Below are 138,729 nucleotides of genomic sequence, written 5' to 3' on the forward strand. Positions count from 1 at the left end.
AAGTGACTTCTTTCAGGTCTTTAACACTTTTTACCCCTATTTTCTGTGAGCCTCATCTTTCCAGACCAAGCTCAATCCAGGGTAACACTTGAGTCACTCAGGGTGACCATTCCTTGACTCCCACATTTCAGATGTCAAGCCTGGCCATTGCATGTCTTTGCTCAGGGCAGCCCCTTTCCCATCCAGATAGTTTCATAGAATCACAGAATATCCTGAGCTGGAAGGGGCCCACAAGAATCATGGAGCCCAGCTCCTGGTCCTGCACAGACACCCCAACAATCCCACCCTGGGCATCCCTGAGAGTGTTGTCCAAACACTCCTGGAGCTCTGGCAGCCTCGGGGCTGTGCCCATTCCCTGGGGAGCCTGGGCTTTGCCCAGCACCTCCTGGGGGAAGAACCTTTCCTGCTGTCCAACCTGACCCTCCCCTGGCACAGCTCCAGCCGTTCCCTGGGTCCTGTCCCTGTCACAGGGAGCAGAGATCAGCTGATCAAGTTACTTCTGAAGTAGCCAACAACTTGTCAGGAAGAAAAGGGGAGATTCTGCTCTGAAACATCCATTCAATCCTCACAATTTTTTTTCAGACAAGAGAGCCACCATAAGAACCCAAACTTTTCTTTTGCACACTCTCCCTCAGTTTTAAAACTAGGCAGTGATGGGAGCCCAGTTTTGCTATGTTCTCCCCAGGACTGGCTGGAGGATGGCTTACAACACACAGCCTGGAACTGGCAAGTAAAATCTTAAGAGAAATATGACCTCATTAAAGCTTCTGGAGAGGTATAGCTTTATTTTGCTTTAAATGTGATTATAATTAAAATTATAATGGGCACACTTGACTGTTTTGAGTTGTTTGCAAGCCATCACTCCACTTTTATTGCCCCATGTCCCATGATTGCCTGGATCATGTGCCTTATGCTGCTCACAAAAGTGACATTTCCCCAGACCACAGCTGAAGAAAGCTAAGGCATATGGTGCCAAATGGTCCTTCTCATGTGCAAATACTGCAACTATCTAAAAGCCATCCCTGCATAATTACAGAGTACCAAATGCAAATATGCAATGGTGGGGATGAGAGAATGCAGATGGAAATCAAATTTCTGATATTTTCGGGCCTGGGAATAGTTTTTTCTTCCCCATGGTGGTTATGCCTTGTGTCTCCAGCAGCAAAGATCTGCTTGGTGGAAACAAGCCCTCCATGTCCTAGGACTGCTTGTCAGGGTCCTCCTTCAGAGATGGACAGAGTTCTCAATCCAAGAAGCTGGATTTTACGGATGGGGAAACTGAGTCACTGCCAGGGAGTCGATGTGCTGGCTGCGACACACCCCTCATCAGGAGCATCCACCTCACTTCCTGGGCACTGGACACCCAAAGCTGCCATCATGGTGTGTCCTGAGCCTAGCTTGAACTGCTTGGGGTCTAAACCCAAGAAGAGGGCTCTGACACTGTCCCTCACACAGCTCAGGCCAACCACCTGTGGATACAAGCTCAACAGCACAGATCCTGTACCTCAGTCCTGCTGTCCTGGGGCTGCCTGTCCTTCCCTGGCAGTGCTGGCCTCCCGCCGGCTCTGTCCTGCTCCTCGCTGGGCACAGGGCAGTGGGACCAAGGGATGTTGTGTTGTTAGTAACGGGCAATTGCCCTGAAGTCTGGGTAAACACAAGAACTCCTTGTGCTGACAACCAGAAGCAGCAAGACAAGGGCTGTTCCACGTGGTTTTTACTCCATGGTAGTCTCCTGCCCAGAGACAAGGTGCCTTTCTCCCACGATCAGTCTGTGTCCCACCTGCCTGCTCCTGCCAGAGGGAGGCACTCAGCTGCCTGGCAGATTTGGGGCTTTTATGTAGAGGCCAAAGGGCTGATTTGCTGCTCCTCACCCTTGGCAGCTGCTGGGGTGGGACAGGGACACTCACAGGGTGATTCAGGGCTCCTCATGGCTTCACCACTGCCTCCCTGTATGCCCCAGCCTGAGCACAGTGCAGCTGTGTGTCTCAGTCTCCCCACTTACAGAAAGGAGACTGGTGAATTTTGCCATGTCAGGCTTTGAGGTATAGTGAATGAGAAGCATTTCTAGAAGAGGCAGATCAGTCAGGACTGCTGGAACAGCCCCCTTTCCATCTCCACGCTGCTCAACCCAGGCTCCCCACAACTGCACAAAACCATGCTTGGAGTTGATGGTGACATTTATTAGTTCTGCCCCAACAAAGAGGGTCAGGAGTAAAAGCAGAGTTAGCAAGGAGCAGCCTGCAAGAGAACAGGTTGCAGGCTGCTCAGAACCTGCTCTCCCTCCCTGGCAGTGATTCCTGACAGTGCTTTCTTAGACTGCCCTCCCCACCTTTGCCCACAGTGAGCTCAAACCTGGAGCTCAAAAACCACCTTAAACCTGGCAAAGTCATGAAGAAGTTTGTGTCTGTTCATTATTCAGATGGGCCAAATGTGAGTGAAGTTTTGGTCAGACTCAGCATGTTTTGGGATGCTTGGAGGGGCTGCATGTGCCTTGCTTAGGACTAAGGAAGCAGGTTAGGTCCATCTGGCTGCAGGAGCTGTGGGATGGGGATCTGCCTCCCAAGTCCCAGGGCTGGGTGCTCTTCTCAGCAGGTGTTTAGGGCCCTTCTGGCCCTGGATCACTGTATCCCTGAACCTCACACTGCCTGCCTCAGACCTTTTACCAGCCAAAATTACAAAAATAACTTGACGTGACAAGCGCTGGGGCTGCTCGATCCAAGCCCCAGCAGGACAGGAGGCAGCTTCAAAAACCATCTCCCAGGGCAACAGGGTCTGACCTTTTGTTTTGCTGTTGTGTGCTCCATCACCAGAATAAACAAACACAGCCTGGCCCTGGGGCTCCCCTTCACCTTTCCAGGACCGTGGCTCTGTCACAACCTGTTCAGAAGCCACCCCAGACCCAGAAGAGGCCTGTGTCTTGGCAGAGCCCTGGCACAGCCCATGCCCACACCAGCACCAGGACTGCAGGGGTCAAGGACAGGGGCACGGTCAGCCTGCTGCTGCCAGAGATGGACCAAAGGAAAGAGGTCGTGTTCAGTTCAGGCTTTCCTGGAGCATATTCCTTGCAGGTATAAGTGGCAAAATTCACCCCTTGTGGCTTTTCCTCCCCTGGTGCAGAGGCAGCAGCTCCTGGTTGTGTGTCCACAAGGAACACACAAGTCCTGGGTCTCTGCCAGTCCCTGTGCCCAGGGAGACAGACATGGTGCCTGCTGGCACACTACAAGTGTTCAGGGAGCCAACTGGAAATCCCACAGGAGGAGTCAAGGTCATTGCTACCAAGTCACAGACTTGTGGGAAAACAACCCAAACCCATCCACTGAGAAAATTTCCCCACCTAGAGCACAGCTCTGTGACTGGGGAGAGTGTGGGGGGACCCAGAAATCCTCAGTGTCAGTCTAGTGTCACTGGACTGTGGGGCTGCAAAACCTTCCTGTGTCTCTGTCCCTGCTGGACACCAGAGCACTCCAGCCCTGAGGATCCCAGCAGTCCCCAGCCTGCTCTGGTTCCATCTGGACACCAGAGCGCTCCAGCCCCGAGGATCCCAGCAATCCCCAGCCTGCTCCACACCTCTGCCAGCGGCCAGGGTCTGTGGTGGTTTCCTGGGACTGAAGGGACGATGAGGGGATGGAGCGGGGTGGCGAGGGGCGGGTGTCGGGCTGGACACGGGCTGGTCATTGCTGGTCATTGCTTTGTGCAGACAGCAGGCGGCCCCGTCTGTCCGAACAACCGGGAGTGATTGGCACTGATCATCCAACAGCTGGAGCGTGCCCTGTCTGTGTCCGTGTGTGTGCAAGGGAAAAACGTATCCCAGGACTGTGCAAGAGGTTTTCGTGGGAAGCTGGAGCATCCGCTGCACATCTGCACACAGCAAACACGATCCCCAGCCTGAGCAGAGCCTCTGTCCTGGCTGCACCCCCCTACTGTTCATGGAATGCTTGCAGTGTCCAGCTGGGGACATGCAGGACTTAGGGACACTGGGGGACACAGCTCTTGGAATCTGATCCCCCACGCAGACTGAGACTGGGCGGGGGCTTCCTAAACTTGGTTCCGTGGAGGTGAGAGCAAGAATTCAGCTCCTCTTCAAGCATCATAGAAATCCCTCCAGAAGGGAAAGCTGTAACTACTCTGGTCCCTAAAACTGGCCCTGTCCTCTGACCAGCAAGGACACCCCGGAATCCCTGCTGCTGGTTAGCTATCCAACGGAAAAGATTCTCCAGAGTCTGAGAAGGGCTCAGCTGACACCTCAGCTTCTCCTTTTCTTCCTCCTCCTCTGCAGCCTCCCTTGCTCACAAGGCTCTCAAGAGGATTGGGGAGTTAATCCTCTTTGGGACATCAAGCTCCCTGTTAAGACTGCTGGGAAGGGCCAGAATCTGTGAAGCACAGCGGGACATTGCCACAAAGCCCCTGTCATGCCAGGAGCAGCCCTGTGGATGAATCCCTGTCCTGGTGGCAGCCTCTCCGTTGCCACCACCCGCTTCTCCACCCAGCCAGAGCACAAGGCTGTCCCAGGGCCATGGGTGCTGGGTAATGATCCCATCAGGCTGGAAGGGTGGTGGGAGGAAAGAGAAACATCCTTCTATCCTGGCAGGGACCAGCAGCCCAAGGCTGTGCAGGAGGTGGGAAACGAACAAAAGCTTTCTGCAAACACAGCTCCATGCTCAGCCCACTGAGGAGGGCTCTGGATGTCCAGGAGCTCTGTAGAATCCCAGGGGCATGCCTATTACTGGAGCAAAGTGATGTGCTGGAATCATTCCTTTATGGATGATACTGAGCCAATTGATCTTCCACGAGGGATTGCTCCAGCTCCTCCTCTAGAGAGGAAGGGTGCAGGCTGGCACTGCTGGTGTGCCACAGGCTTGTCATTGGCTACAGGTGAGCAAGGAAGCACCTGCACCTCCACTTTCTGTTCCCACTTCCCACCCAAACCACAAACTGTAAACATCCTTGGGTACTCTGCACCTAAAATCAGGGAGGAAATAACAGTGGCTGAGTGCTTTTACTTCCTGAGCCCTGGATCTGGGAAAATAATGTGGGTGTTTTGGTTTTACAGGAGCTGCTGCCTGGGGTGGGGGAGCCAGGGCTGCCCAGACACAGTACCCAGCTGTGCAGGTGCTCCTGGGTCTTCAGGAAGCTTCTGCCTCACTGGAGTGTTTGCTCCTTCTCTCTCGACCATTCAACCCTCAGCATCTTCTCCTGTACCCCAAGGTAGCAGTGAGGAACACTCAGCCATGGTGCCCTGGCACCACTTGGCATCTCCTATGCTGCCCTGGTCCCAGTGGGCATGGGCTCCTTCCAGGCAAGGAAGAGGGCAGGAAGGCAGGAGCTGATCAAACAGCAGCAGCAGCAGGATCTCACCCTGCCTTAGCCTGCAAAGCCTGAGGGAAACCTTCTCTCTGCTCAGCTTGGCTGCCTTTGGAAGCATCGGCACTGGTGAGAGCCAGAGCACTGCTCTCACCCACCCCAGCTCTTTTAAGTACTTAAACCCTCACTGCTTCCTTCCATGGGCCTTTGATCCAGCTCCAAAGCTAGAAAGGTTCTGCCCTAGGCAAATACCCAGGGAAACAATCCATTTGGAGGCATCTAGAGCAGGGAAAGGAAACCTCCAATTGCAATAACAGATGGGAAAACCAAGAAGGGAAATTTTGTAGCCTTTTGTACTTTTTTTTCCTCATGTAAAGCTTGGGAGGTGGGATAGCTACTCCTCCAAACTGGTTACACACTATGGGGGGATGGAGAACACGGCTGCTGCTGGAGCAGATCTGGAGCTGCAGTCTCAGGGACTGCTCTGCACTTCAGTGTTTGTGGCTAATGGGGGTTGAAGAGTTCATGTGGGTCCCAAAATACACCAGCAGTGCAGCAGTGTTCCCGTCAGAGCCAGGGGACAGTCACTGGGGCACAGTGAGGTGGCTTGAGGCACAGATGCCACTGCAGTCGTTATGGTGGGGAGAGTGGTGAGGAACAGTAGTGCTGCTTCCACAATCAGCTGGGAGCAGAGGATCCGAGATAAGCCACAGGCAATGTGTGGAGTGATGCTTCTGGATGCCTCTGCTCCTCTTCCTCCCACAGAGAAGCTCCCATGAGGATCAGGAGGACTTGCAGTTCTTCCCCAGGAGCTGCAGTCTGGGTGAGAGCAAGCAGAGGCCTGGGCTGGGCTGGGCTGTCCCTCTGATCTGCATTGCCCTGGCAGATCAGCCCCTGCCAAGTCTCAGCACATCTGTGTTGCTTCCCTGGTGTGCTCCCAGCCCTAGGGGCAACATTTGTGCCTGGAGGGGAGTCACAGCCTCCCCTGCTTGCTCTCACTGTGTTAAAGCTTCCAAGGAGGAACAATGCTGAGAAGAGGTATGACAAAGAGACAAAGGGAATGGTGTGCTCCTGGCACTGTTAGTTCCTTCCAGAACACTTTACTTGGAGCTCCTAAAAACACCAGTCCTTAAGGTGATGGGGAAACTACCCTCCAACGTGCAGTCATTTGGCAGAAAGAAAACCTTCCCAGCCTTTCTGCCGGGGGGAAGTGCAAGGTGGCTTGGGATAGGCCCTCTGGAGTGATGAGACCCCTTTGGGGTCAATTCCTGATCGGTCTTCCCAGCCCCAGAGTCCTCTCAGCCTGGTATCTTTCCCTGCCCTTGTCTCACAGTTAAAGTTGCCCTGTCACCGCTGCAAGGCCGGGTCATTGCCTCCCTCCTGCCTGAGATGGAGCAATTCTGCTCCAGGTTGTCTTTGCAGCTTCACAAGTCTGCTCAGAAATCTCCCTGCCGACCTTGGCCCTTCTTGAGCCCACTTTTGGTAACTTTCCACTGCTCCAAGCTCCGGCCTGCCCATGCTGGGGTAAGAGAAAACTGGTTGTGCTGGGCAGGAACCACTTCTTGTCCCCAGCTGGTTCCACCTGGTAGCCCTCAGTTCCGAGTGAGTGCCCAGCTCCCCAGGCTGCCGCAGGTGGGGCCCTGGCACAGCAGGGTGGGGCACATCAGCACTCTCCTTCCTGGTCATCTCAGCCATGGCCTCTGGATTTGTATGGTGCCAGATCACTTGGATCTCCCCGACCCAGCTGCACATTGCTGTGTGGGTGGGGTGAACGCCCCCTGGCAACAAACGTGTCCCTATTTCTTGGTGTCACACCCAGCACCTTGCTGATGCTTGGCAGCATCCAACTCTGGAGATGGCATTGGGTCTACCAGACCTTTTACTTGTGGACAAACCCAAGGGAGTTGGCAGCTCCATCCCTTGGACCATGGTTTCCATGCCAGGCTGGAGTGCAGTGGGAAGAGGTGATGCCCACCACAGCCCCAGCCATCCTCCATGCAGGTGGGTGACTCCTGGGACTCCTGCTGACTCCTGCTGATTGTACCCCTGCAGCAAATGTCCTCTTCCAGCATGGGATACGCCCCCAGATTTTGTCCCTGGCCCTTTGCCACCAAGCTGGGGCAATCTGGGGACACAGCATTTTCAGGGGTCTCTGGGATGTTCCCACCTCATGCTCGGGGCTGTCCTGCTCACAATGAGCAGCCTGACATGATGTCCTGCCACCCTTCCCCAGGACTCTGGTCCCATCCCTGTGTCCCAGGGTGTCTGGTTTGCCCCTGCACTCTCTCCCCTTGATGCTGACCCTGGCAGAGCATCCAGCCAGAGCTCACAATCACACCAGTGTGGCTGGAAAACTGGTTGGGGATGCAGCAAAGCCACCCTTCGTGTCCTCCACTCCCAGCTTCCCTGGGGCCACGTCCTTGTGCCAATCGGATGGGGAGCATAACAACCTCCTCTTTTACAGGGAACTTGGAATCTGGTTCCTTCCACTGCCTTGCCTGAGATAAGCCTTCCCTCAGGGTTTGTTTATTAGGAAACTTCCCTCCCTCCCAATCCCTGAGTTCCATTGCTCTTGAAGCTGGAGGAGAAGGAATTCTTGAGCAGGAGCGGCTGTACCCACCTGGGGTTAGAAACCCATAAAAGTTGTGCAGCTCCACTGACCAGGAGCTGCTGGACTCTGAGCTTGCCAGGGACTTGCTGTGACCCTATATCCCCCCAGCCCAAGGAGCAGGAGGGCTGCTGCCTCATTAGGGCAAGGGAGGGATTTGGCTGGGTCCTCCATCTGTTGATTAGGAGAGGGCTTGGATGGCAGGAAAATGGGGGGGACAGTCAAGTAAGGGGAGTGTGGCCAACCATGGCCAGGAAAGATGGCTATCGAGGCCCTGCATGTAAAGGGTGGGTAATGGCTGCTATCAGATGCCTCTAGGGTGACCAAATAGCCGTGTAATGGCTCCTGTGCTGGAGTGGGCTGAGGGCCCTGGGGGTGCAGATTGCAGCCTGGATAAGCCACCCCTGTAGTTCAACTCCCATCCATTATTCAAATGTAAGGGTAAATGCTTTCATCTTTTCAACTGGAATGGTGCCACCAGCTCAGCCACCTCCTTGGTGGCCTGCAGGCAAGAGTCCCCTGGGGAGGCGACTGCCTTGGACAGCCATGGCAGGGCAGAGAGGGAAGCCATCCCCTCTGTGGGGGTGCTACCAGTACCCCTGGGGACAAGGTGCAGAGGCAGATGGACAGGGTGGAACTGGGGACACGGGATATGACTGTGCACTCTCTCTCTACCCTTCCCTGCACCAGAAGTCAGAGTCTGGTATTGTGGTCCCAAAGTCCAGCCATGGTGGATTGTGAAGGAGATGGAAAGAAAAGGCCATGAGTGTGTGCAGAGACTTCTGCAGGAGCAAGTAGTGTCATGGTAGGATATGGGGAATGACTTCAAACTGAAAGAGAGCAGGTTTAGATTACTGATTACAAAGAAATCCTTCCCTACAAGGGTGGTGAAGCCCTGGCACAGGTTGCCCAGAGAAGCTGGGCATGGGTTGTGCCATCCCTGGAAGTGTCCAAGGCCAGGTTGAACAGGGCTTGGAGCAACCTGGGATAGTGGAAGGTGTCCCTGTTTATGGCAGGGGGTGGAAAGAGATGAGGTTTGAGATTTCTTCCCACTCAAATCATTCTGGAATTCTGGGATTCCATGAGTTGGGACACTCATGGCTTCTGTGAGGATATATCTAAGCCTGACTTCTACTGTCAGACACAGTGGCAGTTCCTCTCCGCAGCACAGGACAAGCCAGTGGGATCCTGGTGTTGATCCAGCAGAATGAAAGAGTCAAAGCCCACCCACATAAACACAGACCACACTCAGCCAGTGTCAACATCTGGCCACATCCTGCTGGTGGCTCACTTGGCACCTCAAAAACAGAGGCTCTGTGATAGGAACTGTGGCATGAGACTGCTGTAGCATCCAGCCAGAGCAGACAGAACTCCCAGGAAAGAAGAAAGCAGCCAGCAGCAACTCCCACTCAGAGGTTTTCCCTTTAATGGTTTGGTTTTTGTTTTGTACATTCGTAAAACTGTGAACAATAAATACTGTGTGATTGGCCCCCAGCTTCCACTTGCCCCCCCAGCTTTCTGCAGAGGTGAGGGACACAGGGAGTGACACAGGGAGGGCTGCTCTACTCATGGGAGGTGCCCAGCTCACATCATGGGCACCACAGAGCAAGGCAGCATCCCAGATCTGGCAGCAGGATGAAGTCAGGGTCTGGGGACAGAGAGGTGACAGTGTGCAGTCAACATCTCAGCTAAAAAGGGGTGAAAGACAGCATGGCTTGGTGATCTTGGTGATCTGGACGTGGATCTCCTGCTGAAGCTCTGGACTGATGGTCCCAGAGCTCAGCTACCCCTTTGATGTCCTGGATCTCCAAGGTGCCCATGTTCAGATGGGGATCTGCTAAAAAATATGGGATGATGCTTGGAACTGGGAGGAGATGTGGTTTCCAGGTAGGCAGAGAGACCTACATGACTTGTTGTTCCTCAGAGGAGGTAAAGGCAGGGAAGGATGTCATGGGAAAATGGGATTCCAAGTTCCTGGCTGTGCCTGTGGGTTTCCTGCTGTGACTGGGGTGAAGGTCCAGGCATGGAAGAAGAGATGGTGACGGGGGAAAGTAGGGAGCCCTGAGATATGGGAACAGGGAGGTGCTGGCAGGGGGGGTATTGGCTGCCAGGGTAGTGAGGGGGCTGGGGAGAGGAAGTGACAGCAGGGCTTGAGGTGACAGAGGGGCACAGGATGGCAGAAGAGGCTGGAGAGAGACTGGGAGGCTGTTGGGGAAGGGTAATGTGAGCAAGGTGCTTGATGTGGAGGGTCTGCTGTGCTGATGGTGTTCTGGCATCCAGAGATGACAGTACAGTCCACACCCAAAAAGGCTGGCAATGCCACCTCCCTGGGCTCTGGGATTGAAGAACTTCCACCCAGGTTCTGGGCTCTGTTCTGGTGGGGTCTTCTCACCTTCTCTTGTGGGACCAAGGCCATGCTGGGAAGCAGCTGGACATGGCCCATCAGGAAGATCTGGAGCTGGCTCAAAAGGGCTACACTGCAGAGCAGAGCATCTCTCTGAATGTCCCCTTTTCCCCCATCCCACACATTCCTCCAGAGAGAAGAGACCAATAACCCCACCAGGTGCCCTAAGCAAATTCTTGCAGTGAGAAATAAACCCCTTTGATGATGTGGAAGCTTTGTCCAGAGAGCAATCAGGTGAGAAGGGCCAACTCTTCATGATGTCTGGGTCCATCAAAGCACCCAGGAGTCCCAGGACCCAGTGGCCCACACTCTTTGGGCCCAGATGTGCTGTGTACGTCCCTCCTTTGTCCTCTTTGTCCTGCCTTTCTGGCCCCCATCCCAGCACTTCCCATTTCAAGGAACAAGTCCACTCTATGGACTCCTGGGATGTGCTGTGTATGTCCCTCCTTTGTCCTCTTTGTCCTGCCTTTCTGGCCCCCATCCCAGCACTTCCCATTTCAAGGAACAAGCCACCAAGCTGATGAAGGGCCTGGGTGCTAACAGGACACCCCACCATGTCCTGAATACAATGTGTGGATGGGAGAGGAATAGCTTTTCCAGGAGAGCGCTACAGGGAAGGACTCCAAGAGTTCCTGGCCCAGGCATGAGGGCATCCTGAGCCAGACCAGATATTTCTTACAAGGGTGGTGGGGACAGGGACGTGTGACTGCCCTGCAGTGGTTCCCAGTCTACCAAACAGAGTCAGGAGCCCCCAGGGAACACAGGGAGAATGTTTTGGGAAGGCCAGTACTGATCCCACAAGCAGCAGGCACCTGCCTGGATGGTTTGATCTCCAGTGCTCTGGCTCAGGGGTGGTTGCTCAGCATTGTTCCAGCTTGGAACAGGCCAAGTTTGTCCCTTCACAGTTGTTTTGGGGGTTTGTGTCCCTTGAGCTCTGTGGCTCACAGCAGCATCCCTCTCACCCATTTCGCTGTCCCACATGCCAGTGTTTGAGGGATTAGGACTAGTGGGCAGGAGCTCCTGGGAGCTGAACTCTGCAGGATTGGGGCCTTGGGGAAGAACATGCATCACATTTGCATGGGGAGAGAGGGAGGGAAGGTCCTTTCTGTGTGAAGGCAAAAGGAGGACCAGGACACTGGATGGTCAGTGGACAGGAACAAGTCCCCACAGCCCAGCACTGGGCAAATGACCTGGGTAAGAGAGCTGAGGAGCCAGTGTGGAGCTGGTGGCTCCTGTGTCGCACTTGTCCTTGTGACTGGCAGGATGTTCTTGTCTCCACAGTGCAGAAAACTTTTGGCCTCTGGGGCAATCCAGCTGGCCATCTGGTTCCTGGCTGTGATCCTCCAGCCTCTGTGAGACAAAGCCACTGTGTCTTTGCTCTGTACAAGGTGACAGCCATGGTCTGTTTGAGCACAACCTGGACCAAGGCTTGGCCCTCTGTAGTCCCTCCCCTGTCTACAGATTGTGGGAACTGGATTGCAAATGTCCCTGAGTGTCCCTGATGAGAGGGCTAGGTGAGCCTTTTGATGAAAGCTTGGTGCTTTTGACAGTTTTCTCTTGTTGTTTTTAGCAGTTTTCTCTTGGTGCCTGCCCCTTTCTAGGGGAGTTCCAGGTCTGGGGTGCTGAGGCTGGGAGCATGCAGAGCCCAGCAGCACTGTCTGTGACACATTGGGGAGCACAGGGACTGGATTTTTACACCTGGTGGATTCAGCTGGGGGAGCTGCTGGAGCCCCAACGTGGTCCCAGCCAGGCAATGGTGGAGTTTTCATCCATGGTGAAGAGGAGGAGTGGAGAGGTGGTACACTGGGAAGGTGAAGCATGAGGTGGTCAATGAGATCCAGGAGCTTTTGAGCAAGGTGAACTTAGGGGTCAGCATGCAGAGGGCTGTGGACACACAGGGTGTCGGTGTCGCCTGGGAGGCCGCAGGACAGGGAGCGCTGCATGGCCCGGCAGCCCAGGGGCCCGTCCTCGGCGCCGGCCAGGAGCTGCGGGCCCTGCGTGCTGCCAGACCTGCCATCGGAGCAGAGCAGGACGCTGGAGTCTGCCTCGCACTTGGTGGGCCGGCTGTAGTAGGGCTCCATGACGTGGCGCAGCTCCAGGGGCACGGTGAGGGGCAGCACCTCAGCCTTGATCATGGCACCCAGGGGCGCCTCGGAGGAGGCCGCCTGCAGGCTCTCGGAGCGGCTCATCTTGATCAGCAGGTCAATGGTTTTGTTCTCGGCCTCGAGGAGGCAGTTGGGCAGCCCCTCCCCATCTCCAGCCTCCCTGGGGACCGGACATTCACTGAGGGGCCCTTGGTCTTTGCCATGCAGCTTCTCGCTTCCCAGGCTCACGTTGCAGGGCTCCTTCTTGGCCTGCTGGACCTTCTCCAGCCCTTCAGAGGATCTCTTCACCGACAGGTCCAGCGGTCCCTCGTGCGGTTTAGTGGCTTTCTCCAGTGCCTGGTGGATGTGGTAGAGCTCTCTTCGGATTTTGACCAGCTGGTCCCTCAGCTCTTTTTGCCCGGGGGTGTCCTCCTTTGCCAGATCAGACAGTTTCTTCTCCACCTCTTGGTACTCCTCCAAGGTTTTAGACAGGTCCCCAATAAGCACAGTTGTGGCCTCAGGGCCTGTCATGGCAGAAGTCTCTTGAGGTTGGCTCTGCTTGCAGAGGCCGTGGTCCAGGGCAGCACCCACAGAGGGAAGGACTTCAGTGTCATTGCCCCTCTCTGGTTCCTCAGGCTGGCCTGTGAGGACATCCAAGTGCCAGTGGTCCAGGGCCTTGGGGATGTGGCCAGGGTTGGCCCTTGGACCGCTGCAGAGAAGAAGTGGTTACAATCAGTAGGGGAAAAGACAGGAAAATCCTTGCGCTTATATCCAGGGCCAGCATTACCAGATTATCCAGGTTTCATCCACTGGCTGCTGCCAGCGTGAGACCCTTCCAGGAAGGGCTTTGGTCAGAGCAGGCAGAGCTCTGGCTGGACCTGCTCCTGGTGCTGGTCTCCCAGAAGGAAGGTGGATCCTGACACACACTATTTCATGGCACCAACAAAGGGAGAGGCCAGCCTGGGGAGATGGTGCTGATCCCACCACAGTTAGCCCAGCCTGGATTCCCCTCTTTTTGGAGCACTGGAGAATGTTGATGGAAATGACTGTCCCACAGTCCTGAAGGCCCAACTGCAGGGAATCTCTCCAGCCAGCCTGAGGGCATGGAAAGGGCTTGTGGAGATAGAAAACCACAGAGATCTTCTCCACAGAAAGCTCCTCTGGGTGTCAAAGCTGTGGGTTTACTGTGACATTTTTCTTGAAGCCACAGCTGGACTTGCACAACCAGGGGAGGAACTGAAATTCTATTTAAAGGAGCTGTGCGCATTTCTAGCCCCAGGTAAAAGGAAATGTTTGGAAATGTGACCCTCATTCTGGGCTTTGAAACCAGGAGGTGAATCAAAGGAATGCAAATGTGTATGTTTAAAAATAGACAACGATTGCTCTAGCGAACCTGGGATATCTGGGGACACAAGAGGTGCTTTCCTGGTGCCTGGGGAGCACAGGTCCACCCCACACAGACACCATATCACCTCTGGCTCCATATAGATCAGGGGAAGGCAAGGGATCGCAAGTGTGACATAGCTCGGGTGCTTGGCTGTACTTGGGGGCTTTTGAGGCCCTGGAGGGCAGGGAGCTCTGCTTGGGTGGGCACTGGTGTGGACCACCAGCCTGAAGAGTGCTCAGCTCCCTGGGACTAATCCCATGGGTTAGTGGGGGGAACGGAGAAACAATGGGATATGGAGATAAGCAATAACAACCTGAGGTGAGAAGTAGGCAGAGAGATCTCAGGCACCTTACCTCTGGTAGCTGAGCTTCCCAGGCATCATCCTTTCGGGTCCTATCAAATCCAGCCCATTGGCAGGGAACTTCCTCTTCAGCGGGTTTCTTGGAGGGCTGCTGGTCTCCAGACAGGTCACGACGGGCAACTCTGTCTTCCTGACACTGCTGGGAGTGAAAGTGCCACCCTTCATCCCCACCATAGTTTGGTAGATGTCAGTGGCTGACTTCTTGCGTAGGTTGCTGAGGCCCAAAGCTGGGTTGCTCTCCTTCTCCTGGGACAGCCATTTCTCTTCTTCTTCCTGCCCCACCATGGCAGAGTGGCTGAGTTCAGAGCCTGGCTCCTCCCGGACACCTTTGGCCCAAGGAAAACTTGTCTTCATCACGGGAACTTTCAGCAGCCCGGGTTTGTTTGGCTCACTGGAAGGTTTGTTTTGGGGTGGTGTGGGCATGACTGAGCCCACCAGCTGCTGGGAATCTGGCTTGCTGGAGGACATCTTGCTGTCCGTGGAGCCGAAGGTGTGCTCGAAGAGCAGAGGGTAGTAGAAGCGGGGGAGGAAGGCTGAGCGCTCGGGGCTCTGCAGAGGCTGGAAGTGAGAGGCATGGGGGTGCATCAGCTGGGCTGTGGAGGCCAGGAAGGGCAGGTGAGCCAAGTGAGGGTGTGTTGTTGTGCTGTTGGCCATGGTGGGGCTCAGGTAGGAGAAGAGACTGGGGTTCAATGGGTAGTTAATACCCAGCAGTGAGAGGTTCAGGCCCTGAGGTTCGTGGTATTCACTGTAGGCTGGAGGGGGGTAGCATGGGATAATGTTGCTGTCAGTACAAGGTGGGGAGACCTCAGGTGTGTTCCTCCTTTGCCCATTTGCCACCAGTTTCCACTGCTCCATCAAGATCCCACCACTTGCCAGGCATTTCTTTGGCACTTTGCAATGCTTTGGCTTTGCATCTAGGTCAGGGGAGGCCATTTCCCTGCTCTTCATGACATGGTTCTTGAGGGAGAAGACATCTGTGATGATGAAGTCAGGCTCCACCTCCTTGCAAGGCTTGTTGTCCCTCTTGTTCTTGAAGCCAAAGACCAAAGTGTTCACTTCTGGTTCAGCTGGGTCACCTTGGCAACCTGGCTCTTCGTTTCTCTCTTTCTTCTCCCCCGCATCCATCTCCCTCAGCAAGCCAGCAACATCCTCCTCCTCTTCCTGGAACTGGCCGCCTTCCTCACCACCCCCTTCAGCAGGCAGGATCTCCACCCCTGCCATCGGCTTCTCCTCATGGCCATCCCTGCTGGGGACCTGCTTGGCCTGGGCAGAGGCTCCTGGGGTGGCCGCGGGGTCACAGGTGTCCTGCTCGTCCCGCCGCCCGCGCAGGCGGGAGCTCTCCGTGTGCAGCAGCCGCAGCTCTGGGTGGAGCAGGTTGCCCTTTTTGTAGGGCCAGTCAGACTCGATGAGGAGGGACAGGGAGTTCTTGCACAGGCTGTACTTCATGTGATTGTAGAGGTGGGACTTCTCCATGCAGGTGAAGGGACACTGGAAGCATTTGTAATTGTAGGGTTTGCCCCATGGCCTCGGGATGTAGTGTGGCTTCTTTGGCTTCCTCTCCTTGTGCTTGTAGACCGAGGTCAGCTTGCAGCCCCCGTCGTCCTTGGACATGGTGGAGGCTGCCTGGAGATGGCTCCTGGTGGGAATGGAGGGGCACGGCAGGTGAATCTTCCCACGCCTCTCTGGGAAGCACAATGTGTCCTGGAAGAGGGACAGCATGGAGGTGGTGAGCTGTGCCTGCAGCTCCCAGGGAGATGGCTCTGCTCTGTGGGCACCTCCTGGCCCCAGACAGGGGAGCCCCAGATAGTGGAACTTCTGGGAGCTCAGTATGGAGCTCCCGGGTTTGAGATTTAAACCCAGGCTGGATGGAATTTTTGATGGAATTTTTGCCCAAACCCTGCAGGTATGCCTGTATACACTGATCCCATTATCAACCCTCTTCTCTGAAACCAGCCCATAGGAAAAGGAAAACAAACACTATTAAAGGCGTTGGAGCTCAACCACCTCAAACTGACATTGAGGTGCCCAGGTGACCTGCCTGGGCAGCCAGAGCCTCTCTGGGGCAGCCCCAGCCCAGCTCAGGGACCATTTCCCTGCTGAGGGCAGGGGATAAAAGAGAAAAGTCAGCAGCCCCAACACCGTGCTGGTCATGGATTCATTTGGTTTAGCCATATTCTGGGGTGTGGCAGTGCAAGAGCCTCCAAAGCTCTGGCACCAAAACTGCTGCAGAGCTGGGCTAAATTTGATACCTACAACCCTGCATGGGAATGTGTGATCCAGGAGCAAAGAAGGCAGTGGGATTGATGGACTGGATGGGAGAGGCTGCAGACTGACTGCCTGAAACCTGGTGTTACTGCTGGAAAAGCAGTACAGCCTCCCTGGCCCCATGGGACTGACACTGTCCAGTGACAGAACAGGGATAACATGGCCTGGAAAACCAATCCAGGCTAAACTACACCTCCCCCACTTCCAGGTGGTGCCAAGATCATTCTGTTCAGCCAGTATCCCCAACAGGACACTGACACTGTGCTGCCCCCTCTGTGCTTCCCACCACAACCTCCCTGGGGACAGCAGTGTCATGCCTGTGCCACAGCCTGGCCCCCACCAGCTCTGAGATGGGCAGGAGGCACAGCTCCCCCACTCCTCATCTCACAGAGGAATCAGACTGCAGAGGCACCAGTCATGAAATTGGGCTCCTTCACAGATGGCCAAGCAGTCACGGGGCACCCAACACTGATGCAAATGCCTCTGTCACCCCTGCAGGCACTGCTTTGCTCTGGACGGACTTGCCAGCTTCTCCTGGGGAGAGCAGAGAATTTGAGGGTTCATTCTGTGTGTCTGGGGCTCATTTCTCAGGGACCACACCCTTCCCCCATGTCCCAGGTCCCAGGGCAGAGCTCTGCCCCAGAGACCCTGTAGCCAGACTGGTGTGGGAATGCAGCACCCAGAAAGGAAAAGGCCAGAAGCAGCTCCAGATTGGCACCAATGTGGCAGCTGGAGCCATTTGGGGAAAAAATCTGCTCCCTGGCTTCTAGGAAGAAGGAGACAAGATTTGGAGGATGGGAAGGGAAACAGCGTGTGTCTCTATAACTTTGGGCAGCTGGGACAGGGAGTTGCCTGGGGCCAGGCCCAGGCAGTGGCTCAAGAACCTGACAGCCCCTGCAATAGACCCTGCTCCCCAGCAGCCTGGAGTGTGCCTAGCCATAGCCCACGTCCTTCTGCACATGGTCTGGGGCTTCCCTGGAGGGCTGGGGGGCCGTTGCAGCTCCCAGGGCAGGGGGATCAGAACAGCAGTGCCAAGGGGCTGGGATCAGAGTGGGATGTGCAGGGAAGGAGTCCTGCAGCAGCACCACACCAGAGGATGGATTGGCCCCATCATAGTGCCCACCTCCCATGGCTGGACGGTGTTCCTGGTGCTCCCCTTGGTGAGCCCACACCTTGGGGCTGGCCCTGCAGCCCCACAACCCTATGCTTTTTTCTCTAATCATCTTGTTCCAGGTACACAGGGATGCTCTGGCTGCAGCAATACCAGTGGCCCTGGAGGGGGACAGTCCTGTAGGGACAGTCCCACCAGCCCCATGCCCGAGCAGTGGCTGTGCTGGGCTGAAGGATGCTCCCATGCTCTGGTACCCACTCTCCTCACCAGGGGCACCAAGGGGCCTCCCCTTCCCCTGGGAGCATGTTTGTGTGATAGAATTACCTCCACAGAACCCTTTGCAATTTCTTTCTGAGGTTTGACATCCAACAGTGGACTACCTCCCACCTGCCATGGAATGAGCCACACTGTGACTTTCCCTGGGGCAGGCTGAGCTGCAGGCAGGGCTGGGGGACAACCCCTGCATGCCCACATTGTGGGCTGAGCTGGTACTCCACCCTGCCACTAAGATCTGCTCATGAAGAAAATAAGCAAAAATGTCCCCTTGTAACAAACCCACATCCCTTGGGATGCGGGTGGGGGGGGAGCCCCGGGGGTGCAGCCCTGACCTGCAGCAGCCCAGGCTGGTTTCTCCCACCACAGGGCAGAGTTTGGGGCCTCCTGCCTGCAGGTTCACCTCAGCACTCCCCACTGCCTGTGGGGACACGCGTGTCCTTCAGCCCTCAGCCACGATGTGTGTGCGTCACCCTGTGAGCTGTGAGAGCTGCACACACACTGCGCTGCCTGGGGGAGCAGAAGGGATGCAGCAGCAGCTGGGCAAGATGGGGCCCCTCTGAGCATCACTCCCTGGATCCAGCCACTGAGCCTGGGGTGCCCTGAGCATGCTGGACCTGCTTGTCCCTGGTCCCCTGCCCCTTATCACCCTGCTAGAGGGTGAGAAACCAAGAGTGGCGGAGCGGAGAGCCGGGCACCTCGGCCCCGGTGCAATGCACGTCACCTGTTTGCAGGTCAGTTGAACAAACATTTGCTGTTTATATGCCAGAGGCAGATTAAATCTTTGCTGGAAGACTGGAACTGGTTGTTCCATTCCTGCACACCTGATCCTCCTCCTCCAAGGCTGCTGCGAGAGCCATTTGCTCCCCTCCTGTGCCCAGTGGTGCAAAGGATGGCAGAGAGATGTCCCGTGTAGGGACAGGCAGCTTGGCTGCTTCTGCATCCTTAACGCTGCGGAGAGGAGCAGCGAGGGAGGAAAAGGAGAAAGAGCAAAAAGGAAGAATGGGAGAGAGTGGGGAAATGCCCTGCGTGTGAGGCAGGCAGGCTCCGGCAGAGCGGAGGCATCCCCAGAGCCAGCTCAGGCCCGGCGGAGCCGGGAGACGGGCGTTGAGGCTCCTGGTTGCTGAGCAGTTCCCGCACCAGCAGATCTTCGTGGTCTGCTGAGTCTCTCTCTGCCACAACACATTATTTCCAGTGGGCTGTCAGCTGCGGCGGCGGGGGCCGTGCCCGGGGGCAGTGCGCGGCAGGCACCATGCACCTGTGCCTGGGAATTGCAGCATCCCCGCTCTCCTCCCCGGGACTGCCGAGGGGAGAGGGGCACGCTCCGATGGAGGGAGCCGAGCGGCAAGGGGAAAAGAAAGAGAAGGGGAGACAAAGGGAAGGAAGAAGAGAGAGATGCCCACGAAAGAGATCTGCAGTCCCTGGTGCTCCAGTACTTAAAAAATGCCAGCCTGGTCTCCAGGGACAGCGACGCAGGAAAGGGCACACAGCCACTGGGGCAGCTGAGTCACAGCACCTCAGTTGTCCACCCAGTTCACATCTCAAATAACAGCCAAAACTCAATTTCCAGGATGTAGGACAAGCATCTCTGGTACTGTTCCAATTTTCCTGACCCATCAGCCATCCCAGCAGACCTGGTGCCACTGGATGAAGCCCAGAGAATGCACATCTCTGTTCTGAACCTGTGGGAGCTTCTCTGGAAGCTGTGGAAATGTTTAGCCCCTGAAGCATACATAGCCCCATCCCCATGCCGCAGCAGGGATTTCTTGGCACACCACCAAGAGCTTCATCCTCCAGCTTGTCCCCACAAGTCTTATTTGATGCCCCCCCAATTCTTTCACTGGTAGAAGCAGCAACCATGGTCCCTGTCTACCCTCCAGACACACGGTTCACCGCCACACCCCTGCTTCACCATCCCTTTCCAGGCTGAAGCTGGACACAGGGCCAAACCCTTCCAGATCCTATCCCCTTCCCTGAGCAGGCTTCTGGTGTGTGGCAGCCACTTGCAGGAAGGGGCTCAGTTTAGTGGCCTTCCTGCACCAATACAAACCCTCTCCACCCGTAGGAGGGCATGGGAACTTGCCCTGATCTGCTTTTGCAGACTCCCAAGAGCTTTTCTGACTGGAACAAAGACCCCATCTCTCAAACTGATGTCCTTTCTTTGCTGCTGACCTCCAAGTGCTCCAGTGCTGACTGGGAGGCTGCCAGGGAGCTGCAACGCTCCCGTGGAAATTGGCTACCCTCAACATTTCCCAGATGGCTGTAGGACATGGCATGGAGGAATGGGCTCAGGAAAAGAACTGAAGTTCTTCTCCAGTCAGTCTTGTTGTGATGAACCTCCTGCCTTGCACCTCGTCCTACAGCTGAGAATTCCTGTGGTCTCCTACAAGCTAGTCCTACCCTCCATAGGTGGGATTTCACTGGTGGTGCCCTGCACACCCAGCACCAACAACAGGACAGCTCTTCCCTGCTCCTACATCCACCAGGTGCTTCCTTCCAGGCTGTCCAGGCCACTCATTTCCCAGGGCTCAGCATCGCTCCAGTCTGTGTGGCCCTGGCATTGCTGTTTGTCATCCAGGCATGCACTGCCCTGGTGACTGTGCCAGGACAGGACAGTGTGGATGGCCCTTTGGTGGGATCTCACACCAACACCATCCTGCTCCTGCCGTTACCTGGACTCTGCCTTTCTGGAAATTCCTGTGGGGTTTTATCCCGTTTTCCCCAGCGCCGGGGCTGGAGAAGCCGGGCAGCGCCGCGGGACGGGAGCGGCTGGGGCGGGAACCGCTGATCGATGCAAACCACTTTCCCTACACTACACGCTTTTGCCGCAGGGGCTGCTCGGCTGTTAGCGGCTATCGGGTCCCTTTTCGTTTTCATAGCCTGGAGTGGTGTGATTTGAGCTTTTAAGCATTTATCGGAGCTGGGATGAAGGCAATTTGCCATGGCAAAGCAGCACTCGGCAAGAGGAGGGAAGCGTGGCTGGTGGGGCTGCGAGCTCTGCCCCGCCCCAGCCTCACCCGGTACAGCCGCTGTGTGAGTGACTGAGGCCATCCCACCACCTCTGCCTCTGGCTCCCTACATCAGCAGCTTTGAAACTATTCCCACCTCGAACTGTGCCTTCCTCCAGCTTGATCTCGATTATTGCACCAAAACCTCTCCTCTTCCCAAAACCACATCTTCTGAAGATCTGGGGTTTCCTGTCTCCTCCAAACAGTCAATCTTTCCATGTCTGCCCACCCATCACATCTTTGTGTCCAAGGCCAGAGGCTGTGCCCCACAGCTCAGTATGGCTCTGCTGCTTGGACGGTTCTTCATCACCACTGCTGTATCTGCATATGTGGGCTCACCAAACCATGTGCTTCACACCCCAGGGGCAAGACAAAGTCACAGTCATGGTCTACAAATCTGACAGCATTTGTATTCCCAGCCCTTGGGTTTCTAGCATTTGGAGGGATCTGGAGTTTCTGGTTGGGGAAGCTTAGCTCTCTTCACAGGTGGATTTTGGTGAGACCCAAACCCCAGCCCAGACATGGGGTGGGTCCATCTTTGTGAGCATTGTTGCCTTTGGATGTGCAGGTTGTCTGGCGTCTCCTGCCTGGCCTTGGGGTGTCCTTCAGCCAGATGATGAACATGCTCCCCATAGTCACAGCACCTCCACATGAGAAGGTTTCCCTCATTTTGTGTCAAATCTTCTCCCATTTGTGCACTTCCTCAAGAAGTGTTGCTATGTCTCTGACCTCTCCTCCAGCCTCCACCCACAAAAAGCTGACCTGAAGGCTCCCTGTGACAACACCAACACCCCGTGAAAAGCATTCAACCAAGTGACAATGGGCTGGAGTCATCATCGTCTGCCTGTGACACTCACAGCACAATTCACAGGCTCCCTGAGAGATGAGATCAGGCCGTCACAGCCTCCAGGCTACTCTCTAGAGACCTGAGGGTCCTCCACCACAAAGGGCTTTCCTCCCACAGCCTTTCCTGCTGCGAGCCCTTCGGGGGAAGAGGCAGGTCCTGGTGAGGAGATATCGGACTGTCTCTCCACATTATATCAACCACCTGCAAATATCAGCCCCACTCTGGGAGCTTCCTACATCTTCTTCCATCTCCACTCTACCTGCTAATGGAGCCTCAGGAGACCACAGGCTCCCGGCCATGGAGTCAGCAGCTCATTGGCAAAATGATCTCCAAACTTGCGAAGGCATCATCAGTGTCCGAATGAAAACGTGCAGCTGGATAGAGGGGGAGGTATCTGTGCAGCTCAGGAGGATCAGCAGTGGGGTTGGCATGCAGGAATGTGCAGAGGAGGTGGTATCCAGGCTGGCATGGTGAGCATGGGAAGATGATGGACAGCTGGAGAGAACTTGGGGGGCTTAAGAAGTGTTTGCAGCTGGAAGGGGAATGTAGGTCCAGCCATCCTTTGTGCTAAAGTCTGTGTCATGCCTGTAATGTACAGGCTTTCCTGTTTCCAGAAAAAAAATTCCATAGCTTTTTCCAGTTTCTATGACCTCTGAAATTCCTTTCCCCACTTACAAGTTTCTCCTTCTCCTGCTGGAGAAGGAGATGGAGCCCAGAATGGATCCCACTGCCTGTGACCACCTGCACGGGGAGGTTCCCTTTCAGCCTTCCATCTGGAGGACCTCTGGGGACCTGGTCACTGGCACCTGTCCCCTCTGTAAGCTGTGGCACACCAGCAGCAGTCCAAGATGGGCAGTGTGGGGCTCAACTCTGCCCTGCATATCAAAATTCACTTCTCCTGCCCACCACAGAACAAACTCCATGAGTGTCCTCAGTGTGGACACAGAGGTTAGATCAGCTCTCTGCCCACATGAGCACAGATCCCCAGTCTGGGTGTAGGAAAGATTCCACCTCCTCTGCCACCTCCCCTGCAAAGCAATGAGCTCTGTCATACACTGAGGTGCATTTAGTCACCCCTTGACCAAACTGAAGGCTCCCTGAGGCTCCCCAAACTTCTACAGCCCAGTTCCTCCTACTAGAAATGTTTTCAGCCATTTTACATTTATCCTTGGGCAGCTCACGTTCCATAAGTGCCCTCCACTTTGTTTCTCCTGGCCTGGCAGAGCCCAGCTCTTTTTGTGTCTCCTAAGACACTCCAAAGATGGCCAAAGGTTCCCATATTGGTACAACCTTGCTCTCTCCCACCTGCTGTTCTTGTATTTGCTGCTCAGGTGTCCTGCTCCACCAAATTACTCTCCATCTTCCAGGTGCACCTTCTTGCAGTCCAAATTTACCCCATATCCTCTGGGGACAGGAACTGGGAGTCTTCACCCCTCCTCTGCCTGCCCCCCTCCTGCCTTGCAGCCCAGCCCTCTCCTGCTCCTGGATGTGCCCATTGCTGTGTCCTCATTTATACTTTGCTGCAGGAGAGGAGCTTCACACAAGGACATCCCAGGCATTTCCCTCTCCCTTCCCTGTCCCCATTCTTCCTGCTATCTTCAGAGCCTTTCCCATCCTCTCCTCTCTTGCTCCAGCACCTGGCAGTTAAGATCCTGGCCCTGCTCGTGTCTTGGCTGTGGCTCCTTTCCTGCAAGGCTGCTTTTTTAGCTCATTTGCCAGGACATGCCCTGCTGCAGGGGGCTGCTGCATCCCAAATGCAGAACTTCACCATTTCCTTTTTCCAGCTGGGAGCTGCACCTTGTACAGCCCATTGAGCCTGGCAGTCCAGCCAGTTTTCGACCCACCTTGTCTTTACATTTTCAGTTTAGCCATGAGGACATTGCAGGAGACCACATCTGGGGCCATGCTAAGGTCACTTAAGCAGGATCCCTTTCTCTACCTCCCCTGTTTCAGCAGCCAGTCCTCTTCTCACAGCGGGCAGTTGTGCTGCTCTGGAAAGATTTGCCGCCAGTAAATTCACCCTGGAACCTTCTTGCCATCCTTGAAGATGGAAAGGATTTCAGGGAGGGCTCGCAGCTGTCCCAGAGACCAAGATTATGTCTGGTTCACTCTGAGTGCTCCCTGATGGGCCTGAGCTGTGTGCTGCAGGGCCAGGGGCCACTGTGTCCCTGCAGAGACTTCTGCACATCTCAGCAGAGACTGGGATGGAGCTAGCAGTGACCACAGCTTGGGGCTTTCTTGCTTGGATCAGTGTCCCCAGGGACTTGCAAAGCAGAGCATTGCTGGTGGCAGCCACCCAGCTCTCGTTTGGGATCACCTCACGCAGCCAAAGAAGTTTGCTCAGTACACCCTCAGGACAGACACTCAGTCACTGCCTCCCTCCTGATGGACTCTCCTGCAAGCTCAGGGGGGTGGGATGGCAGGAAAGGGAACCACAGGCCACAGGGAGCAGACCTGGCACAGGACATCCCTTTGTTTTCTTGGCTGGAGTGTTGTTCTCCAGGGTAATCCCCAAAGATCCTCCTTCCCCTTAGTCACAGAACAGGTCTCTTTGTAGCCAAAGCACGGCCAAGATGGGGCTGTGATTTTAACCACTCCTAGAAAAGGGGGGTTGCAATGCTGGGGCCCCTCCAGGAGGACATGGGCTTATCCCTGCTCCTCCAGCCAGCTACTTTGGGATGGAGGCATTTAAACCATGGCAAGGTCCAACCAGCCACCAAGGAACTGCCACCTGTGAAAGGCTTGTTATGTTTAAGGTTAAAGCCAATAAAATAAACTGGGAAGGGGGGGCTTGATATGCCATGTGCAGTTTTGTGACCACATCCATGAAATCCAGCCCACTGTAAAATCCATTTCAAAATGGTCCTAAATAGGAGCATCCCCTGCTTCTCCCTTCCCATCCTTAGGGGAGAACAAACAATTCCCTCTGCTAAATAAAAATCTAAAGGGGAAATGGTTCAATGCTGGTTGGGAGAGATTGGGAACAGCAGGGAAATTGCAGGGCAGAAAAGCTGGTTGGGATGGGCTCCAGGGAATGTGGAGGAGCTCTGCTAGGCAGAAGCCTTCTCATAGAGATGGGACATCCTGGCACAGGGCCAGCACACAAGGGCACCCAAAAACCCTTCAGGAGAGGAACTCAGATTGTTCCTGGAGGATACCCTGCTCCCAGCAGAGAGGAGGGAGGAGGCTGTTCTGAAGGGACACAGAGCACACCAGGCACCACATCACACCCTGAGCACAACACACCTCTTTGCAGCCTCTCTACAAGCAGATTTCTCTCCAAAGCATGTTTTTCCTCGTATTTATTTTTATTATTATATACATATTTATTCTTGGGCAGGACTCCCTGCAGTGCTGTGGGCTGACCCATGGGCAGCAGGCACCTCTCTACCTTCTGCTGGGTACTTGGTGATGGTGTTTGGTTGCTCTCTTAATGCAATTAAGGATAGTGCTGCCTGCTGGGATCCTCCCTGTGTTTCCAGCTCCATTGCACCCCAAAAATGGGCTGAGCTGAGCTGCTCAGCCCCTGGCCCCACACCGTGGGAAGTGCCTGGGCTGCAGCATGGGGACGGGAGCCGAGGGGTGCTGCTGTGACTGGAGGCAGAGGCGCCGAGCGGGCAGGAAGCACTCGGCCACCAAATTGCCCAGCGAGGTCTGCACTGGCCAAGGGATGACCAGGAGGAGTAAGAAGGGCCCGAGGCAAGGCCACCGGGGGGAGGCAGGGATGTTATTAGCCGGTGCAGGAAGCGGGAATTCAGCTCGTTAACCTGCGCTGTGCCGCGGGACGAGGTGGAATGGCCAGACAGCGAAATTCCTGCGGGTCCCGGTGCCTGCACGCTGCCGGGGGCAGCCTCTGTGACAGTCCCCGGGGTGCCTGTGCAGGAAGGGGGTCTGTCTTCATACCCCTTCCAAACCGGGGTCCCCCTACTGCTCTGGATGGGCTCTGAAATTCCTTGGAATCTCCAGGAAAGAGTGAGAAGACCGAAGTGAGTGAGGGGTGACACATCCACAACCTCCTGTCCCAGATTTTCACGGAGGGGAGCCCAAATCCTCATCATGGAGAAGCAGTGAGAGCAGGGCAGCAGCATCCGGTGAGAAACTTCTCCCCGTGCCAGTCCCAGGGTTTGCCACCACCCTGATGCACAGCTGGGCCTCACTGACCTGATTTCCTTACCTTTTTTCAAGAAGCCCCTGACTGCTGTGGACTATTCCTTGTTATGTGACCTTTTGATTTAATTGCCAAAATACCTACAAACACATTCCCTGGCGAGAGGAAGTATATTCCTAGTTGACACCATTAAGCATCTCAGTAACTCACCTCCTCTGGCAATTCAACAACAGCTCAGTTTGGTTTTCACTTCCTTTAAGAAGGATTTAGAGGGGAAAAAAAATATGGATAACAAGTATAATACTGTCTTACTGTTAAATTTCCCCCTTCCCCTGGTTTGCATTTTTTCACAATTGCAAACATGCATCACATCTCCAAACCTGCAGAAAACCATTGATCTTTTTGATTATTACCCAAATGTGGAGAGGTAAATATGTTAAAATTAACTTTCCCTCTGTGCCCTCCCAGGCTGGTTCCCTTTTCACGATGTATCCATTCATTTTCCCCTGGGAAAACCAGTCAGACCTCTGCAATCATGGGGAAAAGCATCCAAAATCCTCCACAAACTTTCTATTGTCAGGGAGTCGCGTGAGCAGATCCCCGATGAAGGCAGTCGGACGTGTCATTAGGAGAGGAACCCAAGCAGAAAGGCCCCATATGACCTCCCCGGTGCCGAGTGCCTTCAATAATCAGGAGTTACACGGCTTGCAAAGAGACCGAGGAGCGGGATCAAGGAGCATCACTTGGGAATTGTCGGCTCCCTGCTCCCAGCGGGTTTGCACATCCCCGCTCCGGGTACCGGCTCCTGCTCCCGCCAGAGCCCCTGCCTGCGGTGCGGCACAGGGCTCCCCCGGGCACCGCCAGATGCCCCGAAATTTATTTGGGAGAGTGCAAAAGTGGCAGGAGCAGGCAGCTTTTAACAGGGGGTTCTTTTCCACTTCAGGTCCTTGGTGGGTTTTGTTCCCTGCCCAGACCCGCAGTGAGTCCCTCTGCTGCCTCCAGCTCCGTCCACCCTCCGCCCACCACATCCCTCCCCAAAACAGATTGAAATGTCAGGACTTACAGCTCGGCCCCTGTCCCGGCTGGGTCCCTGCTCAGGGCCGGGAGGCTGCGGGGAGGCTGTGGGAGCGGGGCGAGGGCTGACCCCCCCGTCCGGGACCCAGCGTCCCCAAACCCCGCCGAGGCGAGGGGCAGGTGATGTCCGGAGCCACTCCTGAGCATTTACAGGGTTGTTTGCAGGAAACATCAAACTCGGCAACAGAAGCTCCAGCCCAGGAGTCATCGCCCCCGCCGTCCCTCCCCACCCTCTTGCTTGGTCTCATTTGTACCGATTTGCCCCGCAGGCTTCGCGCTGATTTGCCGTGTCCCTGGCAGGGCTTCGACCGGGGAGGGGGAGCGGGAGCCAGACGGGGAGCGGATCGGGGGGAGCAGCCGTGGGGAGGGTGGTGGGGACCAACAGGAGCCTGGCTTGCCAAAAGCAGTTCAGACCTAGAAAAAGCTTTAATGTGCACAGACGGAGCAGGCTGGAAGCAAAACCAGCTGGGCTGGAAGAGAACGTGCTCGGCAAGAGGCTGGTTTGGGGCTGGGTGCGTGCGTGGCTCCGGGCTGGCTCCTTGCTCCAGCCCTCTGCCCCCGGAGGGAAGGCAGAGAAGGCAGGGGAAGGTTACATGTGAAAATTCCCCTTCCAACATCAACTTTTCTTATCGACGAGTGATGGGCGAGATGCCAGCCTGGTTTTCTCCGGAATTAATGATTTACCTGCTCCTGCCACCACCCTTGCCCTGACATCTCCTGCACCACAGCTCCGGCTCTATGCCCCGAGATGGGTCCTCTGGAGCTGGGACAATCCCACCATCATCCTCACCTTGTGCCCACCCTGAGCTGATACCATCACTGCCATGTCGTGCCCACCCTGGTGCCCTGTGTGGGCTGAGCACCATCACCCATGGAGAGAGACAGAAGCTCCGCGTGGGGTTGATTTGGAGCTTGGGCGCTTCCCTTCTCCCCTTGCAGGTCCTTTTCTCCTAGAAGAGAGTCCCAGACCATCCAGTTGGGGTGTCTGGCCCCCAGCAGGGTGTTTGCCCTGGTTGGAAGGACTGTGGGAAGCAGTATCCCAAGAATCTCCTCACAAGATGTTAGATCCAGTCCAGGCATCTGCATTCGGCTGTCCCTGTATGGCATGGTTTAATGCAATTCCTTAAAATCGGACCCTTCCAAAACCTCCTGATGCTTTGGGCAAGCTGATCTCTTTGGGGCCAAGAGAAGGCACCCTGTGTCCCCCCTCACACTTGGCCCACCAGCTCCATCTCCTTGTTTGATAATTTCACAGGGCTCTGGTGTCGTTGCTGAAGCTCTGGATCCAGCACTGGGCGCAGCATTGGGGATCCCCCCGGTCTGCTCCCCATGTTCATGAGGGGCCCCTGGCTCTGCTGTGGTCCCCGCAGCGTGGCAGGGACACAGCCCTTGCCGGGCTCTCCGCAGGCAGCCGGCCCCAATCTGCCGTGGCGCAGGGCCACCTGTGCTGGCTGCCCGCGCCATCTGCGAGGGGCGGGCCGGGGGGGGCTGCCACCCCCCGCCCGGGTCAGCGAGCAGGGGACAACTGGGCTGGGGGCAGCACGGCTGCCTCGCTCCGTCCGGGTGGATGCCACCGCATCCCGGAGGGGGGAAGAGGAGGGGATGGGAGCAGCCCCCCCGCAGATTCCTCCTGGGATCTGCTGCCGTGGGGCTTGCGGGGACATTCCCGAGACCTTTAGTGGGACAGTGTGCACCCCGGCCGCGCCGGCTGGCTGCAGTGTCCACTCCCTGCTGCCTCCGGGGGTCCCTGCAGGGACGCAGAGGTGGATCCCGTGGGGGGGTCTTTGGGGGTGTCTGGAATCTTGCCCTGAGCACGCGGCTGAGCATGGGGACATGCCACCCCCTCCTGTCCAAGGGTGTCCCAAGGGGAGCAGCCAAAAGACCCCCGGGAGCCTGTTGGCAGAGAGACGTCACTGCCCTCCTGCTCGCCCTGGTGGCAGCCACCATCCTCTCCTCCCTCTCTCCTCAGCTCCAGGAGCATCCTGAGAGCCCCGACAGCGGCCGGAGCCCAGCGCGTCCGGAGCCCCGGAGCCGCTGGAGCCCGGCCCCGGCAGGCTCAGCCCGGGATCCCCGCGGTGCCGTGGCTGTGCCTGTCCTGCTCACAGGGGACGTCGTCCTTTGATGAGCCGATAACGGAGCCTGCCCTGCGCCTTCCTACAGGTAGCCGGAAAGTTTTATTCCTCACCGGCTGCTGGAAAGGTCACGGCGTCCTCCTCCCCCTTCTATTTCTGGCCCGTGCCCTTTCGCCGTCAGACGGGAAGCGCTCCCATGCTCTGGACCCCGGACTCGCCGTCTCGGTGCCTGGTCCCGGGGGCGGTGGGAACGCTATGGGCAGGATGCTCTGTGCCTGCCCACGCCGCCCGGGCTCTTCAGGGACCAGAGAAACCGCTGCAGAGAGGGGGGAGCCGTGTGCCATGGGCTTCTCGGGAAATAACGGGAATTTGGGAGTGCTGCAGGAGTCACTGTGCCCCAAAGCCGGAGGAGGCGGGTCTGGCCCCAGGTGTCAGAGGCTCTGACACCCTCCCGAAGCACCGGGGCTGCAGCGGTCGGTGCTGTGCCTGGAGCGGGGTGCCAGGGGTGTGGAGGGTCGGAGGGACCCCCGGAACCTCGCCCAGGGTCGGTCCTTCAGCACAGACACCCAGGCAGCTCTCAGCTGCCCTGCACAGGCTGGGCAGATGGGAAGGAGAGTCACGGGAGCATTCCAGCACTGCGGAAACATGGGCTGTGCAATGCTCCCGGGTTTGCTGCTGCAATCCAAAAGTGAGCAGCAAAAAGGGAACACACCTCACTGACAGCAGGAGGTCGAAAAAGAGGATTCACCCTGAAAACTGCCCTTTGCTCAAACCCTGCAGCTTTGTCCTGACTCTGTGAAAGAGCCAAACCTTCATCTGAGCTCTTCCTGTGGGCCAGGCTGGAAGAGCCCAGGGTTCCACCAGCCTTCTCACCCTCTGTGGCCTGGGATCACCCTGGACCCAGCCCTGCATGCCTGGGTTGATTTTCAGCTGCACAAGGAGCCCTGGAGACCCTTTGTACCCCAGAGAGGGACCCCCGTTACTGCTCACAGCATCCCAGCATGTCCAGGGAGAGCTGCAGAGGAGCCCAGCTCCCCTTCCCAGCCTCTCCAGTTTGCCCAGGCAGAGTTGCACCCCTCACAGTACAGAGCCTTTTCCAGCTCTGGGCCAGCCTGAAGAAGGTTAAGGAAAGCCCCGGGGAAGTTTTTCATCCCTCTTTGTTCATGGAGTAAAGATATTCCCAGCCCTGAATCTATAGATTGGCCCTTAAACTACAACAATCTCCGGGGAGCAGAGAAACAAACGTAGATTTTGGTTGCGGTTTGTTGTGTTTTGTGGTTTTTTTCTGTTTCTTTTCCTACACAGACAGTCTTTGCCCAGGAGGGGTTAGCATGAAAAATGCATGTGGGGATTGGGGGAGCGGGGGGAGTGGGAGGAAGGAGCTATCGATCAAGCATCTCTGAAAGCCATGCAGCTGTGCCAGCCCTGCTGCCTCTGCCAGCCCTTCCCTCGCGGTGCCAGGCTCGGCGCCTGCCCTGTCTTTGGGATGGGGCTCCTGGTGTTGTGCCCAGGAAACCGCCCTGGATCCTGGAGAGGAGCTCATGCTGCAGTGATCAGATGCCTCTGCCAGCCCTTTCCAGCAGTGCCAGTGCCAGGCTCGGTGCCTACCCCGGGTTCGGGATTCAGTGTCAGGAAATCGCCCTGGATCCCGCAGAGCAATCGGATCCCCGTGATCCCTGCCCTGTGTGCGGCTCCCTCCAGGCAGACTCGCAGCTCTCTCCTCGCTCTATGGAACGTCACAAATGGGGCCTTTTCCCCCACATCCAAGGGATTCTCCTCCCAAGCTCTGCAGAACCATAAGGAGGATCTGAGGAACAGCAACAGCTCTGCCTTCTGCGTCCATCAACCCTCCTGCCCACCCCACACCTCTGTACCACTCTAATCAGAAATAATTATAATAATTGCAAATAATAATGACCCTGAGCCTGATGCAAACAGGGACACAGCCCAAGTTTGAGGGTGGGCTCCAAATAAGGCAACCAAGCATGAAGATGGACAACCCAGCTCATCTCCCAGACCAAGAAGAGCAAGCTGGGGCATCTCCAGATCCAGCAAGAGCCGATGCTGGCAGGAGATCAGGGACACAAGTCCTGCTCTCAGCTTAGGAGCTGTGCTGTGTCTGGTCCCGGCAGAGCTGGTGCTCCTGGCAGGGTTGGTGCTTCCCACAGGCAGTTCCCTCACAGCTGTGTCCCTGAGAAACCCAGGGTACAATCCCTGTATCAGGGTAAGGCACTGCAAGGATAAAACCTTCTCCAGATGGTTCTAAATGAGATGGGAACATCAAGAAATGGCACTGGAGTGGACGCATCATGCTATTGATGTCTCCCCCACCAAACCCAGCACTGCTAGCCAAAACCAGTCTGGAGCCTGGGAGAATGAGAAGGGCTGATTTTAGGCATCACTTTGGCTGAAAGTGCCCTGAAATTTGTCCCAAATGTGAGATTTGGGACAAATTTGGGAGAGGAGAAAACAGTGAGAAGAAAAGCAGTGGGAGAAAGGGGTTATATTATCCTGTGGGGGGACGGGGGGGGGAAATCCCTGACATCTTTACTTCTCCCTCTGTCTTGGCACTAGAGTATGGCATTGGGGACCTCCTGCTTTCCCAGTGGCATCAGCATCTGGCACCCAGCAGTTCCAGCTTGGCCTGAGTTCCTGCCATGCTTAGTTCCTGTGCACCTGGGGGAAGCAGCTGGGATTTTGGGGTGTGAACACAACCAAGGGAGCTCAAAAAAGCTGGAGAGGGGTTGAGCTGTCCTCATTTCAGTACAGAAATCTGAGAGCATTTGCCACCAAGAAAGATTTTCAAAGATCTGGAGCCATGGGGAAGAGGTTTTCTCTCCTCTTGTCTGCTGTGGTCCGAGCCAAGGGCAGGGGACTCCCCGAGCCCCGAGGCCCTGTGCTGCCTGGTCCCGGCCATGCTGAGCTACTGCGAGCCTTCAGATTTCCACCCCTCATGCAAGAAAAGCTCATGGCAGCAGAAGGAGAGCTTGGCCCGAGTCACCGACCCCTGCCTGCACAGACCCTCGACTCCCTGCCAGCCCCCAGTGCATCTCTGGCCCCGCGTGGCAGACCCGGGTCCATAACCCAACTTGATCACACCTGGTTGTCTTCAGGATGGGCATCTCCAGCCATGCCCGCAGCCCCAGTGCCCCCAGCAGGTGCAGGGAGCTGCCGGGGTGGGCCCGGTCCCAGCCTGGGTGCTGGGGACACAGCCGTCCCCTCCCGCCCGTGGCAGCCGCTCACGGAGGTGCCTCTGACAGCTGCAGGCTCCCTGAGTGCCCTTATCTAAACGCAAGCTTAATTACACCCAGTGGCTGAGCTCTGATGCTCCCCTGGGTTGACCCTTCCTACGTGTACTGGGGCACTGCATCGACGGGGCTGACCCAGGGACCCAGAGAGGAGGAAACTGAGGCACAGAGCAAGGGAGCATCCTCAGCCTTGCACCCGCAGAGCAGTTTTATCATCTCTGTACTTGCTGAGGGTGTATAAGCCCAAATGCCCCAAAACATTAATTTGAACGATTTTGTCCATCTTTATCCCGATGACAGAGTCCCTTTAGCCTGGGACTGCCAGGAATTGCCTTGTCCAAGACAGGCAATTCCTGGAGGTTCCCCAGCCCCAAACACAGCCAGGGCTCCTGAACCCCCACATCCCCAGCAGGCGCAGCCGATACCCCAAAGCACACCAACCCCTCCCTGCCATAAACTCGGAAGGGCCGCGGAGCTGTTGCTAGGATAATTTTCCATTCAGCAGGACACAACTATCCCCGGCACAGAGCCTGCTCCCCCTCCGCCTGGCCGATGTGGCTGCGGGGACGCCGCAGCCGCTGGGCTGCACACACACCCGCACAAAGCCTCGCCCGCACACTTCGGTTCGTGTTTCGCCTCCTCGCTGCCCCCAGCCCAAGTCCCCCCGTCAGTCCCGGCTGGAACAGTTTCCCTTGCCAAGGAAATTCCAGTGCAGGAAGGTGAAGGCAGCCAGGCAGGCGCTGGAGGCGGCGGGCTGAGCAAAAGTGCTTTTTTAAAAAGTTGTTTGATGTTTCCTTTTGCTGCTTTGTCAAAGGCAAAGGGACCCCAAGGGGGCCGGGCGGGATGGGACGGTGATGGGCGGGAGATGCCGGAGAGCAGCCGGGCAGGAGCCAGGCGCTTCCCACAGCCAGGCGGACCTCGACAGCAATTAATGCGAGTAAAGGAACGTCGGCTGGCCCGGGATGCTCTCCCGCTCATGGTGACCGTGTTTGCAGCGACAGAGGCTGAGGCTGGGCTCTGCCAGATTCCATCTGCCGCTCTCTCCACCACTGTCCTGAACTCTGCTGGCACCAAAAATGCTTTAAAAATCCCCGCTGATAGCAGCAATAACTGCCCCATCCCACCTGCCTGCACGGCAGCTGGCCACGGAGAAGGTCCCTTGCACCTTCCCCCTCCCTGGGACCCCCTCGGGGAGAAGGAGGTGAGGGGGACTTACCTGCATGCAGGACTCTGCCCTCGCTGCGGCTCCGCTCTGCCTGATGTTCTCTCTGTGGAAGTGGGAAGCGTTTTAGATCATGCACTAGGTTATATATTGTCTGCAAGTCTGGCCCTAGGGCGTCCATCAGTTGGTCTTGCTTTGCTCCTGCCCCTATATGGAAGATGCATCACATGCTCCGCGGCTCCCAGCTATCTGCCTGGCGCAAGAGGAAAAGAAGAAGGAGAGGAGAAAGGAGGAAGAAAAAAAATTAAAAGGATCTTCATCACCATGAAAGAGACAAGGAGAATTTCTCAGTGGAAAACCCACCAGCCAGAAATCCCTGCCTGACCTGAACTTTCCCGGCTCTCCTTTTGTTATCCCTGGCTCCCAGTGCCCCTTTCATCTCTGTTCAAGGCCGGAGAGATGTAAAGGTGCCTTCACCTTGATCACTCTCCTGCCTCGCCTCCGAGCAGGTGAGGGGCTGCAGCTTCTGCTGAGTGCTGCTGTCCCCCTGCAGCTCTCCAGCACTGAATATTTATCCCTCCCCAGCCATGCCCCCGTGCTGCCAGGAAGGGCAGGGATGAGGTGCTCCCAGGGCTCCCCAGGGGTTGGTGGGGAGATCCTGGCACAGTCAGGTGTGAGTGTCCTGGCCACAACCATGGTGGGGACAGGAAGGACAGGCAGGAGGCTGCTGCGTCTGCTGTCCTGCCAGATGTCCTAAGGATTTGAGGACATTTCTCCAGAAGAAGCAAGAGTTTTCTCCCTTTCTCCTATCTTACCTCCACAACAGGGGTTCACAGCTGGTTGTGCAGAAATGCCAGTTTCATCATCTTCTGCACCAAATCTTACCTGGTGGCTTCTCAAACCTTGGTACTACTGCCACCCCCCCACCAGCTTCCCAGAGCAATGTGCACATCCTGCTTTCCTGCTTGCCCCCTGTGTCTCTAGGCTGGGAGCCAAGCAGGGCACATACCTCTCCTGTTGTGGGTAGGGCATTCCTGGCTGGAGCTTCTCTGGGAAAGCCTTGGCCTCTCTGTCTTCAGAAAGGGAATACAAGGTGATGACATCCCTCCCAAATTCAGAGTCATCCTTGGGGCCTGATGTCTTCTGGTATACTTGGTCACACAGAGCACAGATGGGTCATTTCTCTGTCTATAATGATGGGTTCCTGTTTCCATTATGAATATGGTGGGGGTTTATGTAATGTTTTCACTTGTATTTTGTTAAGGTTCAAAACCTAAGAATTCTTCATCAGTAATTTCACTTGTTCCCTTCCCGAACATCCCAGCCTTGGCTGAGCTGACAGTGTGCTCCCAAGGTCCCAGACCCTGCCCACAAACCTGCATTTTCTTCTGAACTGCATTTCTACCTTCTTCAGAATTAGTGGGGGAAAAAAAATTTGTTACACCACTTCATTGAAGCAATTCTGGAACCTTGGGTACACTCACATCTGAACATGGGCGAGGGATTCTCATCTTAAGGTGGCACAGACATGGGGAATTTGAGGTGGCATCTGATAGGACCTCTAAATACAGCTGAGCCCCATGAGATCATGAGCAAAGATTTTCTTGTAACACCTTAGGAGCTGAAGAGCCAAGGGTCAGGCTGGTGATGTGTCAGCATTGAAGAGTCTTTCTGGGCACAAGGCATCTGGAATCATAGAATCACAGAATATCCTGAGCTGGATATTCTGAAAAGAAACATGAGTCCAACTCCTGGCCCTGCACAGCCACCCCAACAATCCCACCCTGGGTATCCCTGGCAGAGCTGTCCAAGCACTCCTGGAGCTCTGGCAGCCTCGGGGCTGTGCCCATTCCCTGGGGAGCCTGGGCAGTACCCAGCACCCTCTGGCGAAGAACATTTCCTGATATCCAACCTGACCCTGCCCTGGCACAGTTCCACCATTCCCTGATCCTGTCCCTGGTCACAGAGCAGAGATCGGAGCTGCCCCTCGGGAGGAGCTGCAGCCCCCAGGGAGTCTCTCCTCAGTCTCCTCTTTTCAAACCAAGTGACTTCAGCCACTAATCACGTGGCTTTATTCCCCTCTAGACCATCCTCATGGCCCTCCTCTGGTGGCTCTTTTATAGGTTTGGATCTCTTTTATGTTGTGGTCCCCAAAACTGTCCCCAGGGCTCCAACTGGGGTTGTGCCTTCTGCCTTTGTTTCATCAAAGCTGGGCTGAGCTGAGCTCTCCTCCCTTGGAGCTCACACCTCCATCCTGCTACAGCTCAGTTCTCACCATTCTGAGGATCCCAGAGGCAAAGCCATGGAGAGGTCAATGCCTGCTCTGAACACGGTCCACATGGACCAGGGTTTCCTCAGAGTGCCACATTCTCACAGCAGAATTGCTTCTGGTGTCTGTGTGTGCTCTGGAGCTTTGTGGTGCTGCTGTAGATGGCCCATGGCAATACCAGGAGGTCTGGTCTTCCCAACCTCCCTTAAAATAGCTGTGTCAGAGCAAAGGGTGTTTCCCTGGATCTCCATCTCCAGGCACACACTGCTGTTTGTCAGACCAGAACCTGCTGAGGCTTTGTGAGAGCTCACAGTTCTTTCCAGCTGAGGAGCACGGTCCCCTGTTGGGGACCCTTCCTCTCAGTCACAGCTGTGATCCTCAGAGCAGGACAGTCCCACCTTCTTCAGGGATGGTCTGATGGAAGAGGAAAATCTTTCTGGAGACAGAGCAGGTGCTCTCTCTTTCTGGGTGCTCTCATCAGGAGGGAAATGGCTTCTTCCTCTTTAGTTTGAACTTCATTTGGGTTCCATTTCAGCCTCTTCCTGAGGTTCTCAATGATTTTCAGCAATCTTGAACTCATGGCTCTGATTATGGAATTTCTTACTGGATCCACACTTATCCTTGTATTTTACCATACACAAACACACTTTCCCAGCTTTGGGGCTGAGTAAGGGCCCCATCCCCCCTGCCAGGATCCCCACTCCACTTAACATGTTCCTCTCATGCTGATGCCACTTTGACATGACCTCCCACCAGGCTGGAGGTGTCCCTGCTCAGATAACAGAGCTGCATCCAGCTGGGAAGCTCAAAGGCAACACAGCTCAGACCCTGGTGGGAGACGCTCTTCCTGTTGCTGCAGGATCCAGGGAATCTGAGTCCTGGAGCAAATCACACCCTCTCCTTGCTGAGCAGGCTCAGCCTGCCTCCAGGGGATGGGAGCAGGAGTGGAGGGATGAAAGCAACCAGGATAACTGATGTCCTTGTGGTTCTGTACTTGTGAATGTTCAGAAACTGAATGGCTCACAAGGACTTTGGAATGGGAGGGATGGGCAGACCTAGCCAGGCACTGCTGAGGTGGGAGCTCCAGCAGGAGTCACTGAATATGGAGAAATCACACCTGGTTCATGAAATTCCCCAGCTTTGACCAGTAGGAAGCTTGGAGAGTGCCCAAGAGAAGTCTCCTGTGAGTTTGCTCTGTCTGTGTCCCTTTCCACTGTTCAGAACCACCAAACACTTTGCTAGAAGGAATTTTTTCATGACCCTGTGCAGCCAAGGTGTCCCTGTAGTGGGTTCAGACACTGGAAAAGATGGGAAAGTCTCAAGTCAGTTCCAGAGGGACCCAGATGTTATTCTCTAGAATCAGTTAGAGTTTGCCCTTTTAGGTAGACCTGTTCCCTTGATTATAATATTTTGCAAATAAAATTGACAATTAACAGCTGTGCATATCTGTTTTCTGCAAGGAATTTGTTTCCCTGAGGACCAAAGAAAGGACCAGTTGCCATTCTCATGGAGTCTTGAATCTGGAGGTGTTTGTTCTTCTGCCCAGAACTAAAGACAGTTTCCTCTGTTCTGCTTTGTCTATTCAGCTGAAAGGACCACCCAAAGGGTTTTGCTGAAGGTCTCAGAATTGAAAACTCAGGTGCCTACACGTCAGTGCCTGGGACAGGTATCTGTGGTTGGGGCCTGAAATTATGAGCCTGAGCCTGGTTAAGGGGGGAGAGCCTTGTCCTGCAAGGAGCCAGCCTTGCCTAAGTCAGCCTTGCCTCGGCAGCTGGCCTGGAGCTGGTCAGAGGAACTCCCTGGGAGCTTTTGGGGTCCGTTGGGGCAGCTGCCCCATTGCCCTGTGCAATGCTGAGGGGGGATGGAGGGAGGAAACCCCTGCCAAGAGGGGACTTCCATTTTTCTGTGTGGTTCAGAGGTAATGGAGACCATCATATGTGATGGAGAAGACAGAGAGGCCTGGAGGGGCTGTGGCTGCAAAGTCTATCAGCTTTTGCTGTGACAGAGGAGCTCAAGAGGTTGGAGGCAACTGCTGTGACAGAATGAATCTGGAGCCCACATCCCTCCCTCCTGCAATTAAAAAGGCAGAAGAGGGGAAAAGAGCAGCTTTGCTGGTGACCTTTCCCTCCTGCAAATCTCAGCCTGCCCCACTTCCTACACCAGCATCAGGAGCAAACAGCCGGGCTGGGACCTGGCAGACCTGCAGTGGCACAGAACTACCCAAGGAGCTTGGCCGTGCCTGTGTGTGTGTGCACACCAGAGTGGCTGCTTTCTTCCAGCCTGCAGGCTGCTCCGGGGAGGGGGAGCGGGAAGGGCTCGCTTGCCAGCTCCTCCTGAGGTCCACTGAGAGGTGTCTGTAGGGCTCATCTCAAGAATGTCAGAGTGCATGTGCTCCGCGAGACGGCCTTTCAGGAGGCATCAGCCCGGCTGTCACGCAGTGGACCACAAATCGGGAGTGACAGCTGTCTCCGTGTGCACCATCCATCTGTGGCAAATGTGTCAGCTAGCTGAACACTCCCGAGGAAACTGCTACGGAGCTGGGAGAGGAGGGGAGAGAGAGAGAGGGGGAGTGAGGGCGAGGGAGAGGGGGGAAAACGCGGCAGCAACAGGGACCACGACCAGTAACACGTTAACCCACCAAGGCCAAGGGTCTGGGTGGTCTTGGAAGAGTGAACAAAGGGCTGTTGTGTGGTGGCACCTCCAGTGTTTGGTGGAGAGGCCCATTAAACAACAGCCCCTGGCCCTCCCAACCCAAGAAGCTCCAAACCATAAACGTTGATGATGCCATAAAGCTGTCACACGAAGTGGTGTCACTGCTGCCACAGTGGAGGGAGCAGGACAGCTGGGCTTGGAGGTGCAGCAGGTCTGGGAGAGGATGCACCAGTCCCAGCACCACTCCAGCTGCTGATGCTAATCAGGACCGAGGAAAGGGTTGGGCACTGGGGCCATGGTGGGACAACCTGTCTCTTCCTCTGATGCATGTCACCTCCCCCTTTTCTCCTCTCCCCTCCTGTTCTTTCCACCACACTGAATTCTTCATCCTGGCTGAATTTGGTGCTGTGGGACATCACAGCCATGGGAACTGCCTTTGTTTCACCAAGCTTCTGAAGCAGGTCCATGTGGTTAACAGAAAAAAGGTGATGGAGACTCTCTTCCCATTAATTTCTTCACTCATCCTGTTAAAATGTGCTTGAAGAGGAGATGTCTTGGGCAGGAAAAAACTTGGTACTTACTAACCACTCATTCCTTCTTCAGATGATACCCAAAAAGTTCAGTCCCCTCACCTGGCCTGTGTTTTTGATGCTTTTCCAATAACACCTTTTGAGATCCTCCACCACAAATTTACCATCGGCACAAAAAAGCCTTGAACTGTTGTACCAGCTCTGGGGAGCTACCTGCTAAATTATGAACTGGAGTCTTTCCAATGGAAAGCTGATTGGAGTATTATCCATGCATTCCCAGAGACCAAGGAGCTGGAAGCTCCAGGCCACCAGCCACTGGTGACACACGCACCTTGTCACCAGCTCAACCCTCACAGTGAACAACAGCAACAACAGCTCAAGTCTTTCAGCAGCCAAGAGCCCAGGCTTCATTCTTGGGCAAAAGCACTGTGTAGGCACCTTCAGAGCTGTTTGGAAGGGGGAGAGCCTTCCCCTGCTCCTGTGGAGGTTGGAAGACAGAATTAAAAGAAGGTGCATAGGAGGTCATGATCTGAGTCTTTCTCTGTAGATATTTCTGCTTTATGGTCTTAGCTGAGCTCCAAATACCAGTTGAGAGTGGTAAACTGGGTTGTTTATGGTCACAGGTGGGGCCACAGGAACAATTTAATTTCCAGCCTTAAGTTTTCCATCAGAACACACCTACTGCAGAGAGGAAACTTGGCCAACACCCGTGTAGAGGTTCTGCACTGGCAAAACACCAGCTTCCTGCCCCAGATCCCAGACTTGGGCCACAAACCTGGGGCACTTCCTGGCCCAGAGTGCTGCTGCAATGACTGTGAGGAGCTCTGTCCATTCTCCAGTGTAGAAGGAAATGGGATGGGATGGGATGGGATGGGATGGGATGGGATGGGATGGGATGGGATGGGATGGGATGGGATGGGATGGGATGGGATGGGATGGGATGGGATGGGATGGGATGGGATAGTTGGAAGAGATCAACAGTGACCATCTATTCCAGCTGAAGTCCTTTCAAACATTTATAATCTGAAGATGGGAATTACATCAAGACAAAGCTCTCGTTTCCTCTGAATTCACTGGAGTTGCAAGGAAAACTTTCCAACAAAGGAGGCAGGCATGAAATCCCTGGCACTGGCTAGGACAAGCTGGACATCTCCCTCACAGCCCCAGCGCTGCTGAGGAATCCCCAAAGCACAGGCAGTGACATTTCCATGTTGGCTGCCCTGAGCAGGGGGCTGGGAATGTTCATGGGAGCAGAGGAGTGGAGCCAATGGGGCAGGGAGGAGGGGCTGGGAGATGAGTCCATAGCTGGGAAAAGAGAGCTTTGTGTAGAAGATCAGTGATCTAAACCATTTTTCATGCCAAAAACTCTATGCAGTAAGAGCTAATTACAGTTTAAATCCTAGAATAAGCAACATATTCCTCCTCCCGTTGGGTTTGAATGATAATCCCTGTAGTAGTGCTTATTTATAACACAACTTAGCACCAAACTGAGCAGTGAACACAGCTAAAACCTTTTCTGGGAGACAGGAACCTGTCAGCCAACAAAGCCAGTGAAAGGTGTTTCCACAGGGAAAACATGGAGAAGACATGAGGTAATTCCCAGGTGTTTTGCAATACCCAGGGTGGCTGGAGGGAGAGTTGCACAGAAAAGTGAGAAAGTTCAGTGGTTGGGTTACCAAAAGCCACATTGGTCTGGCAGAGGTGAGTTCTCTGCTCATGAACAGAGGGGATGAAAGTGTTGAAAATGTGAAGCAATTCATAGAAGGATTAATTCTGTATTTCTCAACCAACTAAGGACCACTGGGAATCAGGGCGGATGAGTTAAAGTAATTTGTGGAATAAAAATTATCCCAGAAACGTGGGAAGGTGAGAGCAGAAGCAAATATAGTCCCAGCATCAGCTGTCATGGGTAATAGAGCCTCACAAATCAGGCTCTAAAAGAGAGATTGCCTCCATATCATTAAAACTGCAGCATCTCTGATGGCCTTGCTGGCACTGGGATGGGCCCTTCACGCCCAGCCCATGTTTGATTTGAACATGTAGTGATCACATGAGGGCCAAAACAGAGGGAGGCTGGGTCAGAGCAGAGGGAGGCTCCTGCTCTTCAGGCGGCTTCCAAAAGTGCTCCAGAGAACAGATGTGCGGGTCTGTGAGGGGCTCCCAAAACAGCAGCAAGTGGCATTTTAAATTTGGGTGTGGAACCCTGAAGAACACAGGGGAAGAAGGAGCACAGCAGCATTCAAGAGGAAAGTAATTCCAGCAATTCAATAAAGCAAGAACTGCTCTGATCAAGGTGTGCTCAATTCCAAATTGAGCAAAGGTGGCTGAAACAGCGATCTGAGTAAGGCAAAATGGAAAACTAAAGTCTCCATTCTGTTAGTGTGAAGCTCCCTTCTCTTGTGTCCGTATCAAACACACACCCAGAGGAATTTCATATTAAATCTGGGCAACTGAGACCACCAGAGAATGTGCACTTGCCCAGAAAGTGCAGGAACAGGATGGGCAAAGAAATGCTCAGTGACTCAGAGAAAGGAACTGACTTTGCTTTTCTTTTCAGGGATTGAGCTCTTAACCCCTCCAGGAGTACAGGAGCTGTGAGAGCTTTGCACAGGACCCAGTCAGCACCTTCACCATCCAGCTCACCTGGTGATTGTCCCTTGTGCCATTTCTTCCAAAAGATTAGGCTGGACAGAAAGACTGGGAGTTTTTTTACCCATCTGATCTTCTGTTTCATCACTGGAAAGTGCTTTCACAGATGTCCTCGTTGCCACAGGTCTTTGGTTGGCAGCATTTCCTGGGGACATGTGACTTGCATACCAATAAGGCTCCCCTTGGCAGGTCCTTCCACTGCTTGCTGATCCTTTCTCCTCAAAACTCTACCAGGACTGAGCTGTGGTATGTGTTTGGTGACCTGGCCACTTTCTTGGCAGCTGGGAGAGATTTAAACTGACAGAGGGCAGGATTAGATTAGTTAATAGGGAGAAATTCCTCCCTGTGAGGGTGGGCAGGCCCTGGCACAGGGTGCCCAGAGCAGCTGTGGCTGCCCCTGGATTCCTGGCAGTGCCCAAGGCCAGGCTGGGCAGGGCTGGGAGCAGTCTGGGCTAGTGGGAGGTGTCCCTGCCCATGGCAGGGGTCGGATGGAATGATCCATGACATCTCTTCTAGCACAAACCCTTCCATGATTCAGTGGAATCCAGTCTGCAGAACTGTGGCTGCAGACAGAGCTAATCCTGCAGTTTTCCTGTTGGGATGTTCCCCCTGTTTGTCCTGAAGAGCAGCTGACCCACTCCTGCCTCACCTGATCTTTTGGGAAAGTGCTTTTCCCCAGCCCAGTAAACACTCAGACTCCTTTGAAAACTGCTCTCCTTCACCCTGCCTTCCCTCTCTGTGTTTGGATCTCACAGCTTGGTTTTCCAGCACAGGCCCAGGCAGGGGTGCCATCTCCCTGCCTTGCAGAAGGTGCCTTGCTGGGACCCAAAGTCCCTCACAGGGACCCGTTCCACGGGCTGGTTTCCAGCCCCTTCCAGGCCCTTGTCGGTCTCAAAGCCACCAGAGAAGCCAAATGAGGGCTCTGTCACCCCTTGCACCCTGCTGGGTCCGAAAGATCTGTGCCAGCTGCCAGCTGCAGTCCCAAGCCTGTGCCCTTTGCCTCTGCCCCAGTCCCGGTTTCCTGGCGATGCCTGGCCCCTGCAGGGTGCAGGATCTCCACCCAAAGCTCCACCGCAGACGGGTCAGCAGCGAGGCAGAGCCCAGCAGAGCCCAGGGCCCGGCTCGGGGGCTCTGGCGGCGGCAGGAGCGGGGCTGAGCCCGCGCAGGCGGCGGGGCCGCTCCACGCTCAGGTCACTGCGCTGCCTGACGGGCTCCGGCCGCCTTCGGGAGCATTGACACCACGGCACCGAGAGAACAGCAACAAAAGGCTCCGAAGCTGTCCCTTTCCTGCCTGGGAAAGTCCTCACCGGGCTGCGGGTGACAAAACCTGCGGAAGACAGGTGCTGGACAAGAGTGAGGCTCTCACAGCTGAAAAATAAGAATGAAATTAAAAATCAGCAGAAGAAAAATGGCAAAAGCCCCTGCAACCTGTCTGGGATGCTTTTGCCACCCAGGGAAGAGGAAATCAGGTTCAGAGGCCAGCAAATGAGGTTCTAAAGGGTGGGAAAAGCCACGGTGGGAGCAGCTGCTTTTGTGGATTTACATCCCAGTCTCTTCCCACCTCACTTTTGTGCTCTCTGTCCTGTGACACACTGCATTCACTCACTTCCCCAGCTTGAAGGAGACCTTCCCGTTCCTGTGACCTGTCAAATCCTATCCTGCAGGACCTGAGGCAGGATTTCCTGGAGCCCTGGTGCTGGTTGGGTGGCCATGCACACAGCAGGTGGCCTAGTGGTGCTTCTAGGAGGTCCTGGTGACTTCACATGGCAGCATTTCCTTGGAAATTTGGGTCTTTTACTGGACAAAGCCCAAGAAGCCTCACAAAAATTCTTACCACTTTTCAGCTTTAGACTATTTTGTCCAATTCAGTTGAAATGGGGCCAAACACTCTGGGAGGGGGAAGGCTGGGACAGGCAGCACGACCTCGTCCAGCCAGCTGCACCCACAGCACTGCATTGAAACTGTGAGAGGGAGCAGGACAGGCAGGAGCTGGAGCAGGAACAGGGATGAGCTGGTGCTGCAGGGCTGCTCACTGGACACCAGCACCTGGCAAGGCCAAGGCTTGCTGGAGCCATTCAATGAGGAATTGGAGACAAGTCCATGTCAGTTGACACAATCTGGCTTCCTTCAGCTGCTCTGACAGGTTTTTGGAGAGGATGAAGCTGGGCCAGTGACAGAGCAGATCTGTGGCCAGTTGCCTTGGAAGCACTTGTCTGATCCATGCAGCACACTGATTCAGAGAAGAGGGAAAGATAAAAATAACCTGCTGCACCTTGAACAAGCCAGGCCCTGGCTTGGAAACATCTCCCAGGCAGGGAGTCAGCTCTGGCAAGTTGTGGTTGGTTTGTCATTTCTCCTGATCACCACCCTCCTGCTTCTTAACCTAACCTGGGAATTCAGGGAGAAATGGCAGAGCTGGAGGCAACTGGGAAGATGTGAGAGGCATGGGGAAGGAAGAGGGCAGGTCCTGCTCTCTAGTCCTGCCCAGAGCCCAGGGTGGACAGCAGGGAAAGAGGCCCTGTGGGATGGAAACGGTGGGGAAGGTCTGAGTGAGGGTCTGAGCCCACCTGGGCTGCTCCCAGTGCTCAGTAGGGTCGATGGAGGCACCAGGAGGCTGCAGGGTGCTGGGAAGGGTGTAGGAAGCAAAGGGGAGCACTGTGATCCTTCACTGTGACCCACCACAGGTGTTGGAGGCAGAGCTTGTAACTTCAGCATAGCAAATGTGTGCAAGACAACAGCAAGACAACAGACCAGAGAGAAACGGGAGGGTGAGCAGCTCTTTCAAGCAGCCAGGGAAGAAAAAATAATCAAAAAAAGCACTTTGGCTAGAAGGTGCTTTACAAAGTATTTATGAGGTGGGCTCGTTAAAAATGGATAAGCTGTGCAGTGAGGCTGCAGAACTCCTGCAAGCACCAGGAATGGGAACTTCTGCTGCCCAAGAAAAGCCAGGAGGAGTGAGCCTGAGCTCGGGGAAGCAGTGTGGACATGTCTGCTGTGCAGCCACACTGGGCTGCAGGACCTGCACAGGTCTTGTTGCTCTGCCTTATTTGTGTTCAGGATCTGGGTTGGGAGGGATCCCTACCCCTCATCTTCTACGTCCTTTCTGCAGGAGCTGGAGTAGCTCCTGACACCAGGCTTGTGCCCCACACATTTTAGAGGCTACTGCATCCAGTCTGAACCCACTAGCAGCTTTACAAACCTGGCTGCTCTCCACAGGGAAAAGGAGTAGGCTTGGATGCTAAGTGGAGGAGCACGGGGCACCCTCCATTTTCTGCACAGAATGCTCCCGGCCAGAGCTGACCGTAGGTTGGACAAGCCAGGAATAGCAAAGAAAGGGAACAGCCTGCTGGGATGCAGCTCTGGAGGTGGCAGATGAGGAGGAGAGAGGAGACTTTTGTAGGGCGTGGATGAGGGATCGCAGACAGGTGGGAGCGGTGCGTTGGGTCAGCGCAGCGAGGGTGAACCCTGCTGTGCTGTGCGGAGCTCTGCCCGCTCCCGCCCCTGCACGGCCGGGTCCCGGGCAGCCAGCTCCATCCCCGGCGTGTCCATCCTGCCCGGACCGGTCCCACCCCACCGTGTCCATCCTGCCCGGACCGGTCCCACCGGGCCGCGCTCCGCCGCTCCCGGCGAGGCGTCGGCGCTGCGACAGCCGCGTCCCATCGGCGCGGGCAGCGCGACGCGATGTGATGGGGAACAGCTGCTCGGTGCAACGCGACCTCCCCCGGGCCGGGTCCCCCCGCTCGCAGCACCCGGCGGGGCGTGAGAAAAAGAGCAGCGCTGTCAGGGCCCATCAGCGCTGACGGGCACGGGGGGAGCGGCGGCGGCGGCGGCGGCGGCGGGGGAGCAGGGCTGGAGGGGAGGGTCGTGAGTCCTCGGCACGCGTGGGGCTGGGACAGGGTCCTGGGGGCAGGGAACGTGCCCCGGGTTTGTGTTTCCCGCAGCGGGGGTTGGATAAGAAGTAAAACAGGAGCGGCTTTGAGGAGGAGGAGGAGGTGAGGCAAAGGCAGCAAGGAGCGTGCGGTGGGCAGCAGCTCGGCCTGCATGGGTGCTTCTCTCCTGGTGCCAAGCACTGCAGCCCAAGGTCTGTGTCTGCTGTGCACATCTGGGCTCTGCCGGTGTCCCACACCCAGACCGTTCCTCTCTGCTTCCCATTCACGCCGCCTGCTCTGCCCGGGCCGGGGGCTCCAGGGGAGGAGACGCTTCCAGCTGCGAGGAGCCAAGCACGCCAGCCGGCAGATCCGCTAAAGGCACGGCTCGGCCTCCTAGCAGCCCCGGCCAGGAAAAAAGCTAAACTCCCGTCTCAGTGGGTGAGAGCCTCCCTCCTGCCCTCAGCTCAATGACAGCGCTGTGACAGTGCGGGGGAGGGCAGCCAGCGGCTGCGGTCAGCAACAGATGGGAAGGGCTCTGTGCAGCTGCGAGCCAGAGCTGGGACTGCTGTGCTGCAACTGGAGCTGAGCCGGCCCGGAGCATCCCTGCAGCACCCCCCAGCCCTTGGAAAGGCCACAGGGAAAATACCTGCAGGAGGCAGCACGGTGAAGTGCAGCCATGGAGCTGGAAGTGATGGGCCGTGGGACTGTCCTGTGACTGCCACAGGAACGTGGTTACCCCTGCTCCCTGTGCTGGGGCACTGCCAGCTGAAATGATCCCCAGAAAATGGCCTTTTCTGCTGGGACTGGTGCTGAGGAGTGAGAGCTGCTGCTCTGGGAGATGTTGAAACAAGGGGAAGAAGGTCCTTCTGACCCATATCAGATCTCTGTAAAAGATTCACAAAATCAAGGAATAGTTTGAGTTGGAAGGGACCTTAAGGGTCTTCTGGTTCCAACTGCCTTTCCAACTTCTCATGGGAGTGGTTCCCTGGCCAAAATTCCCAGATCACACCCATGTCAGACAACCCCCCACAACACTCCAAATCTTCTCTGAGGATTCTGGGGTCCTTACTGTGTCTTTACTCAGGCAAATGTTCATCCATCACTGGCACAGGATAAAATATAGACTCCAAACAACATCCTATCATGACACCTCCATAAGAACAAAACCAACAGCAGGCTGGGACCTGCTGCTCACCTTCCTCAGCAAAATCCAGGGGAGCACCAAGGTCTGCTCCATGAGGCTTGAGCTGCCAGGCTCTGGGCAGGGAAGCTCAGCACCCTGAGGGCTCCAGCTCAGAGCAGAAACCTGCTGCTGTACCTGGTGAATCACTGCTGCTGTAGCTGTGGAATGGGATCTGGAGTCTGGTTGTGTCTGGCCAAGAGCAGAAAAAAATCATTTGTAGAGAGAGACCCTGCAGCCAAGGCAGGAGCTTTCTCTGCAATCTCACTCGGACCACGATTTCCATGGAAATGGGGAAAGCTGAGGTTTCTCCACACCTTTGTCTACCTGCTCCATCTTTATCAGGAATCTTTTCACCATCCTAAAGGGTGAAACCTCATTGACTTGGCCCATGACTGCCCAATGTGTGGAGGTGGTTTGATGCTCTGGAGACCTGAGCTACACAGAGACCCTGACCCTTTTCCTTCAGGCCTCTGAAGTCCCTTCAGGCAAACAAGAACGTCCAGTCATTAGAAAGGCTGCACTGAAACTAATTGCCCCAAAAGAGAAAAGCTTCACATCCCATCCCCAGGCCCCCAGGCCTTTAGGATTTCTACAGGCAGCATGAAATTAGTAAATTGCTATTTGTGTGATTCCCTAGACCCTTGCCCATAGGACATTTTTGCTCTGTCATATAATGTAAACTGCAGGCTTTGGATGTTCAGGGAATCATAAGTAACTGGAAGAAGGAAATGTGACGAGGTTCCTTGGAGAGCTGCAGGCTCCCCAGAGCCTCTCTGGGAATGCAGCACTCACACGCAGAGCTGAGACAAGCACTGACCCCACCTCAGCTGAGCACATCCATTTCCTCCCATGTGCTTATTGCCAGGGGAAAAAAGTCACCATTACAGCCAAAATTGGATTTAAAAAAAAAAAAATTATAGCAAATGGATGGATTTCATGGCAAGAGAGTTCTCTGCTGGTTCTGATCCTTGGTGTTCCTTTGTTTGTCTCCTTTATTTCATGGTCACCCCACTCAGGTGCAATCTGGGGATTTCTGTTACTGGTCAGTGCTAAATTTGAAGGTCCATCTGTGGACACAAATAATCATTCACACCAGAGGAACTGGTACAGACAGTTCCCAGCTCTCACTGGAAACAGTTCTTGACACCAATACCAAGCTTGGGGCTGCTCCTTGCCCTGACCACATACAGGGAAAATGCTGGGTACACCCAGAACTCTGCACCTCCTCCCACCTTCAGACACAGAATTGTAGAGCATCTCCAGCTGGAGAGGGACCCATAAAGATCACCCAGTGCAGCTTCCTGCTCTTTGCAGGACCACCTGGAGCTAAACCGTGGCACTGCGACATTCATCCAGGTGTCTGAAATTGGGTAAAATGAATTTTGCTCTTGCTCTGAAGCTATCTTGTCCCCCAAAGTGCTTACCAGGAACCTTTGTTCCAGGTGGGTCACTGTCTCACCCACCATTGCATCCATCACCTGTATAAAGGAGACCTGAGAAGCTCAAAAGATGGAGGACTAACATAAAAATCATGGAAATGTATGGGCTTCACTTGACCATGAGATGCTGCTGGGGAAACTTTGTTCAAAAGGCTGAAAGCCCTCTTCAGACACCTCTCCCTGGCTTGGTTTCAGAATAATCAAAACAAAATCTGGAATTCCCTCAGCGGCTCCTCTGGCACCAGAACAGGGCCAGAGGGACGAGCTGACCCTTAGCCATGAGCCATTAGCCCAGAACCATTAATTAGCCATGAGCCCTCAGCCGGAGTGTGGTGCTGCACTCCTGGTGTCTGCTCAGCTGCTGCAGCCAGGGCAGCCACGTGAATCATCTCTTTTTCTCTCCCATGTGGTGGTGTCAGAGGAAAGGGAGCAGTGGGGTGGACATACACCCTGTAAAGGAGATCTCAAAGAATCACAGAATCACTTGGGCTGGAAAAGCCCTCTGAGGTCCTTGAGTACCACCACTAACCCAGCACTGTCCCCAAGTGCCACACCTGCAGGGCTTTTTAACCCCTCCAGCAATGGGGACCACCACTGCCCTGGAATCCTGGTCCTGTGTTTTGTGAACAGCTCAGGGTGAGGGAGGTGGGAATTGGCTCCAGGATGCTGCAGGAGGGGTTTTGTCCAGAATGCAGGAGCAGAGAGGAGAGTGAAGGACAGCAGGAGGAGATACTGAAAGCAAGGGAGGCAGGGGATGTCCTCTCATAACTGCTCTCCCAGGTCCAGCCTGCACTTGTGCATGTTAAACCTCCTGCCCTGGTTTCTGAATCCTGGAGGCCAGCAGGAAGGGGTTATTCCCGGGTTATTGTCCTGGGCAGCTGGGCAGTCAGACAGCTCTCCAGGCAAACGAAGGGGTGCTGCTGTGTTTTCCCAGAAATCATGAGAACAGTCTGGTAAGAGACTTGTCTCTTGACCTTCAAGCAGCAAACTCCATCCTCAGTGCCTCACCACTGCTGCCACCCTGCATCCCATTTGGCCTGGAGGTGCCTGCAAAAGGGTGAGGAGCTCTCTGGTTCATTGATCCCACCTCTCTCTCAGCACAGGAGGTGTCTCAGGCTGGTTGTTATTGTCATTGCTGATTTCTGTGCTCTCCTGCCTCTTCCTCCCTGACCGGTTTGGTGGCCCTGTCATTACCAGCTTTCTCCAGCTGCCTGTCAGGGTCCTACTGGCCTTAGCGTTGCCTCAGGCTCCTGGATAACAAACAAGGCACACAAGAGTCCTTGGGCTTCCACGGACTTAATTAGCTGGTGTCATTTTAGGGATGTGTGTCCTGCTGGAGACACAGACAGCTCAGGAGGCATCTTTAAATGCATCCAATTAGAGGGGCTTCAGGGACGAGCCGGCAGCTCCTGAGTGCAGGGGCTGCTGTGAGACCTCGTGTCCTCACTGGAGGCTGGGGCTGAGTTGCTCTCCCCTGGCAATCACCAGTCTCTCCTCAGGTGGGACCTGTCACTGCCGTGGCCCTGGTGGCATCAACAGCATCCTGCCTGGCTTTTCTCCAAGAGACCTGCCAGTGAATCCTGTCATACTCAAAGCTTGGGTAGATACTGGGATAAAATCAGTCAGTGATTGCTGCAGTTTTCAGCAGCTCTGGATCTCCAAGGGAGCTGCTGCCTGGAGTCTTTGGACACAGCACAACTCCCCTGTCCCTTCCCCACTGTCAGGTTCTGCTGTGCATGACAGGCTGATGTGCCAATTCTCCGTGACCACAGTCGAGGAGCTGGACCTGGTGATCCTTGTACTGAGTTGGTCCCTCCCAACTCAGAATATTCTGTGGTTCTTTGATAATCTCTTTCTGAGGTCAGGCCCAAGGAGATCCTTTATCCCTTAGGATGGCTCCTTAGGGAGTCTCAGGAGGCGCATTCATGCCGTTCATGGGCACATGAACTCCTCTGCAGGCTGTGACTGAGGGGTGCCAGCACAAGCACCCCCTCACCACGCCAACGAGCTCGTGCCCAGTGGGATCCACAAGGAGAAGCCACCCTGAGGTGCCACTGAGGGGCAGTGGCTTGGGGACTTCACACAGAACCTCCACTGGCATGGCAGTGACCTGAATTACCTTGAAATAAAGTGAGAGGCCAATGGAGTGAGGATGTGAATCACAGAACCACACAAAGGTTTGGGCTGGAAAAGGTCTTTAAAGTCCATTCAGTTCCACCCTCCCTGCAAGGGGCAGGGACAATTTCTACTAGACCAGGCTCCTTCAAGCCCCCTCCAACCTGGCCTTGGAATCTCCAGGAATGGGGCAACCACAGCTCCTGTGGGCAACCTGTGCCAGGGCCTCAGCACCCTCATTGTAAAAAACTTATTTATATCTTACTTAAATCTCCCCTCTTTCAGTTTAAAGCCATCACCCTTCATCCTATTCCAACAGGCCTGGCTGAAAGGCTCATCTCTGTACCAGGAGTGTCAGGGGATGTTTTCTGGGATGTGTTTGTTCTTTAACATCTGCACACAGCTGTTTGCAAACCTCTCCTGGGGAACTCCGCATTCCAGTCAACCATGAACATCTCCAGCCAAACACGAACACGCTCAGACTGCCAGAGCCTTCCTGTGCAAGGTGAGTTCATCCCTTCTCCTTGCCCACATCCTGGCTGTGACAGGTCACCTCTGGCACTTGCCTTTCCCCCGGGGAGGTCCCTCGGTGTCCCCATCCTCCCCTCTTGCCCAAGCCTTGCTGCTGCTCCCACCAGCATCCCCTCACCTCCACCTCGGCTCCCTCAGCCTCCTCAGCAGGAGGCAGATGGGTCAATCCCCTCCCCGGGGCTCAAAAATTGTTAAATCAATTAAACCCTTTCGGAAGTGGGGTTCCCATCCCATCCCAGTCCCGGATGTGGTGCTGAGGAGTCCGGGCTCTGCTGTGGGCAGGCTCAGCGGCGGCGGCTGCCCGGCTCCGGCCTCTCAAAGAGTTAACGCCGAGCAGGACCATTAATATTCTCACTGCTAACCCCAAATACCAGCCCTGCACGGCTGTCGATTTCATTAGCGCCGGGAAAATGAGCCCTTCAAAATAGGACAGGCGGCCGGGGGGGCGTGGGGAGGAGGGCTCTGGGGCCAAACATGCGATTTTCCGTGCGATTGACGGATATTAAACCGCCCTCCAGTGACGTCAGGAGTGATGGGGCGATGGCGAAGGATTCCCCAGCCCCCCTCGGCCCCGAGCCCCCAGCCCTGCCCGGGTGGGTGCCCCCGCCCGGCGCTGCCCCGAGGCCGGCGGCGGGAGGTGCGCGGGGGCTGTCACATCGCATCAGCCGCGGCCCCGGCGCCGTCACCCGGTTCAGGTCCTTTGCCGCAGAGCCGGGTAAAGACTCAGCGAGTCACTCGAGCGGCTGGCAGAGGCAGGGGTGGCCGGGTACCGCCCAGGCATGGGCAGGGCGCGGAGATGGGGTTTGGGGGTTTTCCTTTTCAGATGGGGACGGGAAGGGAGAGCCCCGCTCGGCGTGCGGGAAAGTCTGTTCTCCACGTAACCTGTCCAGGAGGAGCAGAGCCCTCGGCACCTCAGACATCCTAAATTTTGCTTTACCGGGTGCATTCCCGTCAAATCTGAGCCCCGGGGGCGCTGGGACAGGAGGGTTCAGCCAGGGGCCAGATCCATTCTGCTCTCCAGCACAGACTCCAAGAGGATCCTTGGGAAGTTGCCAATTGGATTGGTTTTTTCAGCTGTTGCATCTCCTAGTATTTCAGTTGTCCAGCTTCTTTGGGATGCTGCTGTGGCCAGCAAGAGGGATCTGAGGAGATGGGGAAACTGAGGCAGGTGCCAGGTGCTTGAGTACAGGTGCTGTCCAAAGACATGATGGACGGGGCTCAGGGCTGGGGCTGTGATGCCATTGGCACCAGAGGAGCCACAGAAGGAGCAGCTGCAGGGGTGGAAGCACAGCCTGCGGCTGCTGTGGCAGTCTGGCAGGACCACACTGATTTGTGGCACCGTGTCCCATCCAGATCCCATTGTCCATTGTGAGAAACAAGTCCTGCAAGATGCTGAGTGTGTGCTGAGCCCCCCACAAGAATCTTTGAACAGTTTGGAAGGGATCTCAAAGCTCATCTCGTTCCGCCCCCTGCCATGGGCAGGGACACTTTCCACTGGATCAGGTGGCTCCAGGCCCTGTCCAAACTGACCCTGAACACTTCCAGAATCCAGGGCCAGCCACAGTTTCGTCTTTCTCTTCCTGAAGGAAGACACTGAAGCAGTTTATGTTCAAGCCAGGCATTAACTGAGGAATGAAGATCCACTTTGACCCATGCCCAGGGAGGGTGATGACCAAGACAAACCTGTCCCTGACCCAGAGAGGCATCTCTGAGGGTACCAGCAACCAGCCAGGATTTGAGTCCTGGAGTCTGCACAGTCAGGGAGGACACAGCCACGGGTGCTTGTACAGGGACTGTAGCAGAACTCCATCCCATTTTTATGGACCTCATGCTTGGGGGCTGTCCAGGCACAGAGCTGCTCCCTGCCAGCCCCCAGCCTGCTCCTGCTGGCCAGAAGGCTGCCCTGGAGGAGGGTGCCCTGCACCTGCCAGGGTGACAGCACATCTCTCGGCCCATGGTGCTGCCCCTGCACAGCACCAGCTCATGCCCACAGAGCCCCAGCCCTCCTGGGACTTGGAGGGGCCTCTGGAGATGTTCTGCTCCTGCTCACAGCCCATCCCCTCCCTGACCTTAGGGGTGCCCCGCAGAACTTGTCTTCCAATCCACCCAAGCAGTGGCTGTCCCCAGAGGTCTCCTGGCACCCAAGCACAGAATCTAGCAAGAGTCAATCTCAGCAGCGTCCTGTGAAGAGGGACAGAGGTGTCCTCACCTGGCCACAGCGCAGCCGGGGCTCACGGGTGGAGAAGAGGAGCTAACACCAAAGCCAACAGCAAGGTGACACAACCGAGAGGAGGAGGGGCTGCGTCTCTCTCCCCACCTCTGCTGCTGTCAAGCCGATGTCCCTGGTGCCGGGGAGAACCAAACCCGCGGCCGGGGAAGCCAAATCGCAGCGTGTGTCACAGGCGGGGCCGGGAGGCAGTGCCGGGCTGAGCCCTCGGCGGGAGCAGGCGGCAGCCTGTGTGACAAGCCAGACCAGCATGGTGGATGGCAGTAATTATCCTGCCGCCCACAGCTGAAGGGGAGCATATGGTAAGGAAAAGGAAACTAACTTGTATTTTTCCGCACCCCCGGGCTCAGCCTTTCTGGGGCTGTCACAGTCGATTTGTGCTGCCTGAGCTGTTTCGCCCCGGTCGCCGCTGCATCCGGCGGCTCCCTCGCAGGCACCGGCGGGGCCGGGGCGCTGTGCCCGCTGCTCCCGCAGCCCCGCGGGCCGGGACCGCGTCCGGCGGCTCCGAGGGCTGCGACAGCCACGGTGCCGCTCGCTGTCCCTGCTGGGACACGGGGACACGGCCAGGGCGGTGCGGGGCGCCGCTGGGAGCTGGGTGTGCCAGGGGTTCTGCCATGGATGCGTTTGGAGCACCTCGGGATGCAGAAGCCCTGAGGAACCCTGGGCAGAGCCGGACACTCATCCTGGCAGGGGCTGGGTTTGGGGAGGTCTCAGCAGCAGCCCTGGGTTATCCAGCAGCTCTGAGGCTTTCCAGCCTCACCACGCTTTCCTGAATGTGGGCTACTCCTTGCTGGAGCTCCCAGACAGCCCCTAAAAGTCACCACAAGTCCTGTACAGAGCCCTCCCTGAGCCACACAGAGTGTGTGCTGTGGGCAGCCATCTGTAGGGGCCTGGAATGGTTTGGGTTGGAAGAGACCTCAAAGATCATCTCACTGCACCCCCTGCCATGGGCAGGGACACTTCCCATTCTCCCAGGTTGCTCCAAGCCCTGTCCAATCTGGTCTTGGGCACTGCCAGGGATCCAGGGGTAGCCACAGCTGCTCTGGGCACCCTGTGCCAGGGTCTGCCCACCCTCCCAGGGATGAATTTTCCCTCTACTATGCAATCTAACCCTGCTCTCAGAGAGTCTCCATTGCACTGACACCCTGGCCTCTCAGGTGGCCCCAAGATGGCCAGGACCTGGCTGAGAGGGAGAGCAGCTGCCTCACTCCAAAGCTCTCTCCCAGCCCGTCCTCTGTCCAAAAGTGAGCCAGGAAGCCGTGGAGGCAGCAGGCAGCTGGCCCTGCTGGAAGCATGGTGGTTTCCATGCCAGCTCGTAGCTAGTGGGGACTTCTCGGGTATGGGAAGGAGTGGGATGTCTCCAAGGAGCTGCCAACAGGCCTTGGGGTGCTGAATGCTGCTGATATTGGCCTTGCTGTGACAAGGAGGGTCTGATGCTGGACCTGAGCTCCTTCAAGGGTCACAATACCCTCCGTGTTTTGGTGCAGGGCTGTGTAGGAACCACATGGGCATCCTTGCCAGCATTACCACAGACTGGTTCAGACTGCCAGCTGGACATGGATTCACCCCTGGAAAGCAAACTTGCATTTTTCATTGAGAAAGGGGAAGTGGGAGTTTCCAGTTCCTTTCCAGATCTGCTGCTGCCTAGGGGCTCCTGGAAGAGTCTGGACAGAGACACTGTTTCTATGCGCTATTGCTGGTGTCTCACTGATAGAGGGCAGTGTCTGGGGGCCTGCTGTGGGTACAGAATCTCTGAAAACAGAGCTGGGCCTTGTGGGAAGTGGGGACTGTGGTCGGGCTGGTTTGAGACCTCAGCTCAGAACTCTTCAGGATAAAATACCAAATCTGGTCACCCAGGCACCCTGCTTGACCCAGAGGGAGGATTTTGCAAGGGTCTGCTTGGCACAGGGGTCTGCTGGTCACAGGATGCAACACCAGCATCCAGGAGAGGTTATTTCTTTAGCAGTAAACTCCATGAGCCGGAGACCTCACAAAGCCCTCAGCAAACACCAGTAGGGAGAGGGGACATGAAGAGAAGAGGGCTGCACCCACGTGCCCTTCCCACAGCCAGGGGACCCTCCCCGGGCTCGTTTCCAGCCCCTGGCAGCCGCAGGGCTGGGACAGTCGGGCCGGGCACAGTGGGGCTGCTGCAGCTCCTTCCCTGCTCCAGGAGGTGCCCATCTCCATCCAGCTCCATCCTGGGCCAACTGGCTGCAGTGCCTGCGTTCCAGAGGAGGGTGGCACGGGCAGAGGCTGCTGGTTTTCAGCGCAGGGCCCCGAGAGCCGCTGAGCCGCGGGCGCGGCCCGGGCCCATCTGTCGCAGCAGCAGCTGGCCCGGGGACAGCTCGCACGGCACGGCCTGAGCATCGCTCAGCGCCGGGGCCGCTGCCGGCACGGCCGGCCCTGGCTGCTGCCCCCACGGCAGGTGCCCCCAGCCCCTCCGAGCAGCATGCCAGGGGTACAGATGGAGAAGGAAGAGGGCTCTGTGCAACCCCTTGGCTCATCCAGAGCCTGGGCTGCAGGGATTGTGATGTACCCAGAGAGTGGGACCATCAGCTCGTTTCTCTCTAATGGCAGGAGGAGGATGGGGGCTCTTGAAGGCATGGGGGGTGTCCTCAAACGCAGAGCTGAATTCCCAGGCTAGAGGAGGTGAAGGATGCAGCCGTGGTGCGGGGAGCCCTTTCCTATGTTCCCTCCTCATGCTGGATCCCTGAGGTTTGCCTGTAGGACACCAAAAGCAAAACCCCCAACCCTGGGCTCCCCACCGACCCCAAGGGCCCTTCTTTGGGGAAAATTCTCTTTGAGGGAAAAAGCACCAAACCTGAGCTTAACAGTTCCAGCCAGGGCAGAGTGAACGGGAGCGGCGGGGTGGGCTAGGAAGGAGAAGACCCCCGGGAAGCTGCGGCTCGGTGCCTCCTCCCCCTGCGGGTCCCTGACCTCCCGTTTGCCTGTCAAGAGCGAGCTCCGCCACCAAAACACCCCCTGTCAAATTAGTGAGTCAGAAGACGTAAGAGAGACCACCGCTGCTAATTTGTACATTAACTGGTTCTGACAGAAATATTTCACAAGTGAAAAAACAGAAAATGTGCCTCAAGACAATGTGCAACTTCCGTACCAGCAAACTTCTGCTTAACTGTGCGGTGCCCGAGGAGGGGGCACCCCCGCCCTGCCGCACCCCGCCGGGAGCACCGCGATGGGTTTAGCCCCGGGAGATGCTCCTGGAAGGCTGGAGCAGGCTCTGAGCCCTGGGAGGGGGGCAGGCGGCCCCAGATTCCCCAAAATGGTGGGGGGTGGGAGGGGAGGGGATCCTGGTACCGTTCCCCATCGGGAAAAGGGAAAGGGAATGACAGGGTGGAAGGGCTTGGTGAGACCCCGCTCCTCACCCCACAATAGAGGGGTGCTGCCCTTCCACAGAGCCCGTCTGTCACCCACCCTGCTTCCAGCAGCTGCTGAGGTCAGGGTCTGCTGCTTTTTGCCCCCAGCCCAGGATCCGACCTGCTGAGGCTGTCCCCATTGTCACCGTGTGGGACAAGCCATGGGCCACGAGCTACGGCCACTCTGCCCAGAACATCCACGGGCGCAGGCAGCCGCCAGCCGTGCCCACCGCCGCCCCCGTGCCCACGGGAGAGCAGCGGGGTGCAAACCCTGCCCTGGACCCACGGGAACCCCCGAGCACCGCCAGCTCTTCTCCACCACGAGCGGCGGTGGCCAAAGCTGGTGGCCGAGCCCCTGTGCAGAGCCCCGGGCAGCAGAACCCCACAGAGGGGCAGCAGGAGCGAGGCGGCTGCCGGGGCTACCTCGTGGCCCCTCCCGGTGGCCTCACGCCCTGCCCAGGCCCGTCCTCCCCCGCGCGGGGCTGGCACCGGAGCGTGTCGGGGCGCGGGTGGGAGCAGGTCCTCGGGCCAGCAGCATCGAGCACATGATCTGTTGTGGCAGGTTCCCTGCAGCCTGGAGCCAGCCCCGAGCGAGCGCTGGTGATGGCTTTAATTGCTTTCAGATTCGATAGCCCAGCCCGTGACAGCCCGGCCCCAGCTGTGCTGGCCCGGACCCTGAGCGGCCCCGCGCCCGCTGCCCTCGGATGGAGCCCGCGAGGAGGAGGAGGAGGAGGAGGAGGAGGAGGAGGAGGAGGAGGGGAACCGTCCTGGCGTGGGGTCTTCCTCTTCATCCCGGCAGTCTTCTCCTTCCTCCTGTCTGTCTGGGTGACCCCCTGTGTCTCATCCCTGGGGAAACCCAGCCGAGGGACAGCGTGGCACCCTAGGATGCCACGGCGGCCCTGCTGTGAAGCCACCCAGCCGTGTGCCACCGTGGCCTCCCTGTGAGCAGCCCAGAGGGCGGCTCCACCCCGCCCTCTGCAGCTCTGCCGTACCCCCATTCGGTAGTGGGGGGATGTTGGTGGGCTCTGCTCACCCATCGGAGCTGGAGACGGGGCAGGTGGCGGGTCCGTGATGCCACTGAGGAACGGGCTGGTCCCCTCTGGCGGCTGCTTGTGCCCTCCCAACCTGCACGGCCGTATCGGGGGACTGGGAACTGCTCTCTAGGTAGCCCGGGCCTGACCCACATCCCGGGGGCTTTCTCCCTCATCTGAAGGGGGAAGAAGCTGACCCCGAGCACCAGGTCCTCATCCTACTGGCTGGTGGCTGGGGGGGAGCTGGGGGTCTCCTGGGACAAAGGGCCACTGGTGCCTGTATCCTCCTCCTCCTCCTCTTTCCCGCTGCTGCCGTGGTCCAAGGTACCTCCCCCCGCTCCAGCCCAGCGCAGGTGGGTGCAGGCAGCTGTAGGATCCGTAATGTTCCCTGCCTGGCATGGAGCGTGCCCGAGGGAGGCAGGATGAGCACCCTGACACCCAGAGCTCACCCAAGCACGTACGGCAAGGCTGGGGGTCCCAGCCCGAGCCTCCCTGGTGACATTCGGTGCCAGTGGTGGCCGTGCCCTGTGTCCTTGCTGAAGGGAGAAGCTCCGGCCCCAGCGGCGCCCGCTCCTGCTGGGGGTGTCGGGCAGGGATGGGGCTGTCTGCAGGGAACCCCCGTCCCTGCCGGCCGTGCAACAGCAGCGGCTGGTGCCGGTGAAGGTGAGCGCTCCTCCGTGGCTCGGCAGCTCCTGGCAGAGTGCGGGACGCGGCGGAGGATGAGGAGGGGGCCGCTCGCATCCCGATCCATTATTGCGGGCAGAGCCGGCGGGCGCCCGGGGCAGCGGCTGCATTATTGACGAAGGGGAAGGCAGGCCGGGGCGCAGGCAGGGACCCTCCTGCAGGGCTCAGCCCCGGGCAAAGCACTTCGCCTGCGCCGCAGAGCCGCAGAGCTGCCAGGCCTGGCCCGGGGCAGCGGCCGCAGCCGCCGCAGACGCCCACGGCAGCCCGGTGCTGCGGCCGCGGAGCAGCCCCCGTGCCCGGGCCGGTGCTGGGCGCAGGGCACCCATCGGCACCCCCGGGAGGGCGATGGAGGTTGGCGACAACACCCTTGCGATGCTCACGCTGGCACCGGCGCTGCAACTCTGCCCCCCTCAACCCATCGCAGCGCTGGTGCTGCTCTTTTTTAAGCTTCCCTCTGTCTCCAGGCGGAGATTTGTGGCGTAAAATGCACAATATGTTCTATCTGCCCTGTGGGAGCCATAAAATATTCACCAGCAGCTCCCATTATAGTCGGAGTGAATCATAGAGAGCGTTGGAGCCCTCGCTCCCTGACATGCCCCCTCCCGAGCGGGGCCCGACGGGCTGCCGGAGCCCGGCCGGTCCCACAGCCAGGAGCCGGTCCCAGCTCTGCCTCCGGGAATGTTTCCCCGGGCTCAGTAGGTCAAGGGGTGGTGACCGTGCTGATGAGACGGAGACTGCCTCAGAGAATCCCAGAATGGTTTGGCATGGAAGGGACATTAAAACCCATCCCGTTCCACCCCCTGCCACGGCAGGGACACCTCCCACTGTCCCAGGCTGCTCCAAGCCCTGCCCAGCCTTGCCGTGGACGCTTCCAGGTATCCAGGGGCAGCCACAGCTGCTCTGGGCACCCTGTGCCAGGGCCTGCCCCCTCCTCCACCTTCATCACCTTCACACGAGCATTCTCATGTGTGCCCAGGGAGGAGCAGCACCAGGGCTGTGAGTGGAGGGGATCCGTGGGACGGCAGCTGCAGCGGGGTGGGTTCACATGGCCCTGGCCCTGCCCTGCTCACGCTGTCCCACCACATGAGCTGGTGCAGGGACACACTCCTGGGGTGACTGGTGCTGCTATTTTTGTAGCTGCAGTCCTTTGGTTGAGGAAGCACAGCCGTGCCAGGGCAGTGGGACAGCCCTGCCTGCTCCCTGCCCCTGCTGTCACACCCATACCCCTGCTCTTCATACGGCTCGGTACCACAGCACTCCTCCATCTCCCTTCCACAGTGTCTTGCTGCCCATCCTTCTCTTCCATTCATCCTTCCCTTGACCCGCTGCTCCCTTTGCCCATCCCCATCTCCCCCTTCAGACCTCAGGCTCAAGACTGACGGAGCCAAGGGATGACAAATTTCCTGATGAAGCAACACCTTCCTCCAGAGCTGATGTGTCAAACACAATTTTATCTTTTGCCACACAATTATTTGTAATTATAAAGCAGTTAATGCTGCCTCAGCCCTCGGGAATTGGGCACAATTAGGGTTTGATTTCGCCTCCAGCCCTTCCATGGCTACACCGCAGCTCTCAGCCCGGTCTGTGATGTTGGGGGTGTTCTGAGGGCTCCCAAAATGTCCAGACAGAATCACTGCCCTCACTGCCACACACGTGCCTTCTCCTGGAAGACGGTGTCCCCTCCACCACCAGCCCACCCGAATGTCCCTGGCTGCAGCGGGCAGTGCCGTGCCAACCTCCTGCCGCGGCCAGATTTGTTCCCAGCGCGTCGGCAGGTGTGGGCCTCACCAGGACGGGGAGCCGCGGCCGTGGGAAGGCAGGACACGATCACCCACCTGGGCTGGTCATCGCGGCCAGGGCCACCACCAGGTCACCGCGCTGAGATGTCCCGGCGTGTCCCCGGCACCGAGCAGCACAGAGCGGGGCGGGGGGACCCGTGGTGGCCCCACAGCCCCCCGGCATCGCCAGGAGGCGGCAGCGAGGGGCGGCACGGCCGCGAGGCTTAAACCCGGCTCCTCTCCCTGAAGACTGAGGGAGAGGAGGGAGCGTGGCAGTGCCCTCCCCGCCAAAATTAACTCTCCATCTGTTTCTCCCCGGCTGAGGCTGATGGCTTGTGACAGGGCCTCCTGAATGCAAAGATGTTTCGCCCGGAAAAATCTATTACAAGTTGCTGTAAGAAAGAGCGAAATCCTCTCCTTCTGTCTCTCCCTACTGGTCTCAAGGTGCCCACCCCGGGCGAGAGCGGGCTGGCAGCCGGCCGCCTCCGCTCAGCCGGAAAGTTCTCCCCGCGCCAGGCGGCCCCGCCGCCGGACAAAGGCACGGCACGGCACGGAGCAGGAGCAGGAGCAGGGGCGCTGCCCTGGCTGCTGCGAGGAGGGAGCAGCTCCCGCATCCCCAGCCTGGGCACGGTGCCGGGCGTTCAGCGGGCACGGCCGTGGCGCTGCCCGGCATGGAACGGGTGGGGAAACTGAGGCACGAGCGGGAGAGCATCCAGGCGGACGGTGGGTGCCCTCTCCCGGCCGCGGCGCAGCCCTGCTCGGCCCTGAGAGAGAACCCCGCTCAGAAATTTTTGGGAATTTCTGGATTTTGCTTTTGTTTTGCTTTATTTCTTCCCCTCTCTGCGCTCCTGCACCCCCAAGTGTGAGAAAACTCCAATTCCCCTTTTATTGGTGCTCAGCTCTCCGCCCCAGCACCAACTGTCACTGCTCCATGGAAATGCCTTCAAGACCCATTGCTCTGACCCACAAACCAGCCCTCTCAACCCTTTTATCTCTTCCACAGGAAAACCAGGCAGCTTCAGTAAAAAACAAAACTTTATTTGGTCCATCAGAACCTGAGTTTGAAAACCACCCATGGATAATTCATATCATACAGGGATTACTGGTCTGATTTACAATTGATAAAATATCCTATGATTTTGAAGAGCTGGACAGTATTTACAGGGTTAAAAATATTCACAGCTCAGAAAGACAGAAAGAGAGAGGAGAAAAAAAAGTGAAGGACAAATCATCCCAAGGAGGAAGGAGCTGGAAAGAGAGAAAACAGATCAACAAACAAAAATACAGAGCTTGGCTCAGCAGCCCCAGCTGGGGGGGCTGGGAGGGTGCCAGGGCAGCCCACCCCCCCTGCCGCCCCCAATCCCCGAGGGACACAGAGGGGCAGAGCCCTGCACCCCCTGCCCAGCCCAGCTGGTGGCGCAGGGTTTGGGGTGCAGGATTTGGGGTGCAGGATCCCCCAGCACAGCCCCTGCTGGAACAGGGTCCAGCATTGCCCATCACCCCCCCTTCAGCCGTAAATCCACACAGCTCAGGAAGGAGACAGAGGGGAACCCCCAAACGAGACAGACACACACACACACACACAGACCCACACACACACAGACCCACCCACACACACGTGAAGTCAGGGAGCCACTAAGCCCTGAAAACGTGGGGTGCAGCTCCCCCCAGGATCAGCCCCCACCTTGGAGCACCCACAGGGCCAGCAGCACCCCAGGGTGCAGCCTTTGCCTTGTGCTCACTGCCTCCCACAGCACTCGGGCTCTGGAGGAGGGGGCTCTCTGCTTCCCCCCCAAAACCACCCCCTCCCCAGCACATGGACTCGTGTAACTCCAGGGAGCTGCTACTGGGCCCCGGGTCAGTACCGGCTGCCCAGCCTGCCTCCATGGGGCACGGGGCGGGCCCAGAGGGCAGTGCCAGGGGCTGAGCCCAGCTTGGGCCATGGCTTCTCTCCAGGCACTGCTCCCACGGCCGCCTTTGCATAGTAACAGTTGTGTGACAGGGAGAGGGGTCCTGGCCGCAGCCCCCGCCTGCAGCACCCCGAGGCCCTGCTCCCCACCCGGAGCCAAGCAGGAGGTGGTGAAACCTCTGAATTTCACCCCAATTACAGAACAACCCCCTCAACAGCAGCTTTCTGCAACAACCCTGAGCCCTCTCCCCAACAGCCCCAGCACCCAGGATGGGTGGGGGGTTCCTGGCATGGGTGGTACCATGGCAGCGTGACCCTGGCACCCCCCAGCCCAGCCTCAGCACCACGCTGGTCCTGGCAGCAGACAAAGGGGGCAACAAGACAGAGGGAAAGGCCCAGGGACAGACGGAAGGTCACACAGACGGACAGACATCAGAGGTATATTCTTCTTTTTGCAGCGCCAGTGCCCTGGTGCCATGGGAAGGGGCAGAGTCCTGAGCATGGTGCCTGGGAAGGGTCTTGACAGCAACCTCCAGCCCCTCCCTCTCCCACAGTTCCTGGGGCAGGCAGAGGCCACCAGGCCCAGCGCAGGAACGGGGCAGGTGGGATCCTGAGATGGCCCCTTGCCCCCAGCCGCTCCTCGTAAAGTGCGTGGGGGCAGCGGTGCCAGGGCAGCAGGCAGGGCTGGTGCTGGCCCTGAGAACTCACCCCGGCCCCGCGGTGGGGGGCAAAGCACTGGGGGTGCCACTCCAGCTCTGCCCCACAGCTCAGCGCTGGTGGCTCGGGTGGACACCCCGGGCCAGAGGCTCGGTGACAGGAACGGGGCAGTGGGGCGGGAGGGGGAGGCTCTTCGTCATAGGGGCCGGGGGCCGTGCAGCCCAGCGACCTCAGGCGTGAGCAGCGGGTTGTGGGTGCCCTTCGTCAGCATCCAGTCATTGAGGAAGGCCTGGGTGGCTTTGCGATGCGCCAGGCGGTGCGTGATGGAGAAGCCGGCGTTACCCTCCAGCTGGGACAGGATCACCAACACCTGCCTGTGGAGAGAGCCACGGGCTCAGGGCAGCAGCCTCCACCCCTGCAATCCCCCCCGTCCTGGCAATCCCACCTCTTTTCTGGCAATCCCGCCCTGTCCATGCCTCCCTGCCAGCCCTGGCTCTTTCTCCCAGCCTCCTGCCAGCCCCATGGCAGGCCCCGTGACCCACCCCTGCCTACCCCAGACCTGTGCAGGGGGGGGACACTGTCCTGTGTCTTGAGGCTGCCGCGCGTGGACACCACGTTGAAGCTGTCGGTGCAGTCGCACTGCACGTGCAGGTAGGACTTGGGGTGTCGGTTCTCCACCACCACGATGAGCCCTGCCCAGCCGTGGGTCAGGTAGTAGCAGGTCATCCCCTCACGGCCCTGGGGCAGACAGCAGGGAAAGGGATGAAGCCTTTGGGCACACCCATCCCCAAATCAAAACCCCTGCACTGGCATCCTCCACTCTAGCCAAGGGCAGCCCATCTGCTGGGGTGCCACCCGGTGCCCTGGGGAGCAAAGGGGGATGGACATCCAGGGGTGGCAGCCAGAGCTGGCACAGCCCTGCCAAACCCCTGCCTGAGGACCCCACAGGACCAGGCTCCCTCTGGCAGCATCACCCCCTCCCCACTGCAGCCCCCATCCTGTGCCCCCCACCCACCTCGTGGCGCTCGCCCTTGTTCTCGGTCAGCAGGATGATGGCATCTGCCAGCGTGGTGGGCTGTGCCTCCACCTGCTCCACCATCACCAGGCGGGAGCTGTAGATAGCCAGGATGTAGCTGGAATAATCAGTGGCTGGTCGGCTGCTAGTGGGACTGGAAGCTGCAGAGACACCCAGAGGAATGGGGATCAGGGAACTGTCACCGAGCCCACAATCCCCAGAGCATGGTGCTCCTGGGTTGATGCATGTGTAACGTGCAACAGGCAACCTCCACCCTCAAGAAGGTCCCCATGAGGAGGACCGAGAGCTTTGGCACCTCTCCCTCCCCCAGGGCCCCTCCATGCCCTCACCCTGGACAGCAGGGCTGGCCAGGGCAGTGCTCCAGTGGTTGAAGGCACAGCACACGACGGCGTACTCGCCCGGCTCCAGCATCACGTCGCAGTTGACGAACTTCTTGACGGCTCGTTTGCTGTGGGCCATCAGCCGGCCCAGGCTCAGCTTGTTCCCACTGGTAAAGGTGGCCCGGAAAACCATGATGCACAAGTCCAGCAAGTGACTGTCCACTGTGTCTGACCTCCTGTGCCAGGAAGGAAGGGTCACATGTCACCCAGGACACAGGAAGCAGTTCCAGGGAAGGGATATCCCACACTGCCCCAAGAACCAGCCCTGCATTCAGGAATTGGGTTTCAGCTAAACATGAGCAGTTCCCAGGATTTGGAGAGATGGTGATGGGGGCCCGTCCCTGAGCTCTGTGACCCGGGGGATGCCATGTAGTGAGATGCCAACGTGTTTGGATTTCTTTTGGGCCCACAGAACCACAGAATTGTGGAATCATTAATGTTGGGAAAGTCCTCTAAGATCATCAAGACCATTAACCAACCATTAACCCAGCACTGCCAAGGTCACCACTAACCCATGTTCCCAAGTGCCACATCCGTAAGATTTTTAAATCCTTCCAGGAATGGGGACTCCATCACTGCCCTGGGCAGCTGTTCCAGGGCCTGACTACCCTTTCAGTGAAGAAATTTCCCCAATATCCAAGCTAAACCTCCCCTGGTGCAACTTGAGGCCCTTTACCCTTGTCCTGTCTGAAAGCAGAGCCTGACCCCCACGTGGCTGCACCCTCTATCAGGGAGTTGTGCAGAGCCACAAGATCCCCCTGAGCCTCCTTTTCTCCAAGCTTGAGCCCCCCTCGTTTCACTGCCCTGCCCAGCTCACCTGCTGCCCTCCTGGAAGAGGGCAAACTCCAGAGCTGCGCGCTCCAACACCGTCAGTGACGTCACTGTCACTGGCCCGTTGGCCTTGTTGGGGAACATGCCCTGCACACGCACCTCGTGCCAGTCCGAATGGAGCTTGCAGATATCCACGGAGTCAAAATACCTGTGGGGAAGCCGGGCTCAGTCCTGATGGGCACACTGCATGCTGCAGGACACCCACATTCCCTAGGGATGACCGGTCCTGCCTGCCCCATCATGACTCCATGTCCCGTTTTCCATCACTGCCCCGTTCCCCGCCCCACAGCTGTGCTCTGGCCGTGCCATACTTGATGAAGTCGCTGTATTCCATCCAGAAGACGCCCTCGCTGCTGCCGTGGGGCATCAGGTCGTGGCGCAGGGGGAGCGGCCAATGCGGCCACTCGTCCGACCAGCTGCCGTTCCAGGAGAAGCGGCCCCAGGGATTCCGGAGACGCAGTAACCTGGGGAAGGAGAAAAGTGTGAGAGACCCAGGAGGGAGGAGAGACCCAGCCTGGGGTCACCCTGTGACTCCAAAGCTCTCACAGCATCCCAGAACTAATGTATCACCCACATCCTGGCCCCAGATGTCCCTGTCCTGCAGCTCTGCTCCTGCTGCTGCTCCCTCTGCCCTTCCCTGCCCAAAAATGCTCAGCAGGGGAGAGGCTGCTGAGAGTGCCATGGCTGAAAATACAGCTTCCTATAGCAGCCCAGCTGCAGGGTGGCACCCATTTCTATCCCCCCTCCATTCAAAGATGAGCAATATGCTCTGAGCACCTCACCGAAGTGACAGCTCAACTCAGTCCTCTGTGTCTTGTGAGACCAGGTCAAACATTCCACTCCAGGACATGGAGCCAGCACCAGGCAAGGACAGCTCATATGATAACAACATTTATGTGACACCCCAGGATGGTGTCATCCTTGCTGGCCATGAGGATGGGACTCCAAAGAGTCCCCAGAGTCCTGTTCACCATGCCCTCAGTTATCCATCCCCAGGTTTTCTGGTGGGTCTGCAGGCAGGAGCAGCTGCAGTGGCATGGTAGGGTCCAGGCTGAGCTCACCTGAAGCCCTGGACATCTCGCACATCCAGGATGGAGTAGGCGTGCCGGGGCCGGAGCCCCATGCTCTCGTAGGCCACATCATCCACCTTCATGTTGCCCCCGCCACAGGACGCGCCCATGAGGAACCTGCACGGGCACAGCAAACCCTGATCAGCCTGGCCTGGGGGAAGCTCATCCTTGCCACTCAAGGCATGGGACAGCTTCCTCCCAGGAGGCTCCTGGATGATCCCACTCTGCAACAACACTGCTGGGATCAGCAACACTCCCCAGGTAGTGCCACCCCTGCTGGCCATAGCTCCCCCCCCTTGCCCATGTGCATGCTGAGCCCAGGCTCCAAGGAGAGCTGCTTTGCACTGGGGAGCTTTGCCCCAAACCTCCCCTGATTTCTACCAGGCCCCAGGGTCCTGCCACTTCTGCTGGCTGGCAGAGAGCCACAGAGAAAAGCAGGTAATCCATCAGCTAGACAAGTTGGCAGGGATGAGGACGCTATTTGGGGCAGGAGGTCTGCAGCAGTCAGGTTTATGGGGACACCATGTGCTGGGAGCTACCCATCCGTGTGGCCCCATACCCCAGCCTTCAGCCAACCCAGCTGCCCTCCTGCCCAAGTGATGAGCAGGAGGTCTCTGCTTTGGCTGTGCCCCCTCTAGACCAGTGCTAGCCCGGTGTCATTAGCAAAGATGTCACATATGGGTGGGAGACACACGCAGGGTCAAGCATTCACACAACAGAAAAGCTCAAAGCAAAGCAAGTGGGCTCAGTGCCACTTCCTAACTCCTGCAAGACAGCAGTGACATGCAGTGGAAGTGCACCAGGCTCTTAATTTCATATGAGAATCACAGGAGAAATACTTTCTTAGAACTTCGAGTGGGAGCTCCACCCATGCTCCAGATGAGTGGCACGGGTGGTGGACCCCACCCCAGCTAATGCAGTGACCCCTCTCCTGAGCCTCTAAAGACAAGAATGTTCCCCCTCATGCCCCTCTGCAGCGTCCCTGCTCCTGCCTCATCTTACCCAGCCTCCTTAGAGCTGAGCATTTTGGCCCAGATGAGGTCGGTGTCGATGGGCTCCTCGCGGGGGTTGGTGGAGCTGACCTGCAGCATCAGGCTCTCGCAGGGCGCCCCCGTGAGCGTGGCCAGCCCCTCGATGGCGCGCCCGGCCTGCAGGGCGAAGTACGAGCCATGCAGCTTGGCCAGAGCCTTCTCAATGAGGGCCACCCACAGCTGCTTCCTCTGGGCCTGCAGAGACAGGGAGGGACACGTCACCCCCTGGGCAGGAGGTGGGACAGCCCCCACATCCATCCCTACCCACCATCCTGGCTGGAGGGGCAGCTGCAGCAAGGCCATGCCAGGCGCTGGCCCCCTTGGCCAAGCGGGACTTGTTCGCTCTTTGCTCAGTGTTTTCTTTGCCAAGTTCAATTGCCCCTGGGAAGAAGTCCTGGAATGAACACCCAAGAGACCTGGGTGCTGACAGAGCTGTACCCTGGGGTGCCCAGCAATCAGGCTGGCAGGGGGGGTGGCCACCCTGAGCCCCTTCTGTCCACTTCAACCTGAAGTTAGAACCATTTAATAATGGAAGAGGACACCAAGGCTCCCAGAGCTCAAGGAGCATTTGGACAACACTCTCAGGCACAAGGTGGGATTGTTGGGGTGTTTGTGCAGGGCCAGGAGTTGGACTCATGATCCTTGTGGGTCCCTTCCCATTCAGGACATTTAGGATTCTGTGATGTGGAGCACATCTGGAACAGCTGCCTTTAACTCACACACCTCTGCAAACCCAAACCAGCACCCCTTTGGCAGAGGAGGTTCCCCAGAACACACCCGGCCACAGGACTGACTGGATTCCACGCAGGCAACACAGACACTGCTTCAAGGACAAACTCCAAAACTTGGACTGGCAAAGTCCTCTACTCCAGCACAGGGAGTAACTACAAGGCCTAATTACAAGATTCAAGTTTTTTTCCCATCAAATGGGGTTTGGTATCCGGTGCTTGGAGAGCAGCAGGGAAAATCACTGGTACATTGTGCCCGTGTGACTCACAGGTGGCAGCCAAGAGCTGGCAGAGGGAAGGAGGGCAGTGAAGATTTCTTTCTGATGGATAAGGAGAGCTTAAAAGTGCTTTTTGCTGGTTTTTGGGTCCCTTACTCAACAAAATCCATGTTGTTTATTTCTGCCTGAACCACAGCCAGGGAGCTCGGATAAGAGCCTGACTTCCTTTTATTTTTAAAACTCTGATTTTCCTTTTATATCCCCCACATCCAGCTCAGCTCCCACAGCTGAACACTCAGCAGAAAAATCTCATCATGATTCAGATGCCCCTGGAAACAGAGGCAAGGCAAGTCCAGCCCATGTGAAAACCTCCAGTCTTAAAAAAGGTCCAAAAGCAGACTTGAAATTCATGAAAGATTGAAAGAAAAGGTAAAAACCAAGACAGGTAAATCTTATGCTGAAACATAGAAATGCACCTGTATCCTCTGTCTGCTGAGAGGCAGAATGTAGACACAAACTCCTTCTTCACTTCTCTGAAGTTTGAGTCCTGTCCTGACATGGCTGTGTCAAAACCCAGAGGACTGGATTTGCAGAAGGAACTCCAAGCCAGCAGTCCCAGTCCCTGTCTCCTCCTGACAGTGGCACTTTGTTTTCTTTGGCAGATTTTGCCCCCTGAGTTTCAATAGAGACGTTCTCAGTCTCCTTCATGGACATGATCCCAGCAAGAGCCCCTGGGCCTGGCAGGCAGGGCAGGGCAGAGCAATGTCCTGGAGGGGCTGAGGGAGCTCCAGTGACCCAAGCAGATGCCACCCCAGCGTGCTCAGAGCAACTGGGCACTGGCTCAGAACAGGCTGCTCCATGTGCCACCCCCTCCTTCTCCACAGACCCTCCCTGGCACAGCCAAGGTGCCAGACCTCCCCTCAGAGGAAAGAAACAGCTTTCCCTCAGTCCCTCACAGTGCAAAACACAGGTTAAAGTGTTTTCCTTCTATATGAAGAAAAACACTTTAAGGGTGGCTTTCCCTGCAAGTGAAGTGGCTGTGTTGCAAGGAGTGAGGGAAAACCAACTGTAAACGAAACTTCACTGCAGCCTCAGAAATGCCAAAAGGAGTCTAAATAAACTGATATTATGGCTTCAAAGAGTTCAGCTGTCTTGAGGACACAGAGTAAAGAGCAGTGTCCTGAGCTGCAAACAGGGTGCAACCAGTGCTGGATCTTCATTTGTGTCACAGCATGCCCCAGCAGCTCCAGGCCTGGGGCAGCTGGGAAGTACCTGCTGGGAAAGGACCTGGGAGTGCTGCTTGGCAGCAGCTGAACGTGAGTCAGATGTGCCCAGGTGGGCAAGAAGGTCAATGGCACCTGGCATGACATTGAGGGGCTGGAATGTGTCCAGAGAAGGGAATGGAGCTGGGAAGGGGCTGGAGCACCAGGAGTGGCTGAGGGCGCTGGAAAGGGGCTCAGCCTGGAGAAAAAGAGGCTCAGGGGGGACCTTGTGGCTCCACACAACTCCCTGACGGGAGGGGCAGCTGGATGGGTCGGGCTGTGCTCCCAGGGAACAGGGACAGGACAAGAGGAAACAGCCTCAAGTTGCACCACGGGAGGTTTAGCTTTGATATTGGGAAAATTCCTTAATGAAAGGTGGTCAGGCATTGGAATGGGCTGTCCAGGGCACTCTGGGAGTCACCATCCCTGGGAACATTCAAAAAACAAGTCAATGTGGCACTTTGGGGAATGGTTTAGTGAGCAAGGGGTATTTGATCAGTGGCTGGACTTTATGATCTTTGGAGCCTTTTCCAACCTTATTGTCTCTATGACTCCAAATGCAGCACAAAGTAGGAGCCTCATATGAACCCCAGCAGTGCCTCTTCCCACTGCCTCTCCTGGGAGTGCCTGGGATGAGCCTCCCTGAGCCCTGGAGCACTGCCTACCCCCCGTCGTCCCCCGTGGCACTGACCTGGGAGAAAAGCAGGTAGCCGCACTCGTCGCAGGGCAGCATGTCATCCACCAGCACCGTGGTCCACGTGCCGTCCTTGCACAGCCGCACCTGGTAGGCGCCCTCGGGGCACAGTGTCCTGGTGATCATCACCCTCTCCACCAGCTCGGGCCGCTCGGCCAGCACGGCCAGGGCGCTCAGGAACCTGCCGGGCAGGCGGGGTGGCCTCAGCGCGGCAGGGACACGGGCAGGCAGCACAGGCAGGCAGCACGAGCCGCCCGGCCACGCAGCGCTGGGAGGGGGTGAGGCAGAGCATGGGCTACAGCCTGGGGGCATAAAGGGGTTTGAGTAGGGCTGAGGGGGCTGAGCTGGAGCTGGAGGAAGAGGGGGGAAAGAAGGAAGGGGTGGGAGGGTGTCAGCCCGGCTCACTCGACCCTACCAGCAGTTCCCCAGCAGTCCCTGCAGGATGTCCGAGGGCCGCGGCGTGCGGAACACCGACCATTTCACCGAGCGCTCCTTGAAGATGCTGCAGTTGATCTCGTGGGGCCGCAGCCACTGCTTCACCCGCTGCTGCACGCTGTCCCCTTCCGGGAACCCCACCGACTTGGGCCCGGGGGGGAAGCTGTCGTCCACAAAATTGACTTTGTTCTGTGAGGGCAAAAGGCAAGGAGAGCATCAGTTGGAGCCACTTGGGACTGGGGGGCCTGGAGAGCCTCCCACTGGCCCCTGAGAGACAGCAGAGCCTCCAGCCCTCCTGCCGGGCCCAGGCAGTCCCTTCCCAGCCCTGCAGGGGGGCAGGACTATGCTGGTGTCTGCTGGCAGCAGCAGAGACGCTTTTTGTGCTTCAGGTCCAGCATTCAGCCTTGCCTCAGGCTCACCTCTCTGGTTTCAAACTCCGGGCTGTGACTCCAATCTGCCTTTTTCTGTTTCACAGAAGCCTCCCTGGGCAGGGACCGTCTCACACTTTGTGCTGGTGCTAAAAGCTGGGCTGTGGGGGGCCTTGGCTGCCTCCACAAGCAGCAAAGCCTGCAAACAGCAAGGCTTCCAGGAGCCACCTGGCACGCAAACACACCTCAACCCAGCCTCGTCCCTGCCCCAAAGGGGACACGCTGGGCTTGGCAGCCCTGTGCCACCCCCAGGCACATCCATGGGAGATGGGAGGGGCAGCTTTTGCAATTGCATTCAGCCAGACCACAACCAGGCAAGCAATTTCAGAGTGAGGGTATCCCACATCCCAGCCCTCCTGCAATAGCTGCTGCGTCATAAATAAATAGGATGGGTGGAAGGGCAGGTAATCCCATAGGGATTAACTACAGGGATGGAAGCACAGAACTTCACCAAGTGGAGAAGGGTGGCTTTTTCAGTCTAACACAGGGTGAAATGAGAGCAGGTGTTTCTTTGTTATTGTTAATTAAATTAAATTAAATTCTTTCAACAAAAGCTGGCTCTGATTTAAATTAGCTTTACGCACACCCAATTAGTAGTTGACCTTCTCTTTTGTGGCAATCCTACCTGAATGCTTCCTTTGCTGCCCCAATCAGCAACTCCAGCTCCTCTTTTGCAGGAGGGTGTTTTTTAGCTAATACCTGTCCTGCTCTCTCAGGGGAGCATCTGCCCCGTGCAGCTGAGGAGCAGCCACCATTCCAGCAGCCTCAGTCACAGCCTGGCTGGGGACCTAGACGTGACCCATCCCTGCACATGGATCTCTGGGCTCTGCAGGAACTTGCTGTGCAGGGCTATGAGGACACGAGGGAGAGGATTCTCCCCCTCTGGTCTGCCCTTGTGGGACCCCAGTTTTGTCCATCTCTGGAGGACGCAGCATAAGAAATATGTGGATCTGTCAGAACAGGTCCAGGGGACTCTGTGGAGATGCTCTGTGGGCAGGATCCCCTCTCCTCTGGAGCCAGGCTGAGAGCTGGGGGGTGCTCACCTGGAAAACGTTCCATGAAGACCTCAGAGCACCTTCCAGTGCCTAAAGGGGGCTTATTAGTAAGAGGGAAAGCAATTTTTCACATGGACAAGCAGTGATGGGACAAGGGAAAAGTTTTAAACTGAAAGGGGAGAAATTTAGACTGGGTACTGGGAAAAAATTCTTCCCTGAGAGGGTGGGGAGGTCCTGGCACAGGCTGCCCAGGGACGCTGTGGCTGCCCCATCTGTGGAAGTGTTCAAGGCCAGTCTTTACAGGACCTGGAGTAACCTGGTGTGGTGGAAGGTGAGGTGGGTTGGCAGGGTTGGAACTAGATGAGCTTCAAGATCCCTTCCATCCCAAACCATTATAATTCCATGATTCCAGTGAAGAGGTCAGCTCTGCACTGCTCCGCAACAGAAGAGAAAGGGTAAAGCTAAAATAGGGACCACACACTGAGAAGAGTGGGAAAAGGCATCCCTGGAATAGCAGAGGAAGGAAAACCCACAGCAGGAGCTTGAGCAGAAATGCTGGCAGGGAGCAGCAAGAGGGGCTGCTCCACATGACGTGGGGCAGAGGAACAACAGACGGAGGAGAACTCGGCCAGCCTGGCTCCTCCAGGGCAAGGCTGAGCAGCCTGGGCAGAGTTCAGGCTCCCTGGGCAGCAGGGAGCTCGCAGGGACCTCCCCTGCCAGCCTGAGCAGGAGCACTGGGAGCACAGGGACAGGAACAACATCATCCCTCCACTGCTGCCAGGCCTAATCCCACACCTAAACAGCTTTAGAGACAGCTGGGGCTGGGCTGGAGGGGGATTTTTGGGAGATCTCTCAGCCCATTATGGGTGGGTTAAGGAGCACAACAGGCTCAGCCAAGGCTCTGGCCGAGCGCTGTGGGACAGGGCAAGGCAGGCTCCCCTTCCTGGCAGAGCCATGCTGCTAATTCGGCCTGGCCACCAGCACGATTCATCCTTCAGGCCTGATTCCTGATGGAACAGATGTTCCCTGCCTACAAAAGAGGCTATTCACTTGCTTAAAAGATGGGGATAAGCAGAATCTGGGTCTCTGGTATAAAGACACCCACGCCTGTTAGGAAGGACACACAGCAATTTAAAAAAAACACAAGCCCAAACAAGATCATTCTCAGAGCTTCCCCTCCGAGCCAAACATCTCTGTTCCCTGGACTGTACAGTGGAGGCACAGAAATGGACACGATCCCCAGACCAGGCAGGAAAAGCCTTGTTTGTACGTCAAAATGGGACTGCAACTCCCTCTCCATCTGGTCCAGAAGAGCTGGAGGCTTCCCCCAGAAGGAGGCCAGAGAAAGCAGCATTCACAGGAGCTTTTAATGCCATACCGGGAAAAAAAAAAATGAGGCCAACAGAGTGGTGTTAGAGGCTGAAACCCAACTGACTGGACCAGATACCTCACAGTGGGAAGGTGTGTGTTGGCACGTACTCCTGAGACCTTCAACTAGAGCCAGCCTACAGCCACAGCTCCAGCTCAGCTGCCTGCCCAGAACAAGGGGAGCCATTTGTGCTGTACCTCTGCATTTGCAACACCCAAACCAAGAAAGCCAAGGCCCAGCCCACAGTTCTGAAACACCTGCAGCTCCTGGCAGTGGCAGCAGTTCCCCTGCCTGTCCTCTCATCCTGAGCCTCTGCTTGCTGCATCCCAGATTTCCTGCATCCATAGACAGCAGTGCCACCAGCAAACCTGGGCACACTCCCTGCCTTTCCCACCACTAGACACTGGAAGGAGACACTGGAAAGAGATGGACAGACCACCTAAGGATGTACCCTTCATCCCAGAAGTTTTCTCTCACTGATTTAAAATACCATTGGGTTTTAGAGTTAACAGGTTTAGCACTAGGTTTTAGACTTCCTCAGCCTTGCACCAGGAGTGGGCTGTGTGGGCTGGAGATCATTCTGCACCAAAATATGACATTTCAGTGCTAACAGCACACAGCTGTTGCAAGGGAAGATCCCTGGAGCCCAAGGCATGGAAGGTGCTGCCCTAGACCTATGGGGGAGGCAGGAACAAGCAAGCACTCACCTCCCGGCAGAAGGTCACGATGTTTTCCCACAGGGCTTTGGCCTCACCCTCATCTGTTTGCCTCCTCTTCTCCACATGCATGCTCTCCCTCCTCTTGAGGGGCTTGAGGCCCTTGTGCTGGGCCACGTACTGCTGGGGGGTGTGGCAGGCTGCGCAGTGCTTGGCCTTCACCTCGTTGAGCAGGGTGCAGGCGGGGCAGGCCCACTGGCCCGGCCTGTCCTGTGCGCCGGGCGATGGGGCTGGGAACAGCCGGGCCACCTTGCGCGCCGACGGGGCCTTGGTGCCGCAGGAGCAGCCGGCCCTGTCGCAGTCGGGGCAGCGCGGCGCCGGCTCGCCCGGCGGCCCCCCGTGCTCCTGGAAGCCGTGCAGCTTGGAGGAGCCGCACACCTTGCACTTCTGGGCCTGCGTGGGGTTCTTGAGGGTGCACTTGGAACAGGACCAGGTGGTGAAGTCGGGGCTGGAGGGGCTGCACGGGGTGAATCTCACGGAGTCCCCCACCAGGTTGATGGTGTCGCTGCCTTTTTGGGTGCTGCAAACCTCGCACTTGCTGGCCCCGGCGGAGTTGAGCAGGGAGCAGGAGCTGCACTTCCAGTGGGACGGACTGACCTCCATCTCCTCCTCCAGCACGCTCAGCCGTTTGTTGGACAGCAGGTCGGGGAAGCGTGCGGTAGGGGCGGCCCTGGCCTGACCTTGGGGAGAGCCCTTCTGCCCCATGGCGCCCGTGGCCACGGGCTGGGAGCCTTCGGGGACCGGCATCTGCAGCTGTGGGGGCACCTCCCGCCGGCTTCGGGGCACAGGGTTGTTCTGGAGCCCTGGGGAGAAAGGGCTGAAGGCTGGGATCTTCTGGATCTCTTGTTCCATAGCCACCTGGCCCGGGGTGGCCACGGCATCACCATCAGAGATCTCTGCGGAGACTGAAGGCTGCGGGGTGGAGGGGGCCATGTGGAATCCAGCCGGGGTGATGACTTCAGGGACGACCAGCGCCTCTGGTGGGATTTTGGGCAGGGAGAGCTTGCGTGGGCCACCACAGGCGGAGCAGGAGTTGGCCACGGGCGTGTTGTGCAGGGTGCAGCGCTGGCAAGCCCAGCCGCTCTCCAGCTCTGCTTCATCGGGGCTCTTCCCCTCTGAGTCCTCGCTGCTGCTTTCTGCCTTGGCAGCCTCCTCCTTGGACGTGCCCTTGGGCTCCATCAGCACTGCAGGCTTGGGCAAGATGCCGTTGATGACAGGCAAGGGGGAGCCGCTGGGTCCCGGCTCTGGGGTGAAGCCACACACCTCACAGGTTTCCTTGCCCAGAAAGTTCCTGAAGGTGCAGCGGGCACAGGCCCACTTCTGTTCCTCCACGCTGAGCCGCAGGATGTGGTTGAGGTCGGGCTTCTGGCGGGGGGCCTCGCAGATGGAGCACTGCCGCTGGCCCACGGGGTTCAGGAAGGTGCAGCGCGTGCAGGACCACTCGCGGACGGCAGCCATGGAGCCAGGAGAGTGGGAATGGCTGCAAGAAAGAAGACACAGCGTTAGGCTGAGGCCAAGGCCACCCAATAGGCAGAGGTACCATGTGTTTCCTGGGCTGGCATGGTCAGGACCTTGCTTCCAGGAAGGGAACAACCATCAATCCAGTCACTGCTCTATTGGCACTTGCTCCTCTGGCACTGACAAATTCTCCAGGTGCATGGCAATGCATTGGCTTCCATCCAAAACACTCCAGGAAGGGCAAAAGAAGCAGCCCAGCACCCACTGACCCCATTCTCACAGTGGGATTGTGCCCTGGTAAGCAAAAAACATCTCTGTGCCCAACCCTGGCAACTCTGTGTGTCTGCAGGTCGTTTGGAACTCTTGGGAGGAGGTGACACCCTGCTCTGCCTTCTTGCTGTTCCAGCATCAACTCTTTTCTCCTTCACTGCTCCACCCCACCACTTTCTGTTCCCGTATCCCTCCTCTCCTTTCAGCTCCACACCACTTACCCACACTGGGATAACTGTGTTATCCCACCAGACACCACCAAGCCAAGGAAGGCAGGCTTTGGTGTGCAGGGGTGCTTCTACCTGGCTGTAGGTTTTGGGACTGGAAGCCTGGCCCCGTCAGCCTGGGAGCAGCAGCTCTATGGTGCACCAGTGCCAGGATAGCTCACCAGCAGCTTCCAAGCTCGGCAAAGAGGAGCACCATGTCCCAGCTCCAGCCGCTTACCCACTTATCTGTAAGTAGAGGCCATAATGCCCTTCTGGCTGCACAGTCCTTGGTTTCAACCTCCAATGCTGCGTGGGAATGCCTGAAACCCAGATGGGAGAATGGGTCCAACACACGACAGAACCACCTTGTCCTAGGGCAGAAGTCACAACTCTGTTTTCTAGGCAGGTTCAATTCCAGGAGTGCAGCAGCAGCAGCTCCATGGAGCACGGCAATCCCTGGGTTGCAGGGAACAGCATTCCCCCAGTGCAGCCCTCCTGGTGCTTTCAGGCTGCCATGCGTGCATTCACACTGAGAACAGCCCTGCATGGTGCCCTTTGTCCCCTGCTTGAGGTCATTTCCTGCAGCTTGGAGCAAAGGTGGGGCTAAAGCAGAGTTTTCTGCTTCCTCCTCCTTCACACAAGGACAAACCAGCTCTCCCTCATTTGAGCATGCACTGGGAGCCTGGAGTCCTCCCTCCATGCACTCCTGCTCCCAGATAAGGTGGCCAAGTCATAAATCCAATCTCAAACCCCAGCTCCAGGTCAGCTGCGCCTCTCTCCAGCAGAGCAGGCCCCTTCCAAGCCCTTCCACCCAGCTCTGCTTGCCTGAGACCACAGACAGGGCCAGTTGTGCAGAAGAAGCCTCAAAGCCCATCCCATGCCCTCAGCTCTTCCCAGGAAGAGCAAAGTCAGACCTCCAGAGACCAAGAGCAGCCCAAGTCATGGGAGCAGCACCTCAGTGGACTCACCACTAGCTCCCTTTCCAGCATCCCTATAACAACCAAGTTCAAGCACCCCACTGGCTGGAACAAAGGGGAGGAGGGTGTTTAATCCCATAAATGGCAGGCACAGACAGCTCCGAGACGCTGGTGCAGCCTGTGAAAGGAACTGGGTCCTGGCTGGCCTCCAGAATCCCAAGCTGCAGCACCTGCACACACAGCTTCCCAAGGCTCTGAGCAGACTGCAATGCAGCAGCGAGGTCTGAAGGGGCAGAGGATGCAGCCAGAACCCCCCCTGGGGAGGAGGGAAGTGACCCTCCCTTTGGCTGGTACACGAGAAACTCTCTGGGAACACTCCAGCAGCAGCAGCAATCCAACCACATTTCCACACCACGCTCCACAGCCACTGGAAGAGCAGCTCCACATCACAGAGATCAGATATAACCTTCAACTCCCTTCTTAAATCAAACGCTTCTCTAAATAAAGCCTGAAATCAAGAAATCCATTTTATTGCAAGAGAGAGCTAGAAAATTCATTCTGGTTCATATATGGTGCCTGTATCATTTGAACTCTGCAAGGTGTTTTATTTACTGGAGTTATTCCCAGCTAAGAGAAATATAAACATTGATTTTTCTGCCTCAAGTCCTACAGCTGGGAGCCACTGTACATCCCTCTCCCCTGTGGCAGCACCATGTCCACAACATCTGAAAGGGAGATCATTCCTCAGGCAGAGGAAGGGAAGGAGCTGCTGCCCGGCTCCAGCAGCCAATGGGGCCATGAAGGCCACCGTGATCCTGTTACATCCATTTGTCTTCCTGGGGAGGTTCAGCAAACCACAGGCATCAGCAAAAGGCAAGAGAAGGCTGTCTGCAATCTGTGCCATCCATCTCCAGCCTCCTCCATGCTGTGTACACAGTGCAGGACAGCACCGGCTCCAAAAAATCCACCCAAAACGTGGATGCCACAGTGCTTTCTGTGGACTGGGACAAACAACCACCAATCTTCTTCCTGCCCATCCCTCACACACTCATGGTCCTACCCAGCAAGGAAAGGCTTCTAGCAGTGCCACCATAGGACTGCGGAAGGAATCACCCTGTTCCTTCCCACAGAAAGGAGAAAACCTGGGATAACCTAAAAGACAGAAGTAACACATGATGGGACATTGGGATGAGCCACATCCCCAGACCTGCTTGATGTGGCATCAGCAGCAAGCTGCAGGCTCAGGGAAGGCAGCACCATTTCACTTGGCTGGGCAAGAGATCCAGGCTCCAGGCGGTTGGAAGGGAGATGGAAGCCAGGACACTGAAGTGTCCTGAAATGGCCCTGGTGAGCTGTGACATTCTCTGATCACACTGTCCCCCTCCTGGTCCCATCTTCTCACCCCCTGCAACAGGAGTCAGCCCCTAACACTGTCCAGCTGCTGCTGGGATTTCCACCGACTTGACTTTCTTGGGAAAACCAAAAAGCCTTCCAGAAGGGCCATCAGCTTTTCCCTCAAAGGTCCCGCAGTGGCAGGGCCACCAGTGTGACAAGTTTTGGCAGGAGACTCTACTGCCTTCTGTTGCACATCGTGGTGTCCAGCAGCCACACGGTTTTCCCTGAAAGTGAGTGGGAGGCACTCAGCATGGCAAAGGGCACGGGACACCTTCAGCTGTGCCCCACAGTTCTGGGTTCCCAGCCACCAATCCCCCAGCCTTGGCAACTGGCAGGACACCAGCCTGCAGCCTGCTTTCCGCACACCCCTGCCTAGGACTGATGGACAATTCCAGTCCCTGCCTGAAATAGAATTAAATTTAGGTTCCAAAGATCCCAGTGGGCACCGGGCTGGAACCTGCCTTTTACATCGTCCAACCTGTACCAGAACATGGTGGATTGTGGCAGCAGCCTCTGTCCCACAGCAACAACCTCCTCCCAAAACTGAACCAGCTGAAGGAGAAATCCATCCTCAGCCTGTCCAAGCTCCACACTTCTCCTTCTGGCTCCTTTCCCAGCAGGCAACAAGGCTGCATGAGGGAACAGGGTAATCTCCAGCACCTATTCACCAGGCCCATCTGCTGCGTGTTAACACAGTCACTCTCCAGCCCCAGCAAGCACAGCTGAGATAAACATTGCCTGCCACCTTCCTGGGGGAGAGGAGCTCCTCTGAAACCAGGGACCTGGCAGCACCCACCCACGGGAGGGCTTTCCTGGGGGACACTTCACAGGGAGCACGGTGACACAGGGCTCTACTCCGCAGCCTGCAGCACAGAGCTGCTGGAGGCTCTTTTGGCACACAAAAAGGGCACCTTGGAGTGCAAGGACCGGGTAAAAGGCTACAACCCCACACCTCCAGAAGCATGGATGGGGATGGATCCACATGGCTGTGCTTCCCACCACAGCAGCTCTCCCCATCCAAGGCAGGAGACATCAGCTGGCAGGAGGCACCACCGTATTGGCAGGCGTGCCCCTACCTTGGCAATCACAGCAGTGTAATTATCATGCTTAAAAAATAATATAGGAAGTACTCTAGCAAGCATGCAGCTTTCAGCACACTGATCAGGTCCCAGGGAACCTCACTGCTCCAGGGATTAAGAAGGTTCCAGTTGGTCACCTTCCAAAACCACTTCAGGACAGTGATATCCCCGCCCCAGGCTCTGCTGAGCGATGAGTTTGCTGAGCCCAGTGTGTTCAGCTGCTGCAGAGCCCTGGCTCCTACACAGCCACCAAACTGCCCAGGGATGGCCACCACCTTTGGGCCCCCTCTGGGACACAAGTCATCTCTGAAGAAGGGCAAAACAGAAAAGAACAAGGCAGGGTGGGAAACTGGGAAGAGCCCAAAAACCTGCAGTTTGCATCTTTCCTGCTGGCAGGGAGCTGGTGGTGTGCCAGGGCTGTGGGATGTGCAGCTGAGCTCCAGGGCAGGAGATGGCACCAGCCCTGGGCAGAAGCACCCTGGACTGCCAGGGAGCACCTCGAGGTGACCTGGGCACTGGAGTGAGAGATCCCAGGGCTCTGCTGCAGAGCCCACGCTGGCAACAGGATTAGAAGAGCTTGTGTCAATCACACACAGCAACACAATCAGGCTGTTTCTCTAAATAAAATTCCTCCAGAGCAGCTAAAGTCTTAAAACTTATGCCTTCATTTCTCTCCCGCAGTAAATAAACAAATAAATAAAAATCAATTGTTCTCGTCAGTAACACAAACCCCGAGCTCTCTGGCACACAATGCATCCCAGCAAAATCCTCACTGACAAATACAAGAAAAAGCACTCCAATTTTGTGGAAGAAAATAAAAGGAAAATTACCAAAAACCCCTAAACAAATCCTGCCTCAATGTCTATAAGCTGTGAATCCTTTCCCCTCAACCCCATGCTTTCTATTTAATATTTCCCATTTAATTTTCTTTCAGTAGCACTGCGGACCCTGACCTAAGAGAGGACTGCTGAGCCTTCTCCCACAGGGACCTACCACATCTCCAGAGCCAGCAGGAGCAGAAGGCACCTATGCCCACCAGGAAGGGGTGCAGGAGGTCAGGAACCACTCAGAATCCCTCTGGCAGTGCACTGTTAGGAGCACACGTGGGTTGGGATCATGAAGACCGGGCAAGGAGATGCTGTTGGCTGAGCTGACTCACTCTTGCAGAGCCAGGCAGGGGTTGGGAGGCTGGACCTGGAAGGTTGCAGCAGATATACTGGCAGAGCAGCACAAAAACACGGGGAGCTGGGACTTTCCACTTGGTACAAGTTTCTGTAGGAGCATCAGTGGAGACAAACAGCCTCTGATTCACACTTCTGAACCCCCAAGGCTATAAGGGAAAGCGTCGCCAGCTCCTTGCTGGCATCATCCAAACAGGGCAGGTTGCATAAGTACTTCCAAATCCAGCCTCCAAAGTGAAACAAGAAAATAAACCAGGCTTTAATACCAGTGACCTTCACCCCAGTCTTCCAGGACCCTTCCAACTCAGGATATTCTGTCTTGGAGAGACATGGACAAAAATAAAGCACCAGAAGGGACCTGTCTCTTTGCCCTTTTCTCTCAGATCTGCTGAGCAAGGGCAGGGACAGCAAAGAGACCCCCTCCCTAACTCAGCCACACTTTCTGGAGCACTGTGTCCAAGTATCCATGTCAGGCTGTGCCAGGTGGTTTCACTGCAATGGCACAAACACTCCCAAAAACCAGAAGCTCTCCACGTGTGTGCAGAAGCAGCACCCCACTTCCACAAGAGCAGGCATGGAGGATCCCAGAGTAAACAGGGCACAAGAGACCTCAGGGTGGTCTCCAGCTCCAACTCCTGCTTCAAGCTGAATCTCTTAAAGGAATTGCAGCACGTTTAGACAGTCTGGTCTTGAAAACCTCCAAGGATGGAGACTTCACAACCTCTCTGGGCAGCAACCTCAACTAACTGACTGTTCTTGGGCAGAAATGCTTCTCCTTATATCCAGTCTGAAAGTCCCCTGTTTCATCCTGTGTTTGTTGTTTTCTGCCCTCCCACCATGTGCCGCTGTGAAGAGCCTGGCTCTGACCTCTGGATGATGTGTCTGCAGGTACTGCTATGGTTCCTTCAATGCTTTCTCTCCAGATGGAACTAATCATGGAATCATGGAATAGTTTGAGCTGGAAGGGACCTTAAAGTTCATCTTGTTCCAGCCCCTGCCACGGGCAGGGACACCTCCCACTGTCCCAGGCTGCTATAAGCCCCCTCCAACCTGGCCTTGGGCACTGCCAGGGATCCAGGGACAGCCACAGCTGCTCTGGGCACCCTGGGCCAGGGCCTGCCCACCCTGCCAGGGAGCAATTCCTTCCCAATATCCCATCCAGCCCTGCCCTCTGGCACTGGGAAGCCATTCCCGTGTCCTGTCCCTCCATCCCTTGTCCCCAGTCCCTCTCCAGCTCTCCTGGAGCCCCTTTAGGCCCTGGCAGGGGCTCTGAGGTGTCCCTTGGAGCCTTCTCCTCTCCAGGTGAGCACCCCCAGCTCTGCCAACCTGGCTTCAGAGCAGAGAGGCTCCAGCTCTAAGTGATCAACTCAGGGGCCTCCTCTGGACTCACTCCAGCAGAGCAACTTGAGTTGAATCCTTGACTGAGGCCAGCTCCCTCCCCCTCTCCTTGCAGGACTCACACTCCAGCACCCTGACCATCAAAACACCCCAACACCAAAAACAGCTCCAAAAAGATCACCACGTTCTTGATGCCACCTCTGACACCAGACATCCACTTCAGCCAGGACCAGAGCAGGGGCTTTGCTCTGAGCTCCCTTTGTCCCGCCAGTTGGTGGAAGGGAACCACAACAACTACAACTACACAAATTCCTCCTTTTGTTGGAGCACTTGAGGAAATAAGGACTCCTTGATTCTGAAATATTCATTTTTGAGCACTCCAGAGCTTTATCATATATTTATATCTGCTCTCACTCTTTAATGTCAGTCCAGGACAAGCTGTCAACAAGTTCCCAGAAACACAGCTTAGGTCAGGGATGGAAAATCAGGCAACGGACCAGCCTGGTCCCCTTCCATGACAAACTCTCCTGTGGCCAGGATATCCCTTCTTTCTGGAGGTATCAGTGCTCCTGACCATTCACTGGAGCAGGACAATCACATTTATGCAGAAAATGGCATTTTCTACTGGTGATAATCTGCAGTGAATTAAACAGGACAACTGGATTTGTCCTGTTTATAAACCAATGGTGGCAGGCAAAAATCCCTCATCAAGCAGAAGGGAGGAAAAAAAAAGGCCTAATTCTGCAGCAGGAAACCAAGCAAGGGTGAGCACTTGATGGTGAATGGGGCCATAAAAGATCCAGCAACACCACACAACCCTCCCTAGAGGTGCCAAGAGGCTCAGACAGACACAAAGAGTTTCCCAAGCTGAGTTTCCCAAACTGATGATGCACTCCAGTTCCTGGGAATTTCTTGGTCCCATGGCACAAAACCTCCAGATAGTTCTAGCATAGTTTCTATTGAGTTTCTTCTTTTCCCACACTGGACACAGCTCCAGCAGCTCAGATGTGCTCCAACAGCCATGGAGAGAAGAGGCTGGGAGTTTTAATGAGAAGTTCCCAGGGGAAAGCTGATCTCTGCTAATGAGAGGTCTGAGAGAACAAACACTGGCCCAGCTGTACAGGCTGCACTCAGCACAGGAGTTTTCTGGCAGCCAACAAAGCCACAGAACACACTCTCAAAATGCAGCTGTCCCTGCAATTTACTCTCTTGTCACCTCCCCAAAAACTGGGATTGTCTGTGAGATGTGAGGGTGAGAGGGATAACTTGCTGTGGGACAGGAAAGAAAGGACTTCATAGAATCACAGAATGTCCTGAGCTGGAAGGGACCCACAAGGATCATGGGTTCAACTCCTGGCCCTGCACAGGACATCCTAACAATCCCTCCCTGTGCAATCCCTGAGAGCACTGGGCAATGCTCTGTAAATACCAGTGCTTGCAAGGAGTACAAGTGGGAGAGAGAACACACTCTATCCTCCACCAGCCATGAAAAGACACCAAGGAATGTGTCCAGAGTGTGGTGGGAAACAGGAGGAGGGCAGAAGCACAGCTGGAACAGGAGCACCCTGAAAGCTCCCGTGACACACACCAAAGTGTGGTTTTGATGGGGAAGGGAAGTTGAGGAGACTGTCATGGCTTGCAGAGTCCTCTTCATGGCTGAAATCCCCGGGTTTTGCTCAGGAAAAGGGAGGGAAGGGGCAGAGTCCTTGGAGGGATCTGAAGTTACTGGAGTTTCTGCAGGAGTGCCAAGTGACACACACCTGGAAGCAGCGTGCCTTCTCTCCGAGCCCGGGGACACACAGGGAGAGTTACCCTACACTGATGGACAGGAGACAAGAGACTTTCATCATTCTTCATCAAAGCAGAATCAGAATCTGGAAGGCTTGTCTTGTGAGAAAAACAGGCTGGGCATGATTAGCCTTTAATACACCTTAATTGCTGCAGTGTTGTAAGAAATGAGCTCTCAGAAGAAAACCAGTTTGACTGGCAAAGCACAGGCACGCTGGGACAAGACCATTCCCAAAGGCTCCTCAGCTAATGAGCAGGTTTCCCACATGTCTGTCAGGGTAACAATTACAATCCCTGGGGATACAAAAGAGGAGGCAGACTGAGTATTTCAAGGTCAGCAAAGTCCAAGTTCCAGCTTTGCTCGAAGGTTTTGTAGGCTCTGGATTCATGAGCTTCTGATGAGGTCTCGCCCTACAGCAGCACCTCCTGCACCTGTCCAAGGTTATCAAGATGCAGGGCCCAGATGAGATGGCCAACAGCAATGTGACCTGCTCAAAACCCAGCATGGAGGGACTCAGTACCACAGGATCATCCTGGGACAGGCTCTGAAGCAACAAGGCTGGCAGGAGAATGGCCCAGGAAGGGCCTTCTGGAGCCCCAGCCCTGGAGACAGCCACCAGCACAGCCTCAGCTCCTCCCAAGCTGCACCATTTCTCATTAAGATCAATTCCAGCCTGTTGTTATAATTAATAACCTCATCTTGCCTCCCTGCATGCAAGCAGGGGAAATTTCTGCAGCTGCAATCAGACTTTACTTCAAAGAAACCAATTTAGCACAGTGCTACTGCTGCCATCATTCCTCTTACTCAATTACTTTTTTTACCTTTTCTGTACCTAATTTCCCCAGTCCTTTGTGTGCCTGGGGAAATTAAAAGCAAAAAACACCAAGCTCCATTTGCACCCAAATATTACAGCAGGGGGAGGAAATTTGTGTCCTTAACTCAGGCCAGCACTGTACCATGGCCATTAACACATTGATTTGGCTTGAGGAGGCGATGAACTGAACAGCCTTGCTTTGACCACACAAAACTGACTTTGACCAAAATCTACATATAATGGATATTTAAACCTTCTCAAGAGCAAATACAGAAAGGAGGTACAGCAGTTTTATAGGGGTTTGTCACAGGGGCATGAAATTGGTGTAACTTGGGTGTATAAAGCACAAAAGACATCTGGATCTACCAAAACATCAGTGAGTGCTTCAGCATGCCTGCAGCTCCCAAAAAGGCTGCTTTTTCAGCGGAAAAAGGCCCACAGTCCTCCAGCAAATGCAACACAAGAATTCAAGAATTTTATCTTTTTTCGTCATTTAAAGGCCTGAACCCTTGAAGACTGATGGCCCCAAGTTCTGTTGGATACTTGGAGCTTCAGCTTCTTGCACACCTGGAGCAAGAAAACACTTTGAGAAATGTACTTTTGTTTTTTAGAAAGCCTGGTAAAAAATGCATCAGCTACCCTGTGTGGTTTTTATAACTACACTCCATCTGTGGTCTGAGCAGAAAGTTTCCCATGTAAAATAAACTTGTCCAGCAAACTTTGTGACCACCTAAAACAGAAGAAGCACTGAACATGTGAGCAGGTCACTTCACACAGGGATGAGAACACAGATCTCCAAGCCTCCTCTGGTGTTAGGACAGTTAAGATGTACAGAAATCAGGGAGTATCAATAACAGCAGGGAGAGGATTTATGAGCATGGCATCTGCTCTAGGACTAGCAAGATGCTGGGGAGGAACAGCTGGGAAGATGATGTTCTTTAATACTGCTGCTACACTAATTCATTTCAAATCACGGCAGGTTTTAATTAAAAAACCCAACAGAATCTTGAATAGGAAAAGCAGGAGGGATGGCCAGAAGAGCTCAGAATGGAAGGGTTTCAGATGAAAGGTGTGAGGGAATGGAGGAGAGGACATCTCCTTAGGTGTCTCATGCCTGGAGAGCGAGGCATGGCACAGGTTTGAGGAGCTGCAGGTGATGCTCTGTGAGCAGCTCCACTCCCCCAACCCCTCTCACAGCCAGCAGCACCAGCTCAGCTCCAAAACAGCACCCTGTACCTTCAGAGAGTAAATTAAATCCCTTCTTCCCAGCAGGAGGAAGAAATTCAAAGCCTTTCGCTGCCTTTGAGGCCTGAGCTGCTGGGGGCTGCCCCACGAGTGTGGAGGGGGCGGCCTGCCTCTCTCACGGCCCCGTGGGAGCTCTGGGGTGCTGGAGCCATCGTGGCACCACCACAGGAAGGGGTGGGAGGGCACTGCCAAGCCCCCTCTCCTTTTGTCCCACCAGTTCCCAGCCCTATATTGGGCAGGCTGCTATTTGCTTCAGAAACAACCATCTTTTTCCCTAAGTTCTCCCTGATAAAATAAAAAAAGCATAGCTCCAGGGTGCAATTAAGACAAAAACCTACAGTAATAAGAGCTTGGTACCATTTGGGATGAAGGGAGAGAGAAAGACTCATGTAGCCATGAGGTCTGAGACTAAGGAGAGCAGGGCTGCAGCCTGGCAGGTGGAAGCAGAGCCCCCAGCCTCCTCTTCCTCCTCTCCTAGGGCTTTAACTTGGCCACCATCCCAGCTCCTGGCAGAGCTGCTGCTCGAACTCTTCCTGCAAAGGAGGGAAGTTCTCAAGCCAAGCTCTGCAGTTGCCCTGTCCCATGCCAGAGCAGGCAGTACCCCTCCTGGGGCTGCCAGTGCCACTGGGGCACCCTGGACAGCACCATCCCAGAGAGCTGGAAGGCAGCAGGGCACTGAGCTCCACGGCCAGCAGCTGTCAGGCTCCTCAGCATGATTAACAGGCCTTAATGAAGAGCTAAGCCAGTCCTGGAGCTCAGGAAAGCAGCTCACACTTAACATCTCAGCCAACAAGCTTTGCACTCATCGGCAGAGAGAAAGACAGACTGCCAGGGGCCAGAGGAAGAGAGAGGAACTCTGGCAGCTCCCAGTATCCCTGGAGTTCAGAGTGTGGCTGATCAGGGCACAGCAATGAAGCCACTGCAGCACCCAGCACCGAGGGATGGGCAAGGATGGACGGACCCCACAGCCACTGCCACCACCAGCACACCCTGCTCGACTTGCCTGGGCATGTCACCAGCTCCTGTGGTGACAGAAGGTCAGAAGGCAGAGGGCAAACCTGAATGCCCCCTCTCCTACATCAGGAACCCTGTCCAAAGATGCACAGAGCAGAGTTCCAGCTGAACTCGGTACTGCAGTTTGTACACACACACACTCTCCACTGAGTTCCTGGCTCCACACACAACTTCCAGTGCACTCACACTCCCTGCCAGCTGCTGGAAAAGACACACCAAGGCCTGGTGCAGCTGCTGTGCTGGAGCCAGGCCCTCCCACTGTACTGATGTGTGCTGGAGAGGGGCCACCACAGACAGCAGCAAGTCCCTCCAGCCTCACAGACGGCTCCTGCCTTTCCTGCATTGGCACCTTCTCCAGCTCTGCTCCCCTTCCCATGTCATGTCAGGTCAAGCAGCTGAATGCAAGAGCACGAAATTCATTGCTGCATCAGGCAAGCTTTGGGGAGCCTGTTGCCAGCTGCAGCAGGCTTTGCTCTCCTTGCAGGCTTGCGGGGAGGAAGATCAAGGAGGGGGAGAAGCAGCCTCAGGTGCTGCTCAGACTCAGGGCACACGAACCAGCATCTCCCCCACGCAGCAGGAAAAGAAGCAATTTATTGTGACAAATGGTGAGAGCCTGCAGCGGGGTTGGCCCTTCCTGTCAAAGCTTGTGAACCACACCAGGAGAGGGGAGGGCCTGGCAGTCAAGTGGGATATGCATCACTCCTGGGGGGAAAACCATCGGCAACAAAGGAGAACCAGGCTGCAAGAGATCCCTGCCTGCCCACCTGGGATGATGGTGAGCACTGTGTGAGCCAGCCAGCCACCACTGCTCATTCCCCCTCTCGGGGCTGCTAACTGCCACCCCTCAGTGTCCCCTGCTCCAGAGGGGTCATGCCTTGGCCCTTCAGCCTCCAAAAGGGGTTGAAGGTTTGGACAGAAGTGCCTGGGATGGGACATGGGGTTAGGGCAATGCAGCACAAGTGGGATGATCATATCTGCATCTCGAGCTCATAAGTGAATTTCATGTAGAGTGTGGAGAGTTCACTGTACAGAAGGACAGGAAATAAAATTCTAAACTTTTAAGGAACCTGAAACAAGGAGAATCTGGGATGCCCGTTGTGTGAATTAGCCAGCAGAGAACAGGGAGAAGCCCCTCCTGAAGCAAAGGAATTCCAGTGTCCATTTGATCTCTAGTGAATACAGAAATGGCTGTGTCCTCCTCAGCTTGCAACACCTGCCTGGCTGCCACATTCCCTTTTTCCACAAAATATCTGGTGGGATTCCAGACAGAACTGGGACTGTTTTTCTTTTCCCACTGCAACCTAAGAAACACCATCAACACCCAAAAGGAATATGGCTTCACACCTGTACAGACTTCTCTGTGCAGCTCTGAACCTGCAGCAAACAGTGGTGTTTGGAGAGCCTTGGATTCTTCTTCCATGGGGACGAGACAGCAGCCAAAGCACTGACAGAGTGTAAGTTTAAGACAAATTCAGAAATGAAATGTGAATCTCTCAAGCCCTGGCAATGCACCTTCACCATCCTCTGAATTCTTCTCACTGTACAGCAGAATGATTTCCCAACCTTTGGGTCAATCCAGAGCTGCTTCCTGAGCTACAATAGCCACATGTGGGAGCACACACTTCCCTGCATCCCAGAACAGAAAGCAGCTGGAGTCGCATCTGAACACTGCAATGGGAAGATGAAAGACTTCCAGACACTCCCCTTTTTCCACTGAGCCCTTTATAGGCTCCTCTCCCCACTCTCACTTCATATAGAGCTCCTTCAGCTGCTGATTTTCCACAGGTGCTGAACTTCCAGATGCTCCTGGAGGCTTTTCCATTTTTAAATTTATTCTATTTAAATAACAGGGCATATGGTTTATTACAGCTAGTAAAGGGTGTGTGTATGTGTGTGTGGGGAATCTGATCCTGAGATCCAGAAGGATCCCAGGACCTCTGAGCACATAGGCATGAGTACCTGGCCCCAGAGGAGCAGAGCCAGCTCTGCCTGCAACCATCACCCCAGTGAATGAGTTGCCAGCTCACCTACATCACACCAAGTCCTTCAGTGCTAGTGAGGAGGTTTATACCAGCCCAGGAGACACCAGGACTGCTGTCCCCTTTCTAGGACAGCTGCTACCCCCTGAAGAGGATGAAGGCCAAATCTTCAGGACAAGACCAGTGCCAGGATCTTACCAGGAGCTTCCATCACCCCAGTACCACTAATAAAAGCTCTGTGCTTGAGTTGGCTGAGCACAGCTGCATAAAGATCCCACAAAACAGGAACCCAGCTTCTCTTGGGAGAGAAAAGGATGCCAAGGGAAACCTGCTGATGTGTCCCTCACCCCAGCTGCCAGGGTACCACAGGAGGAGCCCACAGATCTGGGCATGGAGATCCTTGGAATAAATTTGGACCAACCCTCTCCAGGTTCCATTTGAAATGGGCTCAAGGGTAGCACAGGCTGCTCTTTGAAGGAAGAACAGGGATGTAGGATGCAGGATGCAGGGAGGCCTTTCAGCTGAGAAGCGGGAAGGAAGTACTGATAGCCATGGTTGATTCACAATAGAGCCTTACCTGCTCTCAGCAGGGAGGGGAGGAGGCAAGGAAAGGAGCAAGAAGCTGAACTCATTAAGCTTCCCTCTCATCTGAGGAGCTGGGACAGCTTCAGCAAGGAGGATGGACTCATGGGACCAAAGGACACTTGTTTCCATCCACTTAGACCCCCACACCTCAGCTATGTTTGACCAGTCACTTCAAAAGCAACCCCTGAGGAAAGCAGGCTGGATGAAGAGGAACCTCTACCTGTTGTTTTCATTTCCCTGTCTTTAAGCCAATTAAGGAATTTCTTTGTAAGTGAGGGTCTGTGGGCTGCCTCAAAGAGCCTGCACTCCCCAGAGAACAGAGCAGAGTGAGGTGGCCATCTGGAGCCAGCACTGCAGGGACTTGTGCTTCTCTACAAAAAAAGAAACCCTGCTCCAAAGCCCCAGAACCTTTCTGCTTTCTAACACACTTGTGCAGCAGGTGCCTCTCCCCTTTGCACCTTGCTTTTCTCACTGGTACATCACACAAAAGGCAAGTGGTGTTGACTTCAGGCAGAGTTCTCCCTGTGTCTTTCAATACTTGCCCAGTGTTTGAAGAATCCAGTATGGAAAATGTCTTTAAAGCTTCACACCCAGCCAAGAAGAGGCCAAGACAAAGGCATGGGTTGTACTTTATCCTGGTGTAGTATTCACAGAACCACAGAATGGGTTGGAAGGGACTCAAAGTCCATCTCATTCCATGGGACACCTTCCACTATCCCAAGTTGCTCCAAGCCCCATCCAGCCTGGCCTTGGACATTTCCAGGGATCCAGGGGCAGCCACAGCTGCTCTGGGCACCCTGTGCCAGGGCCTGCCCACCCTCACAGGGAACAATTCTTTCCTAACATCTGAGTAGTCAAGCTCAAATGTGCCAGAAAAGGGCTACAAACAAAGGCAGAACATATCCAAGGACACAGAACTGAGCTGGAAAATGTTTGCTGGTGTGGGACTGTGCAAACAAATCCCTTGCATGGACTAAATGGCAAAAGTTTTGCCTTTCACACACCACTCAGAGCTATTTTTCATCACTGCTACCACAGCCAACTGAGGATACACACATTCTGCATCTGGTAAGAAAAGCACCTGTGTGGGCAGGGTAGTTTGGAGGGACAGGTGCATTTGCTCAGATGAAGAGCATCACACACACATACACACAACACCTTGCATTGTCTTCAAGAACAGGGAACAACTTTAGGATCACACACCTGAACAACAGCATTTGGAAGTTATGCTGGTACCCCTCCTATTCCATGTCTGAGGCTGTTTCACACCACTTCCCAACACACCTGATCTTTGAACTGAAGGCTGAGGTGGGAGAAGAATTGTCCTATTTCCCAGGACTACAGAGATGTGGGACTAAGGCTATGGGCCCATAGCTGGAAACAGCCAGGAAAACCTGATGGGACTGTAAAGTCAGGACTCACCTACATCCCCTTACTCCCACTGCAACTTCCCTCACACGGGGAGGCTGCAAGAGGAGATTTACTGGTGGCTGCCAAGCCAAATTGCTGCTCAGCTAAAGATTTATGCTGCAATTTGTAGTGCTGTTAAAATAGAATTGGAAGAGTGGTGGGGGAACAGAAAGAGGGAATGAAAGAGAGGGGAGGGGAAATTGGTCAGGAGCAGCACCACAGCTCCAAAGCTGTTTGCTCCATCTCTCACATCTCCATTGAAGCAATCACTCTGCATTTCCAGCTGCTGTGCTCCAGCCCTCAGATCCTGCAATGCCAATGCCTGGGCTGGCTTTGCAGCAGGGCACTTGCAGGGTTCAGTTAATAGAAATCCATCCATCTCCACAGCACCTGAACTGTCAGGCTCAATAAATACACCTGGCAGAGAATGGCACAAAAGGGACAGAGCATCTGCACGCTGGTGGCTGCTCACATGACTTCCACACTGCAACCACCAAGGACAGGAGAAGGGACACCCCCATCCCCAAATGTCACCCACTGCCTTCTCATTCTGACACTGGTTAAACACCATTCCTACCTGCTGAGCTCAGAGGTGAGCTAAATTATGCCCTGCACCGCCAGGAATTTGCCAGCTCTGCACACTAGATCTGGAGGAAAAGGCTGTCAAGGCATGGACTGATATCCCTGCATGTGCAAAGAGCCATGGGCTTCCCCCAGCGAGGCCCCACTGCCCTCTCCCCTGAGAAGCCAAGGAAAGGTCAGAGTGCCCTGCAGCTCCCAGGGAATCCTGACTCTGCTCTGCACAACTGGGTGACACACAGTCTTCAAAAGTCAAAAGCAAAATCTCTTTAGTGAACTTCAACAGAACAGCTTTCCTTTGACATCAACCCTTCATCCCCATGCCCTGAGCCAGCCATCTGTCCTGTACTGCCAAAACCATGGAGGATTTTCAGAAAAACAGCCAAGGAGACTTTGGCCCTTCAGTCCCTGGGCATCCCTGCAGAAAGAGCCAGACCAGGCTCATTGCTCATTCCAGAAACCACCCTAGGGCTGGGGGTTTCAGTTTACTGAGAGGTCAAACTATGGATCCAAACTGACCCCCAAGGCACTGGGGAGCTCTCAAGCCCTGCCACTGAAATACCTCCTTGAGGTGCCCCAGCCAGCAACTGAGTGCAGTTCCCTCTTGCAAGGAGATGGGATAGGATGGGATCCTGTGCACAGGCTGAGTCCATCTCACAGCAATGACTCTATTTGTGTGTGTGCTCCTCACCTATAAAGGCCACTCCTCTTTCTCATGTGCCTGAACTTGGAGGGGACAATTAGCCACAGTTCCCTAGAGCTCAATGGGATAAAACACACTGACCTCCCTGTGGTTTGGCTGGGAATGCTTCATCATGCACAGCCTACTTGGCATTTTCATTTCCTGGCACTGGCAGCTTCTAGGACAGTCCTGAGCAACATTCAGCACCAGTGTGCAGGTGAAATAGCTTTGGGTGTGTAGAGTGGAGCCTGGCCTGTATCCTCGGGCACAGCATCCTGTGTAGGCAGTGACAGGGGCTCCCTCAGCACAAAACCCTTCCATGCCCCTCCTGCCCCATCAGCACCAAGTCAGCAGTGCCTCGAGGCTACCCCAGGCAGTTGCCAGCCACAGGTCACCCTCCAGGATCCCAGCACCAAACACCAGGCTCCAGGAGGACACAGGGCCACACCAGAAGCCCACCACAGTCCCAATGTCCCATCAAACACAGGTTCAACACAGGAATCCACACTTGGCCTAGATTCAGTTTGGCACCACTGTGTCCTTTCAAAATGGGGGCTGTTTGGTTTCTCCAGCCTCTTGGAGACAGAGAGGAGGATTTGGTGGGTTTTATGGAAAGGCCAGGAATGGAGCAGAACAGTGCTATGCTGGGGCAGACTGAGCAACATGACCCCCCAGCACCCCAAGCTACTCCTTCTGCTCATACCCCAAGCTCCAGAGCTATTGCCACCTTAACTGAGCCTGGCTGACTCCAGGAGCAGGAAGACGGGCTGGAATTACCAGGGAAGCCCCTACAAGTTATACTGTACCCTGGAGGCCTCCAAGCTGGGTAATTCAGACTGCAGCACTGTTTACTGCCTTGTAAAGATGACACACACTTAACTTAGTACTGTGACAGCTGGAATCAAGAGGATGCTCCTGGCTGGAGCACGTGCCATTAACCCTCCCGAGTCCACGTGCCAGAGGGAAGCATCCTGCCAGCACAGCAACCCCAGGAAGCCAGGCTGGGGCTGCTCCAACAGCTCAGTGTCCCTTCCCAGAAGCACAACACTGATTTTTCTGCCAAGGAGAACAGCTCCTGCTGTTGTTTAAAGCTCCTGAACCTCATCAAGCCACTGACACGCTCACAGGCAGCCCCAGGTAAGGTCAGCACACAGACTCCTCAAGGATAGCCTGAAGGACATCACTGCTGACCTGCATGAGACAGAGGAGCAAGGAGCACATGTGCCCTGGAGACTGAAATGCTGCACCAGCCCTGTCAGCTGCTGTGCCCTCCCCAGCACACTGCCACCAGCAGCAGTCCCTGAGCAAGCAGGGCTGCAGTGCCCACAGCAGGGTGTCCAGAAAATACATTTATTGCAGGAGAACACAACCCAGGGACAACAGGTCCCAGAGGGAAGCCTTGCTGGAGATTCACTGGGCTGTGTGTAAAGTGCTCAATGCTGTAAAGTCCCTGCACATGCCACAGGGGCTGCTGGGCAAGACAGCAGCAATGCCACTGGTCACTCCATTCTTGCCATGGGCTGCAGCCTGAAGCTCCTGCAGAACTACAATCTTTCCATATTCCAGAAGCACCAAATGTTTCCCTGTTAGTCCCTCCCCACAGACAGACACAGCAGCTGTGGGTAAGGCAGCAGGAGAAGCCTCATCTACTGGGCAGGGCAGGTACAGCTGGTGGCATGGGTCTGATGGGATGCCCTAGTGCTGCATGGTGCATGTGCCAGCCAACACCAGGGCTCTGAATGAAAGGTAGCCACTCCTTGGTGTCCCAAGGAAGCAGGGGAAAAATACAGGTACACACACACACACACACACACACACACACACACACACACACACATATCTATCCATCTACCTACCTATAGCTTTACTTTTCCGAGGCAAGGAGATTAAAATCAGATTTTAAGGAAGACAAAAGATCCTACTTGTGTCTGCCTTCTCCCCACTTCCACAGCTGGGGAATGCTGCTGAAGACCAAGGAGTGCAGACACTGTCCCCTCCCACCAAAAGCTGGCAAGATCCAGCCTCCCACAATCCCTTTGCTGTAGCCAACCTGCCACGCTCCAAATGCCAGAGCCCAGCTCTGTGTATCCACAAGCCTCAGTGTGTGATGCACAGGGAGCACTGGGAGCAGCAGGGCTGGAACCTGAGCGTCTGCAGCCCCAGATGAGCTCTGCACAGCTCTGGGCAAGGGAAGGCAAGGCCCCCCCAGCCCCCTGCAAGCTGCTGCCTTGGCAGTCTGCAAGCACCTGCAGCCCAAACTCTCCTCACCCCCACACGGCAGCCCCAGCTCTCCTGCTGCCATCCAGAAGGGCTCCAAGGCTGCCTTCACACTCCACTTCCAGTTTCCTTCTGGTGTGGATGTCCTGCGGCAGCCTCAGAAATGCCATCTGTAAGGCAGGAGCAGCTCCCTTCTCTTCGGATCAGTTCCTCAGGGTGACCTGGAGCACCTGCCCCTCGCAGGGCTCAGTGCTGCCTGGGGGTGCTGTGAGCTGCACGGGCTGGCAAGGGGTGCTGCCTGACATCCTGGTACCTTGCCAGGCAGAGTGGGAAGGCTGGCAGGGTGAGAAGCACGGGATGGTGCCCAAGTCAAAGAAAAGCCCCGGGCAGTTTGCTTGAAGAGAGTGGCTGAAAAGGCACAGACACCTGGGTGGGTTGTGGATCCCCAGGCAGGAACAGAGAGATGCAGCACAGCTTGGCAAATGCAAACAGCACCCAAGCAGTGCTCCCCTTTCCTCTGCGTGCCCTTCTGCTGGCACAGCCCCGTGCTGAGGGTTGCTCTATCCCAGAGAACAAAGGCCTGCAGAGGGTTCACTCAGCACAGCCTCCCCTCCACGCTCAGCACCAGGCTCTGGCTGCACCGGGATCAAGGGGCCTTTCAGGGACACGGGCTGGGTGTCACGGGGGAAGATGCTACAGAGAGGTGGGTGCAGCTCTGAGCACCCCCCAGCTGTTTGTGACTCATGTTAGTCAGATTCCGGCCCAGAGCCACCAGTATCAAACTGGATTAAGTTACTGGTTGGAGAAATCCAGCATGTGCCTTTCACAGCAACCAGCACCTGAGAGGGGAGCAGTGGGTCTGGAGTGATCCCAGGGAGTGCTGGGTGCAGAGAGGGAAGGGAGCTCTCTGCCCACCCAGAGAGCAGGAGGATATTCCTGCTTTCACCCCTCCTCTCACAAGCCCATACCAGGAGGTCACTGCAGGCCCATGTCCCCCCAGGACAGATGCTGCACACTGTTAGCAGGATGTGTTTGCAGTTTCCATCCTGATCCCAAGAAGAAATTACCCTCCAAACACACACCTTCCTACACTTCCTCCTTCCTGCAGCAGCTCAGCCAGGTTCCTGAGCTTCCCACTGTCATCAAATCCATCCATCAGCTCCTGCCAGAGGACTGAAACCATTTCACAACTCCAGGCTACATGTGTGACACCTCTCAGGGGGACAAGTGATTTGCCATGACACACGAGACCACGTTCCTCCCTATGCAGCCAAAGAAGCAATGTAGAGAGGTTACTCTGGCAAAAAAAAAAAAAATCCTTGCTCTGGCTCCTCTTACTCTTAAAAAGTTTTTAAAAACCCCAAAAAAATCACAAGCTACCAATTCCTCCCCCTCCTTACCCTCAACATCCAAAGCAAAACTCCCCAACACCTGCACTTGGAGAAGGACCTGAACCCATGGTCCTAGAGCAAAAGTGCTCAGCTCCTGCAGACAGGAGCATCCCCAAACCAGGTAAAGGTGCTGGGTTTTCCCTTCTCCAGACTGGCTCTGTCAAAGGAACAGCTCTGCTGTGCTCTCCATGCTGTGACAGCAACATCCAGGCAAGAGGGTCAGGCATTTCTGCTCAGATTTGGCCAAGCCTGCCATGTAAGAAGAGGACATGCTCCAGCTGCCTCTGCCCTGGATTTGACCTCCTTTGAGGCAGGATGGCTCTTGTGGGACGTGGAAATTAGGAAGGTTGGAGGGCACACAGGGAGCAAAGGGAGGGTTTGTTTGGGGATCTATTGAGAACTCTGGTCTCCACTGCTCTGCACCACCCTCTGAGATATTCATGGCTCCAGAGCTATAAATAGCCCTAATTTAAACAACTAATAGGCTTTGTGATCCTGGAGCAGGCAGTGGATGGGCAGGGCTGGAAGCCTCAGGCAGATGAAACAGATTCCATGCTGCCAACTTCTTGGCACTGCAGCAACTCCTTGAGCAAGACACCACTCCATATACCACAGGCTCTGGTGAGAACTGATGAGCAAACAGTTACAAGCCAAACATTCCCATCAAACAGGTATCCACAGCAACCTGCAGCATCTTTACTCCACCAAATTCCAGCTGAACTCCACAGCAACTTCCAGAGGGAGCACAAGCCACACAGGGCTGGATCCACCTCACTGCAGCACCCAGGGAACACAGGCTTCCCTCCTGTGTGCTGAGCAGGCATGTCCTGAATATGAGAGCTGCTGGTAGTGCCCTCTGGTTTGGAGGAGTGGCTCCTTTTTCCCTCCTCTGTGGACACACACTCAGAGCATTTGTTGGTGATCCCCATCTGCTCCACAGCCACAGCTGCTCTTTGCATGGAGGCTTAGGAAGGGAGATGGACCAGATGGACCCCAGAGATCCCTTCCAACCTCAACCAGTCAGTGATTCTTGAAAGGTGCAAAATAAACTCTCTCAGCACACCCAAATCCACAAAGGCTGCTGATCAAACCCAGGGATCTGTGCCTGCCCCACCCCAGCTCTGTCCTATTGAGACTGCCAGACCTCCCAGGGCCAATGCCCAGCCTGGGATCTGATGACAGAACACAGAAGCAGTTGATCACCAGGTGATTCCCTGCAGTCACCTGATGCTTTACCAGGAACTTTTTTTCCAAGAATCTCATTTCTCTGGGCTTTGCTTTTCCCAACAAGAAGCACACAGAATCATTTAATTGGGAAAAGCCCCCTAAGTACATCGAGCCCAGCCACTGCCCCCACAGTACCAAGACCACCAGTGATCCATGTCCCCAAGTGCCACATCCACATGCTTTTTGAACACTTCCAGTGATGGTGACTCCACCACTGCCCTGGGCAGCCCGTTCCAATGCCTGACCACCTTTTCTGTGAAGAATTTTTTCACCAGCATGCACCCTGAACCTCCCCTGGCACAACTTGAGGCTGTTTTCTCTTGTCCTGTCCCTGTTCCCTGAGAGCAGAGCCCAACCCTCATCTAGCTACACTCTCCTGTCAGGGAGCTGTGGAGAGCCAGAAAACCTCCCTGAGCCTTCTTTTCTCCAGACTAAGCACTGTCCTGGTGTCCTCCAGACACTTCTGCTTGTACTGCACTCAGAGCTGAAGTGCCACAGGAGGAGGCTGAAGGAGCAGCACAGAGCCACATTCCTCCCCACAGCTCCCTGCCACACTTCCATATCCATATGCCAGAGTTCAGATATTAAAATCTCCACCAGCCTCAAAACAACTCAGAGCCCGCAGAAAAGGCCTCTGTGATGCTGCCCAGCAGTTCTGACTTGCTGCTGCTCCTGTGTTTAAGCCAAGGGCTCACAAACAGGACACTCAGGCTTGCCCAGAGATTGTCCCCAGAAGTGAGAGGTGTTTCTGGGGGGCATAGGGTGGCACAGCAAGTGCCCTGCCACCACCTGCCAACAACAAAAGCAGGTTCCCTCACTTCCTCTAAAGCAGGGAGATTTATATTTTTTAGAATATCATAATAATAAAATAAAAGAATAATAAAAGAGTGTGTTCCTCCCTTCACAGTCCTTGAGACCCAGGGGTATTTCATTCTACAAAGGCTTTTATAGAAAAACACAAATCCTTTGCAGAATGCTGCAGGAAAGCCCAGAAAATTAATATCCTCTGGAAGAGAAGGGAGTTGAGAGAGCTTCAGCAAAAGTGCCTCTGCCCAAAGTGAGTAGTAGGCAGAGGCACTTAGGTCAGCTGCACAGACCTTGAAACCCTTTCCCCAAAAGCCTCTCCTAAGAGCAAAATCCAGAAGTTCTCAGTACTCAACAGGACCCTCTTCATGAATCCTGGGAGTGAGGAAAAGGTGAACAGGAACATTCCCTTAAATCTCATCAGGAAACAGTTCAGAGCCCAAATTCCCTCCTAACCCCTTGCAATGTGGAAGGATGCACCTCAGAGAGGTGCCACCATCCCTTCCAGCAGCAGGTGGAAACCACTATGATCCCACAGCTCCCAAACCATCCCACAGGGCAGCCACTGCAATGGAGCCACGTCCTGCTGCCAGCACCAAGCCTGTGGCACTGCCCCTTTCCTGCTCCCAGCTCCAGGAAGGGTCTGGCACGTTGGGAGCTTGGCCACAATGGATCACCAGGCTCAGCTGAACCCTCCCACCCAACAACAGCCCAGGCCAAGCACCTTCAAGCACATGAGCAAGACTGAGCCCAAGGGCACTTGTAGCTGAGCCAGAATTTGTCTGGCTGCACACAGCCACCAGGGGTGAATTTAAACCAAACATCTTTGCCCTAAGCAGAGATTTCTGCAATCAGACCCCTCCAAGAGGCACCTCCAGTCTTTCAAGACCTGGTACCTCCAGTCTTTCAATAGCTTTTCCTCCTGGCATGCTGGGAAATGGACAGACTCCTTTTTAAATACTGACACACAGAAAGAGACTGTGCAGCCCTGTCCAGAAAAGACCAGGAACTCCAATCTGGTTGTCACAAGTCTGATTCTTCTACCACTAAGGCCCCTTTTCTACTCCCTCTTGTCTCCTTGTCTTCAGCAGACATGGAATTCCACACCATCAGCCTCACCCAGGCAACAGAAGTGAAGCCTCCTCCCAGGTTCTAAATTGTTGAAAGCCAAACAGCACTGCTTTCTCCCCTTATTCCAATCCCACCAAAAGGGATGACTCCCCCAACTCCCCCATCAAGTACAGACCAAAGTCACTCACTAAGTATTTGTGTCCCTGTTTTTCTGCCAAGGAAGGTTTGTGTTCATCCCTGAGAGAGCTCAGAGCAGCTTGGCTCTGTGCTGCTCCACAGCAGCCAAAGCTTTATCAGCTTTGAAGGTGGCTGCAGGCAGGGACAGAAAATCAGCAGGAAAAGTAAAGTCTATCCCAGAACTCCTGCCCAGCCTCAAATTGACTCGCCAGCACTCCACTTCCTTCCTACACGACATGACTCCGGGGACGAGGACATGCACAGACAGGATACCTACCCTGACATGTTCTATTGACTTACTTAATTTTTTAAAGGAATGTATTTACTGTTCCTCTCTGGAAACCACTCACCCGCTGCTCCTGGGCCCTGCTGCTCCCGGGGAGGGCGGCCCTTTGATGCCTGGCAGCCTGGCTGATCTCAGCAGGGCTTTTGAACCCACTTCCATCACCACTGCCTGCAGCGAGCTCTTCCCACGCAACTCGCTGCTCAGTGAATCACAGCCCCTGATCTTCCCGTCTCCAGAAGCCACGCCACACTGAGTGGGGATGAGCTCTGGGGAATAAGGAATTATCACAAAAGCCACTCCTGTCCCCACAGGACACCGGCGTTATCTGCGCCAAGACTGGCAGTTCCTGTTCTTGCCCCAACATCTGCTCCACCACCAAGGCTGGCTCTTCAGGAAATTTATTTCCACATGTCAAGATATCAGTTCCTCAAACTACAGACTTGGAGTCATACGCAGCTTCAGCTACCACACACGAGGCTGCAGAGACACTGCCTTTTTTAGTGCCCAGGGCCAGGTGTACACAGGAAGCTCCTAAATTCCAGCTGTGGCTGTGCACAGCCATACCAGGGAGTTCATCTGTGAGCTGGGACACCTTCCCAGCTCCTCAAGGCAACAGAGGGATAACCAGCAGTCCAGAAAGGATAATCCTGCAGGAAGGACCCAGTTCTGTTTGCAGAATCCCTCTAAACCAGAGGGGACAAACCCACACAGCACAGATCACAGAGTAGAGCTGTGGACCAGCCACACAGTTTGGCACACACAGCAACAGAATTTGGGAACTGCACAAAATATCTTTTTTAAAGGTACTCAAGTCTGTGCTAGAGAGTAAAGACAACAACTTATTGGTTTCACACTGTTCCCAGCTCAACAGGAAGACACAAGAGAGGACCAGAAAGGAGCAAGCCTGACATTGCTGGGAGGCTCTAGAGTCATGCACCAGAGCTCAGGAAGCACATCCTGGGCCTTGAAGCAGCAGAAGGCAGGAAAACAAGGACTGCACCACAGATACTGCACCAACATCACAGCAAACATATCCAGGGGAAAGCCAGGACAGCTCAGGGACACTCAGCAAGCAGCTATTCCTCAATGACCAGCAGCTCCAGACTCAGGCAGGTATGGACACCCATCCAGGCTGGAGTCCACACAAAGCAGGCATTAGGCAAAGGCGCAAATGTTATCAGCACAAAACATAGCAGCCTCTGTAGCCAAGCCCCCAGGCAGAGGGGTGTTGGATGCTTTTTGATAAATCTCTCAACCTGTCAGAGACTGAATGCAGGACACCAACCCCCCAAAACAAGAGAAACTCCTCACTGCAAGTGGCTGATGCGGAAGGGGCAGAGGCAACAGCTCAGAGACACATTGAGGTGGGATAGGAATTGAGGGCTGGAAAAACTAATTTGTTTTTAAGAGTAATTCTTTTTTGGTGTGTTTCATTCCTGTGGATCTGTTACTCAAAAGCATTTCACTGCTTTTGCATGAAAACAGCTCCTCTGGCTCTTCTAAGTTCAGAAACTCTTGCAACTTAGTGCCACCCAACCTGGAGACACAATCCTCCACCTGTGACTCTACAGCGTGGTTGGGAGGCCAGAAAGAAAAGGAGCCACGAGAACATGGCAAACAAGGAACTGAGATCCCATTCCCAGGCAGCCACCTTGACAATTTAGGTGAGGGAGGAAGAGCTGGGATGACGCCTGCAGTCCATTCTGCAGGAGACATCAGCCCCCCTGTGTAAAGCCAGGGTCTGGCATCACTCATATAGGTGGGAATTTGGCTCTGGCTTCCCGAGGAACTGAACTGAGCCTCTGAATGCAGGGACCCAACACTCGGTAGGATGCAAAGCAACTGGTGTCGCAAAGGCAGCGGCGGAGCTGAAGCCGAGAGGTGAGCAGTGAGCAGGGAGCAGGCTCCTTCCCCTCGTCCTTACCTGCGCAGCCGGTGCTGGAAGTGCTGCTGCTGCCGCGTTATTAGGGCACTTTCCCACACGGGGCCGCCGGGGCTGCTCCTATACCAGCCCACGGCCGGGTGCCCCGGGTAGGGCGAGCTACTGAAGCCATGGTCCGACTCCGTCTCTGCGGCCAGCGATGAGGCAGAACTCCCCATGGCTCCCCCCTGCCCAGGCCACGCCGAGATTGAGCCTAGGTTAGGTCCGAGCCAGTGACATGGGCAGCTCGGGTGGAACGGGCGAGGCGCTGCGGCATGGGCTGCTGCAAAGATCCCAGCACAAAGGAAGGTCGGTTCTGATCATCAGAGTCGGAAAAAAAAACAAAACAACAAACAAACACAGAGAAAGGGGAAAAAAAGGAAAGAAAAAGAGAGAAAGATAAGGTACGATTTCAGCAACAACCCTCCAGTTTTAAAGCCTATCAATGTATGCTCTGATCAGGGTCCCCATCCCAGAGCTCACTGAGAAGGGAAGGGCTGTGTCACTGAATCCAGTTTTTGCCGCTGGAGATGGGGAGTGTGGGGGCTCTAGAAAAGGCTCCCCCCAAGTTAAGCACCAGGAACTCCCAGGCACAGGGAAGCACTGACTGACGGAGGGAAGCACAGCAGAACCCAGCACAAAGCCCTTCACACATAGGAAAGAAGCAGAAAAAGAGACAAGCCAGGCCCACCTGGAGCCCAAACCTGCAGCCCTTGGGGACCACACACACCAGGTTAGTCTGGGCTCTGACTGGCACACCAGTTCTAATTACTCAGCTACAAGGACTGGATGGTTTGTGTGCTTACATGTAAAATAAAATATTCCTCTTTTCCTGTTTCCCACTAACATCCTAGTAGGACTGGAACTGGACAGACTGGAGATCTGCACAAGTATTTTCTGTGACTATTAACTTTCAGCCCAAGGTAAGTTTTAGCTGATCCTGAGCACATCCCTACCCACAGAAGCAGGTCTGGGGCTTTGCTTCTCCTTTTCTCCCTCTCTCTTTCCTACTTTCTGGCATTTATTTTTCAAGCATTCTCACAATTAAACTCCAGAAACATTTCATGTCCTCTGTATTAAAAGAAGTTTAAACACACACGTCTCTCCTTCAAGTGAAAAGGCAGGACAATCTGGATGCATGTCAGCAGCAATGGATCAAGGTAACATTTAACAGAGCAAAAAAGAAGAAACAAGGAAGATGGAAAAATTAGCACAGCTGAGCTTATTCAATTACCCACCAGGATTTAAGGAGATGAATGAACCACAGAAAGACCTTTGCAAAGAAACTACTTTTGCTGTAAAAAGGCTGAGACGAGGAGTCCTAAAATACAGCTTTTCAATCCTAGGATTGATCTAAGGGATCAAGAAAGGCCTTGATAGATAATAGACTCCCAAAAGGACCAGCTCAAGGAACAGGTGCAATTTTTTTACAAGCTCAATACCAGAATGTGCCTGCATTAGGTCATTAACTGGAGAATGTTAACTGCTCAGTCATGGTCTCTAAAGCCTGCAAAGCTTGGATGAACCAAACAAACCTGAAGAAAGCTCAAGAACACAGTTATCCCTACGTCCTCCTTGTTTTAATTGGGCTGCCTCCCTGCTGTGTATCAGCCCCACTCCCCACCATCCCCACTACCCAACAGTGAGGTTTCACTGATTTCTGCACATCCACCCAAAGTGGATCTCTGGCACATCCTCCCTCATTTCCTGCTATTCAAGCAGGTAATTTGTAACAAATCTGATTTTCTGGCTAAATGAAAGCCACACGACATGAGGGGAAGAGCACTTCCAAATACTACCATCAGCTCAGTCTATCTGGAGACATCAGCCATCCCACCCCTGTGGTGTCTCTGGCTCCTCTGCCCCATCCCAGCAGCAAAGGCACAGACACCTATTCGAAGAACAAACTGTCTCTTACCTCAAAACCTCAGCTTCTATCAAGTTAATATAGGTAAGTAAAGGCAAGATGGGGAGAACAGCCCCTCAATGCAGGCTGAGCCAAACAGAGGAAGGATGCCCAGGCATCAGTAGCCGTTTTCCCCCTTGAGTTGGGTTAAATTGCTACATAAAGCAATTCCACAGCCTAGTTCAAGATCACTTTCTCAAGCTGGTAAAGCAGAACCCTTGGCTTCCTCCTGCTGCCCATGGAAATGCCAGTTTTAGCTCATCCCAAGAGGAGACAGACGTGCCTGCTGCCCGCATCACTGCCAGCTCCCACCGTGGTGCCGCTCTCCCCGCCCGTTTCCTCCAGGAGCCAGAACGGGCAGCTCTGCTCTGCAGGGAGGGGAAAGGCTGGGAGCCCTGCTTCAGAACCTGCAGTAAAACCCCACGCTGGGTGGAGTGGGGAGAGGAAGGGAGCTATAAATAGGTGGAGGATAACCTAGCTAAGTCGGAGTGATCTCCGAGACTGTCTGGTCTAACTGGGCTGCTTGGCTGCGAGTGCTGTGTGAAATCGGATTTCTCCCGGCAGAGCAGTAAATCCTTCTCCTCAGGGTCATCCTCATGCCAGGTGAGAGCAGCCAATGAATGATATTGAAGGGAGAGCGTTACCCAAAGGTGGGGAGAGGGGGAACCAGTCTGAGAACAGGAGTGGCAGCAGCGTTACAGCCCAATGCAAAGCACGTATGTGCTCACCACGCTGAGCCCCGAAACGCCTTTGGCCAACACTAAGCAAATAAGGTGCCTCCAAGAAGCCAAGGTGAGAATGGAAATTGCACCCCAAAAAGGGAAGGGGTCAATTAAAGAAGAGGAAAGCCACTCTGGAAGCACTCAGCCTTATTTTTGAGGAATTTCTGCCGCAGGACAGGGAGTTGCTCCAGGAGATGACCTGCAGGCACATGGCTGAATAGGGGAGGCTTCAGTCACCAAAAGGGAACAAACTGCCAAGAGGTCCTCTGTCTTGGCAGGAGGAACCAGGATTTTTCCTCTAATTAACAAAGCACTGCTTCCACGTATCTAATCTGGAGAGGAAGCAACAATGTGAACAGATTGAAGTGTCTTGAGAAGGGTGGATCTCACTCATGGAAATTAACAGTTAAGCACCTTAGCAAGATGCTGAGTTTGGATTTTGGTTTTCTGCTCCTTGCAGCTGCAATAATTATCAGGTTTAAACTGATGCTGGGTAACTGCCCCCAAATTATCACTTCCAAAATGAAACCAGGTTTGATCTCGCCAGCCCCAAGCCCACTCACAGCTGCTTACCCTGATCTGTGGTACATGATGTAGACCCTCCCTCAAATTCTCCACCAGACCCTGGGCAGCAGGCATGTACAGAGTGTGCAGGACAGCAAAGCTGTCCCATGGAGCTCCTCCTGCTGCCAGGACAGCAAAGCAGCTGCCTGGATGCTTCCACATAACCTTATTCCTCCACACTAGGGAGCAGTGCTGACCCTCTGGGCCCCAGCTCTCGTGTCACAGCGGAGCAGGCAGGAAGGGTGGGGATCTACCCAACCCCCTTTCCTTCCCTCCAGTTTCAAAGTATGTCTTGGCTCTGAAGAGAGCAGGGGGAAAAAAAAAAAAAGGAACTAGCCCATGTGTTTCAATGCATCTAGGAAGTTGCAGGATTAACTTTTCCTAGCATCAGCCCCAAGCTCTTCGCTTTGGCACGCAGCAGGAAGAAGAGACAGAGGTCCCTGGAGCTGCTGCAGCCACTAAGGAAACCAGGGAGGCAGACTCACCCCAGCTTGTCCCACGTGCAGCAGCTCCTCTTGGTGATGGGATACCCCCAGACTCCTTTTCCTAGTAATTTATTGATCCACGTGGCACGAGCCAGCTTTGCTCCTGCTTAAATTTTCCAGCCTCTCTTGGTTCCCAGCCTTGGAAACTCAGGGACAAGACTCTGTCACTTCATTAATTCCTCCACTCCCCTAGCCTATAAATCAAGTCAATTCTGAGCTACTCCCTTACTCCAGGGAAGATCTAGGAATGAAAATACTATCAGACATACTGAGCTCCAGACAGCTCTGGTCTGAGGTGAGGGCCAGCAGCTGGCCCAGGAGAAGGCTCACCATGTACCTGAGGAAAACACATCCCTCAAAGCTGTGCCCAGAGAAAGCTTCAGGAGATTTTCTTCTAAGACTGAAGCTGAAGTACCAGCCCTTCTCCTCCCTCTGCTGCACGAGCTCCTCTGCCTGGGGGCTGACTAAGATCCACAGAATGTCCTGAGTTGGAAGGGACCCATAAGGATCCAACTCCTGGCCCTGCACAGACACCCCAACAATCCCACCCTGTGCCTGAGAGCATTGTCCAAACACTCCTTGAGCTCTGGCAGCCTAGGGGCCATGACCATTCCCTGGGGATCCAGATGTGCTGGGACCTGATACCACCACAACCAGCAAAGGAGGAGCTCTCTGCCTTCAGCCCCATGTCAGCTGCTGCTGGCAGGGAGAAGCCAGGGCTCCTGAAGAGCTCTCACTGTCCAGTGCCCACACACAGCCCTGGAGGAGCAGCCTCCTCCCTGGGGACTGCAGGATGTGACTCACACCCTTAAACACCAGGAGCTCAGGGACAGCAGGAGGAGCTGGGGCTGAGTGGGACCATCGAGCTGGAGAAGAGCACTTCAGACATCCTGGAGGAATGGCCAACCCTTGGTCTCCCACCAGTCCTGCCACCATGCACAGCAGATCTCTCCTGAAGGAGGCACGTGCTCAGGGAGGCCAGGGCAAGCAGGGAATGGTGTGCAGGGCTGGAAGGTGCATAGCATGAGATGAGGCAGCCTAAGGAGGTTATAAAGTGCCATAGCAGGTTGGGATAGCTAAGAATGCAGAGGGGAGTGTCTGATGGTGTTATGCTAGCCAAGGAAGGGAAAGGAGCTCAAGCACTTGTGTGATCTAGCCAGCCCCCAGCTCCAGGCAGGGTGGCAGGACTTGAGGATGTGCAAAACCAGGCACCAGCAGCAAGAAGAGCATGGCTGGAATTCACCAGGCTGAGATGACTCTGAGGAAGGAACCCCAGGAGAGGAAGGAAAAAATCCTCTTTTTCCACAAGGCAGCAGGGGGAAGAGCAGACAAGCAACAAGACACCCACCTCAGGCAGGCACAGCACTGAAACCCAAGCTGCAAACGCCGACCCAACGAGAGCTCCACGGCTCAAGTGCAGCAGGAGCAGGCGAGCTGGAACACTCTGTGCTGAGCAGGTGTCCTGAACACAGCTGGGGACAAGACAAAGTTTTGCTGTTCTTTCTCCCTGCCCTCATCTGCCAAGCCAGCCCAAGTGCTGCAGTCCTGGCAGGAAATGAAGGTGTCAGCAAATTCCAATTCCTTGCAAAGCTTCTAACAGGGAGGAGTGGGAAGGCACCTCCAAGGACAGACTGAGGCAGGGGTACAGCTGGAGGAATGGGACAGTGGTTGGCACATTCAGCTGGGATGGGGGAGGCTTTTCCAGCCCTTGTGCTCCACACAGAGCTCCCCAGGGCTCTGTGACTCAAAAAGCTCTGCCTTACCTGCCACGGCCAAGGAGTCTTGAGGTGTGCAAGGCTCGAGGATGACAGGCAGTGTGCAAGCACTGCAGATGGGAGGACACAGAAAAGGGAGAGAAGGGTGAAACTCACCCACCCAAATGCTTGTTCTGGGCCAGAGGGCTGAGGGAAGAGAGTCAGATAGTCTGGCCTTGCAGGAAACTAAGGGGACAAGAAGCTTTAAGTGAGCTGTTTTCCAGGTCTTGGTGCGAAGTGAGACCAGTACATCACTTGCAGAAATACCCCTAGCTGAAGTGAACTGTCTGGAAGCAGATTTCCAGATGGGCTATTAATGAGGTAACAAGATAATTGAACCTGGAGTCCCAGACCAGCACACAACAGGATCTCACACTCCATGCTACAGAGTTCAGAACAGCAGTACAAGTCTCTGGCCACAGACACCAACGTGCAAAGGTGAGCTTGAGGGTCTTTACCTTCTTTCAGCTACTTTGAAACTAGTTCTGGCCCAACTTCAGCCCAGAAGAAACTCATACACAGCAGCTGAATTGGGCTAAGCTGGATTTAATGCACAGCACTGACTCTTTGTAAGTATGCAGGCGGAGGAAGAGGTGTTTGAAGTGTGAAGTGAAAGACTGACACAGAAAGCAGATGTATTGCAGAGCCATCCTGGCCACACAGCAACCACCATCCAAGTCTGAACAAAGTTTCCTCTTCTCCCTCACACTGGACACTGTAAACCAGTGACAGTTAATCCAGGGAGCTACTGGAAATCTATCCTGGTCACTTTGAGAGAGGGGATTACACAGATCTGAAAGGGCAATCAGCATCTTAACCACAAGCTGGAGGGAGAAAAAGAGGAGAAGCAGGAAAGATTTTTCAAAATAAGAGTTAACTTCAAACCACATCTCCACTGACAACTGCAAAGCAGTTTCTGAACAGCGTGAAAATGGCAACAAGGGCACTGCTGCAGAAGGGTCTGAGTGCACATACGTTTAAGAAAACCCACACAACAAAATCCCTTGAAGCCCAGGGCTCTATTAAGTCAATTAACACTGCTCCATTGAAGTGCAGTGAGCCGCATGTGTCCCGCAATTGGCGGCCAATTGTGGGGACTCCGGAGCTCAGCACAGCGTGGGTGGGCTGGCAGGGCCCTCCCAGCACCGGCATCGAGGAAATGCCACAGGGACACTCGCAGGGTTAGGAACAAAACAACACAAGCCACAGCATCCAGTCCCGGGAAGCTTTACCAGCAGATCTCATTTCCAGATCTTTTCCTCCCGGTGTTTATAATCCTAGCAGCAGAGTTCTGCCATCCTACTCAGCTCACAGGCTGTCCCAGCTACAAAAGATGTCAGGCTGAAAAATCACCTCGACAGACTGCCTGCTGAGACCAGTTGCATTATAAAAACAGGAAGCTCTTGCCTGCCTGCTCCCAATATGCTCTGGATTGAATGGGAAGGAGCATACGCAGGGATGCTTTGCAAGAAGAGCGCACACATGGGACTCTTGCCAGGAAAAATGCATCTTGAGTAACACATGTGCTCTTAGTTTCCTCTTTTTTCTGAAAGGTTTAACTACACTCTGAGCTACCCAGCAGCAATAAACCACTTTTTTCCCCTCTTTCTCACTTATAGCAGAGTGTTGCTTGGTAAACAGCAGATCTTCCTGTCTGAGGCTGTGCCAGCCTGTGATGAACAGAACTGTTGTTATTGCACATTCACAGCTAGAGATAAACATGAATAAGAGCCACGAGTAAGAGCCAGGCACTGGTTTTTCAATACACTGCTTTAGCAGCTTCACCTTGATTCAAATGTTTGTGACATCGCTCCCTCCTGAAGGGGCAAGGTGGCACAAGTAGCAAGGACAAACATTAAAAAAGAAAAGACAGAAATGACAGCAGCACATAAAGTGCTCTTCTGTAGTTGCTAACATTCACAAACTGTGCAGCTCACAGCTCCACCTGCACTTGAAACACTCAAAAGCACAACAAGGAAACAAATGGGCCCAGCCAAACCAAGCTGCCCAAATGGGAAAACAAAACAGCCTTCAGCACATTTCTCAGGACAAATCTCCAACCAGAGCCAGAACTGCTGCAGGATATAAAGGTTACAGAGAACCAGGGAAGGAAAAAAATTGTGCAAGTCATCATCTCATCTGCAAGCTAACACTCTGCAATGACACAGGCACAGCAAACCAACCCAGGAAAAGTGGACACTGGAAGTTGAGGAGGGTTTCTAACCTTTCCAAGAGCAGACCTCTGGACCAGCTGCTCCAGAAGCACTGGAGAAAAAAGCACAGCATGAGTTCCAATAATTAGTTCCTGGACAAGTTCATGACCTGCATGACGTGACTGCCCATCTTCAGCAGCATGGAACTGGACTTGATGACCCATGAAGTTCCATCCCCCCAATCACTCAGCAACCCAAATTCATAGAAACCCAGACATAGCACAGACACAAGGTCATTCCCAAAAGGACAGCAGGGATTGTATCTTCAGATCATGCTAAGTTGACAGATAAGCAGATGAAGGGCTGGCCAGTGCAGAAGGGAGGGGAAGAGAATTGCAGCAAGAAACAGTCTCACAGCCAGTGAAAACTCAAGGCACAGACTTGGAAAGCAAAGCCTGAGAGGCAGGAGGTGGAGATGTCCCCTGAGCACACTGTCCCCAGATACTTCACTCACAGCTTTAATTCCAACACAGGTTAGACAGACAGTAAATACATCATTTGCCCAAGACACATCCAGTTGCATCCCTTCCTAGTGATAGCTCCAGTCCTCACTGCAGTGCCCTGCCCAAGCCACACCGGCAGCAGCACCTGGCTGTCTCCTTCTGCCATTTTAATGCAATTTGGCCTTCCCTGGCTTTCATCAGGCACCACGTCCCAATTTCCACCCAACTGGCCTAGATTTAAGCCAACACATCTCTAGCCGTGCCTCAGGCAAGCGCAGAGGTGGAAGAAGCCTGTCAGACAGTGGTGCCATTTGGCATTTCCATCACAAACAACCAAGAGATAAAAGCACAATAATTGCTGAGAGCTGCACAAGAGGCCCTGCTTTCCTCAGGAGCACAGGGAACTGGGAGAAAACAGGGAGGTGGGACAGACTCAGGGGGCAGAGAGGAAGTTTCTCATCTAGAATCAGAATCACACAACGGTTTGGAGGGAACCTTAAAGCCCATCTCCTACCACCCCCTGCCACTTTCCACTATCCCAGGCTGCTTCAAGTTCCATCCAACCTGGCCTTGATCACTTCCAGGAATGGAGCAGCCACAGCTTCTCTGAGCAACAGGGAAGCACAGTTCAGCACAATCATTTAATAAGAAAGCACCCACATTACTGCTCACCACCTCTTCACCTCCAGATGACACCTGAAAACACATAAATCCTTCTACACACTGATGTGGCAGCCATGCCATTGCTTCTGTTAGGAGATCATGCTGTATTGAAATTACAGGTGTGGAATGACACCTGGCACAAGGAAGTGATACAAACAAAACAATGCCTGAGACCACCACAACCCTCCCCTCTCCTCACCAGAGCAGTTTTACTGGCTCACTGTCTCCATCACAAGTGGCTCCTCTTCAGCTATACCAGTACAGCTGGAATTGTAGGATGTGTTCAATTACACACACCTTAAGCAACATTTTCTGGGAACAATCATTTGAACAAACACAATGGTCACACGAGGAAAAGGCTCTACTCTGAGAAGACTGAAACACAATGCAGATGGTTTGAGTAATGGTGGAGTAAAGCCAGCCAGCCACGAGAGGTACCTCCAACATGAGGAGGGAGCTGAGCTTTAACCAAGGGCTGCTGGCTGCATCCTGAACCAAAAGGGCAGATGGAGAGGAGATCATGTTACCGGAGCCACTCCCACATGCCTTGTGAGACACATCCACAGGCCTGAGCCTTGCATGGGGCTGCAGACCCCCAGGCTCCCTCCAGCAGGCTTTGCCTGCTAAGACACGGCAAGGTCAGGCAACAGGAACAAGGGCAGAAGCTTTTGGAATACATTCCAAGGCTGCATCAAAACAGATCCAAGCTCAGGAATGCCACCTCATCCCTCCCAGCCACGAGAAGAAGCCGGGGTAGAGATCTGATGGAGATCTGACCAACACCTGCCTGGTGACAGTCACCACTCACCACTCAAACACCAGAGTGCTCATGGCCCAGCTTCACTGACCAAAGCCACGAGAGGTTCCTGCAGACCTTCTGCTGTGGCTGGGCATCAACAACACATAGAGATTCCAGCTAGTCCATAAACAACCAGCCAGGCCAGATGGGCCACCACAGCAAGCACCAGCAGTCCATCTGATTAACCCAAAGCCTCAACCTGGATGAGGCCACGTCAACCTGCATCACTTGAATCCAAGGAAACACCATCACACACTGCAAATGTATCCTGATGGTCAGACTGGCTTCCCAGCACCTTGTCCTGCCTCCAGGCTCTGAATACCCAGGCTGAGAGCAGCCCAGCCACACAAGGCACAACAGTCACCACTCTGTCCCAGTGGGCTGGGAACTGCCACAGCTCTGTGGTTACTGCAGGCAAACCTATGTAGAGTTTCTTCATTTATTGCCCTGCCCTTGCACTGCCTCAAACACACCCTGGGACAGACATGTAGATTAAGATTGTGAGGTGCTGGAAGATCCCACAATTTCTCTTCCACTTTCACAGTTCCTTCTTCACCATGAGGAAACCAGAGGACATTGGTATTCCCACCCATTTAAGCACGTAGCCTTCACACAGCCAGCACAGAAACACTGAGAGGAGGAATTCAAACAAGGAAGAAAGACAAGAACGAGAGGCATGAGAGACACGAAGCAGGGTAACTGTGCTCACAAACCAGAGCAGAGAAGGTCTCCTTCCTTCCAGCCCCTCCCAGCCCAGCCCAGTGCCAGCTGAGTCAGAAAAGCCTCTCACCCAACACAATTCCTGCTTGGCAGGTCCAGTGCCAGTCGCTGTAGGGTCAGCCTGGTGTCCCACTGCTGGCACCTGCAGAGTGGCCTGGCTGGAGAAGCATGCTAGAAGGTCCCTGCACCGAGAACTGGGAGCACACCAAGCCTGGAAGGAGCAGCTGCTGTCCCAAGCTGCTGGACAGAGTGAAAAAAGGCATGTAAGAATAGATGACTGCTGAGACTCCAGGCCCATCAGCATAGCACCAGCAGAGACAACTAACCTCACATTTTTGGTCCCTCAATCAGCATCCCCTTGAACTCCAGCCTGCAGAGCTTCCCACGACATCCAGCTGGAGCTTGGTCCCCCCTGGAGGCAGCTTTTGGGTCAGCTCAGAGTCTTCACTTGTGCTCTCAGAACCTTCGGCTTTACAGTTCTGTGCCCACCGCTGGCCTTTCTCCCTGCCGGCAGCTGCTGCTCAGCATCCTGGTGGGAGCTGTCATCAGAGCAGGGAATGGCACACCTGGGGAGTACAGCAGGATGGGGCACAGCAGGATCACATGGAGGAGGACTCTGGACAGCTCTTGACAATTAACAACAGGGCAGGATGTCCCGAGGGGCCGGATGGGAACGCAGCGATGTCTGGCGGGGCACACTGCCTGAATGTTCAAATACAGAAACAGATGTTAATTACTGTGCATAGCCAGGACATCATTACCAGCTACATCTCCCGGAGATTCTGAAGTACAAATTCCTCTGATTATGCCAAACATGCCCATCCCACCCCCAGAAGCCATGACGTTTGAGTAGTTGCCTCGGCACACCTCCCTCCTCTGAGATATTTCCCCTTCCTCCTTCATAATCTCTGCTCTCAAAACAACCTGTTTTAATGAAATTCCTGCTTTGGGGAAGTGCTGTCTCCTTTGGGACGGGCTTTTAGCAAATGGAGGCAACAAGAACCCTTGTCCATAAGTGTCTGGCTCTCCAGCACACTCTCACTTCCTCTAGTTTAGGTTGGGGAGGGAGGACAAAAATAAGGATTCAGCTGGCACCATGTGATCAGTGAGTCTCTTTAGCAGCATAGCAGAGCAAGGGACCCCATTCTGCCCCCTCACCTTGCTCACCATCCCCACAGCCACACCATCAGATGCAGTGTGATACCCCTTGGGTAGGTGATGGTGAATTCACAAAGATCTCTTCTCTTCCAGCACCCCCCAGCACTGACAATGCCAAGCAGTGGGGAGAAGGTGCCCTGTGGTGAACACCTGGACGGGTGCTGGTAACAGAACCAGAGCAGCAGAGGGAGGGTGTACAGAATGGGCCAGGAACACCACTCAGGACCAGTAATAAGTAAAAAAGGGACTGATTCAGGAACCCTTCAGGCTCAAAAGGGCCACCCTGATCCTTTTAGCCCAAGGGTCTGTGCAGCTACACAGGGATTTCCAAGCCCACAGTCCCTCCAAGGCAATCACTGAGCTGCTCCCACACTGAAAGGCAGGAGATTCAGGAGAGCTAATGAGGCAGTGAGACCAACACCAGAAGACAGCACCCCCCAAGTGCCACACCACATCAGTATCCTTGCACATTCCACGGGATAGGAAGGGAAAGCACTCAGCACTCAGCAGCTCAGCACAGACCTGCTAGCCAGGGCTGGAATTCCAAGGACTTCCCGAGCTCTGCCTGCTGGCCAGAGTCTGCAGGAAGCAGACTGACAAGGGGCAAGCTGGAGAGCAAGACCTTGACCACATGCAGCCTCTGTGGGTTGTGGATGGCCACAGCAGAGGACAGAGCTCAGCACACAAAGACCCTGGTGCTGTGCTCCCACTTCTATGGACCAGCACAAACACAGGGGATTTGCTGCCAGCAAAGTTGTCCATGAGTAACTTTCTCTGCAAACCTTTTTGTTACAGGAGCAGAAGGACAAGTTGGGAAGCTGCCTGTGATATCCTCAGTAAACTGAAATCACCTGGGCTGGGACTGGGAACCAGATGCTGAAGGGGAAACTTTGGTGCCAATGGAAGCATCACATTGCAAATGTGATGAAATGCAAATGGGCAGCATCACTGGAGGAGGACAACAGCTTTTTGTAAGGTCTTGGTCTCTATTCCACCAAACTGAGAATGCACTGATAACCCTGAGGTCTGGCAAGGGCTGCTCATGCCAGGGTTGGGGCATGAGCAGCCCTTGGTGTCAGTCCCCTGACACAGGGTCACTGCCACCATCCCTGATGCTGAGCCTGCTCAGGCCCACAGCATTTCCTACAAAAGGGGCAGCACTGCAGGAAGAGAAAAGCTCTTTCTTTTTTTATGAACACTCATTAGAGTTTACACCGTTGGCAAAGTGTGGAGGCACGCATTTGTGGAGGAACAGAGATATGGTTCCAACGCTGGTTTTAATGTGCAAGCCTAAAGACTCGGCTTCAGTTTTTAGAAATCAAACTTGATCATCTCAAGCTGGCAAAAATAGCCCCATGTTCCCTTGAGTTATTTTCTTTTCAAATAGGGTACAGCACAATAGGAAATATCAGCAGTTATGTATTCAACCTCCAGAAACCCAACGGGCCAATTCCAGCAACCCACGGCAGCTTTCCAATCCTCCCTGATCTATTTGCTGGAGTTACTCTGAAAAGCAGGCTGCCCCCGAGCCATTCAGCAAACTCCATGTCCCGCTAATTACATCAATATAAATGTATTATCTTGGCTGTCAAACACGGCTGCCTGAACAGGACAAGGCTCTGCCATGGAAATGCAGGAAAACAATTGCTCTTTCTGCTGGTGACACATTTCTCTGGATCCTATTTCCTTGCCAGGGCTCCCCCTTCTCCCTTCTGCCCAGGCACCAGGGCACCAGCGCTCTTTTCTTCCAGAGCAAGAGGAAATGGCACACAAAAACCTCCTCATCCTTTGAGCAACTGAACACGAACAAATTTTGGGAACACCAACGGCATTTCCTCTTAGCCAGCCTGAGAGCTGCCAGCACACGGGGAAGGAAGCTGTGAAGGCAAGAGTTAAATGTTTCTCGTGAGCAGGCAGCAGATCTTCTGCCTCTTGGCTTCCTCAGCTGCCATGGCTAAATGCAAGGCAAGTGTCAACACTCCAAACAGCAAATGTGACAGAAATTTGGAGCAGCCTGCTCCTCCCTGCCCAGCCTGGTGACTGTGGCCTGGAGAGGAGGGAGCCTCACAGGAAGGCTCCAGCAGCAAGGCTGAGGCGAACACAGGCAGATGCAGAGGAGCAGGGAGGCAGCTCACATCGCTCCAGAGTGGGATTATGACGGAAAATGAGGAGGAAGCCACTGACTCACCTGTCCCACCTGCATAAGCAGCTTTCCCACCAAAGGCTGCACTGAGTGTGACCTTGATGAGACCCCCCCAAGTTCCAGCAAAACAGGGGCTCATAAGGTTCTCCCCAGCACTGGGCACTGGGAAAGAGCCATGGTGGCAGGACACTGAGCTAACACACACTGTACAAATCTGCCTCCTCTGACTGCAGGCAGCCATAGTTCCTCACTCCAACTTCCCTCTGCTTCATAAAAATCCTCACTTGGAGAAATGCCACAGGGTCTGGTCCTTCCCAGACCCCTCTGTTCATAGGAAGGGTCAGAACAAAACCAAAAAAAACCAGGCCTGGATTCAGATGAAACGGAAAGACGGGAGGAAAACAGCATTTCTCCACCTAGGAGCAGATGATGTTTCCAGCAGCAGGGATCAACACAACTACGGGCACACGACACAGGCTGAGTCTCTCTCTGGATCTCACATGCAACCAGCGCAAACTTGGAAAGCTCCCACAAAACCTCAGGGACAGAAGAGAGCAGCATGTTTTCCACAAGTTAAAGCCAACTGCTCTCAGCTGGCTGAGGGAACACCAGGGCCGTGGCCACCTCCCTCTGCAAAGCGGAATTCCAAGCAAAGATAAAGGGTGCCCAGAGCAAAGATAAGGGGGGAGCAAGCAGGAGAGTGAGGGGTAATCAGTGCATCTGCTGAGGGCATCCAGGCTCCTCCGTGGGGTCACCCAGCCCTTCCACCACCACGAGACAGCTCCAAGTCTGGGCACTACGCCTGACCTTTTTTACGTGCAACTTTAGCACTTTTGAGTTGTTTTCCAAGATTTATTCTGATTCAGGAGACACTGTACCTGGCCCACGCCTCCAGTTCTCTTATGCACCAAGTCAACAGGCTGGAGGAGGCTGCTCTCCCTCCTGCCAAAGCAATCGGGCCTTGCAAACCCAGCCAGTCACATCAGACCTTCAAAGGGCTCTCCAGCCATTCCACCCCTCCCAGGAAGGGAGCAATGTTGGGTCTTGCCTTCTGCCTTCAACTCTTAAAGCCTTGGACACAAACAGAAGCTGATGCAACTTGAAATGAGTTCATATCCCCACACACATAAAATCAGGGTAATTTGAATCATGCCTTGGACAGGTTATGCTCAGACAGCTCAGCCCTGCTCTGGTGCACTTAGGGGCACAAGCCAGACTGTTCAGCAGGATCTCAAAAAATATCCAGACAAAAGCCACCAGCAGACTCTCAGAGTCACAGGCAAGCAATCTGTCACCACAGGTCTGCTCCAGTTTAGGGAAGAGCACAGCCCTGAAGCACAAGTCCCTCCGAGTCTCAGGTGACAACATACAAAGCGTGGCAAGATCTCTGCATTCAGAGCCACAGTCTGGGATATGCACCCCTCACCTCCACCTTGGCTCCCTCCAAACACATCTCAGTCTCCAACAGCTCTTGACCCACCCACAGCAGTGCAGCACTGTCCTGCACCAGTGCCCCAGGCCACGTGCAGCCAGCAATTTCCACATAGCCTTCTGTCCAACCATGGGAACCCACCCAGTCGCATCCTGGGCCTGCGGGCCTATGGAGAGCCAAGCTCCACTGAGATTCCCAGCTTGGAGGAAACCGTATGACATTTCAAACACAACGTTCACATTATCCCATCTCCTCTTACAGGCCCACGGATGATCACCCTGAACAGTTGTTTCCTGGTGCTTGGGGGGATGTACCCCTAGGAGCAGGGAGAGGAGAGAGCTCTGGAAATGGAGAGGCTGGCAAGTACAGAGCTTTTTCCACCCTCTAAGACTCCTGCATCCAGGACCTGGAGGTTGAGATGCCTCAACTGCAGCTGAGCTGACATGCAGCAAAATCCAGGGGTCTTGATGAGACACTGGGACCCAAGAGCCTTAGGATGTTCAAGACCCAAGGATAATAGCCAGTCAACTGACTCTAAAGGGCAAACTCGCAGAGGCTTGAGAACCTCTTCATAAAGCCCTGCTCAGCCCCAGCATGGGTGTCTAAGCTGGAGGTGAGAGTGAAGAACTGCAGGACAGGCAGCCCGGGGTCCTGGGGGCTCTGCCGGGCTCCAGCCGGAGCCAGCACTCGGCGGTGCCCCAAGCGGGGCTCCCCTGCCCGCGGCAGGAGCCGGGAGCTGCGATCTCATCGCGCCGGGCGTGGGGAGAAGGCAGGTCAGGCACTACAGCCTAAGGCGGGCAATCACGGAGCCTCCCCGTCCCCCCCGGCTGCTACACGACCCTCAAGCCCGTTAAAACCCCTGCGGCCGTGCGGCCGGGCCGGGGCGCGAGCGGGACCCCCGCAGCCTCCGGGTCTCTCCAAAGCCCCAGGCAAGGCACCCCGGCTGCCGCACAGCCCCGAGCCGGGACCCCGGCACTGCCCGCCCCCCGAGCCGCTCGGCCTCCGGCCCCCGCGCAGGCCCACCGGCAACAGGTGGTGCGGGGCGGCCCGGGGGCGGCCGGGCCCAGCCGGCGCCTCCGGCCGGGAGAGCCCCGGGCGACCCCCAGCGCAGGCAGGAGCCGCGGCCCGCGGGGCTGCGGCGGGAGGCCCCGGGCGGCCGGCTCGTCCCCGCTGCCTTCCCCCGCGCCCCTGTCGCCGCTCACCTGGGGGGTGGAGGCGCCGCGCTGCCGCTCCGTTCCCCCGGCCCCGCGCGTTCCCCCGGGCGGAGCAGCTCGCACCCGCTCCGGCCGCCCCGCCGGCCCTTCCTCCCGCCCGCTCGAGCCCCGCGCCCGCCCTACGCCGCCGCCGTGGCGCAGCGCCCCGTCCCGGCCGCGGGCGTGCGGCGCGGAGACAGCGCAGGGACCGTCGTGAATAGCGCGGCGGGACTACGAGCCCCGAGGGGCGCCGCGCGCAGGAAGCGGAAAGCGGCGGCCCAGCGGGGCACCGGGAGCGGCGGTTCGGGGCCGGGGCAGGCCCGGCGGAGCCCCGGGCAGCGGCGGTGGTTCGGGCCCGAGGGACCGGCGAGCTCCGGGCGCGCGGAGGGCGCGGGCCGCAGCGGCCGGTGAGGGGCGGCGGGCGCTGTGAGGTGGGCGAGGACTACGACTCCCAGCGTGCCTTGCAGCCCGTGGGAGAGCGCCGACCCCCGGCCGGGGGTCGCAGCGCAGGCGGCGCTGGCCTCGGGTGCTGTGGGACCTGCCCGGGCTGAGGGTCCCGGAGGGTCCCGAGGGCTATTGGCATGCTCTGGGGATCCCGTGTCTCCGTTCGTCCGGGGCCGCGGTTTGGGAATGGCGGGTGCGTGAGCCTGAGCCCTCACACAGAGGCTCCGTGCGCCCCTGAGCGTCCCCGGCGCTCCCCGGGAAGGCGCCGCCGTAAGGGGATGGTGGATCCGGGCGTTCCCTGTGCGGATCTGAGCCCGCGGCTGAGCCAACCTGGGCAGAAGCCGCTCGTAATTACAGCTTTAATGACTTGGCGGCACATGAAGCGAAGGTGGGGCCGGCTGGGATCTGCTCGGCGCTGCGGGCGATGTGCAGCCGCGGTTCGGCGTGGAACGGCAGAGCGGGGCCGGGCCGGGCCGGGGCCTGCACCCACCCGGCCTCGGAGTCCTGACCCAGGCACCGGCCCAGCCCAAGGCCAGACTCGCCGGGTTAAGAAGCATCTTCACACCCTCCCACGCCACAGAGATGAGAGCTGGGAGCAGTTCGACTCTCCGTGCTGGGCTGCTCCCTCCGGAGCAGCGAGGGAAAACGGGGAGGGGGCCCCAGATGGGTGTGCGGGCCAGCTGGACCGCACACCCTGATGGAGAGTCGGTGGTCCTTGTTCCAGCAAAAGCAGCATCATTTAAGCCACCAGTCTTGGAGGGCGATTAGTGGCTGCTAAGTGGAACACGACAGTTGCTAAAGAGGGAGAATGTTCTCTTCAGGCTGTTGGACCCTCCCCAAAGGGCAGCCCAGGCTTTCTCTGTGGGATGCTGAAATGGCAAATGTCCATGAGACCATGTGGGACACTGCATGGGCCAAAAGCTGATGAAGAGCTTGGGCTTCCCTTCATCCCTCTGTAAAATGTGGCTGCCAGTCATGTCAACACATTTATTTGCAGACATCTTTACTAGAGGCTGCCGACACAGTTCTGCTGCTGTTCTTTGGGGTGGGCAAGGGGAGGAGCAGCCCCATGCTGCCCTCACTCACAGATTCCTGGTCTGGGGAAGTTGGGGGCTTGGTGCTCCAGCAGTGCCTGAGGAAAGCACAGAGCAGCTATCCCCAAAATCACAGGATCATGGAATATCCCAAGCTGGAAGGGACCCACCAGGATCATCAAGTCCAACTGCTGGCCCTCCAATGGAATCCTGCCATGGCTAGTGGGTCTGCCTTGCCCATTGTAGGGCAAAATCTCTCAGGATCCACCAGGGAATGGGAGAAAATTTGGGCTTAAAAGAATCCTGTGGCTTCACCATGGTGGATGTTTCCAGTAGGATCTGTCAGCAGCTATGGAGCAGTAGCTGGAGTGGGAGCTTGGGCACTTGGAGACGTTCTGTGCTGCACTCTGGTGCCACATGAGCTTCCCTCATGTGTCCAGGTCCTGGCCCCACAGCTCACATGAGACCTGCTGGGTACCTTCATCCCTCATCTCCTCAGCCTTATGGAGTAGCAGGTCACTCCTCAAAGCACCCAAAACAAGCCCATGTGTGGAGAGTTGGGTTCAGCTCCTTCTGCTATGCTCAGGATTATTAATGAGTGTGAGAGCACAGCAGAGGAGCCCCTGCAGCTCGTGTGGGCTTCAACATCTTCACAGCACAGAGCCCAGCTCTGGCATGACAAGGAGTTCCTGGCTGGAATTAGGTCACCATCCTGGCCATCTTTATTTGGAGAATAAATGTATGAAGCAAACTTTGCCCAGTTAGAAAGTGATTTCAAAAGGTGGGTGTTTTCAGCTCGTTCAGTTAGGAATTACAATTGTGGGAAGGCTTGGGTTGGAAGGGACTGTAAAGCTCATCCCATCCTACCCCCTGCCATGGCAGGGACATCTCCCACTGTCCCAGACTGCTCCAAGCCCTGTCCACCTTGGCTGTGGACACTGCCAGGGATCCAGGGGCAGCCACAGCTGCACTGGGCACCCTGTGCCAGGGCCTGCCCACCCTGCCAGGGAACAATTCCTTCCCAATATCCCATCCAGCCCTGCCCTCTGGCAGTGAGAGCCATTCCCTGTGTCCTGTCCCTCCATGCCTTGTCTCCAGTCCCTTTCCAGCTCTCATGGAGTCCCTTTAGGCCCTGGCAGGGGCTCTGAGCTCTCCCTGGAGCCTTTTCCAGGTGAGTACCCCCAGCTCTCCCAGCCTGTCAGAAATTCAATGAACTGGGATCCACATTCCCTAATTTTAGCTGGATAAACTGAGGCCCATAACTGGCAGTGCCCAACACATCTATGAGCACTGCAGAAAGACAGAGGTTTCCAGTTATTCCAGACAAATTCCTGTTCTTGTCATTGATGATAAAGTGGATTTAACATTCAGTTGGTGCAGCAGAGGCATCAATATTGCAGTGAGCTGCATTCCTGGGAATGAAAGGTGAGTGGAATGTCACCTCCTGCTCTACCCTGAGCAAACCTCATCACAGAAAACAATAATTTTCAAGTGTTGTTGCCCAGCTTCTCCTCCACCTGCCATGCCTCCTAAAATGACCATTCCATGGTTTTTCCTGGATCTGCCTGGGCTGCCTGGACCATTCTGAGCTTTTTCTGACCATACAAACCTTGCATTCCTCCGGCTGCAAAGGTTCTCCCCCACCCACCAGCACTTCCCAAATCTGACAGAGGAGAGTATCAGCCAGCTCTCCCTGATGCCTTGTGCAGGCTGACCTAGAAGAGAGACTGGACAGAGCTAAAGAATAAAGTAGGGATTTATTAGGAGGCCTCAATGGATCCACCTTGGGCAGCACAAGAGCCCAGCCAGGGCTGCACCCCAGGTGAACCCAAAATGGTCACAAAATGCACGGCCGGTCACAGGGTCTCTCACTTTGATAAGTTCTGCTCCATTTGTATCTTGGAGTTAATTGTCCAATTCCAGCTTTAGCCCATGCAGTCCAATCCTTCTTATTTTTCTCTCCAGCCCACATTGTTTGTGCTCTTGGGCCTGAGATTTGAATCATTTGTCCTTGGTCCCCAGCTAGAGAAAGAATTGGTTTTGTCTCACTACTCTGTGAAGAGAGCTCACCATCCCCTGATATGAAGATCAGCACTGCACACTACAGCAGCACAGAATCTGAAAAACAGAAATGCCAAAACCTGAGGCACCATCCCCATGCCATGGACGCGCACAGCTGAGGTCCAAGCAGCCATGGATCAATGTGTGTCAGCCCAGACATGGCTCTGGATCTCCCTGTGAGCTCCCCTGGCACTGATCCCAAAGTGCTGTACCATGGGATACCCCAGAGGATAGGAGGTGGCCTGGAGCAGACCCAGCTGGCCAAGCTCAGGGGTACCCGCCCAGGGTTGGCAGGGACTGGAGGATGCACAGGGAGAATTCCCATTGTGTTCTGGAACCAGCAGCTCCTGCCTGAGGCACCTCAGGTGAAAGAGAGAAAGGGTTTGCATGTTCCACAGTCCTCATTTCCCAGGACACCAAGCTTGAATGAGCCTTCCCTCAGTCCTCACCTCTGCTGTGACCTCCACTTAACACTGGCAAGTGGCTTTTTCCTGGTGCCTGCCCTCAACCCTCCCAGCTGCAGCCTAAGCAACAAGGAGGTCCTGATGGCTGTCAAAAGGCAAGACAGAGAGCCTTAGGTCCATCATTGTTTTGGGAGGAGATCTTCCTCCTTGAGCTGTTGCAATGGAAGGTGCAAGGCAAGTGCAAGGCAGGTGCAAGGAAATGCAAGCCTTGACTAAATATATAATGTATATATATTGTATAAGGGTGGGCAGGCCCTGGCACAGGGTGCCCAGAGCAGCTGTGGCTGCCCCTGGATCCCTGGAAATGTCCAATACCAGGCTGGACAGGGCGTGGAGCAGCCTGGGACTGTGGAAGGTGTCCCTGACCATGGCAGGGGGTGGGACAAGATAAGCTTTAAAGTTCCTTCAACCCAAACCACTCCATGACTCTGTGATTATCTGTGTGTGCATCTGTTACTGATCAGTGTTATGTTTTTAGTGGTAGGGATCTCAAACTTTTGTAGACAATGTAGTGCTGTAATATCTGTGTGTGCAACTCTGAGGGCAGTTGAGGAAACAATACGGTACAAACACAGATTTTGCTTTCATTATCAAGAGAATGCATCTCCCACATTTTTGGTATGAGGGAAATAGGACTCGATGACTTTGAGAGGTACAGGGATGGCCCAGGGGAGATCCAGACTGTGCTTGTGGAGGCACATGGTCATTGCACAGGTCCAGCAGCTGTCAGCAGTGCCTGGTCTGACACCAGGCTCGTGGTTCCTCCTGCTTGCCCAGCACCACATGTTGTCACCTGCAGTGGGACAGCTGAGGGGATGGAGATGAATGGTCCCATTGCAGCTGTGCCAGGACACGTTCAAGGTGCTCTGTTATCTTTTTTGGTATGGTTATGACACTCAAACCTCTCCCTGCTTAAGAGAAAGGTATCCATCCCCTCTCCTCAGGGAGGATTATCTGTTGCAAAACCCCCAGGTGATCCCAGGGCCCCACACCTGTCCTTGGGACTGAGTCTGTGGTCTAAAATGGCCCCCTGGGCCCACATCATGGGGATGTGGGGGATTGGGGTGTCTCTTGGGTTGCTGGAGCTGTGGGGATGTTCACAGCACTCTGGGGGTACCAGGAATTCCCTGCAGTCCTGGGGGAATTCTCACTAGAGGAGGAGAGTTGTCAGCCTTTCCCTAAGGGAACTGGAGAATCCTGGGAGTATCAGGGCCTTCTTGGGGGAATCTGGGAGCTCTGGGAATATCAGGCATCCCCCTGGGTGTGTGGTGTCCCCAGGAGATGTCACAGTCCCCAGCTCCTCACAAGCATTGCACAAGTGCACAGGGAGCTCAGGGATTTGGGGTACCCCAGCTGTCCTCAGTGGGGTGGAGGTGTCAGGGGAGCCCAGGGAGGGAAGGCCTCCCCTGGTCACTGGCCAAGGGGGGTGGGCTCACTGTGGCACTTGGGCACACCTTGGGGCAGGGGTGGTGACAGGGACCCCCCCGAGCCTTGGGAAGGACAAGTCTCATCCCCCGCAGTCCCTCTACCAACCCCACCACCCCTCAACACCCAGGCTCCCCCTTGACTCTCTGCTTTCCCAGTGCTCCCTAACAGCCCCTGCTCACACTCCCGCCCCCCAGTGACCCCCAACCTTCCCCAGTGATGACCCAGAGGACCCTACTGCCCCCACTTCATTCCCCACGTGCTGTCCCACCCTGAGCCACTGTTTGCCCAAGGAAAGAAAGTGATGTGGCTTTGGCAATGGCCTCCCTCACCTCCTTTGACTGCTGGACAGTTTTTCCTGTGTTTGCCATGGCCCTGATGGTTCCAGTCCCTACCAGAGCCATTATGAGGGGTCTGGCTGTCCCCAAACACAGTACAGGGGCTCTGACCTGTCCCCTGCTCCTCACACACATGGGCTGGGCTGCTCTCTCATGGCTCCATGAGGGGATTGTGTCACAGCCACCCAGGTTACCCTTTGGATTGCTGGCAGAACCATTCCTATCCCCTAAGTACCTACTAAAGCCTTCAAATCATAGAATATGTCAGGTTGGAAGGGATTCACAGGGATCACTGCTCTTTAAGAGACAAGTCTTCCCAGTACAAAGTGCCCCAGGTATGTGGGTGCTGGAAGACTCCCTCAGAAAGAGCTGAAGGCAGAGGGAAGAGTGGTAAAAAAGGTTTTTGGCAGCAATGCCTCTTCTACCACCCTTCCTAGGCAGAGAGGTGAGATGACAGAGGTGGAAGCTATGTTTTCACTGGAAGTCTGTCAGAAGGGGTTGGTAGAAAGGGTTTGGTAGAGTGGGAGAGGAGAACCAAGTGTGTGTGAGGGGCTCAGCTCTGCTCCTTGGAGCAGCCTGCTCCAAAATCCCTGGGATCCAGAGTGTTTCTCTTTTTACCCCAAGGCCCATATTGTCCTTCTGCCAGGTCTCACTGAGAGGTGAGTAAAGGCCTTGGGGATCCCCAGGATCCAGCAATAATGAACTCCCACAAGAGGAACACCTGGAATGACAGGGATTAATGAGACAGTAAATGACAGAGGAGCTGAGACAATGCACAATGAAGACTCTTTTATGGAACAGACACAGCAGATGCATGTGGCCATGTTCACCCACAGAGGAAATCAGCTCCCGGCCATCAGTGGTGCCTGTGGTGCTCATCTTTCAGAGGTGGCATGATCTCTCCAGTCTCTAAAATCCTGTCCCCCTGTGGGAAGAGAGCATGGTGAGCATTCCCTGTGGCATCTAGACTCCCCCTGCACAGCCCAGTCCTTCAGGGAACCTGCAACTGTTCCCACTTCCAGGCACCACAACTCACTCAGAACATTCTCATTGCCCCAACATCCACAGAATGCTGGAATAACATCACAGCAAAATTACCTGGAGCCTGTACTTGCTTTACCCCTTGTTTTCACTGCAGAAAACAGCCACACATTTTGAGCCTGTTTTGTTTTAAAAATGACTTATAGCACTGCATAATCCCCTCCAGCAGTGATCAGTGAGTGCAACCCCACGGCCCAGAGCCCATGGAGAGCCATGGAATCCCTCAAAAATCAACCTGCTGCCCCAGTGCCACTTGTTCCAGCTCCAGCCAAGTCTTGGCCTGCTGAGCTGACCTAACTCAACTAAAAAATTAGGCTGAAGACAGAGGCCAACAGCTTGACCTTCAGCTTGTTGCTGGTTGTTTGGGATGGAATATATTATAATTTTATTTTAGACAGAGCATGATTAGGAGGTGTTATGCCAAAAATGGGCAGCAGCCAGAAAGGGCAGAGCTGATCTTCTGCAGGAATATTTGCCCTCTGACTTGTTACACCAATCAGTAACAGCTCAGAGCAGCCTGGAAACAGAAAAGACCAAACATTGTGACACTCTGCTTCATGAAACTTGTCCCAAGCTGAGGTGACACAACTCTTTGGGGACACCTGAGTGTGGGGGACCTTCAGGGACAACTGGGACCAAGTCAGAACCAACATTTTCAGGGCTTAACGAGGAGAAGCAGAGCCCCTCCTGTGTGATTCCATGTGTTAATAATCACTGGGGCTTTGAACACCCATTCCCAAAGGGAATGTTTGTATTTTCCAACCAGGATGGGCAGCATCAGCCAGGTGCTACAGAGAGGAAGCACTGAAACAGGGACTGAGGACAAGAGGGAAGTGCCCAAACCCACTGTCCCTGTGCTGCCCACAGGACCCAGCACATCCCTTGGGAAAGCTGTGATAGACATTTCCCAGGTGCTGCACAAAGCTCCCTGGAAACCCCTTCCTGTCTGTGTGACACAGCTGGAAGATAAGACAGGCCATGAGAGACTTACTGGGAATATCCGTGGGTTGGCCACAACCACCCCGTGCGGCGATTTCTGGAAGCAGGAGGAGAACACAGGGAAGGGGCAAAGAGAACAGTGTTACTTGGAGAAAGCACAAAAGGTGTTCACAATGGGCACCATGACCCTTCCAGGATACAAACAGTGCTAAGCAAAAATCTTGTTAAACCTTCTACTACTTAGAGAAATACCTGTGGCTGCAACAGTCACACCTGCAGGGAGGGCAGGGCTGGCCCCTTCCCCTCCCCACACCAACTGTCCTGGTTATTCCCAGGGCTGTCCCTGCAGGACAGAACAACTCAGACACAGCTTTTCTGCTTAGATCACAGGAGAAGCTGGGCACTGCCATAAATCATGGAATGGTTTTGGTTGGAAGGGGCCTTAACACTTCCACTGTCCCCAGTTACTCCAATCCCTGCCCATCCTGGCCTTGGGCACTGCCAGGGATCCAGGGGCAGCCACAGCTGCTCTGGGCACCCTGTGCCAGGGCCTGCCCACCCTCCCAGGGCACAATTCCTTCCCAATATCCCATCCAGCCCTGCCCTCTGGCACTGGGAAGCCATTCCCTGTGTCCTGTCCCTCCATCCCTTGTCCCCAGTCCCTCTCCAGCTCTCCTGGAGCCCCTTTAGGCCCTGGCAGGGGCTCTGAGGTGTCCCTGGAGCCTTCTCCTCTCTAGGTGAGCACCCCCAGCTCTCCCAGCCTGGCTCCAGAGCAGAGAGGGTCCAGCCCTTGGGATATCTCCGTGGCTTCTTCTAAAGTCTCTCCAGCGGCTCCAGGTCCTGGCCCAGATCTGGGGGCAGTTCTGCAGCTGGGGTGTCACAAGGGTGATTCTTTGAAATGAAGTATCAGGCTAAATTTATATACAAGTGCTACCCCAGCAAGGCAACACAAGCGGTGAACAGGCCACGGGGAATACCCTTATCTGCAACCGAATGTCAGCAGCACCCTCACCCACCCGCTGTGGGACCACTCCCGCTCCACCCCCCGGCGTGCCCGCACGCACCCGGACGTGGTACTTCAGGAAGTAGGTGATGGCCCAGGCGGGGAGCAGCACCCGCAGCAGGACGAAGCTGCCGCCCTGGTAGAACTTGTGCACCTGCGGGCACAGGGACGGTCAGGCCGGGCCAGCGGCCAAGGCAAGGCCGTGCGGTGCCCACGTCCCGCCGCTCACCTGCTGCCGCCAGGGATCCCCGGGCTGCAGGAAGCGTTCCCAGAAGGCGGCCACGGGCCCGAGCCGCTGCGGCGGCAGGACGGGCTCCCGCGGGCTCAGCTCCTGGTCCCGCAGCCAGCGGCGCCGCAGGGCGCGGAGCTGCTGCACCCGCAGCCTCTCATCCTCCGTGGGACCGCTCATGGCGCCTGAGCCCGCCCGGGCCGTTCGCCCCACTCGGCTCGCTCCGGTCCCGTTCGGCCCCGCTCGGGCGCCGTGTCCTTCGCGGCGGCGCGCGGCGGTGACGTCACGGGGCGCGCAGTTGTGACGTGCCAGGCAAGGCCGCCGAGGTGGCGTCTGGGCTTAGGCGGCTGTGCCGTGAGGGGAGCCCAGGGAGCCGGAGGGTCTGGGGAAAGAATAGCTCGGGGGAACTCAGCTGGGGCTTCTTCCAGTGCCCGCAGGGAACTGACGGGACAGATGGGGCAAGGGTACTTGCAACAGCATGGAGGAACAGGACACAGGGAATGGCTCCCACTGCCAGAGAGCAGGGCTGGATGGGATATTGTTGCGATATTATTGGGAAAGAATTGTTCCTTGGCAGGGTGGGCAGGCCCTGGCACAGGGTGCCCAGAGCAGCTGTGGCTGCCCCAGGATCCCTGGCAGTGCCCAGGGCTAGGCTGGATGGGGCTTGGAGTAACTGGGGACAGCGGAAGTGACCCTGCCATGGCAAGGGGTGGGGTGAGGTGGTCCCTAATGACCCTTCCCAGCCAAACCATTCCACTATTCCAATATTCTGTGTTTCCGTGTTTCCAGTGATTCCACGATTCCATAATTGCAATGTTTCCATGATTCTTATGATCCCAATGATTCATTGATCCAGTGATTGTACGTTTTCCCAGTGCCAGTGCTCCATGATCTCGATGTTCCCCTGATTCCGGTATTCCCTTGCTCGCGGTGTGCGTTCCCTCCCATCCCGATGTGTTTTCCCGGTCCCGATGCTTCCCCACTCCCTCCGTTCCGCTCGGGCAGCAGGACCGTGGCGCCCCCTTGCGGCCTGGCCAGCTCTGTGGGGAGCCGCGGCCGAGTCCGGGCATCGCGGGTTCGATCCCCGCTCGGGTGTTCCGCGCTCCGGGCCCCGTGGGGCGGTGCCGCTCCGCCCTCCGGGCGGCTCCTGCTCCTCACCCGCGGCCTGCCCGGCCGAGCTCTGCCGGGCCATGGCCGAGCCGCGCCCGGGACTGCCCCTGCGCTTCCAGCGCCGTTTCCTGGCGGCGCGGCCGCTCCGCTCGCTGCCCTGGCCGGTACCGGGCGTGGGTGGGGTGGGTGGTGGGGGGGGAGGCGGCACCGCGGCGTTGGTATGTATATGTGTGTGTGTGTATGTATGTATGTATGTATGTATGTATGTATCCTGTTCTAGGAACTCGAACAAAGCCTGCGGACTGCGCCGGACTCCGCACTGCTGGCGGATATTCTGCACAAGGTGAGGGACGGCTCGGAGTCACCTCCATGCCATCACGGGATGTCCCAAATCTGCCGGAATTGCTCAGAAATACCGGCGGTGCCCGTGATCCGGTGTTAGGCCCCGCAGAACCGCAGATTTCCTTCTTTCCCCGATATTTGGGTGTTCTTAGATCAGAACTGACCCTCGTGCCAGAGCACTGATGTGAATGGAACAGTCAGTGCAGCTGCTCCGGGATGTTCGGGATACAGGGAAAGGGGGTGTTAAACTGTCCTTGCGGATAGAGATCACAAATCAGGCAGCAAACCAAAACGGAAAGAAGGAAAAGAAGAGCAAAAGAAGGAGGAGAGTAAATTGGATTATTTTCAGTCTGTTTTCCTCTTTGCTCTAGTGAAAAGTGATATTTTTGTTGCCACAAAAAGTAAGAAATCTGTGGCCACAGTTATCTAAACTCACAAACCTGTCAGAAATCATCCCGTTTCAATTTCTGGCTTAGCATCTCTTGCACAGACTAAATTCCAAAGCATTTCATGGCACCCAGACCCAATTAATGATCCTCCTGTGATCCTTAGTGCCTTTCCTAAACCCTGTCCTGGGTAATTGGTTTCCATGGCTCTTTTCATTGTAGACAATTCTTCACCCTCTGTGTGTGAAATATCCTCCTTCAGCCAAGTACAGGAGGTGCTTCCTGACTGAGCTCATAAAAAAGGTACCTCTCACTTTTTAGCTTATTTTTCACTTGTTTTTCTCTTTTTTTTTCCGTCCCTTGAGAATACCTCATGCAATAACCAACCACAACATTCATTGTAAATACACTGTACTAAAATGAGGCTTCGAGTGCAGTTGTTTTCTGTTTCATGGCAATGTGATGCTCAGAGCTGCCCTGTTCTCCCCCACAGCTTGAATCCACAGCAGCTGAACCCCTGGATGAACTCTATGAGACACTGGCAGATGTTCTAAAAGAAGAAGAAGAATCTACTCACTGTTACAAAAACTACTTACTGGTAAAAACTGACTCTGCACTGTTCTAAACCACATTTACTCACCCAGACAAAGCAAGAATTGGCTTTAGAAACACCCAACCTTATTGTAAATGCAGGGTGCCTTGACCAAGGCAGGAATGATGGATCTAACTCCATGTTCTCAGAAGGCTAATTTATTACTTTATTATACTATATTATATTAAAGAATACTATACTATACTATACTATACTATACTATACTATACTATACTATACTATACTATACAGAAAATATACTTATTGAATGCTGAAAAGATAATAATTGAAAACTTGTAACTCTTTCCAGAGTCCCAACACAGCTTGGCCCTAACTGGCCAGAGAGTCAAACAACTCACACCAGAGTCCAATCAGGCAATCCCCTGTGGGTAAACAATCTCCAAACACATCCTAGAGGAGCACAACACAGGAGAAGCAAATGAGATTAGAATTGTTTTCCTTTTCTCTGAGGCCTCTCTTGCTGCCTTTCAGCTTCCTAGGATAAAAACCCTGGGTGAAGGAATTTTTACAGAGACTGTGAATGCCACACACCCTGAAGCTTGGAGTGCTTCCTGCCTTTTTCCAGGTGCTCCTATTGATTGTAAACTCTCAGTCACTGGCCTGTGCTGATGGATCTTTGCCTCCCTGTGTCCCACAGCCCTCAGGCGACTGTGTGAGCCTCTGCGAGAGCACAGCGCTGATCTCCGGTGGCACCACGGGGCTCCTCACGTGGGAGGCTGCCTTGCACCTGGCCCAGTGGGCCCTGCAGAACCCCAGCCTCTTCAGGGGCAGGTATGGCAGCAGCAGGGCTGCACTAAAGAGCTTTTCATTCCTGCAGGATCATACGATGCTTTGGCTGGGAAGGGACATTATTCCATGTCCAGGGCCACCTCCCACTGTCCCAGGCTGCTCCAGCCCCTGCCCATCCTGGCCTTGGGCACTGCCAGGGATCCAGGGGCAGCCACAGCTGCTCTGGGCACCCTGTGCCAGGGCCTGCCCACCCTGCCAGGGAACAATTCCTTCCCAATATCCCATCCAGCCCTGCCCTCTGGCACTGGGAAGCCATTCCTTGTGTCCTGTCCCTCCATCCCTTGTCCCCAGTCCCTCTCCAGCTCTGCTGGAGCCCCTTTAGGCCCTGGCAGGGGCTCTGAGGTGTCCCTGCAGCCTTCTCCTCTCCAGGTGAGCACTCCCAACTCCTGTCTCCAGAGCAGAGCGGCTCCAGCCCTCTGATACTGTGAGCTACACAACTGTAATTTAATAACAGAAATATTTAATAACAGACTGTGCACATAAAATAACTGAAATGACACCCTTTTTCTGCTGAGTAATTGCTGCTCTTGTCTCTTCTGCCAAACTTTAACCCAGGAGAGGGCCTGGTTTGGGATCAAACCCTTGCACTGTGCAGTCTGACCTGCTCTGTGAGGTCAGCTGTTTTTTCAGTAATTTCACTAACACCCTTCCCTCCATGATGGGATTCACCAAGGATTATCTATGTTCGATTAGTGTGCAGCTCTGATCACATAATTTTCACTTTATTATAAGTAGTCAGGATGAGCAAGGAGTTTTGAGGAAAGATAATTTAATAATAATTAAGCTCACAGGGGAAGGAACTGTGCTGCTCAGTGTGTTTCTCTCCACTGACTAAAAACTGGAGAGCCAGCTCAGGTGGAAACAACTGTGCTGCAGATGGCTAAAGCCAGGTGGGAATGTCTCTCATCCCTGTGGTGGGAATGCTTTGTGCCTTACAGAAATCAGCATTTCAGCTAATTATTTTTATGCTGACAATTCCACCCTCAGTTATTCCCAACTCTCCAGTTGCTTGGGACAAAGGTTAGAGTGTGGGTGGTTCACTCAAAAATTATTGTAATTATCTGGAGCTGATTTTACCTTTAATTATATTTAGAATGTTTTGATTTCTAACTCAATGCAGACTCCTGATAGTACTTTTTACTCCATTATCCTCAGGACAGTCCTGGAACTGGGGAGTGGGATTGGCTTCACTGGAATTGCCATCTGCAAGAGCTGCCAGCCCAGGACATTCATATTCAGTGACTGCCACCCCCGTGTTCTCAGACAGCTGGGGGAAAACCTCCAGCTGAATGGCCTCACCCCAGAGGGGGTGACCTGCAGCATCCAAACAGAGTCCCAAGGACAGGAGCTGGAAGGGCAGAACTGCCAAACCCCAAAAGTGGTTGTTGCTGAGCTTGACTGGGGCTCAGTGACAGAAAAACAACTGCTGGCTCTCAGAGCTGACATTGTCATTGCAGCAGGTACTGCACCCACAGAGAGCTGGGGTGGGCAGGGCTCAGCAACCCCAGCAGCCTCTTGAGGAGTAACAGAGTAACAACAACCAACTACAGACTGCATTTGGACTTGTTTGTGTATAAATTCAGAGAGAGATTTATAAATAATCCAGTCATGGAAAATCTGGTGGCAGTTGGATGATGATGGTGATACCTAGTGAGAGCAGAATGTCTCAGCTGTAGGCCTTACATCCTGATTTGGAGTTTTGCAAAGAAGAACTTGAGAATGCAGGTGTAAAAATGACTTTGGCATTCCAGGTATCACAGGATGCAGTGAATGGGAATTGTATAAAATGAAGTCACTGCATGGTGCCTAATGGCAGTGAGTGCCCAAACCAGCCCCAGCTGGACTCTGAAGGCAGGAGCTGAGGGGCACTGACATCTCTCTGCTATTTGCTGTTACTCACTGCAGCACCAGTAACTGCAGTGGTACACACCTGCACACCTCTGTGTAGGGAACAGCCCCCCTGAGCATCAGCTTTCTGCACCCCTGGGTGTTCCCTGACCTCCCACCACCATTTCTGCTCTCCAGGTTATGACTCCCGATGAAAACATCTGCAAGTCCTTGGCAGCAGCCTCTAACCCACTCATTTCTAACAAGGCAGGTTTGTTTTGCCAAGGGCAGTGGGAGCAGAGCACCAACTCAGTGGTTCTGCTGCCTCCCTTAGGGCTTAAATAAAATATCTGACAATCCATTTACTAAAAGGAGCACTGATTTTTAGTAATGAGGGCATAGTCCATAAAATGTCAATATTCTCCTCCACTGTGAAGATTTTATTTCTGCTTTGCAATTTTTATTCTGGTTTTTACTCAATTCTCGATAAATATTGTATGGTTTTGTTTTTTTTTTTTTTCTCTAGATGTGGTTTATGATCCTGAGATAATTTTAGCCCTCATTGGGATGCTACAGAAACTCTCCACCTCCAGGGCAGACAGGAAAGCTCCTGAGGTGTTCATTGCCTCCACAATCCGAAATCCAGACACGTATCAGCTGTTCCAGGCTGAGCTGGGTGGGTGCCTGTTCCATCCAGTGTTCAGTAGTTCTGCCTTTTTGCCTCTTTCCCCATTACTTGTTCTGTGGTAGAGAGGAGCAGGAGCATTGTCCAAGAGCTGGATCTTATCCTAGAGCTGGATTTAAGAGCAGTAGCTTTTGCACATGGATTTCATCAGGAGCTTGGAACTCACCTTTGGGTACATCCTGGCTCTTACAGCTCATATCTGTGAGGGGTGATTTGTAAGTCTGGTGCCAGTAGGAAAGTAAAAAGAGGTTTAAGCTTAAAGGAGGGAGCCATCAGTGCTGCACTGTCAGTGAGAACACCTGAGATGCAGCCTAAACCCTTGATCATATCTTACCTGTTCTTTGATCTGGCTCTATTTTCTCATCTTCTCTTTTGACAAAAAACCCCCAACTAGAGGTTAAATAGAGATTTGGGGATTTTTCTTCATATAAACTTCTAAAACCTATCCTTTGCAGTGTCTTTGCTGTTCAGCTGGTGTTCACCAACTGGACCTGATGATTCTTGTGGGTTCCTTCAGCTCAGGATATTCTGTGAAATGCTGGTTAATTCACAAAGTGACACTGAGTGTTCAGCAGAGGCATTAATGGGATTTTTAAAAAACACTCATAAGCATTTGCCTGTCAATCACAGCATGCTAAAGATCTCTTCTTACAGAACTTGTCATGCAACTTTTGCTCTTCATTTTATTAGGCATAAATATGATTCTCAATGTTTCTCTTCACAGATAAAGCTGGGATCAGGTGGCAGGTGATCCCAGCCCACAGCAGCTGTTATTTTCTCTATGATGAGCAGCCAGATGTAACTATTCTACAGCTATTTATATAGGCTTGGCAGACAGAACTGGAATTTTGAAACCAACAGGAGCTTGTCTCAGCGCCTTGTAACAAGATTATCCTGAATTCTGGAAAGGAGGTTCTGAGGATACAGCTGGACACACGGAGTCCTTCCTCTTAATTGCCAGCATGAATCCAAGCCTGCAGCTGCCCCTGGGAAGTGACTGAACCTCAAGCAACAGAAACCAAAAAGCTTTAATCACACTTGACTTGATTCTGTAGAAGACAGCGGAATTCAAGCAGGGTTTTTTTCCAACTGTGTTGTGATTTGTAAGTACTGGGGGCAGCCTGCAGGATCACAGGGTGAGGATCTCCCACAGACAAAGGAGCAAAGCAATGTTTCAGAGTAATCAGTGGGTTTTGGTTTTAAAAGCAGCTGTAATAGTCTACTCTGGTGTTTTATGTCTGTGTGTACTTGCAGTTTGGGTTGGCTTAAAAACCCCCAATAAACAGTGACCAGTACCTGTAGTTGTGTCCCAGGATGACTCTGCTGCAAATCAGGTGCATCTTTACAGTGATGACAAGTCACAATTGATGTCCCTTTCTCTCACAGGACTGCCACTTCCACAGTGGCTGCTGGCAATCCAGGCAGGGCTGGCAATGAAAAAGGAATCACTCTCCATAGCAGTGTTCCAGGTATCCTGCAAGGAGGAAGGACTGAGCTCTGAAACTTCCCATCATCCATTAATCCCTCTCCTGTTGGGCAGCATTGGTCCTGAAGCACAAAACTCCAAGTGATGCTCATACTTCTCTTTTAGCTTCCTTTTCTCTATTAAAAACTACTTAAAATGAAATAAAAAAACTTCAACCTCCTCCTCCTGTAGCAGTGGAGAGAAAACTGATGATACCTAACTTGAGACCTGAGGAATCTTCTTATTCTTCAAGTTAAAGACCATAACTGCTGGTATTGAGCTGAAATAACCCCAGCCCAGGTTTTGGCTCCCTGTCCCCAAAAAGAAGGAACTCCAAGGTGTTATTTCCAGAGGAAACACAAACTGGCAGCCCACACAGGAGCTCCTTTATCTCCCCTCACACAAAATTCAAGACAAAGGTTCTGTACAGAGCTCATTTTGGATCTAAAAAGTTCTGTTATATGAAGAGGACACTTCTCTAAAGCCTTTGGCATTACTGTTTAATTAGAGAAGTGCCTAATTTACCTCCATGTGCACAGGAATGGCCAAACCTCTGGACAGGATTTTGACTGAAAACAGGAGAAAACCACTAAAAAATTGGCAAATCAATCTTTATGGATCAAAACCTCCCTAAGCTGGAGGTTTTGCCAAATTCCTGCAGTAAAGCAACTTGACCCTATTATCACCTTTTCTCTTTTGACAAAAGTAGATACTCAATAGTTGCTCAGAGTTTAAAACTGCTGGTGCAGAACCCAGTCCTCACCTCCCAGACAGAAGCAGGAGCTCTGAGGAGCAGTAAGCACAGTCCAAGCCAAGTGCATTCACCAATGTCTGACATCTATTTTATCATCAAAAAGGTGATGAAAAAAATCTTGTAAGCATTAGGCTTGCATGCGAATACTGAGCTTAATAAAAAACTGAAGGCTGTACCTGAGTAAGCACTCACAAAGCAAAGTGCCTTCTGACTAAGTTATACATACTTTCTCCATGTATTTGGAGTTTATTTTTCCCTTTTCTGTCCATCTGTTCAAGAAGAGAGGAATTTTAAGTTCTTTCCCAAGGTAAATGGGCACATTCATTTCAGAGACAGGGACAACACTCACTGTAAGCTCTGCTTTGCTCTAAGTGCCCAGTAAAGCTGTCACACACCAGTGCTGTACTTCCACACCCTTGCACACATTGTCAAAAGGGAAAACAACTTGGAAACAAAATGGTTCTGTCCCAATAAACCCACACAGGAGGATATTCAATGTTTGGGCAGTCACTGGTCATTGAATTGACCAGCTGAAATGAAACAACTCCAATGAAAAGCATCTCCCATGTGCCAAAGAAACCATACCCAAACCACCCACTAAAGTGCTGACTGTACAGGAGGTGAAGCTGGTGATAGTTTCTATCTGTATTCAAGGATCTTCACCAAAAAGGGCCCTTCAAGCAGCACAGGTTCTCACACAACAAACAGCCTCAGCACCTCCTACTCGCCCAGGAAGCTGAAACTATAAAGGAAGTGTGAGAGCCAAGAAAAGGAATTAGAAACTGTAAATGCAGACAATACAAAATCTTTATTGACTGTTTCCCAAATCCCTGCAGCTGCAGGAATGTGTCTGACACCCTCCTTCCCCCAGTCATTCCCTGTTGCCCAGCAAGGGAAGAACAGTCCGGTCCCAGCTCTGGTCCCAGCGCAGCTGCCGGGACACTCGCAGGTTCTCTCGGAAGCTGGCAAGTTTCCCTTCCAGGCTTGGGAAATCCAAGAAAAGCATCTGTAATTTAAAAAGCATAACCACAGAAAAATAACTATCTTGTTCCATTTCAGGCTCATTCCAGCCTCCTCACTGTTAGCCCTCAACTACAGCTGCAGTTCTGGGGTCTGGCCCCATGAAGAGAGAACAAGGACAGAATTTGAAATGCTTTTGCCAGCTTCAGGTTCACATTCAAACAGAAGTGAGGCAAACAAAGCCCACCAGGCCAGGCAGTACCTTGTGAGAATGCAAAACACACAGGTGATGTTCAGACCTGAAAAGGCTGCTCACCCAGTGGCACCTCTGGGATTATTTCTGGGGGGAAAGAAATCAGTCAGAGCCATTACCTTCAGCTGTTTTGCAAGTTCCTGCGAGTCCCTGAATATCAGCCCGTTCTCATTGTGCTTCACCAGCTCATGTAAACTGTGAAAAAAGCCATAAAAGGAGAACTGAGGCAAAAAGAAGCCAGTGGGACATTTACAGTGTTGCACAGTGACATCCAAAGGGACCAGACCAGGGGATCTGTATCATTATGGCCCCACACCTGACATCATGGAGTTAAACAGTTAAAGGCTTCTTCTTTCTATATCAGACTAAATCTACCACAACTGTACCAAAGGGCCCTCATTCTGTCTTTGTGCCACTCATCTGGACATCCATTAAAAACCAGGGCAATTATCTACTTTAAAACTAGATTTTTTATTCCACAAGGAAAATCTGTCCACGATCCATCATGAAATCTTCACAGGAATTTATCTTCTTTTATAAAGCTACTGTTTTCCCAAAGGACCATCAATTCCAAGAATGCCCATGCACACACTCAGCCTTTCACTGAACAGGTGTGTCTAGGCAGAAAAAAAGATTTTTTAAAAATTAAACATATGGAAACAATGGAATACAGGGATTATTTTAAATCAAGTGCTTGCATGAAATGCTCCCAATTTTGTAGAAGCTAGTATTAACTTTTAAACTTAAACCAACCTTGATTTCTATCTTATTTAATTTTAAAAATGGCAAAATACAGGAATCTCATTGAATTCCTGCAGTAGCTGCTGAACTCTGGCTTTGTAAGAATATTGTTTTATCTGATTGCCTTGAGCTGTAACAGAATAAGCTCTTACCATTCAAAATGTATTGCACACACAGGTAAACAGCAGCCAAACATATCCACCACCTTCATGGGCAAATCCAAACCACTGGAGGATTTATGGAGACACACCCCCAGGTCTGCTGAGCCTGAAATCCAACACAACACAGTCTGAACTCTCTGAAGGCAGCTCCTCTGTCCTCCTGCCAACCTTTATTTTTGTGCTGCTTTGGATGGAGCAAGTGAAACTTTCAACTACCCAGACACAATTTCAAGCAATCAGGGGAAAAAATAAAGCACAGGGTGTTTTGGGACTCAAAATTAGTTATGTTTTAGAAAAATAGCAAGTGAGTACATGTTAAATTAAAGGGGATTTTGAAGTTTTATGTATCTTAAAACAGCCTTTCTGCCTCTTATTCTGCTAAAAATGGGTAAGTAAAGGAAAACCCCATCAGTATACACTGTGACCTCACTAGTGACCTCTCCTAGCTGAAGTCAGCTCAAACAGAGGAATTGTAGTGAGATTTTACAGACATTTTGTTCATTATTTAAAAAGGACCAAAAAAAAAAGTGTTTCACAGGCACATAAATTGTCAGGCTCTAGCCCTGCAGAAAGAAGATCACATTGAATATGGATTTTATAACTCTATTACTCCCCCTTTATGCTGTTGCAATGAAGATGCTGAGGGAATAACATTCCAGTGATGTGTAAATTTAGAATTTCAGCTACTTTTGGTTGCTCAGCCAACAACATTTTCACTTCATTTAATGGAGTGACCCTGAAGGTAAAGTAGAACAGGCCCAGGCATCTGTATTTCAGCACTGCTGGAAGAAACAGAGTTCCAAGAACAGGCTGAAACAGCACAGCTACTTCTTGGGAAAGCAGGGAAAAGCCAACCAGAGGAATTCAGCAGCTTTGCTGGAATGAGTCAAATCCATGAATATCCTGTCACTAACCAGCAACATTCCTGGCTATATTCTCCCAGTCTGCAGCAGCCCCCTGCAACTGGGCTGAGCTGTTTCCCACACATCTTCAAGCTTTTCCATCACCCAGTATTTACCAAGCAGAAGAGGGTAATCCTCAGCCTCCAGCCATGGTGTACAGATCTGGATATGCTTAAAGTGCAGCTTTTGGATCAGTCCATTGTAATAATCTTTTAGAGGTCCTTTACCTGTGTAAAACAGGAAAAAAAAAGTTTTATCAAGATGACTGAAAACAGTGTGGTCTGTGAAATACAACCTCCTGTTGGATGAGGTGCACAAACAGGGTACAACACTTGTGGTACCCTAAAAAGACATGAAAATATTTAAGTTTGCTTGAAAGGAATGTGCACATGGGCTTCTCTTACTCAGTATTTCAATTAGTTTTCCATCAATGTAGAATCATGGTGTTTTTAAGGTTGGAAAAGCCCTCTCAGATCAAGTCCAACTGTTCCCCAGCACTGCCAGGGCCAACACTGACCCACACCCTGAGTGCAACACCCACAGGGCTTTCAATTTCCCCAGGGACGGGGACTCCAGCCACCACTGCCCCGGGCACCTCTGGCAGTGCCTGACCACCCTTTCCATGAAGGAATTCTCCCAATGTCCAGTCTAAGCCTCCCCTGGCACAGCTTGGGGCTGCTTCCCCTGACATTGCTTTTGCAGCATCATCTACCATTTGCCTTAGATTGTTTTCATACAGAGCTGGAGCAGACAGGGACGCTCCTTAAGGATGTGCCATAATTGGTGGATGGTGCAATAACTCAGCTAGAAATCACTGTCCTGATAACCAGACACAAAGGCAGCAGTCCCTCCTCTCTCCAACCAGCAGCAGAAGAGTCAGCACAGAACAAAAGTGACAACTAAACCTTCTGTTGGCACTGGAAGAATTGTAACACAAACATTCTCACCTGTTATCACACACACTAAAGCTGGAAGCTCAGCTCCCTCCTCGATAAACCTCTCATAATCTGGGGAAGATAAAACACTGGTCAGAGCTGACAAATCCCAGTGTGCTTGGCTGAAGAGAGGTGACAGTGCATTAATTATTGACCTTCCCACTACAAGCAATTTCCTAACAAGCATGCATGAGTCTCACAGCAGTAAATCCAGCAATGTTAACATTTACAGACTCCTCCAGAAATAAATCAGGCTGTTTATGCATGAAGCATTTCTTCAACTGCTCCCTAATCAGTTGCTTCAATAGATCAATTTGGAATTGCAGCTGCAAAGTCTACAAGATAAGACAAAGTATTCCCTCCCTTCCCATTAGCAGATATCTGTGGAGAGCAGATGTAATAGCTCAGAAAATAAAGCAGCAGTTTAGGAGCCAGTTAGAGATTTAACTCTCCCTGACAACTCCTCTAATTGAATTCACTGTTGTATTTCAATTACTAATCTGAAATTAGTGCTAATTAATCAAATACAACTGCATTTTCACCTGAATATAGAAGCATTGCTCTTTAGCAAAACCCTTCTTAAGTGTCCAGAAGATCTCTTAGAAAGAGTGAGATCAATTCCTTCATACCAACCTTCTAAAGCTCTTAAAAGGACTGAGAAATCTTCATCCTCTGAAAGAGAAGGCTTCATTAGTAACAGTCATATTTCTACCATTTTTCATTTTTGACTTTAAGTAACAATTGAGATTTCCCTCACCTTCACCTACACAATTTAAATACAGACCATGTACTCAAAGGTTAAGTACATAGTTTGTACTTAAAGGCTACTATTTACTAAAATGTTCTATTAAAAATCCCCTAGTTAATTTTCATAAATAAAAATCCATAACCATACACAGTGTTTATTTATTTCCCTTGTTGGCAACATGACAGACAAACTAGCTACAAATACTTTATATCTTTGAAGCTATTAAAATTTTCTAGTTTCTTAAGCTGAGAATTAAGTGTAAAAACTGCCCTGATTATTCCAAGATAAAGACAACCCTGCCCATGGTCACTGGCAATGGATTTTTTTTTCCAGTCTCTGTCCCCTTCCTCATACAGAGGGAAAAAAAAGTACATAGTTATGTAATAAACATCATCAGAAATCATGGAACACACAAATTGGTGTGGGTTGGATGGGACCAACTCAGCT

The 138,729-nt window shown here is 54.5% G+C and overlaps 5 protein-coding genes across 19 annotated transcripts in view; 1 reads left to right on the plus strand and 4 right to left on the minus strand.

The window, feature by feature from the left end:
* Positions 1 to 12,175: 12,175 nt before the first annotated feature.
* Positions 12,176 to 15,756, minus strand: PRR35 (proline rich 35). The gene is made up of 2 exons (XM_009092187.2): positions 14,138 to 15,756; positions 12,176 to 13,106 (listed from the first exon to the last, which is right to left on the minus strand). Exons 1-2 carry the CDS (start codon positions 15,754 to 15,756, stop codon positions 12,176 to 12,178), a joined length of 2,550 nt encoding a protein of 849 aa, XP_009090435.2.
* Positions 15,757 to 60,661: 44,905 nt separating this feature from the next.
* Positions 60,662 to 116,790, minus strand: CAPN15 (calpain 15). Of its 8 annotated transcripts, XM_050980145.1 has the most exons (16): positions 116,643 to 116,790; positions 111,034 to 111,409; positions 110,778 to 110,944; positions 105,464 to 105,587; positions 100,442 to 100,754; positions 73,395 to 74,883; positions 69,876 to 70,084; positions 69,458 to 69,641; positions 66,530 to 66,753; positions 65,519 to 65,644; positions 64,769 to 64,921; positions 64,444 to 64,605; positions 63,576 to 63,802; positions 63,226 to 63,386; positions 62,770 to 62,948; positions 60,662 to 62,584 (listed from the first exon to the last, which is right to left on the minus strand). In XM_050980145.1, the coding sequence occupies exons 5-16, from the start codon at positions 100,615 to 100,617 to the stop codon at positions 62,407 to 62,409; spliced, it is 3,468 nt and encodes a 1,155-aa protein (XP_050836102.1). In that variant the 5' UTR covers positions 100,618 to 100,754; positions 105,464 to 105,587; positions 110,778 to 110,944; positions 111,034 to 111,409; positions 116,643 to 116,790; the 3' UTR covers positions 60,662 to 62,406. The 8 variants fall into 8 exon arrangements, with proteins under 8 accessions (XP_050836102.1, XP_050836100.1, XP_050836101.1 ...); XM_050980143.1 differs by lacking the exon at positions 105,464 to 105,587; XM_050980144.1 differs by lacking the exon at positions 105,464 to 105,587 and having other exon boundaries at positions 110,778 to 110,947.
* A 6,383-nt stretch (positions 116,791 to 123,173) lies between these two features.
* On the minus strand, positions 123,174 to 125,905 carry NDUFB6 (NADH:ubiquinone oxidoreductase subunit B6). 2 transcript variants are annotated; one of them, XM_009092004.4, is made up of 4 exons: positions 125,612 to 125,902; positions 125,444 to 125,536; positions 124,432 to 124,476; positions 123,174 to 123,324 (listed from the first exon to the last, which is right to left on the minus strand). In XM_009092004.4, the coding sequence occupies exons 1-4, from the start codon at positions 125,789 to 125,791 to the stop codon at positions 123,256 to 123,258; spliced, it is 387 nt and encodes a 128-aa protein (XP_009090252.1). In that variant the 5' UTR covers positions 125,792 to 125,902; the 3' UTR covers positions 123,174 to 123,255. The 2 variants fall into 2 exon arrangements, with proteins under 2 accessions (XP_009090252.1, XP_018771741.1); XM_018916196.3 differs by lacking the exon at positions 125,444 to 125,536 and having other exon boundaries at positions 125,612 to 125,905.
* Positions 125,906 to 126,543: 638 nt separating this feature from the next.
* On the plus strand, positions 126,544 to 133,019 carry EEF2KMT (eukaryotic elongation factor 2 lysine methyltransferase). 5 transcript variants are annotated; one of them, XR_003945026.2, is made up of 9 exons: positions 126,544 to 126,885; positions 127,002 to 127,064; positions 127,672 to 127,752; positions 127,943 to 128,047; positions 128,628 to 128,833; positions 130,007 to 130,311; positions 131,205 to 131,354; positions 132,088 to 132,466; positions 132,750 to 133,019. XR_003945026.2 is itself a non-coding variant. In XM_018916193.3 (8 exons), the coding sequence occupies exons 1-8, from the start codon at positions 126,583 to 126,585 to the stop codon at positions 132,186 to 132,188; spliced, it is 1,314 nt and encodes a 437-aa protein (XP_018771738.2). In that variant the 5' UTR covers positions 126,544 to 126,582; the 3' UTR covers positions 132,189 to 132,664. The 5 variants fall into 5 exon arrangements, 4 of the variants coding, with proteins under 4 accessions (XP_018771738.2, XP_018771740.1, XP_009090251.1 ...); XM_018916193.3 differs by lacking the exon at positions 132,750 to 133,019 and having other exon boundaries at positions 132,088 to 132,664; XM_009092003.4 differs by lacking the exon at positions 132,750 to 133,019 and having other exon boundaries at positions 126,736 to 126,885; positions 128,700 to 128,833; positions 132,088 to 132,664.
* Positions 133,020 to 134,371: 1,352 nt separating this feature from the next.
* ALG1 (ALG1 chitobiosyldiphosphodolichol beta-mannosyltransferase) overlaps positions 134,372 to 138,729 on the minus strand; it is a 9,518-nt gene continuing 5,160 nt past the window's right edge. For all 3 annotated transcript variants that reach the window (XM_050980194.1, XM_018916189.3, XM_050980195.1), the window contains 6 exons: positions 138,168 to 138,206; positions 137,547 to 137,606; positions 136,716 to 136,826; positions 135,689 to 135,803; positions 134,915 to 134,990; positions 134,372 to 134,588 (listed from right to left, as the gene is read on the minus strand). In XM_050980194.1, coding sequence (XP_050836151.1) covers positions 134,454 to 134,588; positions 134,915 to 134,990; positions 135,689 to 135,803; positions 136,716 to 136,826; positions 137,547 to 137,606; positions 138,168 to 138,206 — 536 coding nt within the window. In that variant the 3' untranslated portion in view covers positions 134,372 to 134,453. The remainder of the gene's footprint in view (positions 134,589 to 134,914; positions 134,991 to 135,688; positions 135,804 to 136,715; positions 136,827 to 137,546; positions 137,607 to 138,167; positions 138,207 to 138,729) is intronic.

This window comes from Serinus canaria, chromosome 14 (genome assembly GCF_022539315.1).
Source record: "Serinus canaria isolate serCan28SL12 chromosome 14, serCan2020, whole genome shotgun sequence".
Lineage (NCBI taxonomy): Eukaryota > Metazoa > Chordata > Aves > Passeriformes > Fringillidae > Serinus > Serinus canaria.

What these genes read in the sequence shown, in the direction of transcription:
- PRR35 (XM_009092187.2), bottom strand. Translation starts at nt 15,756, where the DNA reads ATGTCCAAGGACGACGGGGGCTGCAAGCTGACCTCGGTCTACAAGCAC. An exon ending in GGGAAGCTCAGCTACCAGAG is followed by an intron (nt 13,107 to 14,137) that starts GTAAGGTGCCTG and finishes TCTTCTCTGCAG; the next exon opens with CGGTCCAAGGGCCAACCCTG.
- CAPN15 (XM_050980146.1), bottom strand. Translation starts at nt 100,617, where the DNA reads ATGGGGAGTTCTGCCTCATCGCTGGCCGCAGAGACGGAGTCGGACCAT. An exon ending in TTCCAGCACCGGCTGCGCAG is followed by an intron (nt 74,884 to 100,441) that starts GTAAGGACGAGG and finishes TCTTTCTTGCAG; the next exon opens with CCATTCCCACTCTCCTGGCT. An exon ending in GGACTGCTGGGGAACTGCTG is followed by an intron (nt 69,642 to 69,875) that starts GTAGGGTCGAGT and finishes CCTGCCCGGCAG; the next exon opens with GTTCCTGAGCGCCCTGGCCG.
- NDUFB6 (XM_009092004.4), bottom strand. Translation starts at nt 125,791, where the DNA reads ATGAGCGGTCCCACGGAGGATGAGAGGCTGCGGGTGCAGCAGCTCCGC. An exon ending in GGGATCCCTGGCGGCAGCAG is followed by an intron (nt 125,537 to 125,611) that starts GTGAGCGGCGGG and finishes CTGTGCCCGCAG; the next exon opens with GTGCACAAGTTCTACCAGGG. An exon ending in TCCTGAAGTACCACGTCCGG is followed by an intron (nt 124,477 to 125,443) that starts GTGCGTGCGGGC and finishes TCCTGCTTCCAG; the next exon opens with AAATCGCCGCACGGGGTGGT.
- EEF2KMT (XM_018916193.3), top strand. Translation starts at nt 126,583, where the DNA reads ATGCTTCCCCACTCCCTCCGTTCCGCTCGGGCAGCAGGACCGTGGCGC. An exon ending in TGGCGGATATTCTGCACAAG is followed by an intron (nt 127,065 to 127,671) that starts GTGAGGGACGGC and finishes TTTTCATTGTAG; the next exon opens with ACAATTCTTCACCCTCTGTG. An exon ending in TGACATTGTCATTGCAGCAG is followed by an intron (nt 130,312 to 131,204) that starts GTACTGCACCCA and finishes TTTTTTCTCTAG; the next exon opens with ATGTGGTTTATGATCCTGAG.